Raw genomic sequence first — 144179 nt, 5'->3', positions numbered from 1 at the left:
CGTTTTGATCGTTCCCTGGAAGACCAGTAGTAGTTACCGATGCACACCTGGAGGCATTCTGTAATCTGTGGACTATCAGAGTGTTGATGAAACACAGAAATTGCATCGGGATTCAATACAATAGTCACCATGTGCACCTTCCTCCATGGGAGTAATGTCTCAAACAGTCTACGCTTTGATCGTTCCCTGGAACACCAGTAGTAGTTTCCGATGCACATCTGGAGGCATTCTGCAATCTGTAGAGTATCAGAGTGTTGATGAAACACAGAAATTGCATCGGGATTGAATACAACAGTCACCATCCGCAATTTCCTCCATGGGAGTAACGTCTGAAACAGTCGACGCTTTGATCGTTCCCAGGAAGACCAGTAGTAGTTTCCGATGCACATCTGGAGGCATTCTGTAATCTGTGGAATTTCAAAGTGTTGATGAAACACAGATATTGCATCGGGAGTGAATACAACTGTCACAATCCGTAATTTCCTCAATGGGAGTATTGTCTGGTACAGTCTACGCTTTGATCGTTCCCAGGAAGACCAGTAGTAGTTTCCGATGCACATCTGGAGACAATCTGTATTCTGTGGACTATCAGAGTGTTGATGAAACACAGAAATTGCATCGGGATTGAATACAACAGTCACCATCCGCAATTTCCTGCATGGGAGTAACGACTGATACAGTCTAAGCTTTGATCGCTCCCAGGAAGACCACTAGTAGTTTCCGATGCACATCTGGTGGCATACTGTAGTCTGTGGACTATCAGATTGTTGATGAAACACAGAACTGGCATCGGGTTTGAATACAACAGACACGATGCGCACTTTCCTCCATGGGAGTAATGACTCAAACAGTCTACGCTTTGATCGTTCCCTGGATGACCAGTAGTAGTTTCCGATGCACATCTGCAGGCATTCTGTAATCTGTGCACTAACAGAGTGTTGATGAAACACGGAAATTGCACTGGGATTGAATACAACAGTCACCATCCGCATTTTCCACCATGGGAGTACTGCCTCAAACAGTCTACGCTTTCATCGTTCCCTGGAAGACCAGTAGTAGTTTCCGATGCACATCTGAAGGCATTCTGTAATCTGTTGACCTTCAAAGTGTTGATGAAACACAGAAATTGCATCGGGATTGAATACAACAGTCACCATGCGCATTTTGCTCCACGGGAGTAATGTCCCAAACAGTCTACGCTTTGATCGTTCCCTGGAAGACCAGTAGTAGTTTCCGATGCACATCTAGTGGTATTCTGTAATCTGTGGACTATCAGAGTGTTGATGAAACACAGAAATTGCATCGGGATTGAATACAACAGTCACCATGCGCACTTCCCTCCATGGGAGTAATGTCTCAAACAGTCTACGCTTTGATCGTTCCCTGGAACACCAGTGGTAGTTTCCGATGCACATCTGGAGGCATTCTGTAATCTGTGGACTAACAGAGTGTTGATGAAACACAGAAATTGCACTGGGATTGAATACAACAGTCACCATCCACACTTTCCACCACGGGAGTAATGCCTCAAACAGTCTACGCTTTGATCGTTCCCTGGAAGACCAGTAGTAGTTTCCGATGCACATCTAGTGGTATTCTGTAATCTGTGGACTATAAGAGTGTTGATGAAACACAGAAATTGCATCGGGATTGAATACAACAGTCACCATGCGCACTTCCCTCCATGGGAGTAATGTCTCAAACAGTCTACGCTTTGATCGTTCCCTGGATGACCAGTAGTAGTTTCCGATGCACATCTGCAGGCATTCTGTAATCTGTGGACTAACAGAGTGTTGATGAAACCCAGAAGTTGCACTGGGATTGAATACAACAGTCACCATCCGCATTTTCCACCACAGGAGTAATGCCTCAAACAGTCTACGCTTTGATCGTTCCCTGGAAGACCAGTAGTAGTTTCCGAAGCACATCTGGAGGCATTCTGTAATCTGTTGACCTTCAAAGTGCTGATGAAACACAGAAATTAGTTCGGGATTGAATACAACAGTCAGCATGCACACTTTCCTCCACGGAAGTAATGTCTCAAACAGTCTACGCTTTGGTCGTTCCCTGGAAGACCAGTAGTTGTTTCCGATGCACATCTGGTGGCATTCTGTAATATGCGGACTATCAGAGTGTTGATGAAACACAGAAATTGCATCGGGATGGAATACAACAGTCACCATGCGCACTTGGCTCCATTTGAGTACTGTCTCATACAGTTTACGCTTTAATCGTTCCCTGGAATACCAGTAGTAGTTTCCGATGCATATCTGGAGGCAATCTGTAATCTGTGGACTATCAGAGTGTTGATGAAACATAGAAATTGCATCGGGATTGAATACAACAGTCACCATGCCCACTTTCCTCCATGGGAATAATGTCTCAAACAGTCTGAGATTTGATCGTTCCCAGGAAGACCAGTAGTAGTTTTCGATGCACTTCTGGAGGCAATCTGTAATCTGTGGACTATCAGAGTGTTGATGAAACATAGAAATTGCATCGGGATTGAATACAACAGTCACCATGCACACTTTCCTCCAATCGAGTAATGTCTCATACAGTCTACGTTTTGATCGTTCCCTGGAAGACCAGTAGTAGTTTCCGATGCACATCTGGAGGCATTTTGCAATCTGTAGAGTATCAGAGTGTTGATGAAACACAGAAATTGCATCGGGATTGAATACAACAGTCACCATCCGCAATTTCCTCCATGGGAGTAACGTCTGAAACAGTCGACGCTTTGATCGTTCCCAGGAAGACCAGTAGTAGTTTCCGATGCACATCTGGAGGCATTCTGTAATCTGTGGAATTTCAAAGTGTTGATGAAACACAGATATTGCATCGGGAGTGAATACAACTGTCACAATCCGTAATTTCCTCAATGGGAGTATTGTCTGGTACAGTCTACGCTTTGATCGTTCCCAGGAAGACCAGTAGTAGTTTCCGATGCACATCTGGAGACAATCTGTATTCTGTGGACTATCAGAGTGTTGATGAAACACAGAAATTGCATCGGGATTGAATACAACAGTCACCATCCGCAATTTCCTCCATGGGAGTAACGACTGATACAGTCTAAGCTTTGATCGTTCCCAGGAAGACCACTAGTAGTTTCCGATGCACATCTGGTGGCATACTGTAATCTGTGGACTATCAGATTGTTGATGAAACACAGAACTGGCATCGGGTTTGAATACAACAGACACGATGCGCACTTTCCTCCATGGGAGTAATGACTCAAACAGTCTACGCTTTGATCGTTCCCTGGATGACCAGTAGTAGTTTCCGATGCACATCTGCAGGCATTCTGTAATCTGTGCACTAACACAGTGTTGATGAAACACGGAAATTGCACTGGGATTGAATACAACAGTCACCATCCGCATTTTCCACCATGGGAGTAATGCCTCAAACAGTCTACGCTTTCATCGTTCCCTGGAAGACCAGTAGTAGTTTCCGATGCACATCTGAAGGCATTCTGTAATCTGTTGACCTTCAAAGTGTTGATGAAACACAGAAATTGCATCGGGATTGAATACAACAGTCACCATGCGCATTTTGCTCCACGGGAGTAATGTCCCAAACAGTCTACGCTTTGATCGTTCCCTGGAAGACCAGTAGTAGTTTCCGATGCACATCTAGTGGTATTCTGTAATCTGTGGACTATCAGAGTGTTGATGAAACACAGAAATTGCATCGGGATTGAATACAACAGTCACCATGCGCACTTCCCTCCATGGGAGTAATGTCTCAAACAGTCTACGCTTTGATCGTTCCCTGGAAGACCAGTAGTAGTTTTCGATGCACATCTGGTATGATTCTGTAATCTGTGGACTATCAGAGTGTTGATGAAACACAGAAATTGCATCGGGATTGAATACAACAGTCACCATCCGCACTTTCCGCCATGGGAGTAATGTCAGAAGCAGTCCTCGCTTTAATCGTTATCTGGAATACCAGTAGTAGTTTCCGTTGCACATCTGGTGGCATTCTGTAACCTGTGAGCTATCAGAGTGTTGATGCAACACAGAAATTGCATCGGGATTGAATACAACAGTCACCATGCCCACTTTCCTCCATGGGAGTAATGTCTCAAACAGTCTACGCTTTTGATCGTTCCCTGGAAGACCAGTAGTAGTTTCTCATGCACATCTGGAAGCATTCTGTAATCTGTGGACTTTCAGAGTGTTGATGAAACACAGAAATTGCATCGGGATTGAATACAACAGTCACCATGCACACTTTCCTCCAAGGGAGTAATGTCTCTAACAGTCTACGCTTTGTTCGTTCCCCCGAAGGCCAGTAGTAGTTACCGATGCACATCTGGAGGCATTCTGTAATCTGTGGACTATCAGAGTGTTGATGAAACACAGAAATTGCATCGGGATTCAATACAATAGTCACCATGTGCACCTTCCTCCATGGGAGTAATGTCTCAATCAGTCTACGCTTTGATCGTTCCCTGAAACACCAGTGGTAGTTTCCGATGCACATCTGGAGGCATTCTGTAATCTGTGAACTATCAGAGTGTTGATGAAACTTAGAAATTGCATCGGGATTGAATACAACAGTCACCATCCGCACATTCCTTCATGGGAGTAATGTCTGAAACAGTCTACTCTTTGATTGTACCCTGGCAGACCAGTAGTAGTTTCCGATGCCCATCTGGAGGCATTCTGTAATCTGTGACCTTCAAAGTGTTGAAGAAACACAGAAATTGCATCGGGAGTGAATACAACAGTCACAAGCCGCACCTCCCTCCATGGGAGTAATGTCTGAAACAGTCTACGCTTTGATCGGTCCCAGGAAGACCAGTAGTAGTTTCCGATGCACATCTGGGGACAATCTGTAATCTGTGGACTATCAGAGTGTTGATGAATCACAGAAATTGCATCGGGATTGAATACAACAGTCACTATCCACACTTTCCTCCATGGGAGTGACGTCTTAACCAGTCTACCCTTTGATCGTTCCCTGGAAGACCAGTAGTAGTTTCCGATGTATATCTGGAGGCATTCTGTAATCTGTGGACCTTCAAAGTGTTGATAAAACACAGAAATTGCATCGGCATTCAATACAACAGTCACCATGCACACTTTCCTCCATGGGAATAATGTCTAATACAGTCTAAGCTTTGATCGTTCCCAGGAAGACCAGTAGTAGTTTCCGATGCACTTCTGGAGGCAATCAGTAATCTGTGGACTATCAGAGTGTTGATGAAACACAGAAATTGTATCGGCATTGAATACAACAGTCACCATGCACACTTTCCTCCAAGGGAGTAATGTCTCTAACAGTCTACGCTTTGATCGTTCCCTGGAAGACCAGTAGTTATTACCTATGCACATCTGGAGGCATTCTGTAATCTGTGGACTATCAGAGTGTTGATGAAACACAGAAATTGCATCGGGATTCAATACAATAGTCACCATGTGCACCTTCCTCCATGGGAGTAATGTCTAATTCAGTCTACGCTTTGATCGTTCCCTGGAACACCAGTAGTAGTTTCCGATGCATATCTGTAGGCATTCTGTAATCTGTGGACTATCGGAGTGTTGTTGAAACACTGAAATTGCATCGGGATTGAATACAACAGTCACAATGTGCACTTTCCTCCATGGGAGTAATGTCTCAAACAATCTACGCGTTTGATCGTTCCCTGGAAGACCAGTAGTAGTTTCCGATGCACAACTGGAGGCATTCTGTAATCTGTGGACTATCAGAGTGTTGTTGAAACACTGAAATTGCATCGGGATTGAATACAATAGTCACCATGCGCACTTTCCTAAACGGGAGTAGTGTGTCAAACAGTCTACGCCTTGATCGTTCCCTGGAAGACCAGTAGTAGTTTCCGATTCACATCTGGAGGCATTCTGTAATCTGTGGACTATCAGAGTGTTGATGAAACACAGAAATTGCATCGGGATTGAATACTACAGGCACCATGCGTACATTTCTCCATGGGAGTAAAGGCTCAAACTGTCATCGCTAAGATCGTTCCCTGTTACACCAGTAGTAGTTTCCGATGCACATCTGGAGGCATTCTGCAATCTGTGGACTATCAGAGTGTTGATGAAACACAGAAATTACATCGGGATTGAATACAACAGTCACCATGCGCACTTTCCTCCAAGGGAGTAATGTCTCTAACAGTCTACGCTTTGTTCGTTCCTCCGAAGGCCAGTAGCAGTTACCGATGCACATCTGGAGGCATTCTGTAATCTGTGGACTATCAGAGTGTTGATGAAAAACAGAAATTGCATCGGGATTCAATACAATAGTTACCATGTGTACCTTCCTCCATGGAAGTAATGTCTCAAACAGTCTACGCTTTGATCGTTCCCTGGAACACCAGTGGTAGTTTCCGATGCACATCTGGAGGCATTCTGTAATCTGTGAACTATCAGAGTGTTGATGAAACACTAAAATTGCATCGGGATTGAATACAACAGTCACCATGCGCACTTTCCTCCATGGGAGTAATGTCTCAAACAGTCTACGCTTTTGATCGTTCCCTGGAATACCAGTAGTAGTTTCCGATGCACAACTGGAAGCATTCTGTAATATGTGGACTATCAGAGTGTTGATGAAACACAGAAATTACATCAGGATTGAATACTACAGTCACCATGACCATTTTCCTACATGGGAGTAATGTCTCAAACAGTCTACGCTTTGATCGTTCTCTGGAAGACCAGTAGTAGTTTCCGATGCACATCTTGAGGTATTCTGTAATCTGAGGTCTATCCGGGTGTTGATAAAAGACAGAAATTGCACCGGGATTGAATACAACAGGCACCAAGCGTACATTTCTCCATGGGAGTAATGTCTCAAACTGTCATCGCTCTGATCGTTCCCTGAAGACCATTAGTAGTTTCCGATGCACATGTGGAGGCATTCAGTAATCTGGGGACTATCAGAGTGTTGTTGAAACACAGAAATTGCATCAGGATTGAATACAACAGTAACCATGCGCACTTTCCTCCATGGGAGTTATATCTCAGTCTACGCTTTGATCGTTCCCTGGAACACCAATAGTAGTTTCCAATGAACATCTTGAGGAATTCTGTAATCTGTGGACCTTCAAAGTGTTGATGAAACACAGAAATTACCACGGGATTGAATACAACAGTCACCATGCGCACTTTCCTTAATGGGAGTAATTTCTCAAACAGTCTACGCTTTGATCGTTCCCTGGAAGAACAGTAGTAGTTTCCGATGCACATCTCTAGGCCTTCTGTAAGCTGTGGACTATCAGAGTGTTGATGAAACACAAAAAATTGCTTCGGGATTGAATACAACAGTCACCATCAGCACATTCCTCCATTGGAGTAACGTCTGAAACAGTCTGCCCTTTGATCGTTCCCTGGAAGACCAGTAGTAGTTTCCGATGCACATCTGGAGGCATTCTGTAACCTGTGGACTATCAGAGAGTTGATGAACACAGAAATTGCATCGGGATTGAATACAACAGTCACCATGCGCACTTCCCTCCATGGGAGTAATGTCTCAAACAGTCTACGCTTTGATCGTTCCCTGGAAAACCAGTAGTAGTTTCCGATGCACATCTTTAGGTACTCTGTAATCTGTGGTCTATCCGTGTGTTGATAAAAGACAGAAATTGCATCGGGATTGAATACAACAGGAGCCATGCGTACATTTCTTTATGGGAGTAATGTCTCAAACTGTCATCGCTAAGATCGTTCCCTGTTAGACCAGTAGTAGTTTCCGATGCACATCTGGAGGCATTCTGTAATCTGTGGACTATCAGAGTGTTGATGAAACACAGATTTTACATCGGGATTGAATACAACAGTCACCATGACCACTTTGCCCTATGGGAGTAATGTCTCAAACAGTCTACGCTTTGATCGTTCCCTGGAGTCCAGTAGTAGTTTCCGATGCACATCTGGAGGTATTCTGTAATCTGTGGTCTATCCGGGTGTTGATAAGAGACAGAAATTGCATCGGGATTCAATACAACAGGCACCATGCGTACATTTCTCCATGTTAGTAATGTCTCAAACTGTCATCGACTTGATCGTTCCCTGAAGACCAGTAGTAGTTTCCGATGCACATCTCGAAGCATTCTGCAATCTGTGGACTATCAGAGAGTTGAAGAACATAGAAATTGCATCGTGATTGAATACAACAGTCACCATGCGCACTCTCCTCCATGGGAGTAATGTCTCAAACAGTCTACGCTTTGATCGTTCCGTGGAAGACCAGTTGTACTTTCCGATGCACATCTGGAGGTATTCTGTAATCTGTGGTCTATCCGGTTGTTGACAAAAGACAGAAATTGCATCGGGATTGAATACAACAGTCATCATGCGCACATTCCTCCATGGGAGTCATGTCTCAAACAATCTAATCTCTGATCGTTCCCTGGATGACCAGTAGTACTTACGATTCACATCTGGAGGCATTCTGTAATCTGTGGTTCTTCAAAGTATTGATGAAACACAGAAACTGCATCGGGATTGAATACAACAATCACCATGGCCACTTTCCTCCATGGGAGTAATGTCTCTAACAGTCTACGCTTTGATCGTTCCCTGGAAGACCAGTAGTAGTTTCCGATGCACATCTGGAGGTATTCTGTAATCTGTGGTCTATCCGGGTGTTGATAAGAGACAGAAATTGCATCGGGATTGAATAGAACAGGCACCATGCGTACATTTCTCCATGTTAGTAATTTCTCAAACTGTCATCGCCTTGATCGTTCCCTGAAGACCAGTAGTAGTTTCCGATGCACATCTGGAGGCATTCTGCAATCTGTGGACTATCAGAGAGTTGATGAACATAGAAATTGCATCGGAATTGAATACAACATGCGCCATGCGTACATTTCTCCATGTTAGTAATGTCTCAAACTGTCATCGCCTTGATAGTTCCCTGAAGACCAGTAGTAGTTTCCGATGCACATCTGGAGGTATTCTGTAATCTGTGGTCTATCCTTTTGTTGATAAAAGACAGAAAATGCATCGGGATTGAATACAACAGTCACCATGCGCACTTTCCTCCATGGGAGTAATGTCTCAAACAGTCTAATCTCTGATCGTTCCCTGGAAGACCAGTAGCAGTTTCGATTCACATTTGGAGGCATTCTGTAATCTGTGGTTCTTCAATGTATTGATGAAACACATAATCTGCATCGGGATTGAATACAACAATCACCATGGGCACTTTCCTCCATGGGAGTAATGTCTCTCAACAGTCTACTCTTTTATCGTTCCCTGGAAGACCAGTAGTAGTTTCTGATGCACATCTGGAGGCATTCTGTAATCTGTGGAATATCAGAGTGTTGTTGAAACACAGAACTTGCATCAGGATTGAATACAACAGTAACCATGCACACTTCCCTAAATGGGAGTTGTATCTCAGTCTACGCAATGATCGTTCGCTGGAATACCAATAGTAGATTCCAGTGAACATCTTGAGGCATTCTGTAATCTGTGGACCTTCAAAGTGTTGATGAAACACAGAAATTGCATCGGGAGTGAATACAACTGTCACAATCCGCACTTTCCTCAATGGGAGTAATGTCTGGTACAGTCTGCGCTTTGATCGTACCCAGGAAGACCAGTAGTAGTTTCCGATGCACATCTGGAGACAATCTGTATTCTGTGGACTATCAGAGTGTTGGTGAAACACAGAAATTGCATCGGGATTGAATACAACAGTCACCATCCGCAATTTCCTCCAAGGGAGTAACGTCTGAAACAGTCTACGCTTTGATCGTTCCCTGGAAGACCAGTAGTAGTTTCCTATGCACATCTAGTGGCATTCTGTATTCTGTGGACTGTCAGAGTATTCATGAAACACAGAAATTGCATCGGGATTGAATACAACAGGCACCATGCTCACTTTCCTCCACAGGATTAATGTCTCAAACAGTCTACGCTTTGATCGTTCCCTGGAAGACCAGTAGTAGTTTCCGATGCACATCTGGTGGCATTCTGTTACCTGTGGACTATCAGAGTGTTGATGAAACACAGAAATTGCATCGGAATTGAATACAACAGTCACCATCCACACTTTCCGCCATGGGAGTAATGTCTGAAACAGTCCTTGCTTTAATCGTTTCCTGGAAGACCAGTAGTAGTTTCCGATGCACATCTGGTGGCATTCTGTAATCTGTGGTCTATCAGAGTTTTGATGAAATACAGAAATTGCATCGGGATTGAGTACAACAGTCACCATGCGCACTTTCCTCCAAGGGAGTAATGTCTCAAACAGTTTACGCTTTGATGGTTCCCTGGAAGACCAGTAGTAGTTTCCGATGCACATTTGGTTTCATTCTGTAATATGTGGACTGTCAGAGTGTTGATGAAACACAGAAATTGCATCGGGATTGAATACAATAGTCACCATGCGCACTTTCCTAAACGGTAGTAGTGTGTCAAACAGTCTACGCTTTGATCATTCCCTGGAAGACCAGTAGTAGTTTCCGATGCACATCTGGTATGATTCTGTAATCTGCGCACTATCAGAGTGTTGATGAAACACAAAAATTGCATCGGGATTGAATACAACAGTCATCATCCGCAATTTCCGCCATGGGAGTAATGTCTGAAACAGTCCTCGCTTTAATCGTTCCCTGGAAGACCAGTAGTAGTTTCCGATGCACATCTGGTGGCATTCTGTAACCTGTGAGCTATCAGAGTGTTGATGAAACACAGATATTGCATCGGGATTGAATACAACAGTCACCATGCGCACTTTCCTCCACGGGAGTAATGTCTCAAACAGTATACGCTTTGATCGGTCCCTGGAAGACCAGTAGTAGTTTCCGATGCACATCTGGTTTCATTCTGTAATATGTGGACTGTCAGAGTGTTAATGAAACACAGAAATTGCATCGGGATTGAATACAATAGTCACCATGCGCACTTTCCTAAACGGTAGTAGTGTGTCAAACAGTCTACGTTTTGATCATTCCCTGGAAGACCAGTAGTAGTTCCCGATGTACATCTGGTGGGATTCTGTAATCTGTGGACTATCAGATTGTTGATGAAACACAGAAATTGCATCGGGATTGAATACAACAGTCACCATCCGCACTTTCCTCCATGGGAGGAATGTCTCAAACGGTCTACGCGTTGATCGGTCCCAGGAAGACCAGTAGTAGTTTTCGATGCACATCTGGAGGTATTCGGTAATCTGTGGTCTATCCGGGCGTTGATAAAAGACAGAAATTGCATCGGGATTGAATACAACAGGCACCATGCGTACATTCCTCCATGGGAGTAATGTCTCAAACTGTCATCGCTGTGATCGTTCCCTGGAAGACCAGTAGTAGTTTCCGATGCACATATGGTGGCATTCTGTAATCTGTGGACTATCAAGTGTTGATGAAACACAGAAATTGCATCGGGATTGAATACAACAGTAACAATCCGCACTTTTCTCCATGGGAATAATGTCTAAAACAGTCTACGCTTTGATCGTTCCCTGGAAGACCAGTAGTAGTTTCCGATGCACATCTGGAGACAATCTGTATTCTGTGGACTATCAGAGTGTTGATGAAACTCAGAAATTGCATCGGGATTGAATACAACAGTCACCATCCGCAATTTCATCCATGGAGTAACGTCTGAATCAGTCTACGCTTTGATCCTTCCCAGGAAGACCAGTAGTAGTTTCCGATGCACATCTGGTGGCATTCTGTAACCTGTGGGCTATCAGATTGTTGATGAAGCACAGAAATGGCATCGGGTTTGAATACAACAGACACGATGCGCACTTTCCTCCATGGGAGTAATGTCTCAAACAGTCTACGATTTGATCGTTCCCTGGAAGACCAGTAGTAGTTTCCGATGCACATCTTAGGGCATTCTGTTATCTGGGGACTATCAGAGTGTTGATGAAACACAGAAATTGCATCATGATTGAATACAACAGTCACCATCCACACTTCCCGCCATGGGAGTAATATCTGAAACAGTCCTCGCTTTAATCGTTTCCTGGAAGACCAGTAGTAGTTTCCGATGCACATCTGGTGGCATTCTGTAGTCTGTGGGCTATCAGAGTGTTGATGAACCACAGAAATTGCGTCGGGATTGAATACAACAGTTACCATGCGCACTTTCCTCCAAGGGGGTAATGTCTCAAACAGTTTACGCTTTGATCGTTCCCTGGAAGACCAGTGGTAGTTTCCGATGCACATCTGGAGGCATTCTGTAATCTGTGGACCATCAGAGTGTTGTTGAAACACAGAAATTGCATCGGGATTCAATACAACAGTCACCATGTGCCCCTTCCTCCATGGGAGTAATGTCTCAAACAGTCTACGCTTTGATAGTTCACTGGAAGACCAGTAGTAGTTTCCGATGCACATCCGGTGGCATTCTGTAATCTGTGGACTATCAGAATGTTGTTGAAACACTGAAATTGCATCGGGATTGAATACAACAGTCACCATGCGCACTTTCCTACATAGTAGTAATGTGTCAAACAGTCTACGCTTTGATCGTTCCTGGAAGACCAGTAGTAGTTTCCGATGCACATCTGGAGGTATTCGGTAATCTGTGGTCTATCCGGGTGTTGATAAAAGACAGAAATTGCATCGGGATTGAATACAACAGGCACCATGCGTACATTTCTCCATGGGAGAAATGTCACAAACTGTCATCGCTTTGATCGTTCCTTGGAAGAGCAGTAGTAGTTTCCGATGCACATATGGTGGCATTCTGTAATCTGTGGACTATCAAGTGTTGATGAAACACAGAAATTGCATCGAGATTGAATACAACAGTCACCATCCACACTTTCCGCCATGGGAGTAATGTCTGAAACAGTCCTCGCTTTAATCGTTTCAAGGAAGACCAGTAGTAGTTTCCGACGCACATCTGGTGGCATTCTGTAATCTGTGGGCTATCAGAGTGTTGATGAAACATAGAAATTGCATCGGGATTGAATACAACAGTCACCATGCGCACTTTCCTCCAAGGGAGTAATGTCTCAAACAGTCTACGCTTTGATCGTTCCCTGGAAGACCAGTAGTAGTTTCCGATGCACATCTGGTGGCATTCTGTATTCTGTGGACTATCAGAGTGTTGATGAAACACAGAAATTGCATCGGGATTGAATACAACAGTCACCATCCGCAATTTCCGCCATGGGAGTAATGTCTGAAACAGTCCTCGCTTTAATCGTTCCCTGGAAGACCAGTAGTTGTTTCCGATGCACATCTGGTGGCATTCTGTAACCCGTGAGCTATCAGAGTGTTGATGAAACACAGAAATTACATCGGGATTGAATACAACTGTCACCATGCGCACTTTCCTCCACGGGAGTAATGTCTCAAATACTCTACGCTTTGATCGTTCCCTGGAAGACCAGTAGTAGTTCCCCATGTACATCTGGTGGCATTCTGTATTCTGTGGACTATCAGAGTGTTGATGAAACATAGAAATTGCATCGGGATTGAATACAACTTTCACCATGCGCGCTTTAGTACATGGGAGTAATGGCTCGATTAGTCTATGCTTCGATCGTTCCCAGGAAGACCAGTAGTAGTTTCCGATGCATATCTGGAGAAAATCTGTAATCTGTGGACTATCACAGTGTTGATGAAACACAGAAATTGCATTGGGATTGAATACAACAGTCACCATCCGCACTTTCCAAAACGGGAGTAATGTCTCAAAAAGTCAACGCTTTGATCGTTCTGTGGAAGACGAGTAGTAGTTTCCGATGCACATCTGGAGCCATTCTGTAATCTGCTGACCTTCAAAGTGTTGATGAAATACAGAAATTGCTTCGGGATTGAATACAACAGTCACCATCCACACTTTCCTCCACGGGAGTAATGTCTCAAACGGTCTACGATTTGAACGTTCCCTGAAGACCAGTAGTAGTTTCCGATGCACATCTGGTGGCATTCTGTATTCTGTGGACTATCAGAGTGTTGATGAAACACAGAAATTGCATCGGGATTGAATACAACAGACACCATGCTCACTTTCTTCCACAGGATTAATGTCTCAAACAGTCTACGCTTTGATCGTTCCCTGGAAGACCAGTAGTAGATTCAGATGCACATCTGGTGGCATTCTGATATCTGTGGACTATCAGAGTGTTGATGAAACACAGAAATTGCATCGGGATTGAATACAACAGTCACCATCCACACTTTCCGCCATGGGAGTAATGTCTGAAACAGTCCTCGCTTTAATCGTTTCCTGGAAGACCAGTAGTAGTTTCCGACGCACATCTGGTGGCATTCTGTAATCTGTGGGCTATCAGAGTGTTGATGAAACATAGAAATTGCATCGGGATTGAATACAACAGTCACCATGCGCACTTTCCTCCAAGGGAGTAATGTCTCAAACAGTTTACGCTTTGATCGTTCCCTGGGAGACCAGTAGTAGTTTCCGATGCACATCTGGTTTCATTCTGTAATATGTGGTCTGTCAGAGTGTTGATGAAACACAGAAATTGCATCGGGATTGAATACAACAGTAACAATCCGCACTTTTCTCCATGGGAATAATGTCTAAAACAGTCTACGCTTTGATCGTTCCCTGGAAGACCAGTAGTAGTTTCCGATGCACATCTGGAGACAATCTGTATTCTGTGGACTATCAGAGTGTTGATGAAACTCAGAAATTGCATCGGGATTGAATACAACAGTCACCATCCGCAATTTCATCCATGGAGTAACGTCTGAATCAGTCTACGCTTTGATCCTTCCCAGGAAGACCAGTAGTAGTTTCCGATGCACATCTGGTGGCATTCTGTAACCTGTGGGCTATCAGATTGTTGATGAAGCACAGAAATGGCATCGGGTTTGAATACAACAGACACGATGCGCACTTTCCTCCATGGGAGTAATGTCTCAAACAGTCTACGATTTGATCGTTCCCTGGAAGACCAGTAGTAGTTTCCGATGCACATCTTAGGGCATTCTGTTATCTGGGGACTATCAGAGTGTTGATGAAACACAGAAATTGCATCATGATTGAATACAACAGTCACCATCCACACTTCCCGCCATGGGAGTAATATCTGAAACAGTCCTCGCTTTAATCGTTTCCTGGAAGACCAGTAGTAGTTTCCGATGCACATCTGGTGGCATTCTGTTGTCCGTGGGCTATCAGAGTGTGATGAACCACAGAAATTGCGTCGGGATTGAATACAACAGTTACCATGCGCACTTTCCTCCAAGGGGGTAATGTCTCAAACAGTTTACGCTTTGATCGTTCCCTGGAAGACCAGTAGTAGTTTCCGATGCACATCTGGAGGCATTCTGTAATCTGTGGACCATCAGAGTGTTGTTGAAACACAGAAATTGCATCGGGATTCAATACAACAGTCACCATGTGCCCCTTCCTCCATGGGAGTAATGTCTCAAACAGTCTACGCTTTGATAGTTCACTGGAAGACCAGTAGTAGTTTCCGATGCACATCCGGTGGCATTCTGTAATCTGTGGACTATCAGAATGTTGTTGAAACACTGAAATTGCATCGGGATTGAATACAACAGTCACCATGCGCACTTTCCTACATAGTAGTAATGTGTCAAACAGTCTACGCTTTGATCGTTCCTGGAAGACCAGTAGTAGTTTCCGATGCACATCTGGAGGTATTCGGTAATCTGTGGTCTATCCGGGTGTTGATAAAAGACAGAAATTGCATCGGGATTGAATACAACAGGCACCATGCGTACATTTCTCCATGGGAGAAATGTCACAAACTGTCATCGCTTTGATCGTTCCTTGGAAGAGCAGTAGTAGTTTCCGATGCACATATGGTGGCATTCTGTAATCTGTGGACTATCAAGTGTTGATGAAACACAGAAATTGCATCGAGATTGAATACAACAGTCACCATCCACACTTTCCGCCATGGGAGTAATGTCTGAAACAGTCCTCGCTTTAATCGTTTCAAGGAAGACCAGTAGTAGTTTCCGACGCACATCTGGTGGCATTCTGTAATCTGTGGGCTATCAGAGTGTTGATGAAACATAGAAATTGCATCGGGATTGAATACAACAGTCACCATGCGCACTTTCCTCCAAGGGAGTAATGTCTCAAACAGTCTACGCTTTGATCGTTCCCTGGAAGACCAGTAGTAGTTTCCGATGCACATCTGGTGGCATTCTGTATTCTGTGGACTATCAGAGTGTTGATGAAACACAGAAATTGCATCGGGATTGAATACAACAGTCACCATCCGCAATTTCCGCCATGGGAGTAATGTCTGAAACAGTCCTCGCTTTAATCGTTCCCTGGAAGACCAGTAGTTGTTTCCGATGCACATCTGGTGGCATTCTGTAACCCGTGAGCTATCAGAGTGTTGATGAAACACAGAAATTACATCGGGATTGAATACAACTGTCACCATGCGCACTTTCCTCCACGGGAGTAATGTCTCAAATACTCTACGCTTTGATCGTTCCCTGGAAGACCAGTAGTAGTTCCCCATGTACATCTGGTGGCATTCTGTATTCTGTGGACTATCAGAGTGTTGATGAAACATAGAAATTGCATCGGGATTGAATACAACTTTCACCATGCGCGCTTTAGTACATGGGAGTAATGGCTCGATTAGTCTATGCTTCGATCGTTCCCAGGAAGACCAGTAGTAGTTTCCGATGCATATCTGGAGAAAATCTGTAATCTGTGGACTATCACAGTGTTGATGAAACACAGAAATTGCATTGGGATTGAATACAACAGTCACCATCCGCACTTTCCAAAACGGGAGTAATGTCTCAAAAAGTCAACGCTTTGATCGTTCTGTGGAAGACGAGTAGTAGTTTCCGATGCACATCTGGAGCCATTCTGTAATCTGCTGACCTTCAAAGTGTTGATGAAATACAGAAATTGCTTCGGGATTGAATACAACAGTCACCATCCACACTTTCCTCCACGGGAGTAATGTCTCAAACGGTCTACGATTTGAACGTTCCCTGGAAGACCAGTAGTAGTTTCCGATGCACATCTGGTGGCATTCTGTATTCTGTGGACTATCAGAGTGTTGATGAAACACAGAAATTGCATCGGGATTGAATACAACAGACACCATGCTCACTTTCTTCCACAGGATTAATGTCTCAAACAGTCTACGTATTGATCGTTCCCTGGAAGACCAGTAGTAGATTCCGATGCACATCTGGTGGCATTCTGATATCTGTGGACTATCAGAGTGTTGATGAAACACAGAAATTGCATCGGGATTGAATACAACAGTCACCATCCACACTCTCCGCCATGGGAGTAATGTCTGAAACAGTCCTCGCTTTAATCGTTTCCTGGAAGACCAGTAGTAGTTTCCGACGCACATCTGGTGGCATTCTGTAATCTGTGGGCTATCAGAGTGTTGATGAAACATAGAAATTGCATCGGGATTGAATACAACAGTCACCATGCGCACTTTCCTCCAAGGGAGTAATGTCTCAAACAGTTTACGCTTTGATCGTTCCCTGGGAGACCAGTAGTAGTTTCCGATGCACATCTGGTTTCATTCTGTAATATGTGGTCTGTCAGAGTGTTGATGAAACACAGAAATTGCAATGGGATTGAATACAATAGTCACCATCCGCACATTCCTCCATGGTAGTAACGTCTGAAACAGTCTACCCTTTGATCGTTCCCTGGAAGACCAGTAGTAGTTTCCGATGAACATCTGGAGGCATTCTGTAATCTGTGGACCTTCAAAGTGTTGATGAAACACAGAAATTGCATCGGGGTTGAATACAACGTTCACCATGCACACTTTCCTCCATGGGAATAATGTCTCAAACAGTCTAAGCTTTGATCGTTCCCAGGAAGACCAGTAGTAGTTTTCGATGCACTTCTGGAGGCAATCTGTTATCTGTGGACTATCAGAGTGTTGATGAAACACAGAAATTGCATCGGGATTGAATACAACAGTCACCATGCACACTTTCCTCCATGGGAGTAATGTGTCTAACAGTCTACGATTTGATCGTTCCCTTTAAAGCCAGTAGTAGTTTCCGATGCACATCTGGAGGCATTCTGTAATCTGTGGACCATCAGAGTGTTGATGAAACACAGAAATTGCATCGGGATTCAATACAACAGTCACCATGTGCACCTTCCTCCATGGGAGTAATGTCTCAAACAGTCTACGCTTTGATAGTTCACTGGAAGACCAGTAGTAGTTTCCGATGCACATCCGGTGGCATTCTGTAATCTGTGGACTATCAGAATGTTGTTGAAACACTGAAATTGCATCGGGATTGAATACAACAGTCACCATGCGCACTTTTCTCCATGGGAGTAATGTCTCAAACAGTCTACATTTTGATCGTCCCCTGGAAGACCAGTAGTAGTTTCCGATGCACATCTGGAGGCATTCTGTAATCTGTGGACTATGAGAGTGTTATTGAAACACAGAAATTGCATCGGGATTGAATACAACAGTCACCATGCGCACTTTCCTACATAGTAGTAATGTCTCAAACAGTCTACGCTTTGATCGTTCCCTGGAAGACCAGTAGTAGTTTCCGATGCACATCTGGAGGTATTCGGTAATCTGTGGTCTATCCGGGTGTTGATAAAAGACAGAAATTGCATCGGGATTGAATACAACAGGCACCATGCGTACATTTCTCCATGGGAGAAATGTCTCAAACTGTCATCGCTTTGATCGTTCCCTGAAAGACCAGTAGTAGTTTCTGATGCACATATGGTGGCATTCTGTAATCTGTGGACTATCAAGTGTTGATGAAACACAGAAATTGCATCGAGATTGAATACAACAGTCACAATCCGCACTTTTCTCCATGGGCATAATGTCTAAAACAGTCTACGCTTTGATCGTTCCCTTGAAGACCAGTAGTAGTTTCCGATGCACATCTGGTGGCATTCTGTATTCTGTGGACTATCAGAGTGTTGATGAAACACAGAAATTGCATCGGGATTGAATACAACAGTCACCATGCGCACTCTCCTCCACGGGAGTAATGTCTCAAACAGTTTACGCTTTGATCGTTCCCTGGAAGACCAGTAGTAGTTTCCGATGCACATCTGGTGGCATTCTGTAATCTGTGGACTATCAGAGTGTTGATGAAACACAGAAATTGCATCGGGATTGAATACAACAGTCACCATCCACACTTTCCTCCACGGGAGTAATGTCTCAAACGGTCTACGATTTGATCGTTCCCTGAAGACCAGTAGTAGTTTCCGATGCACATCTGGTGGCATTCTGTATTCTGTGGACTATCAGAGTGTTGATGAAACACAGAAATTGCATCGGGATTGAATACAACAGACACCATGCTCACTTTCTTCCACAGGATTAATGTCTCAAACAGTCTATGTATTGATCGTTCCCTGGAAGACCAGTAGTAGATTCCGATGCACATCTGGTGGCATTCTGATATCTGTGGACTATCAGAGTGTTGATGAAACACAGAAATTGCATCGGGATTGAATACAACAGTCACCATCCACACTTTCCGCCATGGGAGTAATGTCTGAAACAGTCCTCGCTTTAATCGTTTCCTGGAAGACCAGTAGTAGTTTCCGACGCACATCTGGTGGCATTCTGTAATCTGTGGGCTATCAGAGTGTTGATGAAACATAGAAATTGCATCGGGATTGAATACAACAGTCACCATGCGCACTTTCCTCCAAGGGAGTAATGTCTCAAACAGTTTACGCTTTAATCGTTCCCTGGGAGACCAGTAGTAGTTTCCGATGCACATCTGGTTTCATTCTGTAATATGTGGTCTGTCAGAGTGTTGATGAAACACAGAAATTGCATCGGGATTGAATACAATAGTCACCATCCGCACATTCCTCCATGGTAGTAACGTCTGAAACAGTCTACCCTTTGATCGTTCCCTGGAAGACCAGTAGTAGTTTCCGATGAACATCTGGAGGCATTCTGTAATCTGTGGACCTTCAAAGTGTTGATGAAACACAGAAATTGCATCGGGATTGAATACAACGTTCACCATGCACACTTTCCTCCATGGGAATAATGTCTCAAACAGTCTAAGCTTTGATCGTTCCCAGGAAGACCAGTAGTAGTTTTCGATGCACTTCTGGAGGCAATCTGTTATCTGTGGACTATCAGAGTGTTGATGAAACACAGAAATTGCATCGGGATTGAATACAACAGTCACCATGCACACTTTCCTCCATGGGAGTAATGTGTCTAACAGTCTACGATTTGATCGTTCCCTTTAAAGCCAGTAGTAGTTTCCGATGCACATCTGGAGGCATTCTGTAATCTGTGGACCATCAGAGTGTTGATGAAACACAGAAATTGCATCGGTATTCAATTCAACAGTCACCATGTGCACCTTCCTCCATGGGAGTAATGTCTCAAACAGTCTACGCTTTGATAGTTCACTGGAAGACCAGTAGTAGTTTCCGATGCACATCCGGTGGCATTCTGTAATCTGTGGACTATCAGAATGTTGTTGAAACACTGAAATTGCATCGGGATTGAATACAACAGTCACCATGCGCACTTTTCTCCATGGGAGTAATGTCTCAAACAGTCTACATTTTGATCGTCCCCTGGAAGACCAGTAGTAGTTTCCGATGCACATCTGGAGGCATTCTGTAATCTGTGGACTATGAGAGTGTTATTGAAACACAGAAATTGCATCGGGATTGAATACAACAGTCACCATGCGCACTTTCCTACATAGTACTAATGTCTCAAACAGTCTACGCTTTGATCGTTCCCTGGAAGACCAGTAGTAGTTTCCGATGCACATCTGGAGGTATTCGGTAATCTGTGGTCTATCCGGGTGTTGATAAAAGACAGAAATTGCATCGGGATTGAATACAACAGGCACCATGCGTACATTTCTCCATGGGAGAAATGTCTCAAACTGTCATCGCTTTGATCGTTCCCTGAAAGACCAGTAGTAGTTTCTGATGCACATATGGTGGCATTCTGTAATCTGTGGACTATCAAGTGTTGATGAAACACAGAAATTGCATCGAGATTGAATACAACAGTCACAATCCGCACTTTTCTCCATGGGCATAATGTCTAAAACAGTCTACGCTTTGATCGTTCCCTGGAAGACCAGTAGTAGTTTCCGATGCACATCTGGTGGCATTCTGTATTCTGTGGACTATCAGAGTGTTGATGAAACACAGAAATTGCATCGGGATTGAATACAACAGACACCATGCTCACTTTCTTCCACAGGATTAATGTCTCAAACAGTCTATGTATTGATCGTTCCCTGGAAGACCAGTAGTAGATTCCGATGCACATCTGGTGGCATTCTGATATCTGTGGACTATCAGAGTGTTGATGAAACACAGAAATTGCATCGGGATTGAATACAACAGTCACCATCCACACTTTCCGCCATGGGAGTAATGTCTGAAACAGTCCTCGCTTTAATCGTTTCCTGGAAGACCAGTAGTAGTTTCCGACGCACATCTGGTGGCATTCTGTAATCTGTGGGCTATCAGAGTGTTGATGAAACATAGAAATTGCATCGGGATTGAATACAACAGTCACCATGCGCACTTTCCTCCAAGGGAGTAATGTCTCAAACAGTTTACGCTTTAATCGTTCCCTGGGAGACCAGTAGTAGTTTCCGATGCACATCTGGTTTCATTCTGTAATATGTGGTCTGTCAGAGTGTTGATGAAACACAGAAATTGCATCGGGATTGAATACAATAGTCACCATCCGCACATTCCTCCATGGTAGTAACGTCTGAAACAGTCTACCCTTTGATCGTTCCCTGGAAGACCAGTAGTAGTTTCCGATGAACATCTGGAGGCATTCTGTAATCTGTGGACCTTCAAAGTGTTGATGAAACACAGAAATTGCATCGGGATTGAATACAACGTTCACCATGCACACTTTCCTCCATGGGAATAATGTCTCAAACAGTCTAAGCTTTGATCGTTCCCAGGAAGACCAGTAGTAGTTTTCGATGCACTTCTGGAGGCAATCTGTTATCTGTGGACTATCAGAGTGTTGATGAAACACAGAAATTGCATCGGGATTGAATACAACAGTCACCATGCACACTTTCCTCCATGGGAGTAATGTGTCTAACAGTCTACGATTTGATCGTTCCCTTTAAAGCCAGTAGTAGTTTCCGATGCACATCTGGAGGCATTCTGTAATCTGTGGACCATCAGAGTGTTGATGAAACACAGAAATTGCATCGGTATTCAATTCAACAGTCACCATGTGCACCTTCCTCCATGGGAGTAATGTCTCAAACAGTCTACGCTTTGATAGTTCACTGGAAGACCAGTAGTAGTTTCCGATGCACATCCGGTGGCATTCTGTAATCTGTGGACTATCAGAATGTTGTTGAAACACTGAAATTGCATCGGGATTGAATACAACAGTCACCATGCGCACTTTTCTCCATGGGAGTAATGTCTCAAACAGTCTACATTTTGATCGTCCCCTGGAAGACCAGTAGTAGTTTCCGATGCACATCTGGAGGCATTCTGTAATCTGTGGACTATGAGAGTGTTATTGAAACACAGAAATTGCATCGGGATTGAATACAACAGTCACCATGCGCACTTTCCTACATAGTACTAATGTCTCAAACAGTCTACGCTTTGATCGTTCCCTGGAAGACCAGTAGTAGTTTCCGATGCACATCTGGAGGTATTCGGTAATCTGTGGTCTATCCGGGTGTTGATAAAAGACAGAAATTGCATCGGGATTGAATACAACAGGCACCATGCGTACATTTCTCCATGGGAGAAATGTCTCAAACTGTCATCGCTTTGATCGTTCCCTGAAAGACCAGTAGTAGTTTCTGATGCACATATGGTGGCATTCTGTAATCTGTGGACTATCAAGTGTTGATGAAACACAGAAATTGCATCGAGATTGAATACAACAGTCACAATCCGCACTTTTCTCCATGGGCATAATGTCTAAAACAGTCTACGCTTTGATCGTTCCCTGGAAGACCAGTAGTAGTTTCCGATGCACATATGGGGGCATTCTGTATTCTGTGGACTATCAGAGTGTTCATGAAACACAGAAATTGCATCGGGATTGAATACAACATTCACCATGCGCTCTTTGCTCCACAGGAGTAATGTCTCATAGAGTCTACGCTTTGATCATTCCCTGGAAGACCAGTAGTATTTTCCGATGCACATCTGGTATGATTCTGTAATCTGCGGACGATCAGAGTGTTGATGAAACACAGAAATTACATCGGGATTGAATACAACTGTCACCATGCGCACTTTCCTCCACGGGAGTAATGTCTCAAATACTCTACGCTTTGATCGTTCCCTGGAAGTCCAGTAGTAGTTCCCGATGTACATCTGGTGGCATTCTGTAATCTGTGGACTATCAGAGTGATGATAAAACACAGAAATTGCATCGAGATTGAATAAAACAGTCACCATCCGCACATTCCTCCATGGGAGTAAAGTCTCAAGCAGTCTACACTTTGATCGCTCACTGGAAGACAAGTAGTAGTTTTCGATGCACATCTGGAGGCATTCTGTAATCTGTGGACCTTCAAAGTGTTGATGAAACACAGAAATTGCATCGGGTTTGATTACAACAGTCACCATGCGCACTTTCCTCCATTTGAGTAATGTCTCATACAGTCTACGCTCTAATCCTTCCCAGGAACACCAGTAGTAGTTTCCGATGCACATCTGGAGGCAATCTGTAAATTGTGGACTATCAGAGTGTTGATGAAACATAGAAATTGCATCGGGATTGAATACAACAGTCACCATGCGCGCTTTAGTACATGGGAGTAATGTATCGAACAGTCTATGCTTCGATCGTTCCCAGGAAGACCAGTAGTAGTTTCCGATGCATATCTGGAGGCAATCTGTAATCTGTGGACTATCACAGTGTTGATGAAACACAGAAATTGCATTGGGATTGAATACAACAGTCACCATCCGCACTTTCCACCACGGGAGTAATGTCTCAAAAAGTCAACGCTTTGATCGTTCTGTGGAAGACCAGTAGTAGTTTCCGATGCACATCTGGAGGCATTCTGTAATCTGTTGACCTTCAAAGTGTTGATGAAATACAGAAATTGCTTCGGGATTGAATACAACAGTCACCATGCACACTTTCCACCACGGGAGTAATGTCTCAAACGGTCTACGATTTGATCGTTCCCTGGAAGACCAGTAGTAGTTTCCGATGCACATCTGGTGGCATTCCGTATTCTGTGGACTATCAGAGTGTTGATGAAACACAGAAATTGCATCGGGATTGAATACAACAGACACCATGCTCACTTTCCTCCACAGGATTAATGTCTCAAACAGTCTACGCTTTGATCGTTCCCTGGAAGACCAGTAGTAGTTTCCGATGCACATCTGGTGGCATTCTGATATCTGTGGACTATCAGAGTGTTGATGAAACACAGATATTTCATCGGGATTCAATACAACAGTCACCATGCACACTTTCCTCCATAGGAATAATGTTTCAAACAGTCTAAGTTTTGATCGTTCCCTGGAAGACCAGTAGTAGTTTCCGATGCACTTCTGGAGGCAATCTGTAATCTGTGGACCTTCAAAGTGTTGATGAAACACAGAAATTGCCTCGGGATTGAATACAACAGTCACCATGCGCACTTTCCTCCATGGAAATAATGTCTCAAACAGTCTGGAAGAAAAGTAGTAGTTTCCGATGCACATCTGGAGGCATTCTGTAAGCTGTGGACTATCAGAGTGTTGATGAAACACAGAAATTCCATCTGGATTGAATACAACAGTCACCATCCGCACATTCCTCCATGGGAGTAACGTCTGAAACAGTCTACACTTTGATCGTTCCCTGGAAGACCAGTAGTAGTTTCCGATATTCATCTGGAGGAATTCTGTAATCTGTGGACCCTCAAAGTGTTGATCAAACACAGAAATTGCATCGGGATTGAATACAACAGTCACCATGCACACTTTCCTCCATGTGAATAATGTCTCTAACAGTCTGAGATTTGATCGTTCCCAGGAAGACCAGTAGTTGTTTTCGATGCAATTCTGGAGGCAATCTGTTATCTGTGGACTATCAGAGTGTTAATGAAACACAGAAATTGCATCGAGGTTGAATACAACATTCACCATGCACACTTTCCTCCATGGGAGTAACGTCTCTACCAGTCTACGCTTTGATCGTTCCCTGGAAGACCAGTAGTAGTTTCCGATGCACATCTGGAGGCATTCTGTAAACTGTGGACTATCAGAGTGTTGATGAAACACAGAAATTGCATAGGGATTCAATACAACAGACACCATGTGTGCCTTCCTCCATGGGAGTACTGTCTCAAACAGTCTACGCTTTGATCGTTCGCTGGAAGACCAGCAGTAGTTTCCAATGCACATCTTTAGGCATTCTGTTATCTGTGGACTATCTGAATGTTGTTGAAAAACTGAAATTGCATCGGGATTGAATACAACAGTCACCATGCGCACTTACCTCCATGGGAGTAATGTCTCAAACAGTCTACGCTTTGATCGTTCCCTGGAAGACCAGTAGTAGTTTCCGATGCACATCAGGAGGCATTCTGTAATCTGTGGACCTTCAAAGTGTTGACGAAACACAGAAATTGCATCGGGAGTGAGTACAACTGTCACAATCCGCACTTTCCTCATTGGAAGTAATGTCTGGTACAGTCTACGCTTTGATCGTACCCAAGAATACCAGTAGTAGTTTCCGATGCACATCTGGAGACAATCTGTATTCAGTGGACTATCAGAGTGTTGATGAAACACAGAAATTGCATCGGGATTGAATACAACAGTCACCATCCGCAATTTCCTCCATGGGAGTAACGTCTGAAACACTCTACGCTTTGATCGTTATCTGGAAGACCAGTAGTAGTTTCCGATGCACATCTGGTGGCATTCTGTATTCTGTGGACTATCAGAGTGTTGATGAAACACAGAAATTGCATCGGTATTGAATACAACAGGCACCATGCTCACTTTCCTCCACAGGATTAATGTCTCAAACAGTCTACGCTTTGATCGTTCCCTGGAAGACCAGTAGTAGTTTCCGATGCACATCTGGTGGCATTCTGTTATCTGTGGACTATCTGAGTGTTGATGAAACACAGAAATTGCATCGGGATTGAATACAACAGTCACCATCCACACTTTCCGCCATGGGAGTAATGTCTGAAACAGTCCTCGCTTTAATCGTTTCCTGGAAGACCAGTAGTAGTTTCCGATGCACATCTGGTGGCATTCTGTAATCTGTGGACTGTCAGAGTGTTGATGAAACACAGAAATTGCATCGGGATTGAAAACAGTCACCATCCGCACTTTCCTCCATGGGAGGAATGTCTCAAACGGTCTACGCGTTGATCGGTCCCAGGAAGACCAGTAGTACATACCGATGCACATCTGGAGACAATCTGTAATCTGTGGACTATCTGAGTGTTGATGAAACACAGAAATTGCATCGGGATTGAATACAACAATTACCATGGTCACTTTCGTCAATGTGAGTAATGTCTCAAACAGTCTACTCTTTTATCGATCCCTGGAAGACCTGTAGTAGTTTCCGATGCACATCTGGAGGCATTCTGTAATCTGTGGACTATCAGAGTGTTGTTGAAACACAGAAATTGCATCAGGATTGAATACAACAGTCAACATCCGCACATTCCTCCATGGGAGTAACGTCTGAAACAGTCTACCCTTTGATCGTTCCCTGGAAGACCAGTAGTAGTTACTGATGCTCATCTGGAGGCATTCTGTAATCTGTGGACCCTCAAAGTGTTGACGAAACACAGAAATTGCATCGGGAGTGAGTACAACTGTCACAATCCGCACTTTCCTCATTGGAAGTAATGTCTGGTACAGTCTACGCTTTGATCGTACCCAAGAATACCAGTAGTAGTTTCCGATGCACATCTGGAGACAATCTGTATTCAGTGGACTATCAGAGTGTTTATGAAACACAGAAATTGCATCGGGATTGAATACAACAGTCACCATCCGCAATTTCCTCCATGGGAGTAACGTCTGAAACACTCTACGCTTTGATCGTTATCTGGAAGACCAGTAGTAGTTTCCGATGCACATCTGGTGGCATTCTGTATTCTGTGGACTATCAGAGTGTTGATGAAACACAGAAATTGCATCGGTATTGAATACAACAGGCACCATGCTCACTTTCCTCCACAGGATTAATGTCTCAAACAGTCTACGCTTTGATCGTTCCCTGGAAGACCAGTAGTAGTTTTCGAAACACTTATGGAGGCAATCTGTTATCTGTTTACTATCAGAGTGTTGATGAAACACAGAAATTGCATCGAGGTTGAATACAACAGTCACCATGCACACTCTCCTCCATGGGAGTAATGTCTCTAACAGTCTACGCTTTGATCGTTCCCTGGAAGACCAGTAGTAGTTTCCGATGCACATCTGGAGGCATTCTGTAATCTGTGGACTATCAGAGTGTTGATGAAACACAGAAATTGCATAGGGATTCAATACAACAGTCACCATGTGCGCCTTCCTCCATGGGAGTAATGTCTCAAACAGTCTACGCTTTGATCGTTCGCTGGAAGACCAGCAGTAGTTTCCAATGTACATCTTTAGGCATTCTGTTAACTGTGGTCTATCAGAATGTTGTTGAAACACAGATATTTCATCGGGATTGAATACAACAGCCACCATGCGCACTTTCCTCCATTGGAGTAATGTCTCAAACAGTCTACGTTTTGATCGTTCCCTGGAAGACCAGTAGTAGTTTCGATTCACATCTGGAGGCATTCTGTAATCTGTGGTTCTTCAAAGTGTTGATGAAACACAGAAATTGCATCGGGATTTAATACAATAGTCACCATGGGCACTTTCCTCCATGGGAGTAATGTCTCAAACAGTCTACACTTTTATCGTTCCCTGGAAGACCAGTAGTAGTTTCCATTGCACATCTGGTGGCATTCTGTAATCTGTGGACTATCAGAGAGTTGATGAAACACAGAAATTGCATCGGGATTAAATACAACAGTCACAATCCGCACTTTTCTCCATGGGAATAATGTCTAAAACAGTCTACGCTTTGATCGTTCCCTGGAAGACCAGTAGTAGTTTCCGATGCACATCTGGAGGCATTCTGTAATCTGTGGACCTTCAAAGTGTTGATGAAACACAGAAATTGCATCGGGAGTGAATACAACTGTCACAATCCGCACTTTCCTCAATGGGAGTAATGTCTGGTACAGTCTACGCTTTGATCGTACCCAAGAAGACCAGTAGTAGTTTCCGATGCACATCTGGAGACAATCTGTATTCTGTGGACTATCAGAGTGTTGATGAAACACAGAAATTGCATCGGGATTGAATACAACAGTCACCATCCGCACTTTCCTCCATGGGAGGAGTGTCTCAAACGCTCTACGCGTTGATCGGTCCCAGGAAGACCAGTAGTACATTCCGATGCACATCTGGAGACAATCTGTAATCTGTGGACTATCAGAGTATTGATGAAACACAGAAATTGCATCGGGATTAAATACAACAGTCACAATCCGCACTTTTCTCCATGGGAATAATGTCTAAAACAGCCTACGCTTTGATCGTTCCCTGGAAGACCAGTAGTAGTTTCCGATGCACATCTGGAGGCATTCCGTAATCTGTGGACCTTCAAAGTGTTGATGAAACACAGAAATTGCATCGGGAGTGAATACAACTGTCACAATCCGCACTTTCCTCAATTGGAGTAATGTCTGGTACAGTCTACGCTTTGATCGTACCCAAGAAGACCAGTAGTAGTTTCCGATGCACATCTGGAGACAATCTGTATTCTGTGGACTATCAGAGTGTTGATGAAACACAGAAATTGCATCGGGATTGAATACAACAGTCACCATCCGCACTTTCCTCCATGGGAGGAGTGTCTCAAACGCTCTACGCGTTGATCGGTCCCAGGAAGACCAGTAGTACATTCCGATGCACATCTGGAGACAATCTGTAATCTGTGGACTATCAGAGTATTGATGAAACACAGAAATTGCATCGGGATTAAATACAACAGTCACAATCCGCACTTTTCTCCATGGGAATAATGTCTAAAACAGTCTACGCTTTGATCGTTCCCTGGAAGACCAGTAGTAGTTTCCGATGCACATCTGGAGGCATTCCGTAATCTGTGGACCTTCAAAGTGTTGATGAAACACAGAAATTGCATCGGGAGTGAATACAACTGTCACAATCCGCACTTTCCTCAATTGGAGTAATGTCTGGTACAGTCTACGCTTTGATCGTACCCAAGAAGACCAGTAGTAGTTTCCGATGCACATCTGGAGACAATCTGTATTCTGTGGACTATCAGAGTGTTGATGAAACACAGAAATTGCATCGGGATTGAATACAACAGTCACCATCCGCAATTTCCTCCATGGGAGTTACGTCTGAAACAGTCTACGCTTTGATCGTTCCATGGAAGACCAGTAGTAGTTTCCGATCCACATCTGGAGACAATCTGTATTCTGTGGACAATCAGAGTGTTGATGAAACACAGAAATTGCATCGGGATTGAATACAACAGTCACCATCAGCAATTTCCTCTATGGGAGTAACGTCTGAACAGTCTACGCTTTGATCGTTCCCTGCATGACCAGTAGTAGTTTCCGATGCACATCTGGAGGCATTCTGTAATCTGTGGATCATCAGAGTGTTGTTGAAACACAGAAATTGCATCTGGATTGAATACAACAGTCACCATGCGCACTTTCCTACATGGGAGTAATGTCTCAAACAGTCTATGCTTTGACCGTTCATAGGAAGACCAGTAGTAGTTTCCGATGCATATCTGGAGGAAATCTGTAATCTGTGGACTATCAGAGTGTTGATGAAACACAGAAATTTCATTGGGATTGAATACAACAGTCACCATCCGCAGTTTCCACCACGGGAGTAATGTCTCAAACAGTCTACGCTTTGATCGTTCCCTGGAAGACCAGTAATAGTTTCCGATGCACATCTGGAGGCATTCTGTAATCTGTTGACCTTCAAAGTGTTGATGAAACGCAGAAATTGCATAGGGATTGAATACAACAGTCACCATGCGCACTTTCCTCAACGTGAGTAATGTCTCAAACAGTCTACGCTTTGATCGTTCCCTGGAAGACCAGTAGTAGTTTCCGATGCACATCTGGTGGCATTCTATAATCTTTGGACTATCAGAGTGTTGATGAAACATAGAAATTGCATCGGGATTGAATACAACAGTCACCATGCGCACTTTTCTCAACGGGAGTAATGTCTCAAACAGTCTACGCTTTGATCGTTCCCTAGAAGACCAGTAGTAGTTTCCGATGCACATCTGGTGGCATTCTGCATTCTGTGGACTATCAGAGTGTTGATGAAACACAGAAATTACATCGGGATTGAATACAATAGGCACCATGCGCAATTTCCTCCACAGGAGTAATGTCTCAAAGAGTCTACGCTTTGATCGTTCCCTGGAAGACCAGTAGTAGTTTCCGATCCACATCTGGTGGCATTCTGTAATATGTGGACTATCAGAGAGTTGATTAAACACAGAAATTGCATCGGGATTGAATACAACAGTCACCACGCTCACTTCCCTCCATGGGAGTAATGTCTCAAACAGTCACGCTTTGATCGTTCCCTGGAAGACCAGTAGTAGTTTCCGATGCACATCTGGTAAGATTCTGTAATCTGCGGAATATCAGAGTGTTAATGAAACACAGAAATTGCATCGGGATTGAATACAACAGTCACCATCCGCAATTTCCGCCATGGGAGTAATGTCTAAAACAATTAATATAGTAATGAGCTTTATTTCAAAAGAATTAGAAATAAAATCATAATAATAAATATAATTTCAACCACCAAAATTTAACATTCATGCAATAGAAATTAAAATAACAACATCACCAATACGATTAGAAAGTGCAGTTAATATACCAGCACTATAAGATTTTACATTTTGATAATAAATAACTAAACAATAAGAAACTAAACCTAAACCATCTCAACCTAATAAGATTCTAATTAAATTAGGACTAATAATTAAAGGGGATATTTGAGGGATTTGGATATAATTTCCCCATCAGAAGTAGTCGTTAATTTACTATTATTTGGTTTAAGAGACCATTACTTACTTTCAGTCATCTGATGAATTTCAAGGTGTACTAATTTTTTTTAGTTACTTTAGATTGACACTCTAATGTTATTTATTTTAACTAACTCCTTAAATTATCTTAGATAATCACTTAATAAATAAATTTACTGAAGTTCTTTCAATTACAATTGGTATAAATCTGTGGTTTGCTCCACAGATTTCTGAGCATTGTCCAAAGAATAATCCAGGTCGATTTATTGTGAATGTTCCTTGATTTAACCGACCTGGCGTTGCATCAATTTTAACCCCTAATGCAGGAACTGCTCATGAGTGTAGAACATCTGATACTCTTGTTAATACTCGTACTTCTGTATTTATTGGTAGGATTGTTCGGTTATCTACATCTAGTAGTCGGAATCCATCATTTTCTAGGTCTTGTTCTGGTGTTATATAAGTGTCAAATTCTACGTCTATGAAGTCTGAATATTCATATCTTCAATATCATTGTCGTCCAATGGTTTTAATTGTAATTATTGCATCTACTGAATCATCAAGTAAATATAATAGTCGTAATGATGGAAGGGCAATAAAAATTAATGTAATTGCTGGTAAAGCTGTTCAGATTGTTTCAATTAAATGTCCATGAAGTATATTACGGTTAGTATAGGCAATAAATAATATATAACTTAGGGCATAACCTACAATTACTGTAATTAATAATAATACGACCATAGTATGATCATGAAAGAATGATAATTGCTCCATTAATGGTGAAGCTCCATCTTGAAGAGATAAATTTGATCATGTTGCCATTAATAAATATTTTCTAATAAAAGGTCAAACCTTTATTTGTAGAGCTTAAATCTACTGCACTAATCTGCCATATTAGGATCTAGAGATTAATGGTAATTCTGAGTAACTATGTTCTGCAGGAGGGTTATTTTGTAGTCATTCTGTTGATCTTCTTATGTTAGCTCTAAATATAGTTGCTCGGTTTGTAATCATTCTTTCTCATATAATTACAATGAATATAATGATTCCTACAATAGAAATTGTAGACCCAATTCTTGATACTACGTTTCATGATGTATATGCGTCTGGGTAGTCAGAGTATCGTCGAGGTATTCCTGCTAATCCTAGGAAGTGTTGAGGAAAGAATGTTAAATTTACTCCAATGAATATAATTGTAAATTGGATTTTTAGTCATGTATTATTTATAGTTAATCCTGTAAATAGTGGATATCATTGAATGACACCTCCTATAATTGCAAATACTGCTCCTATAGATAATACATAATGAAAGTGGGCTACTACATAATATGTATCATGTAATACAATATCAAGTGATGAATTTGCTAATACTAATCCTGTTAATCCACCAATTGTAAATAGGAAAATAAATCCTAGAGCTCATATTAATGGTGGATTGAACTTGAATTTAGTTCCATATAATGTAGCTAATCATCTAAATACCTTAATTCCTGTAGGTACAGCAATAATTATTGTAGCTGATGTAAAATATGCTCGTGTGTCAACATCCATTCCTACTGTAAATATATGATGTGCTCATACAATAAATCCTATTAGTCCAATTGATAGTATAGCATAAATTATACCTAATGTTCCAAATGATTCAATTTTTCCTCTTTCTTGACATACAATATGTGAAATAATTCCGAACCCCGGTAGAATTAAAATATAAACTTCTGGGTGTCCAAAGAATCAAAATAGATGTTGATATAGAATTGGGTCACCCCCTCCTGCAGGGTCAAAGAATGATGTATTTAAATTTCGATCTGTTAATAATATAGTAATAGCTCCTGCTAAAACTGGAAGTGAAAGAAGGAGAAGTAATGCTGTAATAGCTACAGATCATACAAATAAAGGTGTTTGATCTAAAGTTATACTTTCTGATCGTATATTAATTGCTGTTGTAATGAAATTCACTGCACCAAGAATAGATGATACACCTGCTAAGTGCAGTGAAAAAATAGCTAGATCTACAGATGCACCCCCGTGTGCAATAGCTCCTGCTAGAGGAGGGTAAACTGTTCATCCTGTACCAGCACCATTATCTACTATAGAAGATGTAAGAAGAAGGGTTAGTGAAGGTGGTAGTAATCAAAAACTTATATTATTTATTCGTGGAAATGCTATATCTGGTGCACCAATTATTAGTGGAACAAGTCAATTACCAAATCCACCAATTATAATAGGTATTACTATAAAGAAAATTATTACGAATGCGTGAGCTGTAATAATAACATTATAAATCTGGTCATCCCCAATTAGAGATCCGGGTTGGCCAAGTTCAGCACGAATAAGTATTCTTATTGATGTTCCTACTATTCCTGCTCATGCTCCAAATATGAAGTATAAAGTACCAATGTCCTTATGGTTTGTTGAGAATAATCATTTTTGCGGTAAGATGGCTGAATTTTAGGTGGTAGACTGTATATCTACTTATGAGATGTTTTCTCTCTTATCATATTTAGGTCTTATATTCAATTATGATTCTAGACTGCAATTCTAGAGGTGTAAAATTTTACTAAGGCCTAAAAGATTATTCTTTTAATTATAACTTTGAAGGTTATTAGTTTGATTAACTTAAGTCCTTAGTATAATGAAATTAAGGTTGATGTTGAAATCAATCCTATTGTTGAAATTATTACTGTTATAGGAAGAATGATTCTTGATTTTTGGGACTTTATCTTTATAGATCACGAATTTTCTGTGTATGATATAATTAGAGCTGAGAATCTAATATGTATATAGTAGTAGAGTGTAATTGTAGTTAATACAACTATAATAGTTATAATAGTTGTTATATTGTTTTCTATTAATGATTGTATTACAATTCATTTTGGTAAGAATCCAAGGAATGGTGGTAGTCCACCTAAAGATAATAAAGATAAGAATATTATGAATTTAATTTCGGTTTTTATATTTCTGGCTGAATAAATTTGATTTATGAAAAATAAATTTATTTGCTTAAATAATAAAACTATAATTAACCTTAATAGTGAGTAAATAATGAAGTATAGTTCTCAGATGTTTTCTCTGACTGTTAATGATCTAATTATTCAACCTAGATGTCTGATTGATGAATATGCTAAAAGTTGTCGTAAGGATGTTTGATTTAAACCTCCTATTGCCCCAATAATAATTCTTAAGATAATAATTGTTCAAATAAAAGTTCTTAATTGAATACAATAAGATAAGACCATTATTGGGGCGATTTTTTGTCATGTTATTAATGTTAAACAATTATTTCATCTTGATGCTCCTATAACTTCTGGAAATCAGAAATGGAAAGGTGCAGCTCCAATCTTTAATAATAGTCTAGATCTAATTATTATTGATGGGATAAATTCTGTTTCCCATCCCATGGAATATTTTATTTGAATCAGCAAAATTGAAAATAATAATATTGTCGATGCTATTGCTTGGACAATAAAATATTTAATTGATGATTCATTTATTATTATATTTTTATTTCTTGTTAGGAGCGGAATAAATGAAAGTAAGTTGATCTCAAGTCCTATTCAAACCCCAAATCAGGAATTTGATGAAATGGACAGGATCGTTCCTATCATTAATGTTGATAGGAAGAGAAGTTTTGTAGAGTTGTTGGTCATTAAAAAGGAGAGGATTGATACCTCTATAAATGGGGTATGAACCCATTAGCTTGTTTAGCTTACCTTTTTACATTAAGGTGTATGATGCACGTTAGTTTTTGATACTAAAGGAGGTAGTTTAATTCTATCTTATGTAATTTTAATGAAGGTAATTTTATTTACTTTATTTACCCTATCAAGGTAACCCTTTAATCAGGCACTTCATTTATTTAATATATAAATCGAAAGTTTTTTTTTTGAAATTCTTTTATGTATTATTTTGTTTAATTAGGATTAATTTATCCTGCTCATTTTATTTTTTTATATATATATATATAATAAATAATTTATATTAATATATTACATTTAATTGAAATTAAAGTATTATAAGTTCATCTTACCATAATCAATTGATTATTTTAATGCAATTATTTACCTAGGATTATAGCTACTTATGTTTTTAGCTTAAAATAGGTTATTATAATATAATATATATAATAATATGTAATTTAATATTTAATATTATTATAATTGGATATAATAAATAAAATTATTAATTTAAATATAAAATATTATAATTAATATAAATAATTATATTAATTATAATAATATAATTATGTAAATTATCTATAATTAGATTATTTAACTAATATATATGAAAGTTAACTTAATATAAAAAAAGAATTCATATTAATAACATATTATATTAAATTACATAATTGTATAAAATATATTTATTATATTATTTAATCTTTCTTTATTTATTAGTGAAAAGAAAGATTAAATAAGAAGGAATATAATACATTTATTGCTATACATGTTCCATATTATTCTTTAATTATATATAATAGAGAAGTTGTTGTGGTCATACATAGGGGCGTTTCTTTTTTTTTGTTAATGTTTGTGGTTTTTTTCTTTTTTTTTCTTTAAATATTTGAATCTTTTATTTTTTCCTGAATTAATAGATTTAAAATTTTCTTATTTTTTATTTTTAAAAGTTTTATTCTTGCTTGTTTATTCACTTTTTCTTTGTATTATATGTAAGTTTTGTTAGACTAAATGTTCTTTTTGCAGTAATTTGATTTAATTATCAAGTGATTTTGGATTTAGCAATTGATTTAGTATCGGCATAATTCGTGCCAGCAGCCGCGGTTATACGATTGATACAAGTGAATATTATTGGTTAAAACAGTTGTTTATATTATTAGGGTTGAAATATAAATTTGTAAGGTGAAATGTTAAAATTTATTTGTGGCCCTTTTTATGAATCTGTGAAATTTAAATAATAAACTAGGATTAGATACCCTATTATTTTAAATGTTAATTATATTTACCAGGGTACTATTAGTTAAGGTCTTTAAACCCAAAGAATTTGGCGGTATCTCATTCCATTCAGAGGAACCTACCCCATGATTGATAATACACGATTTACTCTACTTAATTTATTTGTTTGTATATCTCCGTTATCAGAGAATCTTTTTAGAGTTATAATTCTCAAGATTTATAATTATAAAATATTTCAGGTCAAGGTGCAGCTTATAGTTAAGAGGAGGTGGGTTACAATAGATTTTTGTTTATAACGGATTTGATAGTGAAATACTGTTAATGAAGGTGGATTTGATAGTAATTTAATTTATTTAATTTAACTGATATTGGCTCTGAGATGTGTACACATCGCCCGTCGCTCTCATTATTGATTATTCTATTTTATTTTAAAGTAGCTTCAATTTAGATGAGATAAGTCGTAACATAGTAGATGTACTGGAAAGTGTATCTAGGAAGAGTTTCAAGATATAACTTATTAGTAAAGTGTTTCATTTACACTGAAAATTTTTCTGTGCAAATCAGGATATCTTGATTATTTATTTTATTATATTTATTTTTTGTTTATTTAATTATTTAATATAAATAATTTTATTGTATTTTTGTCTTAGTATATTTTATAGAATTGATTTTTTAAATTATAGTTTATTGGTAATGTAAGTGTTTTATGAAATATTATTTTACATTTTTTAAGTAGATTTTATTTATTGTACCTTTTGTATCAGGGTTTATCAAAATTTTAGTATTTATTTTACTTGTATCGATTTGGGTTGATTTATAAATAATTTATAGTTAATGTATCATAATTATTATTACATTATTTATAGAAATGAGATGTTAATCGTTTCCCAAGATATCTAGTTTCTTAAGAAAAAATTTAATTTTTTAAAGTTATTTGTTTTTATTTAATTTTTTAAGTAAAAATATTAACTTATTTATTCTTTAAGGGATAAGCTTTGAAGTTAATAACCTATAATTTATTTTATAGAAATATAATAGTAAGCTTTAAACCAGCTATCTTTAAGATTACGTTTTAGTTCATTATTTTTTATTTTGATTTTATAAATATTTTAGGTTTTTTATTAAGATTATTAATTTAATTTTAAAATTTTTGTAATAATGATAGAATTAGTATATTTATTAGTATGAAATTTTTACCTTGTGAACTTATTATAAGGAACTAGGCAAAATTGATTTCCGCCTGTTTATCAAAAACATGTCCTCTTGTTTATATTTTGAGGTCTGGCCTGCTCACTGAGCGTATTTTTAAAGAGCCGCGGTATTTTGACTGTGCAAAGGTAGCATAATCATTAGTCTCTTAATTAGTGGCTGGAATGAATGGCTTGATGAGAAATCAACTGTCTCTTAATAAATTTTTGAATTTAACTTTTGAGTCAAAAGGCTTAAATTCTTCTTTAGGACGAGAAGACCCTATAGAGCTTGACATTTTACTTTTATATAGTTTTTTGTTTGTCTTTCTATATTTAATGATGATGTTTCGTTGGGGTGACATGAAGAATAGATAAACTCTTCATTATTATATCATTTATTTATGTTTGTTATTTTGATCCATAATTTATGATCATAAGATTAAGTTACCTTAGGGATAACAGCGTAATTGTTTTTGAGAGCTCATATCGACAAAGCAGATTGCGACCTCGATGTTGGATTAAGAAAAATTTTGGGTGCAGGAGCCCAATGATTAGGTCTGTTCGACCTTTAAATTCTTACATGATCTGAGTTCAGACCGGCGTGAGCCAGGTCGGTTTCTATCCTAAGATTGTTAATCCATATTAGTACGAAAGGACCATATGGTTAAAATATTTTTTGTTATATTGATTAATATTAATTTATTTACTATTTTGACAGATTAATGTGTTGAATTTAGAATTCATTTATGTAGATTTTTTCTACAAATAGTATTGATACTTTATGATTTATTTATATTTATTTTGAATTTTCTTTTATTGGTTATTTGTGTTTTAATTAGTGTTGCCTTTTTAACTTTATTAGAGCGTAAGGTTTTAGGTTATATTCAGATTCGAAAGGGTCCAAATAAGGTAGGTTTTGTTGGAATTCCTCAGCCATTTAGAGATGCTATTAAGTTAATTTGTAAGGAGCAGCCAATTCCTATTATATCTAATTACCTACTTTATTATTTTTCCCCTGTTTTTAATTTAATGATTTCTTTAGCCGTTTGAGTAATTTTTCCTTATTTAACTTATATGTGTTCTTTTTCTTATGGATTTTTATTTTTTTTATGTTGTACTAGATTAGGTGTTTATACTGTTATAATTGCTGGTTGATCTTCTAATTCAAATTATTCATTATTAGGTTCTCTTCGTTCTGTTGCTCAAACAATTTCTTATGAAGTTAGTTTAGCTTTAATTTTATTGTCTTTCATTATTTTAATTGGTAGTTTTAATATGTTTGATTTTATAAACTATCAGCTTTATTGTTGATTTATTATTATTTCTTTTCCTTTAGCTTTAGCTTGTTTTGCTTCTTGCTTAGCTGAAACTAATCGTACTCCTTTTGATTTTGCTGAAGGGGAATCTGAGTTAGTTTCAGGATTTAATATTGAGTATGGTGCGGGTGGTTTTACTTTAATTTTTTTAGCTGAATATACTAGAATTGGCTTCATAAGAATGTTATTGGCTTTAATTTTTTTGGGCGGTGATTTTTTTCTTTTATATTTTTTATTAAGCTTGCTATTATATCTTTTGGTTTTATTTGGGTTCGTGGAACATTACCACGGTTCCGTTATGATAAATTAATGTACTTAGCTTGAAAAAGTTTTTTACCTTTATCTTTGAATTTTTTTATTTTCTTTGTTGGTTTAAAGATTTTATTTATCTCATTTGTTTAGTGAAATTTTTTGAGAAAAGTTAATAGAAGAGTTAAACTTCTAATTTTATGTTTTCAAAACATATGCTTTTCCTAAGCTAATTAACTTTATTCCTTAATTAATTTATCTCATGCGTTTGCGACATGGACATTAATTAAGAAATATGTGAAGTAAATAATTGTTAAGATTTGACCTGTTATAATATAAGGTTCTTCAACAGGTCGTTTACCAATTCACGTTAGTAAGCATACAACTACTATAATTCAAAATAAAATTTGATTAATAGGGTAAAATTGAATGCCTCGGAATGGTGTTTTATTATAAAATGGTAAAATTATTAAGATTCTAATTGATAAAAATAATGCAATAACACCTCCTAACTTATTAGGGATAGATCGTAGAATTGCATATGCAAATAGGAAATATCATTCTGGTTGAATGTGAACTGGTGTTACTAATGGGTTGGCAGGTACAAAGTTATCTGGATCTCCTAATAGGTAAGGATTAATTAAACATAGTATAATTAATAATGATGTTATTATTACAAATGTAATAGAATCCTTAAAGGTAAAGTATGGATGGAATGGAATTTTTTCAATATCTCCATTTAGTCCAAGAGGATTATTAGATCCTGTTTGGTGAAGAAAAAATAAATGAATTGCTGCTATAGCAGCAATAATAAATGGTAATACAAAATGGAATGTGAAGAATCGATTTAATGTTGCATTATCAACAGCGAATCCTCCTCATACTCATTGGACTAAATCTGTTCCTAAGTATGGGATTGCTGATAATAAATTAGTAATTACTGTTGCACCTCAAAAAGATATTTGGCCTCAGGGTAAGACATATCCTATAAATGCAGTTGCTATAACTAAAAATAAAATCACTGTACCAATTATTCAGGTATGTATATATATATAAGATCCATAGTAAATTCCCCGTCCTACATGTAAGTAAATACAAATAAAAAATATAGATGCTCCATTTGCGTGTAAGGTTCGGATAATTCAACCATTATTTACGTCTCGGCAGATGTGTACTACACTACTGAATGCTATTTCAATATTTGATGTATAATGTATAGCTAAAAATAGTCCAGTTACGATTTGAATTACCAAACATAACCCTAATAGGGATCCAAAATTTCATCAAAATGAAATATTTGTTGGGGCATGTAAGTCAATTAAAGAGTTATTAATAATTTTAATTAAAGGATGTCTTAATCGTAAGGGTTTATTCATTAGTAATTATCTTATTTTACGAATAGGTCCCTGATTAATATTGGTGATTTTAACAACTGCTAGTAGTGCTAAAAATAAATAAATTATTATTATTATTGTAATAATGAATGTTGGTCTATTATATAATTTTTCTAAAGATATTGTTATTTCTCGATAATTGATTGAATTATCAATATTTATAGTTTCGGTGTTTTTGAAAAAGTCTATAAATATAGATATATCTAGAATAATTAATATTAATATGATAAATACTCACATTATTAATGTAATAATTATAGTGATTGATTTAGGCTGAAATATTTCGTTTGATGCAATTCTTGTAATGTAAATAAATAATACTAGTATACCACAAAGAAATGTTAAAAATAAAATATATGATAATCAATATCTTTCTATTATTGTTCCTGTTATTAATCCAACTAGGAAGGTTTGAAGGATAATAAAAAGCATTATTGATATTGGGTGTCTTAATTTAATAAAATTAATATTTATTACATTTGATAATGATATAATTATTATTTTGATCATTTCAGGGGTTAGTTTATTTAAAATACCGGTTTTGGGGACCGATGATGGAAGCTTTTCCACCTCTGAAGTTTTAAAAGTGGGGGCTGGACTTATTTCCGGTTTACAAGACCTTGCGTTTTTTTTAAACTATTAAAACTAATGTTTATATTCTCTATTTTTACTTCTTTATTGATTTATTTTGCTGGTGTTTATGTTTTTTCTTCTAAACGTAAACATTTATTAATGGTTCTTTTGAGATTAGAATATATTGTTCTTTCTTTATTTATGTTAGTTATTGTTTTTCTTATTGAGTTTGATTATGATTATTTTTTTCCTGTTATTTTTTTAGTTTTTTCTGTTTGTGAGGGTGCTTTAGGTCTTTCTATTTTAGTTTCAATAATTCGTTCTCATGGTAATGATTTTTTTAATTCTTTTGGTTTATCTTTATGTTAAAGTATTTATTTATAACTATTTTTTTGATCCCTCTTTGTTTATTAAATAATTGTTGATGGTTGGTTCATTCTTTAATGTTTCTGTCGGGTTTTGTTTTTATAATTTGTGTTTATTCATATGCTGATTTGAATATAATTAGATATTATTTTGGTATTGATTATTTTTCTTTTAGTTTAATTTTACTTAGTTTTTGGATTTGTTCTTTAATAATCACTGCTAGAGGTTCAGTTTATTTAAGTTCATATCATTCTAATTTTTTTGTTTTTATGGTTTTGATTTTAATAATTATGCTTTTTTGTTCATTTGCTAGATTAAGTCTTCTTTCTTTTTATATTTTTTTTGAGGCTAGATTAGTTCCTACTTTACTTTTAATTTTGGGTTGGGGTTATCAACCTGAGCGTTTGCAGGCTGGTGTTTATTTAATTTTTTATACTTTGGTTGCTAGATTACCTTAATTATTAGTTTTATTTAAGGTTTATGATTTTTCTAATACTTTATATTTTCCTTTATTGGTTGATTTTGGTTCTTATTATTTTATGTTTTATGTATTTATAATTTTGGCTTTTTCAGTAAAGATACCTATGTTTTTGGTTCATTTATGACTTCCTAAGGCTCATGTAGAGGCCCCTATTTCAGGTAGAATAATTCTTGCTGGTGTTTTATTAAAGATAGGTGGTTATGGTATTTTTCGTGTTATAAAGGTTATTTCTTATTTGGGTTTAAAGTTTAGTTATTTTTGATTGTCTTTAGGTTTATCTGGGGGTGTTATTGTAAGATTTATTTGTTTTCGTCAGGTTGATTTAAAGTCTTTAATTGCATATTCTTCTGTTGCTCATATAAGAATGGTTATTGGTGGATTGATGACTATGAATTGATGAGGTTGTGTAGGTTCTCTTTCTCTAATGGTTGGTCATGGTTTATGTTCTTCTGGTTTATTTTGTTTATCTAATATTATTTATGAACGTTTAGGTAGACGAAGATTATTAATTAACAAGGGTATAATTAATTTGATGCCAAGAATGGCTTTATGATGATTTCTTTTAAGATCATCAAATATGGCTGCTCCTCCTTCTTTAAATTTGGTAGGTGAAATTAGATTATTAAATAGAATTATATCTTGATCTTCTTTTAGATTCTTTGCTTTGATTTTTTTATCTTTTTTTAGAGCTGTTTATACTTTGTATATATATTCTTATTCTCAGCATGGGAATTATTATTCTGGTGTTTATACTTGTTCTCTTGGTTATTTTCGTGAATATCATCTTTTACTTTTACATTGATTGCCTTTAAATATTCTCTGTTTAAAGGGTGAATATTTCTTTGTTTAGTTTGCTTAAGTATTTTAATTAAAAATATTGTTTTGTGGAATCAATGATATGAAGTTTTTCATCTTAGGCCGTGAATTTATTTTCTATTTGTTCTTTGAGTTTTTTTTCTTTGTTTATTTCGAGAACTATAATTTTTATTTTAGGTATTTATTATTTAATAATTGATTATAGAGTTTTTGTTGAGTGAGAGCTTTTCAATTTAAATGGTTCTATAGTTGTTATAACTTTAATTTTGGATTGAATATCTCTTATTTTTATATCTTTTGTTATATATATTTCTTCTTTGGTTATTTATTATAGAGAGGATTATATATCTGGTGAAAAGAATATAAATCGTTTTATTATTATTGTTTTAATATTTATTCTTTCTATAGGTTTTTTAATTATTAGTCCTATTTTAATTAGAATTTTATTAGGTTGAGATGGTTTAGGTTTAGTTTCTTATTGTTTAGTTATTTATTATCAAAATGTAAAATCTTATAGTGCTGGTATATTAACTGCACTTTCTAATCGTATTGGTGATGTTGCTATTTTAATTTCTATTGCATGAATGTTAAATTTTGGTGGTTGAAATTATATTTATTATTATGATTATATTTCTAATTCTTTTGAAATAAAGCTCATTACTATATTAATTGTTTTAGCAGCTATAACTAAGAGAGCTCAGATTCCTTTCTCTTCATGACTTCCTGCTGCTATAGCAGCTCCTACTCCTGTTTCTGCTTTAGTTCATTCTTCTACTCTTGTTACTGCTGGTGTTTATTTATTAATTCGTTTTAGACCAATATTGGATACTTATAATTGTGGTTGATTTTTACTTTTAATTGGTTGTATAACTATATTTATGGCTGGATTGGGCGCTAATTTTGAGTTTGATTTAAAGAAGATTATTGCTCTTTCTACTTTAAGACAACTTGGTTTAATAATAAGAATTTTGGCTATAGGTTATCCAAAGCTTGCATTTTTTCATTTATTGGCTCATGCTTTATTTAAGGCATTATTATTTATATGTGCAGGTTCAATAATTCATAATTTGAAGGATTCTCAGGATATTCGTTTTATAGGATCAATTGTTAATTTCATACCTTTAACTTCAGTTTGTTTTAATGTTTCTAGTTTATCTTTGTGTGGAATACCTTTTTTAGCGGGATTTTATTCAAAGGATTTAATTCTTGAGATGGTTTGTTTAAGATGAATTAATTGTTTAATTTTTTCTTTTTTTTTTCTACTGGTTTAACTGCTTCTTATTCTTTTCGTTTGTTTTATTATTCAATATCTGGTGATAATAATTTTTATTCTAGATTTTCTTTTGATGATAAGGGTTATTATATTTCATTTGGAATAATTGGTCTATTGTTTGTTGCTGTTTTTGGTGGTAGTCTTTTATCTTGATTAATTTTTCCTATTCCTCATGTGATTGCTTTACCTTATTATTTAAAGTTTTTAACTATTACAGTTGTTATTTTAGGTGCTTATTTAGGTTATCTTATTTCTAATTTTGATTTTTCTCATAATTTATTTTCTTTAAGTATACTTTCTTTTGTTAGATTTGCTGGTTCTATATGATTTATACCTTTTCTTTCAACTAAGTTTATTAGATATATTCCTTTAAAAATAGGTTATTATTCATCTAAGTCATTTGATTATGGTTGAGGTGAATTACTTGGTGGTCAAGGTTTATATAGATTATTTATTTATTTAATTGGTTATATTCAAGGTTGATATGATTCTAATTTCAAGATTTATCTTTTAACTTTTATTTTTTGTATATTTATTTTGGTAATATTGTTTTTCGTTTACTTAAATAGCTTATAATTAGAGCGTGACACTGAAGATGTTAAGGAAGTATTTTTACTTTTAAGTATTTATAAATATAGATATATTATTTTTACAGTGAAAATGTAATGTTTTATTTAAACTATATAAATTTTAGAAATGTTAACGGAGTTTAACCGCTAATATAAAAAGTTAGCAGCTTTCATATTGGCTTTACATTTCCTTAATTGGAACTATTATAGTTCAATTATATTATTAACAGTAATACGCCTCTTTTTGGCTTCAATTAATAAGAATAAGGGTAGTACATACCAATCTTCCAGGTCGAAACTGACTGCAATATTTCGCTTCTTATTCTATTTAAGGTTGATTGATAATATCAATACTCCAGAATGATATCAATACTTTTTGAATGCAACCCAAATGTTATATTTAACTACAACCCTTTATTCTGCTCATTGTAATGCTCCTTGGTTTCATTCATGGTATAGTCCTCCTAATAGAACTAGAATAAAAAATATTGTTGATACTGTTCAGATTATAATGTCTGAAGTTTTAAAAATAATTACAATTGGTAGAATTAGTGCAATTTCTACATCAAAAATTAAAAAGATTACTGCGATTAGGAAGAATCGTATTGAGAATGATATTCGTGCTGATCTTTTTGGATCAAACCCACATTCAAATGGTGATCTTTTTTCTCGATCATTAATTAATTTTTTTGATAGTGTTGTTGCCAGGATTATAACAATTATTGGAATAATAAATCTAATGAAAACTCTTGTTGATAGAATTAGAATTGTTTTTCTTGATTTATATCAAGCTTTCTGATTGGAAGTCAAATGTACTATTTATACTAGAAAAACAATTATCTACCTCATCAATAAATAGAGATATATAAGAATAATCATACTACGTCTACGAAGTGTCAGTATCATGCTGCTGCTTCAAATCCAAAGTGATGTCTTGGTGAAAATTGATTTATTGAGTGTCGAAGTAGACATGTTGATAAAAAGATTGTTCCAATAATTACGTGTAAACCATGGAATCCTGTTGCAACAAAGAATGTTGATCCATAAACTGCATCTGCAATGGTAAAAGGTGCTTCTCAATATTCATATGCTTGAAGTATTGTAAAGTATAGTCCTAATAACACTGTGAAGAATAATCCTTGTAGTGCTTGAGTATGATTAGATTCCATTAAACTATGATGTGCTCATGTTACTGTTACTCCTGATGCTAAAAGAATAGCTGTATTAAGTAATGGAATTTGTATAGGGTTAAAGGGTTGAATTCCTATTGGAGGTCATAGTATTCCTAGTTCAATTGTTGGTGCTAATCTTCTTCTAAAGAATGCTCAAAAAAAAAGAAACGAAAAATAATACCTCTGATGCAATAAATAAAATTATTCCTCATCGTAATCCAATTGATACAAATCCTGTATGTAATCCTTGATATGTTCCTTCTCGTACTACATCTCGTCATCATTGAATTATAGTTAGTAGGGTAATTCCAAATCCAATTATGAATAAGTTAATATTAAATAGGTGGAATCATTTTGCTAGTCCTGATACTAGGACTATTGCTCCAATTGCTCCTGTTAATGGTCAAGGTCTATAGTCTACTAAGTGGAATGGGTGGTTTGAGTGAGTTGTTAACATAGGTTTAATATACTTCTCTAGAAAATAGAGTTCTTAGAATTGAGAAAACATAGGCTTGAATTATTGCTACTGCTGATTCTAGAATTAATAGAAGTATTTGTCCAATAATTAGTAATGAGATTAAGTTTATTGCTATAGATGGTCCTGTGTTTCCTAATAAGGTTAATAATAAGTGTCCTGCAATTATATTTGCTGCCAACCGTACTGCTAATGTACCTGGTCGAATAACATTACTAATTGTTTCAATTAGTACTATAAATGATATAAATGCAGGCGGTGTACCTTGTGGTACAAGGTGTGTAAATATATGATTAGTATGGTTAATTCATCCAAATAATATAAATCTTAGCCATATAGGTAGGGCAATTGCAAATGTTAATGCTAAATGTCTTGTTCTAGTAAAAATATAAGGGAATAATCCTATAAAATTGTTAAATAATATTATAATAAAAATTGAGATGAAAATGAATGTTGTTCCATTAAATGATTTTGGTCCAAGAAGTGTTTTAAATTCATTATGTAAGGTTAAATTTAGTTTATTTCAGATAATGTTAATTCGTGATGGTGTAAGTCAAAATAGTGATGGGATTAATAATAGTCCTAGAAATGTTCTAGTTCAATTTAATGATAAATTAAAGATGTTAGTTGATGGGTCAAATGTTGAGAATAGATTTGTTATCATTTTCAATTTAAGTTTTTTATTTCAATTGTTCCTTTTTCTGCTCTTTTAATAAGGTTAGGTTTAAATGAGAAGAAGTTTATTTGATTAAACAAGATTAATGTAGCTGAAAATATAATGAATAGTGAGAATCATATAAGAGGGGATATTTGAGGGATTTGGATATAATTTCCCCATCAGAAGTAGTCGTTAATTTACTATTATTTGGTTTAAGAGACCATTACTTACTTTCAGTCATCTGATGAATTTCAAGGTGTACTAATTTTTTTTAGTTACTTTAGATTGACACTCTAATGTTATTTATTTTAACTAACTCCTTAAATTATCTTAGATAATCACTTAATAAATAAATTTACTGAAGTTCTTTCAATTACAATTGGTATAAATCTGTGGTTTGCTCCACAGATTTCTGAGCATTGTCCAAAGAATAATCCAGGTCGATTTATTGTGAATGTTCCTTGATTTAACCGACCTGGCGTTGCATCAATTTTAACCCCTAATGCAGGAACTGCTCATGAGTGTAGAACATCTGATGCTCTTGTTAATACTCGTACTTCTGTATTTATTGGTAGGATTGTTCGGTTATCTACATCTAGTAGTCGGAATCCATCATTTTCTAGGTCTTGTTCTGGTGTTATATAAGTGTCAAATTCTACGTCTATGAAGTCTGAATATTCATATCTTCAATATCATTGTCGTCCAATGGTTTTAATTGTAATTATTGCATCTACTGAATCATCAAGTAAATATAATAGTCGTATTGATGGAAGGGCAATAAAAATTAATGTAATTGCTGGTAAAGCTGTTCAGATTGTTTCAATTAAATGTCCATGAAGTATATTACGGTTAGTATAGGCAATAAATAATATATAACTTAGGGCATAACCTACAATTACTGTAATTAATAATAATACGACCATAGTATGATCATGAAAGAATGATAATTGCTCCATTAATGGTGAAGCTCCATCTTGAAGAGATAAATTTGATCATGTTGCCATTAATAAATATATTCTAATAAAAGGTCAAACCTTTATTTGTAGAGCTTAAATCTACTGCACTAATCTGCCATATTAGAATCTAGAGACTAATGGTAATTCTGAGTAACTATGTTCTGCAGGAGGGTTATTTTGTAGTCATTCTGTTGATCTTCTTATGTTAGCTCTAAATATAGTTGCTCGGTTTGTAATCATTCTTTCTCATATAATTACAATCAATATAATGATTCCTACAATAGAAATTGTAGACCCAATTCTTGATACTACGTTTCATGATGTATATGCGTCTGGGTAGTCAGAGTATCGTCGAGGTATTCCTGCTAATCCTAGGAAGTGTTGAGGAAAGAATGTTAAATTTACTCCAATGAATATAATTGTAAATTGGATTTTTAATCATGTATTATTTATAGTTAATCCTGTAAATAGTGGATATCATTGAATGACACCTCCTATAATTGCAAATACTGCTCCTATAGATAATACATAATGAAAGTGGGCTACTACATAATATGTATCAAGTAATACAATATCAAGTGATGAATTTGCTAATACTAATCCTGTTAATCCACCAATTGTAAATAGGAAAATAAATCCTAGAGCTCATAATAATGGTGGATTGAACTTGAATTTAGTTCCATATAATGTAGCTAATCATCTAAATACCTTAATTCCTGTAGGTACAGCAATAATTATTGTTGCTGATGTAAAATATGCTCGTGTGTCAACATCCATTCCTACTGTAAATATATGATGTGCTCATACAATAAATCCTATTAGTCCAATTGATAGTATAGCATAAATTATACCTAATGTTCCAAATGATTCAATTTTTCCTCTTTCTTGACATACAATATGTGAAATAATTCCGAACCCCGGTAGAATTAAAATATAAACTTCTGGGTGTCCAAAGAATCAAAATAGATGTTGATATAGAATTGGGTCACCCCCTCCTGCAGGGTCAAAGAATGATGTATTTAAATTTCGATCTGTTAATAATATAGTAATAGCTCCTGCTAAAACTGGAAGTGAAAGAAGGAGAAGTAATGCTGTAATAGCTACAGATCATACAAATAAAGGTGTTTGATCTAAAGTTATACTTTCTGATCGTATATTAATTGCTGTTGTAATGAAATTCACTGCACCAAGAATAGATGATACACCTGCTAAGTGCAGTGAAAAAATAGCTAGATCTACAGATGCACCCCCGTGTGCAATAGCTCCTGCTAGAGGAGGGTAAACTGTTCATCCTGTACCAGCACCATTATCTACTATAGAAGATGTAAGAAGAAGGGTTAGTGAAGGTGGTAGTAATCAAAAACTTATATTATTTATTCGTGGAAATGCTATATCTGGTGCACCAATTATTAGTGGAACAAGTCAATTACCAAATCCACCAATTATAATAGGTATTACTATAAAGAAAATTATTACGAATGCGTGAGCTGTAATAATAACATTATAAATCTGGTCATCCCCAATTAGAGATCCGGGTTGGCCAAGTTCAGCACGAATAAGTATTCTTATTGATGTTCCTACTCTTCCTGCTCATGCTCCAAGTATGAAGTATAAAGTACCAATGTCCTTATGGTTTGTTGAGAATAATCATTTTTGCGGTAAGATGGCTGAATTTTAGGTGGTAGACTGTAAATCTACTTATGAGATGTTTTCTCTCTTATCATATTTAGGTCTTATATTCAATTATGATTCTAGACTGCAATTCTAGAGGTGTAAAATTTTACTAAGGCCTAAAAGATTATTCTTTTAATTATAACTTTGAAGGTTATTAGTTTGATTAACTTAAGTCCTTAGTATAATGAAATTAAGGTTGATGTTGAAATCAATCCTATTGTTGAAATTATTACTGTTATAGGAAGAATGATTCTTGATTTTTGGGACTTTATCTTTATAGATCACGAATTTTCTGTGTATGATATAATTAGAGCTGAGAATCTAATACGTATATAGTAGTAGAGTGTAATTGTAGTTAATACAACTATAATAGTTATAATAGTTGTTATATTGTTTTCTATTAATGATTGTATTACAATTCATTTTGGTAAGAATCCAAGGAATGGTGGTAGTCCACCTAAAGATAATAAAGATAAGAATATTATGAATTTAATTTCGGTTTTTATATTTCTGGCTGAATAAATTTGGTTTATGAAAAATAAATTTATTTGCTTAAATAATAAAACTATAATTAATCTTAATAGTGAGTAAATAATGAAGTATAGTTCTCAGATGTTTTCTCTGACTGTTAATGATCTAATTATTCAACCTAGATGTCTGATTGATGAATATGCTAAAAGTTGTCGTAAGGATGTTTGATTTAAACCTCCTATTGCCCCAATAATAATTCTTAAGATAATAATTGTTCAAATAAAAGTTCTTAATTGAATACAATAAGATAAGACCATTATTGGGGCGATTTTTTGTCATGTTATTAATGTTAAACAATTATTTCATCTTGATGCTCCTATAACTTCTGGAAATCAGAAATGGAAAGGTGCAGCTCCAATCTTTAATAATAGTCTAGATCTAATTATTATTGATGGGATAAATTGTGTTTCCCATCCCATGGGATATTTTATTTGAATCAGCAAAATTGAAAATAATAATATTGTCGATGCTATTGCTTGGACAATAAAATATTTAATTGATGATTCATTTATTATTATATTTTTATTTCTTGTTAGGAGCGGAATAAATGAAAGTAAGTTGATCTCAAGTCCTATTCAAACCCCAAATCAGGAATTTGATGAAATGGACAGGATCGTTCCTATCATTAATGTTGATAGGAAGAGAAGTTTTGTAGAGTTGTTGGTCATTAAAAAGGAGAGGATTGATACCTCTATAAATGGGGTATGAACCCATTAGCTTGTTTAGCTTACCTTTTTACATTAAGGTGTATGATGCACGTTAGTTTTTGATACTAAAGGAGGTAGTTTAATTCTATCTTATGTAATTTTAATGAAGGTAATTTTATTTACTTTATTTACCCTATCAAGGTAACCCTTTAATCAGGCACTTCATTTATTTAATATATAAATCGAAAGTTTTTTTTTGAAATTCTTTTATGTATTATTTTGTTTAATTAGGATTAATTTATCCTGCTCATTTTATTTTTTTATATATATATATATATAATAAATAATTTATATTAATATATTACATTTAATTGAAATTAAAGTATTATAAGTTCATCTTACCATTATCAATTGATTATTTTAATGCAATTATTTACCTAGGATTATAGCTACTTATGTTTTTAGCTTAAAATAGGTTATTATAATATAATATATATAATAATATGTAATTTAAAATTTAATATTATTATAATTGGATATAATAAATAAAATTATTAATTTAAATATAAAATATTATAATTCATATAAATAATTATATTAATTATAATAATATAATTATGTAAATTATCTATAATTAGATTATTTAACTAATATATATGAAAGTTAACTTAATATAAAAAAAGAATCATATTAATAACATATTATATTAAATTACATAATTGTATAAAATATATTTATTATATTATTTAATCTTTTTTTTTTGAAATATTTGTTATGGCAGGTAAGTCAATTAAAGAGTTATTACTTATTTTAATTAAAGGATGTCTTAATCGTAAGGGTTTATTCATTAGTAATTATCTTATTTTACGAATAGTTCCCTGATTAATATTGGTGATTTTAACAACTGCTAGTAGTGCTAAAAATAAATAAATTATTATTATTATTGTAATAATGAATGTTGGTCTAATATATAATTTTTCTAAAGATATTGTTATTTCTTGATAATTGATTGAATTATCAATATTTATAGTTTCGGTGTTTTTGAAAAAGTCTATAAATATAGATATATCTAGAATAATTAATATTAATATGATAAATACTCACATTATTAATGTAATAATTATAGTGATTGATTTAGGCTGAAATATTTCGTTTGATGCAATTCTTGTAATGTAAATAAATAATACTAGTATACCACCAAGAAATGTTAAAAATAAAATATATGATAATCAATATCTTTCTATTATTGTTCCTGTTATTAATCCAACTAGGAAGGTTTGAAGGATAATAAAAAGCATTATTGATATTGGGTGTCTTAATTTAATAAAATTAATATTTATTACATTTGATAATGATATAATTATTATTTTGATCATTTCAGGGGTTAGTTTATTTAAAATACCAGGTTTTGGGGACCGATGATGGAAGCTTTTCCACCTCTGAAGTTTTAAAAGTGGGGGCTGGACTTATTTCCGGTTTACAAGACCGGCGTTTTTTTTAAACTATTAAAACTAATGTTTATATTCTCTATTTTTACTTCTTTATTGATTTATTTTGCTGGTGTTTATGTTTTTTCTTCTAAACGTAAACATTTATTAATGGTTCTTTTGAGATTAGAATATATTGTTCTTTCTTTATTTATGTTAGTTATTGTTTTTCTTATTGAGTTTGATTATGATTATTTTTTTCCTGTTATTTTTTTAGTTTTTTCTGTTTGTGAGGGTGCTTTAGGTCTTTCTATTTTAGTTTCAATAATTCGTTCTCATGGTAATGATTTTTTTAATTCTTTTGGTTTATCTTTATGTTAAAGTATTTATTTATAACTATTTTTTTGATCCCTCTTTGTTTATTAAATAATTGTTGATGGTTGGTTCATTCTTTAATGTTTCTGTCGGGTTTTGTTTTTATAATTTGTGTTTATTCATATGCTGATTTGAATATAATTAGATATTATTTTGGTATTGATTATTTTTCTTTTAGTTTAATTTTACTTAGTTTTTGGATTTGTTCTTTAATAATCACTGCTAGAGGTTCAGTTTATTTAAGTTCATATCATTCAAATTTTTTTGTTTTTATGGTTTTGATTTTAATAATTATGCTTTATTGTTCATTTGCTAGATTAAGTCTTCTTTCTTTTTATATTTTTTTTGAGGCTAGATTAGTTCCTACTTTACTTTTAATTTTGGGTTGGGGTTATCAACCTGAGCGTTTGCAGGCTGGTGTTTATTTAATTTTTTATACTTTGGTTGCTAGATTACCTTTATTATTAGTTTTATTTAAGGTTTATGATTTTTCTAATACTTTATATTTTCCTTTATTGGTTGATTTTGGTTCTTATTATTTTATGTTTTATGTATTTATAATTTTGGCTTTTTTAGTTAAGATACCTATGTTTATTTATGACTTCCTAAGGCTCATGTAGAGGCCCCTATTTCAGGTAGAATAATTCTTGCTGGTGTTTTATTAAAGTTAGGTGGTTATGGTATTTTTCGTGTTATAAAGGTTATTTCTTATTTGGGTTTAAAGTTTAATTATTTTTGATTGTCTTTAGGTTTATCTGGGGGTGTTATTGTAAGATTTATTTGTTTTCGTCAGGTTGATTTGAAGTATTTAATTGCATATTCTTCTGTTGCTCATATAAGAATGGTTATTGGTGGATTGATGACTATGAATTGATGAGGTTGTGTAGGTTCTCTTTCTCTAATGGTTGGTCATGGTTTATGTTCTTCTGTTTTATTTTGTTTATCTAATATTATTTATGAACGTTTAGGTAGACGAAGATTATTAATTAACAAGGGTATAATTAATTTGATGCCAAGAATGGCTTTATGATGATTTCTTTTAAGATCATCAAATAAGGCTGCTCCTCCTTCTTTAAATTTGGTAGGTGAAATTAGATTATTAAATAGAATTATATCTTGATCTTCTTTTAGATTCTTTGCTTTGATTTTTTTATCTTTTTTTAGAGCTGTTTATACTTTGTATATATATTCTTATTCTCAGCATGGGAATTATTATTCTGGTGTTTATACTTGTTCTCTTGGTTATTTTCGTGAATATCATCTTTTACTTTTACGTTGATTGCCTTTAAATATTCTCTGTTTAAAGGGTGAATATTTCTTTGTTTAGTTTGCTTAAGTATTTTAATTAAAAATATTGTTTTGTGGAATCAATGATATGAAGTTTTTCATCTTAGGCCGTGAATTTATTTTCTATTTGTTCTTTGAGTTTTTTTTCTTTGTTTATTTCGAGAACTATAATTTTTATTTTAGGTATTTATTATTTAATAATTGATTATAGAGTTTTTGTTGAGTGAGAGCTTTTCAATTTAAATGGTTCTATAGTTGTTATAACTTTAATTTTGGATTGAATATCTCTTATTTTTATATCTTTTGTTATATATATTTCTTCTTTGGTTATTTATTATAGAGAGGATTATATATCTGGTGAAAAGAATATAAATCGTTTTATTATTATTGTTTTAATATTTATTCTTTCTATAGGTTTTTTAATTATTAGTCCTAATTTAATTAGAATTTTATTAGGTTGAGATGGTTTAGGTTTAGTTTCTTATTGTTTAGTTATTTATTATCAAAATGTAAAATCTTATAGTGCTGGTATATTAACTGCACTTTCTAATCGTATTGGTGATGTTGCTATTTTAATTTCTATTGCATGAATGTTAAATTTTGGTGGTTGAAATTATATTTATTATTATGATTTTATTTCTAATTCTTTTGAAATAAAGCTCATTACTATATTAATTGTTTTAGCAGCTATAACTAAGAGAGCTCAGATTCCTTTCTCTTCATGACTTCCTGCTGCTATAGCAGCTCCTACTCCTGTTTCTGCTTTAGTTCATTCTTCTACTCTTGTTACTGCTGGTGTTTATTTATTAATTCGTTTTAGACCAATATTGGATACTTATAATTGTGGTTGATTTTTACTTTTAATTGGTTGTATAACTATATTTATGGCTGGATTGGGCGCTAATTTTGAGTTTGATTTAAAGAAGATTATTGCTCTTTCTACTTTAAGACAACTTGGTTTAATAATAAGAATTTTGGCTATAGGTTATCCAAAGCTTGCATTTTTTCATTTATTGGCTCATGCTTTATTTAAGGCATTATTATTTATATGTGCAGGTTCAATAATTCATAATTTGAAGGATTCTCAGGATATTCGTTTTATAGGATCAATTGTTAATTTCATACCTTTAACTTCAGTTTGTTTTAATGTTTCTAGTTTATCTTTGTGTGGAATACCTTTTTTAGCGGGATTTTATTCAAAGGATTTAATTCTTGAGATGGTTTGTTTAAGATGAATTAATTGTTTAATTTTTTTCTTTATTTTTTTCTACTGGTTTAACTGCTTCTTATTCTTTTCGTTTGTTTTATTATTCAATATCTGGTGATAATAATTTTTATTCTAGATTTTCTTTTGATGATAAGGGTTATTATATTTCATTTGGAATAATTGGTCTATTGTTTGTTGCTGTTTTTGGTGGTAGTCTTTTATCTTGATTAATTTTTCCTATTCCTCATGTGATTGCTTTACCTTATTATTTAAAGTTTTTAACTATTACAGTTGTTATTTTAGGTACTTATTTAGGTTATCTTATTTCTAATTTTGATTTTTCTCATAATTTATTTTCTTTAAGTATACTTTCTTTTGTTAGATTTGCTGGTTCTATATGATTTATACCTTTTCTTTCAACTAAGTTTATTAGATATATTCCTTTAAAAATAGGTTATTATTCATCTAAGTCATTTGATTATGGTTGAGGTGAATTACTTGGTGGTCAAGGTTTATATAGATTATTTATTTATTTAATTGGTTATATTCAAGGTTGATATGATTCTAATTTCAAGATTTATCTTTTAACTTTTATTTTTTGAATATTTATTTTGGTAATATTGTTTTTCGTTTACTTAAATAGCTTATAATTAGAGCGTGACACTGAAGATGTTAAGGAAGTATTTTTACTTTTAAGTATTTATAAATATAGATATATTATTTTTACAGTGAAAATGTAATGTTTTATTTAAACTATATAAATTTTAGAAATGTTAACGGAGTTTAACCGCTAATATAAAAAGTTAGCAGCTTTCATATTGGCTTTACATTTCCTTAATTGGAACTATTATAGTTCAATTATATTATTAACAGTAATACGCCTCTTTTTGGCTTCAATTAATAAGAATAAGGGTAGTACATACCAATCTTCCAGGTCGAAACTGACTGCAATATTTCGCTTCTTATTCTATTTAAGGTTGATTGATAATATCAATACTCCAGAATGATATCAATACTTTTTGAATGCAACCCAAATGTTATATTTAACTACAACCCTTTATTCTGCTCATTGTAATGCTCCTTGGTTTCATTCATGGTATAGTCCTCCTAATAGAACTAGAATAAAAAATATTGTTGATACTGTTCAGATTATAATGTCTGAAGTTTTAAAAATAATTACAATTGGTAGAATTAGTGCAATTTCTACATCAAAAATTAAAAAGATTACTGCAATTAGGAAGAATCGTATTGAGAATGGTATTCGTGCTGATCATTTTGGATCAAACCCACATTCAAATGGTGATCTTTTTTCTCGATCATTAATTAAATTTTTTGATAGTGTTGTTGCCAGGATTATAACAATTATTGGAATAATAAATCTAATGAAAACTCTTGTTGATAGAATTAGAATTGTTTTTCTTGATTTATATCAAGCTTTCTGATTGGAAGTCAAATGTACTATTTATACTAGAGAAACAATTATCTACCTCATCAATAAATAGAGATATATAAGAATAATCATACTACGTCTACGAAGTGTCAGTATCATGCTGCTGCTTCAAATCCAAAGTGATGTCTTGGTGAAAATTGATTTATTGAGTGTCGAAGTAGACATGTTGATAAAAAGATTGTTCCAATAATTACGTGTAAACCATGGAATCCTGTTGCAACAAAGAATGTTGATCCATAAACTGCATCTGCAATGGTAAAAGGTGCTTCTCAATATTCATATGCTTGAAGTATTGTAAAGTATAGTCCTAATAACACTGTGAAGAATAATCCTTGTAGTGCTTGAGTATGATTAGATTCCATTAAACTATGATGTGCTCATGTTACTGTTACTCCTGATGCTAAAAGAATAGCTGTATTAAGTAATGGAATTTGTATAGGGTTAAAGGGTTGAATTCCTATTGGAGGTCATAGTATTCCTAGTTCAATTGTTGGTGCTAATCTTCTTCTAAAGAATGCTCAAAAAAAAGAAACGAAAAATAATACCTCTGATGCAATAAATAAAATTATTCCTCATCGTAATCCAATTGATACAAATCCAGTATGTAATCCTTGATATGTTCCTTCTCGTACTACATCTCGTCATCATTGAATTATAGTTAGTAGGGTAATTCCAAATCCAATTATGAATAAGTTAATATTAAATAGGTGGAATCATTTTGCTAGTCCTGATACTAGGACTATTGCTCCAATTGCTCCTGTTAATGGTCAAGGTCTATAGTCTACTAAGTGGAATGGGTGGTTTGAGTGAGTTGTTAACATAGGTTTAATATACTTCTCTAGAAAATAGAGTTCTTAGAATTGAGAAAACATAGGCTTGAATTATTGCTACTGCTGATTCTAGAATTAATAGAAGTATTTGTCCAATAATTAGTAATGAGATTAAGTTTATTGCTATAGATGGTCCTGTGTTTCCTAATAAGGTTAATAATAAGTGTCCTGCAAATATATTTGCTGCCAACCGTACTGCTAATGTACCTGGTCGAATAACATTACTAATTCTTTCAATTTGTACTATAAATGATATTAATGCAGGCGGTGTACCTTGTGGTACAAGGTGTGTAAATATATGATTAGTATGGTTAATTCATCCAAATAATATAAATCTTAGCCATATAGGTAGGGCAATTGCAAATGTTAATGCTAAATGTCTTGTTCTAGTAAAAATATAAGGGAATAATCCTATGAAATTGTTAAATAATATTATAATAAAAATTGACATGAAAATGAATGTTGTTCCATTAAATGATTTTGGTCCAAGAAGTGTTTTAAATTCATTATGTAAGGTTAAATTTAGTTTATTTCAGATAATGTTAAATTATGATGGTGTAAGTCAAAATAGTGAGGGGATTAATAATAGTCCTAGAAATGTTCTAGTTCAATTTAATGATAAATTAAAGATGTTAGTTGATGGGTCAAATGTTGAGAATAGATTTGTTATCATTTTCAATTTAAGTTTTTTATTTCAATTGTTCCTTTTTCTGCTCTTTTAATAAGGTTAGGTTTAAATGAGAAGAAGTTTATTTGATTAAACAAGATTAATGTAGCTGAAAATATAATGAATAGTGAGAATCATATAAGAGGGGATATTTGAGGGATTTGGATATAATTTCCCCATCAGAAGTAGTCGTTAATTTACTATTATTTGGTTTAAGAGACCATTACTTACTTTCAGTCATCTGATGAATTTCAAGGTGTACTAATTTTTTTAGTTACTTTAGATTGACACTCTAATGTTATTTATTTTAACTAACTCCTTAAATTATCTTAGATAATCACTTAATAAATAAATTTACTGAAGTTCTTTCAATTACAATTGGTATAAATCTGTGGTTTGCTCCACAGATTTCTGAGCATTGTCCAAAGAATAATCCAGGTCGATTTATTGTGAATGTTCCTTGATTTAACCGACCTGGCGTTGCATCAATTTTAACCCCTAATGCAGGAACTGCTCATGAGTGTAGAACATCTGATGCTCTTGTTAATACTCGTACTTCTGTATTTATTGGTAGGATTGTTCGGTTATCTACATCTAGTAGTCGGAATCCATCATTTTCTAGGTCTTGTTCTGGTGTTATATAAGTGTCAAATTCTACATCTATGAAGTCTGAATACTCATATCTTCAATATCATTGTCGTCCAATGGTTTTAATTGTAATTATTGCATCTACTGAATCATCAAGTAAATATAATAGTCGTAATGATGGAAGGGCAATAAAAATTAATGTAATTGCTGGTAAAGCTGTTCAGATTGTTTCAATTAAATGTCCATGAAGTATATTACGGTTAGTATAGGCAATAAATAATATATAACTTAGGGCATAACCTACAATTACTGTAATTAATAATAATACGACCATAGTATGATCATGAAAGAATGATAATTGCTCCATTAATGGTGAAGCTCCATCTTGAAGAGATAAATTTGATCATGTTGCCATTAATAAATATATTCTAATAAAAGGTCAAACCTTTATTTGTAGAGCTTAAATCTACTGCACTAATCTGCCATATTAGAATCTAGAGATTAATGGTAATTCTGAGTAACTATGTTCTGCAGGAGGGTTATTTTGTAGTCATTCTGTTGATCTTCTTATGTTAGCTCTAAATATAATTGCTCGGTTTGTAATCATTCTTTCTCATATAATTACAATGAATATAATGATTCCTACAATAGAAATTGTAGACCCAATTCTTGATACTACGTTTCATGATGTATATGCGTCTGGGTAGTCAGAGTATCGTCGAGGTATTCCTGCTAATCCTAGGAAGTGTTGAGGAAAGAATGTTAAATTTACTCCAATGAATATAATTGTAAATTGGATTTTTAATCATGTATTATTTATAGTTAATCCTGTAAATAGTGGATATCATTGAATGACACCTCCTATAATTGCAAATACTGCTCCTATAGATAATACATAATGAAAGTGGGCTACTACATAATATGTATCATGTAATACAATATCAAGTGATGAATTTGCTAATACTAATCCTGTTAATCCACCAATTGTAAATAGGAAAATAAATCCTAGAGCTCATAATAATGGTGGATTGAACTTGAATTTAGTTCCATATAATGTAGCTAATCATCTAAATACCTTAATTCCTGTAGGTACAGCAATAATTATTGTTGCTGATGTAAAATATGCTCGTGTGTCAACATCCATTCCTACTGTAAATATATGATGTGCTCATACAATAAATCCTATTAGTCCAATTGATAGTATAGCATAAATTATACCTAATGTTCCAAATGATTCAATTTTTCCTCTTTCTTGACATACAATATGTGAAATAATTCCGAACCCCGGTAGAATTAAAATATAAACTTCTGGGTGTCCAAAGAATCAAAATAGATGTTGATATAGAATTGGGTCACCCCCTCCTGCAGGGTCAAAGAATGATGTATTTAAATTTCGATCTGTTAATAATATAGTAATAGCTCCTGCTAAAACTGGAAGTGAAAGAAGGAGAAGTAATGCTGTAATAGCTACAGATCATACAAATAAAGGTGTTTGATCTAAAGTTATACTTTCTGATCGTATATTAATTGCTGTTGTAATGAAATTCACTGCACCAAGAATAGATGATACACCTGCTAAGTGCAGTGAAAAAATAGCTAGATCTACAGATGCACCCCCGTGTGCAATAGCTCCTGCTAGAGGAGGGTAAACTGTTCATCCTGTACCAGCACCATTATCTACTATAGAAGATGTAAGAAGAAGGGTTAGTGAAGGTGGTAGTAATCAAAAACTTATATTATTTATTCGTGGAAATGCTATATCTGGTGCACCAATTATTAGTGGAACAAGTCAATTACCAAATCCACCAATTATAATAGGTATTACTATAAAGAAAATTATTACGAATGCGTGAGCTGTAATAATAACATTATAAATCTGGTCATCCCCAATTAGAGATCCGGGTTGGCCAAGTTCAGCACGAATAAGTATTCTTATTGATGTTCCTACTATTCCTGCTCATGCTCCAAATATGAAGTATAAAGTACCAATGTCCTTATGGTTTGTTGAGAATAATCATTTTTGCGGTAAGATGGCTGAATTTTAGGTGGTAGACTGTATATCTACTTATGAGATGTTTTCTCTCTTATCATATTTAGGTCTTATATTCAATTATGATTCTAGACTGCAATTCTAGAGGTGTAAAATTTTACTAAGGCCTAAAAGATTATTCTTTTAATTATAACTTTGAAGGTTATTAGTTTGATTAACTTAAGTCCTTAGTATAATGAAATTAAGGTTGATGTTGAAATCAATCCTATTGTTGAAATTATTACTGTTATAGGAAGAATGATTCTTGATTTTTGGGACTTTATCTTTATAGATCACGAATTTTCTGTGTATGATATAATTAGAGCTGAGAATCTAATATGTATATAGTAGTAGAGTGTAATTGTAGTTAATACAACTATAATAGTTATAATAGTTGTTATATTGTTTTCTATTAATGATTGTATTACAATTCATTTTGGTAAGAATCCAAGGAATGGTGGTAGTCCACCTAAAGATAATAAAGATAAGAATATTATGAATTTAATTTCGGTTTTTATATTTCTGGCTGAATAAATTTGGTTTATGAAAAATAAATTTATTTGCTTAAATAATAAAACTATAATTAATCTTAATAGTGAGTAAATAATGAAGTATAGTTCTCAGATGTTTTCTCTGACTGTTAATGATCTAATTATTCAACCTAGATGTCTGATTGATGAATATGCTAAAAGTTGTCGTAAGGATGTTTGATTTAAACCTCCTATTGCCCCAATAATAATTCTTAAGATAATAATTGTTCAAATAAAAGTTCTTAATTGAATACAATAAGATAAGACCATTATTGGGGCGATTTTTTGTCATGTTATTAATGTTAAACAATTATTTCATCTTGATGCTCCTATAACTTCTGGAAATCAGAAATGGAAAGGTGCAGCTCCAATCTTTAATAATAGTCTAGATCTAATTATTATTGATGGGATAAATTCTGTTTCCCATCCCATGGGATATTTTATTTGAATCAGCAAAATTGAAAATAATAATATTGTCGATGCTATTGCTTGGACAATAAAATATTTAATTGATGATTCATTTATTATTATATTTTTATTTCTTGTTAGGAGCGGAATAAATGAAAGTAAGTTGATCTCAAGTCCTATTCAAACCCCAAATCAGGAATTTGATGAAATGGACAGGATCGTTCCTATCATTAATGTTGATAGGAAGAGAAGTTTTGTAGAGTTGTTGGTCATTTAAAAGGAGAGGATTGATACCTCTATAAATGGGGTATGAACCCATTAGCTTGTTTAGCTTACCTTTTTACATTAAGGTGTATGATGCACGTTAGTTTTTGATACTAAAGGAGGTAGTTTAATTCATTCTTATGTAATTTTAATGAAGGTAATTTTATTTACTTTATTTACCCTATCAAGGTAACCCTTTAATCAGGCACTTCATTTATTTAATATATAAATCGAAAGTTTTTTTTTTGAAATTCTTTAATGTATTATTTTGTTTCATTAGGATTAATTTATCCAGCTCATTTTATTTTTATATATATATATATATAATAAATAATTTATATTAATATATTACATTTAATTGAAATTAAAGTATTATAAGTTCATCTTACCATTATCAATTGATTATTTTAATGCAATTATTTACCTAGGATTATAGCTACTTATGTTTTTAGCTTAAAATAGGTTATTATAATATAATATATATAATAATATGTAATTTAATATTTAATATTATTATAATTGGATATAATAAATAAAATTAATAATTTAAATATAAAATATTATAATTAATATAAATAATTATATTAATTATAATAATATAATTATGTAAATTATCTATAATTAGATTATTTAACTAATATATATGAAAGTTAACTTAATATAAAAAAAGAATTCATATTAATAACATATTATATTAAATTACATAATTGTATAAAATATATTTATTATATTATTTAATCTTTCTTTATTTATTAGTGAAAAGAAAGATTAAATAAGAAAGAATATAATACATTTATTGCTATACATGTTCCATATTAATCTTTAATTATATATAATAGAGAAGTTGTTGTGGTCATACATAGGGGCGTTTCTTTTTTTTTGTTAATGTTTGTGGTTTTTTTCTTTTTTTTCTTTAAATATTTGAATTTTTTATTTTTTCCTGAATTAATAGATTTAAAATTTTCTTATTTTTTATTTTTAAAAGTTTTATTCTTGCTTGTTTATTCACTTTTTCTTTGTATTATATGTAGGTTTTGTTAGACTTAATGTTCTTTTTGCAGTAATTTGATTTAATTATCAAGTGATTTTGGATTTAGCAATTGATTTAGTATCGGCATATTCGTGCCAGCAGCCGCGGTTATACGATTGATACAAGTGAATATTATTGGTTAAAACAGTTGTTTATATTATTAGGGTTAAATATAAATTTGTAAGGTGAAATGTTAAAATTTATTTGTGGCCCTTTTTATGAATCTGTGAAATTTAAATAATAAACTAGGATTAGATACCCTATTATTTTAAATGTTAATTATATTTACCAGGGTACTATTAGTTAAGGTCTTTAAACCCAAAGAATTTGGCGGTATCTCATTCCATTCAGAGGAACCTACCCCATGATTGATAATACACGATTTACTCTACTTAATTTATTTGTTTGTATATCTCCGTTATCAGAGAATCTTTTTAGAGTTATAATTCCCAAGATTTATAATTATAAAATATTTCAGGTCAAGGTGCAGCTTATAGTTAAGAGGAGGTGGGTTACAATAGATTTTTGTTTATAACGGATTTGATAGTGAAATACTGTTAATGAAGGTGGATTTGATAGTAATTTAATTTATGTAATTTAACTGATATTGGCTCTGAGATGTGTACACATCGCCCGTCGCTCTCATTATTGATTATTCTATTTTATTTTAAAGTAGCTTCAATTTAGATGAGATAAGTCGTAACATAGTAGATGTACTGGAAAGTGTATCTAGGAAGAGTTTCAAGATATAACTTATTAGTAAAGTGTTTCATTTACACTGAAAATTTTTCTGTGCAAATCAGGATATCTTGATTATTTATTTTATTATATTTATTTTTTGTTTATTTAATTATTTAATATAAATAATTTTATTGTATTTTTGTCTTAGTATATTTTATAGAATTGATTTTTTAAATTATAGTTTATTGGTAATGTAAGTGTTTTATGAAATATTATTTTACATTTTTTTAAGTAGATTTTATTTATTGTACCTTTTGTATCAGGGTTTATCAAAATTTTAGTATTTATTTTACTTGTCTCGATTTGGGTTGATTTATAAATAATTTATAGTTAATGTATCATAATTATTATTAAATTATTTATAGAAATGAGATGTTAATCGTTTCCCAAGATATCTAGTTTCTTAAGAAAAAATTTAATTTTTTAAAGTTATTTGTTTTTATTTAATTTTTTAAGTAAAAATATTAACTTATTTATTCTTTAAGGGATAAGCTTTGAAGTTAATAACCTATAATTTATTTTATAGAAATATAATAGTAAGCTTTAAACCAGCTATCTTTAAGATTACGTTTTAGTTCATTATTTTTTATTTTGATTTTATAAATATTTTAGGTTTTTTATTAAGATTATTAATTTAATTTTAAAATTTTTGTAATAATGATAGAATTAGTATATTTATTTGTATGAAATTTTTACCTTGTGAACTTATTATAAGGAACTAGGCAAAATTGATTTCCGCCTGTTTATCAAAAACATGTCCTCTTGTTTATATTTTGAGGTCTGGCCTGCTCACTGAGCGTATTTTTAAAGAGCCGCGGTATTTTGACCGTGCAAAGGTAGCATAATCATTAGTCTCTTAATTAGTGGCTGGAATGAATGGCTTGACGAGAAATCAACTGTCTCATAATAAATTTTTGAATTTAACTTTTGAGTCAAAAGGCTTAAATTCTTCTTTAGGACGAGAAGACCCTATAGAGCTTGACATTTTACTTTTATATAGTTTTTTGTTTGTCTTTCTATATTTAATGATGATGTTTTGTTGGGGTGACATGAAGAATAGATAAACTCTTCATTATTATATCATTTATTTATGTTTGTTATTTTGATCCATAATTTATGATCATAAGATTAAGTTACCTTAGGGATAACAGGGTAATTGTTTTTGAGAGCTCATATCGACAAAGCAGATTGCGACCTCGATGTTGGATTAAGAAAAATTTTGGGTGCAGGAGCCCAATGATTAGGTCTGTTCGCCCTTTAAATTCTTACATGATCTGAGTTCAGACCGGCGTGAGCCAGGTCGGTTTCTATCCTAAGATTGTTAATCCATATTAGTAAAAAAGGACCATATGGTTAAAATATTTTTTGTTATATTGATTAATATTAATTTATTTACTATTTTGACAGATTAATGTGTTGAATTTAGAATTCATTTATGTAGATTTTTTCTACAAATAGTATTGATACTTTATGATTTATTTATATTTATTTTGAATTTTCTTTTATTGGTTATTTGTGTTTTAATTAGTGTTGCCTTTTTAACTTTATTAGAGCGTAAGGTTTTAGGTTATATTCAGATTCGAAAGGGTCCAAATAAGGTAGGTTTTGTTGGAATTCCTCAGCCATTTAGAGATGCTATTAAGTTAATTTGTAAGGAGCAGCCAATTCCTATTATATCTAATTACCTACTTTATTATTTTCCCCTGTTTTTAATTTAATGATTTCTTTAGCCATTTGAGTAATTTTTCCTTATTTAACTTATATGTGTTCTTTTTCTTATGGATTTTTATTTTTTTTATGTTGTACTAGATTAGGTGTTTATACTGTTATAATTGCTGGTTGATCTTCTAATTCAAATTATTCATTATTAGGTTCTCTTCGTTCTGTTGCTCAAACAATTTCTTATGAAGTTAGTTTAGCTTTAATTTTATTGTCTTTCATTATTTTAATTGGTAGTTTTAATATGTTTGATTTTATAAACTATCAGCTTTATTGTTGATTTATTATTATTTCTTTTCCTTTAGCTTTAGCTTGTTTTGCTTCTTGCTTAGCTGAAACTAATCGTACTCCTTTTGATTTTGCTGAAGGGGAATCTGAGTTAGTTTCAGGATTTAATATTGAGTATGGTGTGGGTGGTTTTACTTTAATTTTTTTAGCTGAATATACTAGAATTGTCTTCATAAGAATGTTATTGGCTTTAATTTTTTTGGGCTGTGATTTTTATTCTTTAATATTTTTTATTAAGCTTGCTATTATATCTTTTGGTTTTATTTGGGTTTGTGGAACATTACCATGGTTCCGTTATGATAAATTAATGTACTTAGCTTGAAAAAGTTTATTACCTTTATCTTTGAATTTTTTTATTTTCTTTGTTGGTTTAAAGATTTTATTTATCTCATTTGTTTAGTGAAATTTTTTGAGAAAAGTTAATAGAAGAGTTAAACTTCTAATTTTATGTTTTCAAAACATATGCTTTTCCTAAGCTAATTAACTTTATTCCTTAATTAATTTATCTCATGCGTTTGCGACATGGACATTAATTAAGAAATATGTGAAGTAAATAATTGTTAAGATTTGACCTGTTATAATATAAGGTTCTTCAACAGGTCGTTTACCAATTCACGTTAGTAAGCATACAACAACTACTATAATTCAGAATAAAATTTGATTAATAGGGTAAAATTGAATGCCTTGGAATGGTGTTTTATTATAAAATGGTAAAATTATTAAGATTCTAATTGATAAAAATAATGCAATAACACCTCCTAACTTATTAGGGATAGATCGTAGAATTGCATATGCAAATAGGAAATATCATTCTGGTTGAATGTGAACTGGTGTTACTAATGGGTTGGCAGGTACAAAGTTATCTGGATCTCCTAATAGGTAAGGATTAATTAAACATAGTATAATTAATAATGATGTTATTATTACAAATGTAATAGAATCCTTAAAGGTAAAGTATGGATGGAATGGAATTTTTTCAATATCTCCATTTAGTCCAAGAGGATTATTAGATCCTGTTTGGTGAAGAAAAAATAAATGAATTGCTGCTATAGCAGCAATAATAAATGGTAATACAAAATGGAATGTGAAGAATCGATTTAATGTTGCATTATCAACAGCGGATCCTCCTCATACTCATTGGACTAAATCTGTTCCTAAGTATGGGATTGCTGATAATAAATTAGTAATTACTGTTGTACCTCAAAAAGATATTTGGCCTCAGGGTAAGACATATCCTATAAATGCAGTTGCTATAACTAAAAATAAAATCACTGTACCAATTATTCAGGTATGTATATATATATATATAAGATCCATAGTAAATTCCCGGTCCTACATGTAAGTAAATACAAATAAAAAATATAGATGCTCCATTTGCGTGTAAGGTTCGGATAATTCAACCATTATTTACGTCTCGGCAGATGTGTACTACACTACTGAATGCTATTTCATTATTTGATGTATAATGTATAGCTAAAAATAGTCCAGTTACGATTTGAATTACCAAACATAACCCTAATAGGGATCCAAAATTTCATCAAAATGAAATATTTGTTGGGGCAGGTAAGTCAATTAAAGAGTTATTAATAATTTTAATTAAAGGATGTCTTAATCGTAAGGGTTTATTCATTAGTAATTATCTTATTTTACGAATAGGTCCCTGATTAATATTGGTGATTTTAACAACTGCTAGTAGTGCTAAAAATAAATAAATTATTATTATTATTGTAATAATGAATATTGGTCTATTATATAATATTTCTAAAGATATTGTTATATCTTGATAATTGATTGAATTATCAATATTTATAGTTTCGGTGTTTTTGAAAAAGTCTATAAATATAGATATATCTAGAATAATTAATATTAATATGATAAATACTCACATTATTAATGTAATAATTATAGTGATTGATTTAGGCTGAAATATTTCGTTTGATGCAATTCTTGTAATGTAAATAAATAATACTAGTATACCACCAAGAAATGTTAAAAATAAAATATATGATAATCAATATCTTTCTATTATTGTTCCTGTTATTAATCCAACTAGGAAGGTTTGAAGGATAATAAAAAGCATTATTGATATTGGGTGTCTTAATTTAATAAAATTAATATTTATTACATTTGATAATGATATAATTATTATTTTGATCATTTCAGGGGTTAGTTTATTTAAAATACCGGTTTTGGGGAGCTTTGGAAGCTTTTCCACCTCTGAAGTTTTAAAAGTGGGGGCTGGACTTATTTCCGGTTTACAAGACTGGCGTTTTTTTAAACTATTAAAACTAATGTTTATATTCTCTATTTTTACTTCTTTATTGATTTATTTTGCTGGTGTTTATGTTTTTTCTTCTAAACGTAAACATTTATTAATGGTTCTTTTGAGATTAGAATATATTGTTCTTTCTTTATTTATGTTAGTTATTGTTTTTCTTATTGAGTTTGATTATAATTATTTTTTTCCTGTTATTTTTTTAGTTTTTTCTGTTTGTGAGGGTGCTTTAGGTCTTTCTATTTTAGTTTCAATAATTCGTTCTCATGGTAATGATTTTTTTAATTCTTTTGGTTTATCTTTATGTTAAAGTATTTATTTATAACTATTTTTTTGATCCCTCTTTGTTTATTAAATAATTGTTGATGGTTGGTTCATTCTTTAATGTTTCTGTCGGGTTTTGTTTTTATAATTTGTGTTTATTCATATGCTGATTTGAATATAATTAGATATTATTTTGGTATTGATTATGTTTCTTTTAGTTTAATTTTACTTAGTTTTTGGATTTGTTCTTTAATAATCACTGCTAGAGGTTCAGTTTATTTAAGTTCTTATCATTCTAATTTTTTTGTTTTTATGGTTTTGATTTTAATAATTATGCTTTATTGATCATTTGCTAGATTAAGTCTTCTTTCTTTTTATATTTTTTTTTGAGGCTAGATTAGTTCCTACTTTACTTTTAATTTTGGGTTGAGGTTATCAACCTGAGCGTTTGCAGGCTGGTGTTTATTTAATTTTTTATACTTTGGTTGCTAGATTACCTTTATTATTAGTTTTATTTAAGGTTTATGATTTTTCTAATACTTTATATTTTCCTTTATTGGTTGATTTTGGTTCTTATTATTTTATGTTTTATGTATTTATAATTTTGGCTTTTTTAGTTAAGATACCTATGTTTTTGGTTCATTTATAACTTCCTAAGGCTCATGTAGAGGCCCCTATTTCAGGTAGAATAATTCTTGCTGGTGTTTTATTAAAGTTAGGTGGTTATGGTATTTTTCGTGTTATAAAGGTTATTTCTTATTTGGGTTTAAAGTTTAATTATTTTTGATTGTCTTTAGGTTTATCTGGGGGTGTTATTGTAAGATTTATTTGTTTTCGTCAGGTTGATTTAAAGTCTTTAATTGCATATTCTTCTGTTGCTCATATAAGAATGGTTATTGGTGGATTGATGACTATGAATTGATGAGGTTGTGTAGGTTCTCTTTCTGTAATGGTTGGTCATGGTTTATGTTCTTCTGGTTTATTTTGTTTATCTAATATTATTTATGAACGTTTAGGTAGACGAAGATTATTAATTAACAAGGGTATAATTAATTTGATGCCAAGAATGGCTTTATGATGATTTCTTTTAAGATCATCAAATATGGCTGCTCCTCCTTCTTTAAATTTGGTAGGTGAAATTAGATTATTAAATAGAATTATATCTTGATCTTCTTTTAGATTCTTACCAAAATGAATTGTAATACAATCATTAATAGAAAACAATATAACAACTATTATAACTATTATAGTTGTATTAACTACAATTACACTCTACTACTATATACGTATTAGATTCTCAGCTCTAATTATATCATACACAGAAAATTCGTGATCTATAAAGATAAAGTCCCAAAAATCAAGAATCATTCTTCCTATAACAGTAATAATTTCAACAATAGGATTGATTTCAACATCAACCTTAATTTCATTATACTAAGGACTTAAGTTAATCAAACTAATAACCTTCAAAGTTATAATTAAAAGAATAATCTTTTAGGCCTTAGTAAAATTTTACACCTCTAGAATTGCAGTCTAGAATCATAATTGAATATAAGACCTAAATATGATAAGAGAGAAAACATCTCATAAGTAGATTTACAGTCTACCACCTAAAATTCAGCCATCTTACCGCAAAAATGATTATTCTCAACAAACCATAAGGACATTGGTACTTTATACTTCATATTTGGAGCATGAGCAGGAATAGTAGGAACATCAATAAGAATACTTATTCGTGCTGAACTTGGCCAACCCGGATCTCTAATTGGGGATGACCAGATTTATAATGTTATTATTACAGCTCACGCATTCGTAATAATTTTCTTTATAGTAATACCTATTATAATTGGTGGATTTGGTAATTGACTTGTTCCACTAATAATTGGTGCACCAGATATAGCATTTCCACGAATAAATAATATAAGTTTTTGATTACTACCACCTTCACTAACCCTTCTTCTTACATCTTCTATAGTAGATAATGGTGCTGGTACAGGATGAACAGTTTACCCTCCTCTAGCAGGAGCTATTGCACACGGGGGTGCATCTGTAGATCTAGCTATTTTTTCACTGCACTTAGCAGGTGTATCATCTATTCTTGGTGCCGTGAATTTCATTACAACAGCAATTAATATACGATCAGAAAGTATAACTTTAGATCAAACACCTTTATTTGTATGATCTGTAGCTATTGCAGCATTACTTCTCCTTCTTTCACTTCCAGTTTTAGCAGGAGCTATTACTATATTATTAACAGATCGAAATTTAAATACATCATTCTTTGACCCTGCAGGAGGGGGTGACCCAATTCTATATCAACATCTATTTTGATTCTTTGGACACCCAGAAGTTTATATTTTAATTCTACCGGGGTTCGGAATTATTTCACATATTGTATGTCAAGAAAGAGGAAAAAATGAATCATTTGGAACATTAGGTATAATTTATGCTATACTATCAATTGGACTAATAGGATTTATTGTATGAGCACATCATATATTTACAGTAGGAATGGATGTTGACACACGAGCATATTTTACATCAGCAACAATAATTATTGCTGTACCTACAGGAATTAAGGTATTTAGATGATTAGCTACATTATATGGAACTAAATTCAAGTTCAATCCACCATTATTATGAGCTCTAGGATTTATTTTCCTATTTACAATTGGTGGATTAACAGGATTAGTATTAGCAAATTCATCACTTGATATTGTATTACATGATACATATTATGTAGTAGCCCACTTTCATTATGTATTATCTATAGGAGCAGTATTTGCAATTATAGGAGGTGTCATTCAATGATATCCACTATTTACAGGATTAACTATAAATAATACATGATTAAAAATCCAATTTACAATTATATTCATTGGAGTAAATTTAACATTCTTTCCTCAACACTTCCTAGGATTAGCAGGAATACCTCGACGATACTCTGACTACCCAGACGCATATACATCATGAAACGTAGTATCAAGAATTGGGTCTACAATTTCTATTGTAGGAATCATTATATTCATTGTAATTATATGAGAAAGAATGATTACAAACCGAGCAATTATATTTAGAGCTAACATAAGAAGATCAACAGAATGACTACAAAATAACCCTCCTGCAGAACATAGTTACTCAGAATTACCATTAATCTCTAGATTCTAATATGGCAGATTAGTGCAGTAGATTTAAGCTCTACAAATAAAGGTTTGACCTTTTATTAGAAAATATTTATTAATGGCAACATGATCAAATTTATCTCTTCAAGATGGAGCTTCACCATTAATGGAGCAATTATCATTCTTTCATGATCATACTATGGTCGTATTATTATTAATTACAGTAATTGTAGGTTATGCCCTAAGTTATATATTATTTATTGCCTATACTAACCGTAATATACTTCATGGACATTTAATTGAAACAATCTGAACAGCTTTACCAGCAATTACATTAATTTTTATTGCCCTTCCATCATTACGACTATTATATTTACTTGATGATTCAGTAGATGCAATAATTACAATTAAAACCATTGGACGACAATGATATTGAAGATATGAATATTCAGACTTCATAGACGTAGAATTTGACACTTATATAACACCAGAACAAGACCTAGAAAATGATGGATTCCGACTACTAGATGTAGATAACCGAACAATCCTACCAATAAATACAGAAGTACGAGTATTAACAAGAGCATCAGATGTTCTACACTCATGAGCAGTTCCTGCATTAGGGGTTAAAATTGATGCAACGCCAGGTCGGTTAAATCAAGGAACATTCACAATAAATCGACCTGGATTCTCACTATTCATTATATTTTCAGCTACATTAATCTTGTTTAATCAAATAAACTTCTTCTTATTTAAACCTAACCTTATTAAAAGAGCAGAAAAAGGAACAATTGAAATAAAAAACTTAAATTGAAAATGATAACAAATCTACTCTCAACATTTGACCCATCAACTAACATCTTTAATTTATCATTAAATTGAACTAGAACATTTCTAGGACTATTATTAATCCCATCACTATTTTGACTTACACCATCACGAATTAACATTATCTGAAATAAACTAAATTTAACCTTACATAATGAATTTAAAACACTTCTTGGACCAAAATCATTTAATGGAACCACATTCATTTTCATCTCAATTTTTATTATAATATTATTTAACAATTTCATAGGATTATTCCCTTATATTTTTACTACAACAAGACATTTAGCATTAACATTTGCAATTGCCCTACCTATATGGCTAAGATTTATATTATTTGGATGAATTAACCATACTAATCATATATTTACACACCTTGTACCACAAGGTACACCGCCTGCATTAATATCATTTATAGTACTAATTGAAAGAATTAGTAATGTTATTCGACCAGGTACATTAGCAGTACGGTTGGCAGCAAATATAATTGCAGGACACTTATTATTAACCTTATTAGGAAACACAGGACCATCTATAGCAATAAACTTAATCTCATTACTAATTATTGGACAAATACTTCTATTAATTCTAGAATCAGCAGCAGCAATAATTCAAGCCTATGTTTTCTCAATTCTAAGAACTCTATATTCTAGAGAAGTATATTAAACCTATGTTAACAACTCACTCAAACCACCCATTCCACTTAGTAGACTATAGACCTTGGCCATTAACAGGAGCAATTGGAGCAATAGTCCTAGTATCAGGACTAGCAAAATGATTCCACCTATTTAATATTAACTTATTCATAATTGGATTTGGAATTACCCTACTAACTATAATTCAATGATGACGAGATGTAGTACGAGAAGGAACATATCAAGGATTACATACAGGATTTGTATCAATTGGATTACGATGAGGAATAATTTTATTTATTGCATCAGAGGTATTATTTTTCGTTTCTTTTTTTTGAGCATTCTTTAGAAGAAGATTAGCACCAACAATTGAACTAGGAATACTATGACCCCCAATAGGAATTCAACCCTTTAACCCTATACAAATTCCATTACTTAATACAGCTATTCTTTTAGCATCAGGTGTAACAGTAACATGAGCACATCATAGTTTAATGGAATCTAATCATACTCAAGCACTACAAGGATTATTCTTCACAGTGTTATTAGGACTATACTTTACAATACTTCAAGCATATGAATATTGAGAAGCACCTTTTACCATTGCAGATGCAGTTTATGGATCAACATTCTTTGTTGCAACAGGATTCCATGGTTTACACGTAATTATTGGAACAATCTTTTTATCAACATGTCTACTTCGACACTCAATAAATCAATTTTCACCAAGACATCACTTTGGATTTGAAGCAGCAGCATGATACTGACACTTCGTAGACGTAGTATGATTATTCTTATATATCTCTATTTATTGATGAGGTAGATAATTGTTTTTCTAGTATAAATAGTACATTTGACTTCCAATCAGAAAGCTTGATATAAATCAAGAAAAACAATTCTAATTCTATCAACAAGAGTTTTCATTAGATTTATTATTCCAATAATTGTTATAATCCTGGCAACAACACTATCAAAAAAATTAATTAATGATCGAGGAAAAAGATCACCATTTGAATGTGGGTTTGATCCAAAAAGATCAGCACGAATACCATTCTCAATACGATTCTTCCTAATCGCAGTAATCTTTTTAATTTTTGATGTAGAAATTGCACTAATTCTACCAATTGTAATTATTTTTAAAACTTCAGACATTATAATCTGAACAGTATCAACAATATTTTTTATTCTAGTTCTATTAGGAGGACTATACCATGAATGAAACCAAGGAGCATTACAATGAGCAGAATAAAGGGTTGTAGTTAAATATAACATTTGGCTTGCATTCAAAAAGTATTGATATTATCAATCAACCTTAAATAGAATAAGAAGCGAAATATTGCAGTCAGTTTCGACCTGGAAGATTGGTATGTACTACCCTTATTCTTATTAATTGAAGCCAAAAAGAGGCGTATTACTGTTAATAATATAATTGAACTATAATAGTTCCAATTAGGGAAATGTAAAGCCCATATGAAAGCTGCTAACTTTTTATATTAGCGGTTAAACTCCGTTAACATTTCTAAAATTTATATAGTTTAAATAAAACATTACATTTTCACTGTAAAAATAATATATCTATATTTATAAATACTTAAAAGTAAAAATACTTCCTTAACATCTTCAGTGTCACGCTCTAATTATAAGCTATTTAAGTAAACGAAAAACAATATTACCAAAATAAATATTCAAAAAATAAAAGTTAAAAGATAAATATTGAAATTAGAATCATATCAACCTTGAATATAACCAATTAAATAAATAAATAATCTATATAAACCTTGACCACCAAGTAATTCACCTCAACCATAATCAAATGACTTAGATGAATAATAACCTATTTTTAAAGGAATATATCTAATAAACTTAGTTGAAAGAAAAGGTATAAATCATATAGAACCAGCAAATCTAACAAAAGAAAGTATACTTAAAGAAAATAAATTATGAGAAAAATCAAAATTAGAAATAAGATAACCTAAATAAGCACCTAAAATAACAACTGTAATAGTTAAAAACTTTAAATAATAAGGTAAAGCAATCACATGAGGAATAGGAAAAATTAATCAAGATAAAAGACTACCACCAAAAACAGCAACAAACAATGGACCAATTATTCCAAATGAAATATAATAACCCTTATCATCAACAGAAAATCTAGAATAAAAATTATTATCACCAGATATTGAATAATAAAACAAACGAAAAGAATAAGAAGCAGTTAAACCAGTAGAAAAAAAATAAAGAAAAAAAATTAAACAATTAATTCATCTTAAACAAACCATCTCAAGAATTAAATCCTTTGAATAAAATCCCACTAAAAAAGGTATTCCACACAAAGATAAACTAGAAACATTAAAACAAACTGAAGTTAAAGGTATGAAATTAACAATTGATCCTATAAAACGAATATCCTGAGAATCCTTCAAATTATGAATTATTGAACCTGCACATATAAATAATAATGCCTTAAATAAAGCATGAGCCAATAAATGAAAAAATGCAAGCTTTGGATAACCTATAGCCAAAATTCTTATTATTAAACCAAGTTGTCTTAAAGTAGAAAGAGCAATAATCTTCTTTAAATCAAACTCAAAATTAGCGCCCAATCCAGCCATAAATATAGTTATACAACCAATTAAAAGTAAAAATCAACCACAATTATAAGTATCCAATATTGGTCTAAAACGAATTAATAAATAAACACCAGCAGTAACAAGAGTAGAAGAATGAACTAAAGCAGAAACAGGAGTAGGAGCTGCTATAGCAGCAGGAAGTCATGAAGAGAAAGGAATCTGAGCTCTCTTAGTTATAGCTGCTAAAACAATTAATATAGTAATGAGCTTTATTTCAAAAGAATTAGAAATAAAATCATAATAATAAATATAATTTCAACCACCAAAATTTAACATTCATGCAATAGAAATTAAAATAGCAACATCACCAATACGATTAGAAAGTGCAGTTAATATACCAGCACTATAAGATTTTACATTTTGATAATAAATAACTAAACAATAAGAAACTAAACCTAAACCATCTCAACCTAATAAAATTCTAATTAAATTAGGACTAATAATTAAAAAACCTATAGAAAGAATAAATATTAAAACAATAATAATAAAACGATTTATATTCTTTTCACCAGATATATAATCCTCTCTATAATAAATAACCAAAGAAGAAATATATATAACAAAAGATATAAAAATAAGAGATATTCAATCCAAAATTAAAGTTATAACAACTATAGAACAATTTAAATTGAAAAGCTCTCACTCAACAAAAACTCTATAATCAATTATTAAATAATAAATACCTAAAATAAAAATTATAGTTCTCGAAATAAACAAAGAAAAAAAACTCAAAGAACAAATAGAAAATAAATTCACGGCCTAAGATGAAAAACTTCATATCATTGATTCCACAAAACAATATTTTTAATTAAAATACTTAAGCAAACTAAACAAAGAAATATTCACCCTTTAAACAGAGAATATTTAAAGGCAATCAATGTAAAAGTAAAAGATGATATTCACGAAAATAACCAAGAGAACAAGTATAAACACCAGAATAATAATTCCCATGCTGAGAATAAGAATATATATACAAAGTATAAACAGCTCTAAAAAAAGATAAAAAAATCAAAGCAAAGAATCTAAAAGAAGATCAAGATATAATTCTATTTAATAATCTAATTTCACCTACCAAATTTAAAGGAGGAGGAGCAGCCATATTTGATGATCTTAAAAGAAATCATCATAAAGCCATTCTTGGCATCAAATTAATTATACCCTTGTTAATTAATAATCTTCGTCTACCTAAACGTTCATAAATAATATTAGATAAACAAAATAAACCAGAAGAACATAAACCATGACCAACCATTAGAGAAAGAGAACCTACACAACCTCATCAATTCATAGTCATCAATCCACCAATAACCATTCTTATATGAGCAACAGAAGAATATGCAATTAAAGACTTTAAATCAACCTGACGAAAACAAATAAATCTTACAATAACACCCCCAGATAAACCTAAAGACAATCAAAAATAATTAAACTTTAAACCCAAATAAGAAATAACCTTTATAACACGAAAAATACCATAACCACCTAACTTTAATAAAACACCAGCAAGAATTATTCTACCTGAAATAGGGGCCTCTACATGAGCCTTAGGAAGTCATAAATGAACCAAAAACATAGGTATCTTAACTAAAAAAGCCAAAATTATAAATACATAAAACATAAAATAATAAGAACCAAAATCAACCAATAAAGGAAAATATAAAGTATTAGAAAAATCATAAACCTTAAATAAAACTAATAATAAAGGTAATCTAGCAACCAAAGTATAAAAAATTAAATAAACACCAGCCTGCAAACGCTCAGGTTGATAACCCCAACCCAAAATTAAAAGTAAAGTAGGAACTAATCTAGCCTCAAAAAAATTATAAAAAGAAAGAAGACTTAATCTAGCAAATGAACAATAAAGCATAATTATTAAAATCAAAACCATAAAAACAAAAAAATTAGAATGATATGAACTTAAATAAACTGAACCTCTAGCAGTGATTATTAAAGAACAAATCCAAAAACTAAGTAAAATTAAACTAAAAGAAAAATAATCAATACCAAAATAATATCTAATTATATTCAAATCAGCATATGAATAAACACAAATTATAAAAACAAAACCCGACAGAAACATTAAAGAATGAACCAACCATCAACAATTATTTAATAAACAAAGAGGGATCAAAAAAATAGTTATAAATAAATACTTTAACATAAAGATAAACCAAAAGAATTAAAAAAATCATTACCATGAGAACGAATTATTGAAACTAAAATAGAAAGACCTAAAGCACCCTCACAAACAGAAAAAACTAAAAAAATAACAGGAAAAAAATAATCATAATCAAACTCAATAAGAAAAACAATAACTAACATAAATAAAGAAAGAACAATATATTCTAATCTCAAAAGAACCATTAATAAATGTTTACATTTAGAAGAAAAAACATAAACACCAGCAAAATAAATCAATAAAGAAGTAAAAATAGAGAATTTAAACATTAGTTTTAATAGTTTAAAAAAAACGCCGGTCTTGCAAACCGGAAATAAGTCCAGCCCCCACTTTTAAAACTTCAGAGGTGGAAAAGCTTCCATCATCGGTCCCCAAAACCGGTATTTTAAATAAATCTCTAAATGGCTGAGGAATTCCAACAAAACCTACCTTACTTGGACCCTTTCAAATCAGAATATAACCTACAACCTTACGCTCTAATAAAGTTAAAAAGGCAACACTAATTAAAACACAAATAACCAATAAAAGAAAATTCAAAATAAATATAAATAAATCATAAAGTATCAATACTATTTGTAGAATAAATCTACATAAATGAATTCTAAATTCAACACATTAATCTGTCAAAATAGTAAATAAATTAATATTAATCAATATAACAAAAAATATTTTAACCATATGGTCCTTTCGTACTAATATGGATTAACAATCTTAGGATAGAAACCGACCTGGCTCACGCCGGTCTGAACTCAGATCATGTAAGAATTTAAAGGTCGAACAGACCTAATCATTGGGCTCCTGCACCCAAAATTTTTCTTAATCCAACATCGAGGTCGCAATCTGCTTTGTCGATATGAGCTCTCAAAAACAATTACGCTGTTATCCCTAAAGTAACTTAATCTTATGATCATAAATTATGGATCAAAATAACAAACATAAATAAATGATATAATAATGAAGAGTTTATCTATTCTTCATGTCACCCCAACAAAACATCATCATTAAATATAGAAACACAAACAAAAAACTATATAAAAGTAAAATGTCAAGCTCTATAGGGTCTTCTCGTCCTAAAGAGGAATTTAAGCCTTTTGACTCAAAAGTTAAATTCAAAAATTTATTAAGAGACAGTTGATTTCTCGTCAAGCCATTCATTCCAGCCACTAATTAAGAGACTAATGATTATGCTACCTTTGCACGGTCAAAATACCGCGGCTCTTTAAAAATACGCTCAGTGAGCAGGCCAGACCTCAAAATATAAACAAGAGGACATGTTTTTGATAAACAGGCGGAAATCAATTTTGCCTAGTTCCTTATAATAAGTTCACAAGGTAAAAATTTCATACAAATAAATATACTAATTCTATCATTATTACAAAAATTTTAAAATTAAATTAATAATCTTAATAAAAAACCTAAAATATTTATAAAATCAAAATAAAAAATAATGAACTAAAACGTAATCTTAAAGATAGCTGGTTTAAAGCTTACTATTATATTTCTATAAAATAAATTATAGGTTATTAACTTCAAAGCTTATCCCTTAAAGAATAAATAAGTTAATATTTTTACTTAAAAAATTAAATAGAAACAAATAACTTTAAAAAATTAAATTTTTTCTTAAGAAACTAGATATCTTGGGAAACGATTAACATCTCATTTCTATAAATAATTTAATAATAATTATGATACATTAACTATAAATTATTTATAAATCAACCCAAATCGAGACAAGTAAAATAAATACTAAAATTTTGATAAACCCTGATACAAAAGGTACAATAAATAAAATCTACTTAAAAAATTTAAAATAATATTTCGTAAAACACTTACATTACCAATAAACTATAATTTAAAAAATCAATTCTACAAAATATACTAAGACAAAAATACAATAAAATTATTTATATTAAATAATTAAATAAACAAAAAATAAATATAATAAAATAAATAATCAAGATATCCTGATTTGCACAGAAAAATTTTCAGTGTAAATGAAACACTTTACTAATAAGTTATATCTTGAAACTTTACCTAGATACACTTTCCAGTACATCTACTATGTTACGACTTATCTCATCTAAATTGAAGCTACTTTAAAATAAAATAGAATAATCAATAATGAGAGCGACGGGCGATGTGTACACATCTCAGAGCCAATATCAGTTAAATTAAATAAATTAAATTACTATCAAATCCACCTTCATTAACAGTATTTCACTATCAAATCCGTTATAAACAAAAATCTATTGTAACCCACCTCCTCTTAACTATAAGCTGCACCTTGACCTGAAATATTTTATAATTATAAATCTTGGGAATTATAACTCTAAAAAGATTCTCTGATAACGGAGATATACAAACAAATAAATTAAGTAGAGTAAATCGTGTATTATCAATCATGGGGTAGGTTCCTCTGAATGGAATGAGATACCGCCAAATTCTTTGGGTTTAAAGACCTTAACTAATAGTACCCTGGTAAATATAATTAACATTTAAAATAATAGGGTATCTAATCCTAGTTTATTATTTAAATTTCACAGATTCATAAAAAGGGCCACAAATAAATTTTAACATTTCACCTTACAAATTTATATTTCAACCTTAATAATATAAACAACTGTTTTAACCAATAATATTCACTTGTATCAATCGTATAACTGCGGCTGCTGGCACGAATTATGCCGATACTAAATCAATTGCTAAATCCAAAATCACTTGATAATTAAATCAAATTACTGCAAAAAGAACATTTAGTCTAACAAAACTTACATATAATACAAAGAAAAAGTGAATAAACAAGCAAGAATAAAACTTTTAAAAATAAAAAATAAGAAAATTTTAAATCTATTAATTCAGGAAAAAATAAAAGTCGTTTGAGTAATTTTTCCTTATTTAACTTATATGTGTTCTTTTTCTTATGGATTTTTATTTTTTTTATGTTGTACTAGATTAGGTGTTTATACTGTTATAATTGCTGGTTGATCTTCTAATTCAAATTATTCATTATTAGGTTCTCTTCGTTCTGTTGCTCAAACAATTTCTTATGAAGTTAGTTTAGCTTTAATTTTATTGTCTTTCATTATTTTAATTGGTAGTTTTAATATGTTTGATTTTATAAACTATCAGCTTTATTGTTGATTTATTATTATTTCTTTTCCTTTAGCTTTAGCTTGTTTTGCTTCTTGCTTAGCTGAAACTAATCGTACTCCTTTTGATTTTGCTGAAGGGGAATCTGAGTTAGTTTCAGGATTTAATATTGAGTATGGTGCGGGTGGTTTTACTTTAATTTTTTTAGCTGAATATACTAGAATTGTCTTCATAAGAATGTTATTGGCTTTAATTTTTTTGGGAGGTGATTTTTATTCTTTTATATTTTTTATTAAGCTTGCTATTATATCTTTTGGTTTTATTTGGGTTCGTGGAACATTACCACGGTTCCGTTATGATAAATTAATGTACTTAGCTTGAAAAAGTTTTTTACCTTTATCTTTGAATTTTTTTATTTTCTTTGTTGGTTTAAAGATTTTATTTATCTCATTTGTTTAGTGAAATTTTTTGAGAAAAGTTAATAGAAGAGTTAAACTTCTAATTTTATGTTTTCAAAACATATGCTTTTCCTAAGCTAATTAACTTTATTCCTTAATTAATTTATCTCATGCGTTTGCGACATGGACATTAATTAAGAAATATGTGAAGTAAATAATTGTTAAGATTTGACCTGTTATAATATAAGGTTCTTCAACAGGTCGTTTACCAATTCACGTTAGTAAGCATACAACTACTATAATTCAAAATAAAATTTGATTAATAGGGTAAAATTGAATGCCTCGGAATGGTGTTTTATTATAAAATGGTAAAATTATTAAGATTCTAATTGATAAAAATAATGCAATAACACCTCCTAACTTATTAGGGATAGATCGTAGAATTGCATATGCAAATAGGAAATATCATTCTGGTTGAATGTGAACTGGTGTTACTAATGGGTTGGCAGGTACAAAGTTATCTGGATCTCCTAATAGGTAAGGATTAATTAAACATAGTATAATTAATAATGATGTTATTATTACAAATGTAATAGAATCCTTAAAGGTAAAGTATGGATGGAATGGAATTTTTTCAATATCTCCATTTAGTCCAAGAGGATTATTAGATCCTGTTTGGTGAAGAAAAAATAAATGAATTGCTGCTATAGCAGCAATAATAAATGGTAATACAAAATGGAATGTGAAGAATCGATTTAATGTTGCATTATCAACAGCGAATCCTCCTCATACTCATTGGACTAAATCTGTTCCTAAGTATGGGATTGCTGATAATAAATTAGTAATTACTGTTGCACCTCAAAAAGATATTTGGCCTCAGGGTAAGACATATCCTATAAATGCAGTTGCTATAACTAAAAATAAAATCACTGTACCAATTATTCAGGTATGTATATATATATAAGATCCATAGTAAATTTCCCGTCCTACATGTAAGTAAATACAAATAAAAAATATAGATGCTCCATTTGCGTGTAAGGTTCGGATAATTCAACCATTATTTACGTCTCGGCAGATGTGTACTACACTACTGAATGCTATTTCAATATTTGATGTATAATGTATAGCTAAAAATAGTCCAGTTACGATTTGAATTACCAAACATAACCCTAATAGGGATCCAAAATTTCATCAAAATGAAATATTTGTTGGGGCATGTAAGTCAATTAAAGAGTTATTAATAATTTTAATTAAAGGATGTCTTAATCGTAAGGGTTTATTCATTAGTAATTATCTTATTTTACGAATAGGTCCCTGATTAATATTGGTGATTTTAACAACTGCTAGTAGTGCTAAAAATAAATAAATTATTATTATTATTGTAATAATGAATGTTGGTCTATTATATAATTTTTCTAAAGATATTGTTATTTCTCGATAATTGATTGAATTATCAATATTTATAGTTTCGGTGTTTTTGAAAAAGTCTATAAATATAGATATATCTAGAATAATTAATATTAATATGATAAATACTCACATTATTAATGTAATAATTATAGTGATTGATTTAGGCTGAAATATTTCGTTTGATGCAATTCTTGTAATGTAAATAAATAATACTAGTATACCACAAAGAAATGTTAAAAATAAAATATATGATAATCAATATCTTTCTATTATTGTTCCTGTTATTAATCCAACTAGGAAGGTTTGAAGGATAATAAAAAGCATTATTGATATTGGGTGTCTTAATTTAATAAAATTAATATTTATTACATTTGATAATGATATAATTATTATTTTGATCATTTCAGGGGTTAGTTTATTTAAAATACCGGTTTTGGGGACCGATGATGGAAGCTTTTCCACCTATGAAGTTTTAAAAGTGGGGGCTGGACTTATTTCCGGTTTACAAGACCGGCGTTTTTTTTAAACTATTAAAACTAATGTTTATATTCTCTATTTTTACTTCTTTATTGATTTATTTTGCTGGTGTTTATGTTTTTTTTTCTAAACGTAAACATTTATTAATGGTTCTTTTGAGATTAGAATATATTGTTCTTTCTTTATTTATGTTAGTTATTGTTTTTCTTATTGAGTTTGATTATGATTATTTTTTTCCTGTTATTTTTTTAGTTTTTTCTGTTTGTGAGGGTGCTTTAGGTCTTTCTATTTTAGTTTCAATAATTCGTTCTCATGGTAATGATTTTTTTAATTCTTTTGGTTTATCTTTATGTTAAAGTATTTATTTATAACTATTTTTTTGATCCCTCTTTGTTTATTAAATAATTGTTGATGGTTGGTTCATTCTTTAATGTTTCTGTCGGGTTTTGTTTTTATAATTTGTGTTTATTCATATGCTGATTTGAATATAATTAGATATTATTTTGGTATTGATTATTTTTCTTTTAGTTTAATTTTACTTAGTTTTTGGATTTGTTCTTTAATAATCACTGCTAGAGGTTCAGTTTATTTAAGTTCATATCATTCTAATTTTTTTGTTTTTATGGTTTTGATTTTAATAATTATGCTTTATTGTTCATTTGCTAGATTAAGTCTTCTTTCTTTTTATAATTTTTTTGAGGCTAGATTAGTTCCTACTTTACTTTTAATTTTGGGTTGGGGTTATCAACCTGAGCGTTTGCAGGCTGGTGTTTATTTAATTTTTTATACTTTGGTTGCTAGATTACCTTTATTATTAGTTTTATTTAAGGTTTATGATTTTTCTAATACTTTATATTTTCCTTTATTGGTTGATTTTGGTTCTTATTATTTTATGTTTTATGTATTTATAATTTTGGCTTTTTTAGTTAAGATACCTATGTTTTTGGTTCATTTATGACTTCCTAAGGCTCATGTAGAGGCCCCTATTTCAGGTAGAATAATTCTTGCTGGTGTTTTATTAAAGTTAGGTGGTTATGGTATTTTTCGTGTTATAAAGGTTATTTCTTATTTGGGTTTATTGTTTAATTATTTTTGATTGTCTTTAGGTTTATCTGGGGGTGTTATTGTAAGATTTATTTGTTTTCGTCAGGTTGATTTAAAGTCTTTAATTGCATATTCTTCTGTTGCTCATATAAGAATGGTTATTGGTGGATTGATGACTATGAATTGATGAGGTTGTGTAGGTTCTCTTTCTCTAATGGTTGGTCATGGTTTATGTTCTTCTGGTTTATTTTGTTTATCTAATATTATTTATGAACGTTTAGGTAGACGAAGATTATTAATTAACAAGGGTATAATTAATTTGATGCCAAGAATGGCTTTATGATGATTTCTTTTAAGATCATCAAATATGGCTGCTCCTCCTTCTTTAAATTTGGTAGGTGAAATTAGATTATTAAATAGAATTATATCTTGATCTTCTTTTAGATTCTTTGCTTTGATTTTTTTATCTTTTTTTAGAGCTGTTTATACTTTTTATATATATTCTTATTCTCAGCATGGGAATTATTATTCTGGTGTTTATACTTGTTCTCTTGGTTATTTTCGTGAATATCATCTTTTACTTTTACATTGATTGCCTTTAAATATTCTCTGTTTAAAGGGTGAATATTTCTTTGTTTAGTTTGCTTAAGTATTTTAATTAAAAATATTGTTTTGTGGAATCAATGATATGAAGTTTTTCATCTTAGGCCGTGAATTTATTTTCTATTTGTTCTTTGAGTTTTTTTTCTTTGTTTATTTCGAGAACTATAATTTTTATTTTAGGTATTTATTATTTAATAATTGATTATAGAGTTTTTGTTGAGTGAGAGCTTTTCAATTTAAATGGTTCTATAGTTGTTATAACTTTAATTTTGGATTGAATATCTCTTATTTTTATATCTTTTGTTATATATATTTCTTCTTTGGTTATTTATTATAAAGAGGATTATATATCTGGTGAAAAGAGTATAAATCGTTTTATTATTATTGTTTTAATATTTATTCTTTCTATAGGTTTTTTAATTATTAGTTCTAATTTAATTAGAATTTTATTAGGTTGAGATGGTTTAGGTTTAGTTTCTTATTGTTTAGTTATTTATTATCAAAATGTAAAATCTTATAGTGCTGGTATATTAACTGCACTTTCTAATCGTATTGGTGATGTTGCTATTTTAATTTCTATTGCATGAATGTTAAATTTTGGTGGTTGAAATTATATTTATTATTATGATTTTATTTCTAATTCTTTTGAAATAAAGCTCATTACTATATTAATTGTTTTAGCAGCTATAACTAAGAGAGCTCAGATTCCTTTCTCTTCATGACTTCCTGCTGCTATGGCAGCTCCTACTCCTGTTTCTGCTTTAGTTCATTCTTCTACTCTTGTTACTGCTGGTGTTTATTTATTAATTCGTGTTAGACCAATATTGGATACTTATAATTGTGGTTGATTTTTACGTTTAATTGGTTGTATAACTATATTTATGGCTGGATTGGGCGCTAATTTTGAGTTTGATTTAAAGAAGATTATTGCTCTTTCTACTTTAAGACAACTTGGTTTAATAATAAGAATTTTGGCTATAGGTTATCCAAAGCTTGCATTTTTTCATTTATTGGCTCATGCTTTATTTAAGGCATTATTATTTATATGTGCAGGTTCAATAATTCATAATTTGAAGGATTCTCAGGATATTCGTTTTATAGGATCAATTGTTAATTTCATACCTTTAACTTCAGTTTGTTTTAATGTTTCTACTTTATCTTTGTGTGGAATACCTTTTTTAGCGGGATTTTATTCAAAGGATTTAATTCTTGAGATGGTTTGTTTAAGATGAATTAATTGTTTAATTTTTTTTCTTTATTTTTTTTCTACTGGTTTAACTGCTTCTTATTCTTTTCGTTTGTTTTATTATTCAATATCTGGTGATAATAATTTTTATTCTAGATTTTCTTTTGATGATAAGGGTTATTATATTTCATTTGGAATAATTGGTCTATTGTTTGTTGCTGTTTTTGGTGGTAGTCTTTTATCTTGATTAATTTTTCCTATTCCTCATGTGATTGCTTTACCTTATTATTTAAAGTTTTTAACTATTACAGTTGTTATTTTAGGTGCTTATTTAGGTTATCTTATTTCTAATTTTGATTTTTCTCATAATTTATTTTCTTTAAGTATACTTTCTTTTGTTAGATTTGCTGGTTCTATATGATTTATACCTTTTCTTTCAACTAAGTTTATTAGATATATTCCTTTAAAAATAGGTTATTATTCATCTAAGTCATTTGATTATGGTTGAGGTGAATTACTTGGTGGTCAAGGTTTATATAGATTATTTATTTATTTAATTGGTTATATTCAAGGTTGATATGATTCTAATTTCAAGATTTATCTTTTAACTTTTATTTTTTGAATATTTATTTTGGTAATATTGTTTTTCGTTTACTTAAATAGCTTATAATTAGAGCGTGACACTGAAGATGTTAAGGAAGTATTTTTACTTTTAAGTATTTATAAATATAGATATATTATTTTTACAGTGAAAATGTAATGTTTTATTTAAACTATATAAATTTTAGAAATGTTAACGGAGTTTAACCGCTAATATAAAAAGTTAGCAGCTTTCATATTGGCTTTACATTTCCTTAATTGGAACTATTATAGTTCAATTATTTTATTAACAGTAATACGCCTCTTTTTGGCTTCAATTAATAAGAATAAGGGTAGTACATACCAATCTTCCAGGTCGAAACTGACTGCAATATTTCGCTTCTTATTCTATTTAAGGTTGATTGATAATATCAATACTTTTTGAATGCAACCCAAATGTTATATTTAACTACAACCCTTTATTCTGCTCATTGTAATGCTCCTTGGTTTCATTCATGGTATAGTCCTCCTAATAGAACTAGAATAAAAAATATTGTTGATACTGTTCAGATTATAATGTCTGAAGTTTTAAAAATAATTACAATTGGTAGAATTAGTGCAATTTCTACATCAAAAATTAAAAAGATTACTGCGATTAGGAAGAATCGTATTGAGAATGGTATTCGTGCTGATCTTTTTGGATCAAACCCACATTCAAATGGTGATCTTTTTTCTCGATCATTAATTAATTTTTTTGATAGTGTTGTTGCCAGGATTATAACAATTATTGGAATAATAAATCTAATGAAAACTCTTGTTGATAGAATTAGAATTGTTTTTCTTGATTTATATCAAGCTTTCTGATTGGAAGTCAAATGTAATATTTATACTAGAAAAACAATTATCTACCTCATCAATAAATAGAGATATATAAGAATAATCATACTACGTCTACGAAGTGTCAGTATCATGCTGCTGCTTCAAATCCAAAGTGATGTCTTGGTGAAAATTGATTTATTAAGTGTCGAAGTAGACATGTTGATAAAAAGATTGTTCCAATAATTACGTGTAAACCATGGAATCCTGTTGCAACAAAGAATGTTGATCCATAAACTGCATCTGCAATGGTAAAAGGTGCTTCTCAATATTCATATGCTTGAAGTATTGTAAAGTATAGTCCTAATAACACTGTGAAGAATAATCCTTGTAGTGCTTGAGTATGATTAGATTCCATTAAACTATGATGTGCTCATGTTACTGTTACTCCTGATGCTAAAAGAATAGCTGTATTAAGTAATAGAATTTGTATAGGGTTAAAGGGTTGAATTCCTATTGGAGGTCATAGTATTCCTAGTTCAATTGTTGGTGCTAATCTTCTTCTAAAGAATGCTCAAAAAAAAGAAACGAAAAATAATACCTCTGATGCAATAAATAAAATTATTCCTCATCGTAATCCAATTGATACAAATCCTGTATGTAATCCTTGATATGTTCCTTCTCGTACTACATCTCGTCATCATTGAATTATAGTTAGTAGGGTAATTCCAAATCCAATTATGAATAAGTTAATATTAAATAGGTGGAATCATTTTGCTAGTCCTGATACTAGGACTATTGCTCCAATTGCTCCTGTTAATGGTCAAGGTCTATAGTCTACTAAGTGGAATGGGTGGTTTGAGTGAGTTGTTAACATAGGTTTAATATACTTCTCTAGAATATAGAGTTCTTAGAATTGAGAAAACATAGGCTTCAATTATTGCTACTGCTGATTCTAGAATTAATAGAAGTATTTGTCCAATAATTAGTAATGAGATTAAGTTTATTGCTATAGATGGTCCTGTGTTTCCTAATAAGGTTAATAATAAGTGTCCTGCAATTATATTTGCTGCCAACCGTACTGCTAATGTACCTGGTCGAATAACATTACTAATTCTTTCAATTAGTACTATAAATGATATTAATGCAGGCGGTGTACCTTGTGGTACAAGGTGTGTAAATATATGATTAGTATGGTTAATTCATCCAAATAATATAAATCTTAGCCATATAGGTAGGGCAATTGCAAATGTTAATGCTAAATGTCTTGTTCTAGTAAAAATATAAGGGAATAATCCTATGAAATTGTTAAATAATATTATAATAAAAATTGAGATGAAAATTAATGTTGTTCCATTAAATGATTTTGGTCCAAGAAGTGTTTTAAATTCATTATGTAAGGTTAAATTTAGTTTATTTCAGATAATGTTAATTCGTGATGGTGTAAGTCAAAATAGTGATGGGATTAATAATAGTCCTAGAAATGTTCTAGTTCAATTTAATGATAAATTAAAGATGTTAGTTGATGGGTCAAATGTTGAGAATAGATTTGTTATCATTTTCAATTTAAGTTTTTTATTTCAATTGTTCCTTTTTCTGCTCTTTTAATAAGGTTAGGTTTAAATGAGAAGAAGTTTATTTGATTAAACAAGATTAATGTAGCTGAAAATATAATGAATAGTGAGAATCATATAAGAGGGGATATTTGAGGGATTTGGATATAATTTCCCCATCAGAAGTAGTCGTTAATTTACTATTATTTGGTTTAAGAGACCATTACTTACTTTCAGTCATCTGATGAATTTCAAGGTGTACTAATTTTTTTTAGTTACTTTAGATTGACACTCTAATGTTATTTATTTTAACTAACTCCTTAAATTATGTTAGATAATCACTTAATAAATAAATTTACTGAAGTTCTTTCAATTACAATTGGTATAAATCTGTGGTTTGCTCCACAGATTTCTGAGCATTGTCCAAAGAATAATCCAGGTCGATTTATTGTGAATGATCCTTGATTTAACCGACCTGGCGTTGCATCAATTTTAACCCCTAATGCAGGAACTGCTCATGAGTGTAGAACATCTGATGCTCTTGTTAATACTCGTACTTCTGTATTTATTGGTAGGATTGTTCGGTTATCTACATCTAGTAGTCGGAATCCATCATTTTCTAGGTCTTGTTCTGGTGTTATATAAGTGTCAAATTCTACGTCTATGAAGTCTGAATATTCATATCTTCAATATCATTGTCGTCCAATGGTTTTAATTGTAATTATTGCATCTACTGAATCATCAAGTAAATATAATAGTCGTAATGATGGAAGGGCAATAAAAATTAATGTAATTGCTGGTAAAGCTGTTCAGATTGTTTCAATTAAATGTCCATGAAGTATATTACGGTTAGTATAGGCAATAAATAATATACAACTTAGGGCATAACCTACAATTACTGTAATTAATAATAATACGACCATAGTATGATCATGAAAGAATGATAATTGCTCCATTAATGGTGAAGCTCCATCTTGAAGAGATAAATTTGATCATGATGCCATTAATAAATATTTTCTAATAAAAGGTCAAACCTTTATTTGTAGAGCTTAAATCTACTGCACTAATCTGCCATATTAGAATCTAGAGATTAATGGTAATTCTGAGTAACTATGTTCTGCAGGAGGGTTATTTTGTAGTCATTCTGTTGATCTTCTTATGTTAGCTCTAAATATAATTGCTCGGTTTGTAATCATTCTTTCTCATATAATTACAATGAATATAATGATTCCTACAATAGAAATTGTAGACCCAATTCTTGATACTACGTTTCATGATGTATATGCGTCTGGGTAGTCAGAGTATTGTCGAGGTATTCCTGCTAATCCTAGGAAGTGTTGAGGAAAGAATGTTAAATTTACTCCAATGAATATAATTGTAAATTGGATTTTTAATCATGTATTATTTATAGTTAATCCTGTAAATAGTGGATATCATTGAATGACACCTCCTATAATTGCAAATACTGCTCCTATAGATAATACATAATGAAAGTGGGCTACTACATAATATGTATCATGTAATACAATATCAAGTGATGAATTTGCTAATACTAATCCTGTTAATCCACCAATTGTAAATAGGAAAATAAATCCTAGAGCTCATAATAATGGTGGATTGAACTTGAATTTAGTTCCATATAATGTAGCTAATCATCTAAATACCTTAATTCCTGTAGGTACAGCAATAATTATTGTTGCTGATGTAAAATATGCTCGTGTGTCAACATCCATTCCTACTGTAAATATATGATGTGCTCATACAATAAATCCTATTAGTCCAATTGATAGAATAGCATAAATTATACCTAATGTTCCAAATGATTCAATTTTTCCTCTTTCTTGACATACAATATGTGAAATAATTCCGAACCCCGGTAGAATTAAAATATAAAATTCTGGGTGTCCAAAGAATCAAAATAGATGTTGATATAGAATTGGGTCACCCCCTCCTGCAGGGTCAAAGAATGATGTATTTAAATTTCGATCTGTTAATAATATAGTAATAGCTCCTGCTAAAACTGGAAGTGAAAGAAGGAGAAGTAATGCTGTAATAGCTACAGATCATACAAATAAAGGTGTTTGATCTAAAGTTATACTTTCTGATCGTATATTAATTGCTGTTGTAATGAAATTCACTGCACCAAGAATAGATGATACACCTGCTAAGTGCAGTGAAAAAATAGCTAGATCTACAGAAGCACCCCCGTGTGCAATAGCTCCTGCTAGAGGAGGGTAAACTGTTCATCCTGTACCAGCACCATTATCTACTATAGAAGATGTAAGAAGAAGGGTTAGTGAAGGTGGTAGTAATCAAAAACTTATATTATTTATTCGTGGAAATGCTATATCTGGTGCACCAATTATTAGTGGAACAAGTCAATTACCAAATCCACCAATTATAATAGGTATATAATAGGTATATAATTATAATTTGTATCAATTGGATTACGATTATTTATTAGTGAAAAGAAAGATTTAAATAAGAAAGAATATAATACAGTTGTTATTTTAGGTGCTTATTTAGGTTATCTTATTTCTAATTTTGATTTTTCTCATAATTTATTTTCTTTAAGTATACTTTCTTTTGTTAGATTTGCTGATTCTATATGATTTATACCTTTTCTTTCAACTAAGTTTATTAGATATATTCCTTTAAAAATAGGTTATTATTCATCTAAGTCATTTGATTATGGTTGAGGTGAATTACTTGGTGGTCAAGGTTTATATAGATTATTTATTTATTTAATTGGTTATATTCAAGGTTGATATGATTCTAATTTCAAGATTTATCTTTTAACTTTTATTTTTTGAATATTTATTTTGGTAATATTGTTTTTCGTTTACTTAAATAGCTTATAATTAGAGCGTGACACTGAAGATGTTAAGGAAGTATTTTTACTTTTAAGTATTTATAAATATAGATATATTATTTTTACAGTGAAAATGTAATGTTTTATTTAAACTATATAAATTTTAGAAATGTTAACGGAGTTTAACCGCTAATATAAAAAGTTAGCAGCTTTCATATTGGCTTTACATTTCCTTAATTGGAACTATTATAGTTCAATTATATTATTAACAGTAATACGCCTCTTTTTGGCTTCAATTAATAAGATTAAGGGTAGTACATACCAATCTTCCAGGTCGAAACTGACTGCAATATTTCGCTTCTTATTCTATTTAAGGTTGATTGATAATATCAATACTTTTTGAATGCAACCCAAATGTTATATTTAACTACAACCCTTTATTCTGCTCATTGTAATGCTCCTTGGTTTCATTCATGGTATAGTCCTCCTAATAGAACTAGAATAAAAAATATTGTTGATACTGTTCAGATTATAATGTCTGAAGTTTTAAAAATAATTACAATTGGTAGAATTAGTGCAATTTCTACATCAAAAATTAAAAAGATTACTGCGATTAGGAAGAATCGTATTGAGAATGGTATTCGTGCTGATCTTTTTGGATCAAACCCACATTCAAATGGTGATCTTTTTTCTCGATCATTAATTAATTTTTTTGATAGTGTTGTTGAAGGATTATAACAATTATTGGAATAATAAATCTAATGAAAACTCTTGTTGATACAATTAGAATTGTTTTTCTTGATTTATATCAAGCTTTCTGATTGGAAGTCAAATGTAATATTCATACTAGAAAAACAATTATCTACCTCATCAATAAATAGAGATATATAAGAATAATCATACTACGTCTACGAAGTGTCAGTATCATGCTGCTGCTTCAAATCCAAAGTGATGTCTTGGTGAAAATTGATTTATTAAGTGTCGAAGTAGACATGTTGATAAAAAGATTGTTCCAATAATTACGTGTAAACCATGGAATCCTGTTGCAACAAAGAATGTTGATCCATAAACTGCATCTGCAATGGTAAAAGGTGCTTCTCAATATTCATATGCTTGAAGTATTGTAAAGTATAGTCCTAATAACACTGTGAAGAATAATCCTTGTAGTGCTTGAGTATGATTAGATTCCATTAAACTATGATGTGCTCATGTTACTGTTACTCCTGATGCTAAAAGAATAGCTGTATTAAGTAATGGAATTTGTATAGGGTTAAAGGGTTGAATTCCTATTGGAGGTCATAGTATTCCTAGTTCAATTGTTGGTGCTAATCTTCTTCTAAAGAATGCTCAAAAAAAAGAAACGAAAAATAATACCTCTGATGCAATAAATAAAATTATTCCTCATCGTAATCCAATTGATACAAATCCTGTATGTAATCCTTGATATGTTCCTTCTCGTACTACATCTCGTCATCATTGAATTATAGTTAGTAGGGTAATTCCAAATCCAATTATGAATAAGTTAATATTAAATAGGTGGAATCATTTTGCTAGTCCTGATACTAGGACTATTGCTCCAATTGCTCCTGTTAATGGTCAAGGTCTATAGTCTACTAAGTGGAATGGGTGGTTTGAGTGAGTTGTTAACATAGGTTTAATATACTTCTCTAGAATATAGAGTTCTTAGAATTGAGAAAACATAGGCTTGAATTATTGCTACTGCTGATTCTAGAATTAATAGAAGTATTTGTCCAATAATTAGTAATGAGATTAAGTTTATTGCTATAGATGGTCCTGTGTTTCCTAATAAGGTTAATAATAAGTGTCCTGCAATTATATTTGCTGCCAACCGTACTGCTAATGTACCTGGTCGAATAACATTACTAATTGTTTCAATTAGTACTATAAATGATATTAATGCAGGCGGTGTACCTTGTGGTACAAGGTGTGTAAATATATGATTAGTATGGTTAATTCATCCAAATAATATAAATCTTAGCCATATAGGTAGGGCAATTGCAAATGTTAATGCTAAATGTCTTGTTCTAGTAAAAATATAAGGGAATAATCCTATGAAATTGTTAAATAATATTATAATAAAAATTGAGATGAAAATGAATGTTGTTCCATTAAATGATTTTGGTCCAAGAAGTGTTTTAAATTCATTATGTAAGGTTAAATTTAGTTTATTTCAGATAATGTTAATTCGTGATGGTGTAAGTCAAAATAGTGATGGGATTAATAATAGTCCTAGAAATGTTCTAGTTCAATTTAATGATAAATTAAAGATGTTAGTTGATGGGTCAAATGTTGAGAATAGATTTGTTATCATTTTCAATTTAAGTTTTTTATTTCAATTGTTCCTTTTTCTGCTCTTTTAATAAGGTTAGGTTTAAATGAGAAGAAGTTTATTTGATTAAACAAGATTAATGTAGCTGAAAATATAATGAATAGTGAGAATCATATAAGAGGGGATATTTGAGGGATTTGGATATAATTTCCCCATCAGAAGTAGTCGTTAATTTACTATTATTTGGTTTAAGAGACCATTACTTACTTTCAGTCATCTGATGAATTTCAAGGTGTACTAATTTTTTTTAGTTACTTTAGATTGACACTCTAATGTTATTTATTTTAACTAACTCCTTAAATTATCTTAGATAATCACTTAATAAATAAATTTACTGAAGTTCTTTCAATTACAATTGGTATAAATCTGTGGTTTGCTCCACAGATTTCTGAGCATTGTCCAAAGAATAATCCAGGTCGATTTATTGTGAATGTTCCTTGATTTAACCGACCTGGCGTTGCATCAATTTTAACCCCTAATGCAGGAACTGCTCATGAGTGTAGAACATCTGATGCTCTTGTTAATACTCGTACTTCTGTATTTATTGGTAGGATTGTTCGGTTATCTACATCTAGTAGTCGGAATCCATCATTTTCTAGGTCTTGTTCTGGTGTTATATAAGTGTCAAATTCTACGTCTATGAAGTCTGAATATTCATATCTTCAATATCATTGTCGTCCAATGGTTTTAATTGTAATTATTGCATCTACTGAATCATCAAGTAAATATAATAGTCGTAATGATGGAAGGGCAATAAAAATTAATGTAATTGCTGGTAAAGCTGTTCAGATTGTTTCAATTAAATGTCCATGAAGTATATTACGGTTAGTATAGGCAATAAATAATATACAACTTAGGGCATAACCTACAATTACTGTAATTAATAATAATACGACCATAGTATGATCATGAAAGAATGATAATTGCTCCATTAATGGTGAAGCTCCATCTTGAAGAGATAAATTTGATCATGATGCCATTAATAAATATTTTCTAATAAAAGGTCAAACCTTTATTTGTAGAGCTTAAATCTACTGCACTAATCTGCCATATTAGAATCTAGAGATTAATGGTAATTCTGAGTAACTATGTTCTGCAGGAGGGTTATTTTGTAGTCATTCTGTTGATCTTCTTATGTTAGCTCTAAATATAATTGCTCGGTTTGTAATCATTCTTTCTCATATAATTACAATGAATATAATGAATCCTACAATAGAAATTGTAGACCCAATTCTTGATACTACGTTTCATGATGTATATGCGTCTGGGTAGTCAGAGTATCGTCGAGGTATTCCTGCTAATCCTAGGAAGTGTTGAGGAAAGAATGTTAAATTTACTCCAATGAATATAATTGTAAATTGGATTTTTAATCATGTATTATTTATAGTTAATCCTGTAAATAGTGGATATCATTGAATGACACCTCCTATAATTGCAAATACTGCTCCTATAGATAATACATAATGAAAGTGGGCTACTACATAATATGTATCATGTAATACAATATCAAGTGATGAATTTGCTAATACTAATCCTGTTAATCCACCAATTGTAAATAGGAAAATAAATCCTAGAGCTCATAATAATGGTGGATTGAACTTGAATTTAGTTCCATATAATGTAGCTAATCATCTAAATACCTTAATTCCTGTAGGTACAGCAATAATTATTGTTGCTGATGTAAAATATGCTCGTGTGTCAACATCCATTCCTACTGTAAATATATGATGTGCTCATACAATAAATCCTATTAGTCCAATTGATAGTATAGCATAAATTATACCTAATGTTCCAAATGATTCAATTTTTCCTCTTTCTTGACATACAATATGTGAAATAATTCCGAACCCCGGTAGAATTAAAATATAAACTTCTGGGTGTCCAAAGAATCAAAATAGATGTTGATATAGAATTGGGTCACCCCCTCCTGCAGGGTCAAAGAATGATGTATTTAAATTTCGATCTGTTAATAATATAGTAATAGCTCCTGCTAAAACTGGAAGTGAAAGAAGGAGAAGTAATGCTGTAATAGCTACAGATCATACAAATAAAGGTGTTTGATCTAAAGTTATACTTTCTGATCGTATATTAATTGCTGTTGTAATGAAATTCACTGCACCAAGAATAGATGATACACCTGCTAAGTGCAGTGAAAAAATAGCTAGATCTACAGAAGCACCCCCGTGTGCAATAGCTCCTGCTAGAGGAGGGTAAACTGTTCATCCTGTACCAGCACCATTATCTACTATAGAAGATGTAAGAAGAAGGGTTAGTGAAGGTGGTAGTAATCAAAAACTTATATTATTTATTCGTGGAAATGCTATATCTGGTGCACCAATTATTAGTGGAACAAGTCAAGTACCAAATCCACCAATTATAATAGGTATATAATAGGTATATAATTATAATTTGTATCAATTGGATTACGATTATTTATTAGTGAAAAGAAAGATTAAATAAGAAAGAATATAATACATTTATTGCTATACATGTTCCATATTAATCTTTAATTATATATAATAGAGAAGTTGTTGTGGTCATACATAGGGGCGTTTCTTTTTTTTTTGTTAATGTTTGTGGTTTTTTTTCTTTTTTTTCTTTAAGTATTTGAATCTTTTATTTTTTACTGAATTAATAGATTTAAAATTTTCTTATTTTTTATTTTTAAAAGTTTTATTCTTGCTTGTTTATTCACTTTTTCTTTGTATTATATGTAGGTTTTGTTAGACTAAATGTTCTTTTTGCAGTAATTTGATTTAATTATCAAGTGATTTTGGATTTAGCAATTGATTTAGTATCGGCATAATTCGTGCCAGCAGCCGCGGTTATACGATTGATACAAGTGAATATTATTGGTTAAAACAGTTGTTTATATTATTAGGGTTGAAATATAAATTTGTAAGGTGAAATGTTAAAATTTATTTGTGGCCCTTTTTATGAATCTGTGAAATTTAAATAATAAACTAGGATTAGATACCCTATTATTTTAAATGTTAATTATATTTACCAGGGTACTATTAGTTAAGGTCTTTAAACCCAAAGAATTTGGCGGTATCTCATTCCATTCAGAGGAACCTACCCCATGATTGATAATACACGATTTACTCTACTTAATTTATTTGTTTGTATATCTCCGTTATCAGAGAATCTTTTTAGAGTTATAATTCTCAAGATTTATAATTATAAAATATTTCAGGTCAAGGTGCAGCTTATAGTTAAGAGGAGGTGGGTTACAATAGATTTTTGTTTATAACGGATTTGATAGTGAAATACTGTTAATGAAGGTGGATTTGATAGTAATTTAATTTATTTAATTTAACTGATATTGGCTCTGAGATGTGTACACATCGCCCGTCGCTCTCATTATTGATTATTCTATTTTATTTTAAAGTAGCTTCAATTTAGATGAGATAAGTCGTAACATAGTAGATGTACTGGAAAGTGTATCTAGGAAGAGTTTCAAGATATAACTTATTAGTAAAGTGTTTCATTTACACTGAAAATTTTTCTGTGCAAATCAGGATATCTTGATTATTTATTTTATTATATTTATTTTTTGTTTATTTAATTATTTAATATAAATAATTTTATTGTATTTTTGTCTTAGTATATTTTATAGAATTGATTTTTTAAATTATAGTTTATTGGTAATGTAAGTGTTTTATGAAATATTATTTTACATTTTTTTAAGTAGATTTTATTTATTGTACCTTTTGTATCAGGGTTTATCAAAATTTTAGTATTTATTTTACTTGTCTCGATTTGGGTTGATTTATAAATAATTTATAGTTAATGTATCATAATTATTATTAAATTATTTATAGAAATGAGATGTTAATCGTTTCCCAAGATATCTAGTTTCTTAAGAAAAAATTTAATTTTTTAAAGTTATTTGTTTTTATTTAATTTTTTAAGTAAAAATATTAACTTATTTATTCTTTAAGGGATAAGCTTTGAAGTTAATAACCTATAATTTATTTTATAAAAATATAATAGTAAGCTTTAAACCAGCTATCTTTAAGATTACGTTTTAGTTCATTATTTTTTATTTTGATTTTATAAATATTTTAGGTTTTTTATTAAGATTATTAATTTAATTTTAAAATTTTTGTAATAATGATAGAATTAGTATATTTATTTGTATGAAATTTTTACCTTGTGAACTTATTATAAGGAACTAGGCAAAATTGATTTCCGCCTGTTTATCAAAAACATGTCCTCTTGTTTATATTTTGTGGTCTGGCCTGCTCACTGAGCGTATTTTTAAAGAGCCGCGGTATTTTGACCGTGCAAAGGTAGCATAGTCATTAGTCTCTTAATTAGTGGCTGGAATGAATGGCTTGACGAGAAATCAACTGTCTCTTAATAAATTTTTGAATTTAACTTTTGAGTCAAAAGGCTTAAATTCTTCTTTAGGACGAGAAGACCCTATAGAGCTTGACATTTTACTTTTATATAGTTATTTGTTTGTCTTTCTATATTTAATGATGATGTTTTGTTGGGGTGACATGAAGAATAGATAAACTCTTCATTATTATATCATTTATTTATGTTTGTTATTTTGATCCATAATTTATGATCATAAGATTAAGTTACCTTAGGGATAACAGCGTAATTGTTTTTGAGAGCTCATATCGACAAAGCAGATTGCGACCTCGATGTTGGATTAAGAAAAATTTTGGGTGCAGGAGCCCAATGATTAGGTCTGTTCGACCTTTAAATTCTTACATGATCTGAGTTCAGACCGGCGTGAGCCAGGTCGGTTTCTATCCTAAGATTGTTAATCCATATTAGTACGAAAGGACCATATGGTTAAAATATTTTTTGTTATATTGATTAATATTAATTTATTTACTATTTTGACAGATTAATGTGTTGAATTTAGAATTCATTTATGTAGATTTTTTCTACAAATAGTATTGATACTTTATGATTTATTTATATTTATTTTGAATTTTCTTTTATTGGTTATTTGTGTTTTAATTAGTGTTGCCTTTTTAACTTTATTAGAGCGTAAGGTTTTAGGTTATATTCAGATTCGAAAGGGTCCAAATAAGGTAGGTTTTGTTGGAATTCCTCAGCCATTTAGAGATGCTATTAAGTTAATTTGTAAGGAGCAGCCAATTCCTATTATATCTAATTACCTACTTTATTATTTTTCCCCTGTTTTTAATTTAATGATTTCTTTAGCCGTTTGAGTAATTTTTCCTTATTTAACTTATATGTGTTCTTTTTCTTATGGATTTTTATTTTTTTTATGTTGTACTAGATTAGGTGTTTATACTGTTATAATTGCTGGTTGATCTTCTAATTCAAATTATTCATTATTAGGTTCTCTTCGTTCTGTTGCTCAAACAATTTCTTATGAAGTTAGTTTAGCTTTAATTTTATTGTCTTTAATTATTTTAATTGGTAGTTTTAATATGTTTGATTTTATAAACTATCAGCTTTATTGTTGATTTATTATTATTTCTTTTCCTTTAGCTTTAGCTTGTTTTGCTTCTTGCTTAGCTCAAACTAATCGTACTCCTTTTGATTTTGCTGAAGGGGAATCTGAGTTAGTTTCAGGATTTAATATTGAGTATGGTGCGGTTGGTTTTACTTTAATTTTTTTAGCTGAATATACTAGAATTGTCTTCATAAGAATGTTATTGGCTTTAATTTTTTTGGGCGGTGATTTTTATTCTTTTATATTTTTTATTAAGCTTGCTATTATATCTTTTGGTTTTATTTGGGATTGTGGAACATTACCATGGTTCCGTTATGATAAATTAATGTACTTAGCTTGAAAAAGTTTTTTACCTTTATCTTTGAATTTTTTTATTTTCTTTGTTGGTTTAAAGATTTTATTTATCTCATTTGTTTAGTGAAATTTTTTGAGAAAAGTTAATAGAAGAGTTAAACTTCTAATTTTATGTTTTCAAAACATATGCTTTTCCTAAGCTAATTAACTTTATTCCTTAATTAATTTATCTCATGCGTTTGCGACATGGACATTAATTAAGAAATATGTGAAGTAAATAATTGTTAAGATTTGACCTGTTATAATATAAGGTTCTTCAACAGGTCGTTTACCAATTCACGTTAGTAAGCATACAACAACTACTATAATTCAGAATAAAATTTGATTAATAGGGTAAAATTGAATGCCTCGGAATGGTGTTTTATTATAAAATGGTAAATTTATTAAGATTCTAATTGATAAAAATAATGCAATAACACCTCCTAACTTATTAGGGATAGATCGTAGAATTGCATATGCAAATAGGAGATATCATTCTGGTTGAATGTGAACTGGTGTTACTAATGGGTTGGCAGGTACAAAGTTATCTGGATCTCCTAATAGGTAAGGATTAATTAAACATAGTATAATTAATAATGATGTTATTATTACAAATGTAATAGAATCCTTAAAGCTAAAGTATGGATGGAATGGAATTTTTTCAATATCTCCATTTAGTCCAAGAGGATTATTAGATCCTGTTTGGTGAAGAAGAAATAAATGAATTGCTGCTATAGCAGCAATAATAAATGGTAATACAAAATGGAATGTGAAGAATCGATGTAATGTTGCATTATCAACAGCGAATCCTCCTCATACTCATTGGACTAAATCTGTTCCTATGTATGGGATTGCTGATAATAAATTAGTAATTACTGTTGCACCTCAAAAAGATATTTGGCCTCAGGGTAAGACATATCCTATAAATGCAGTTGCTATAACTAAAAATAAAATCACTGTACCAATTATTCACGTATGTATATATATATAAGATCCATAGTAAATTCCCCGTCCTACATGTAAGTAAATACAAATAAAAAATATAGATGCTCCATTTGCGTGTAAGGTTCGGATAATTCAACCATTATTTACGTCTCGGCAGATGTGTACTACACTACTGAATGCTATTTCAATATTTGATGTATAATGTATAGCTAAAAATAGTCCAGTTACGATTTGAATTACCAAACATAACCCTAATAGGGATCCAAAATTTCATCAAAATGAAATATTTGTTGGGGCAGGTAAGTCAATTAAAGAGTTATTAATAATTTTAATTAAAGGATGTCTTAATCGTAAGGGTTTATTCATTAGTAATTATCTTATTTTACGAATAGGTCCCTGATTAATATTGGTGATTTTAACAACTGCTAGTAGTGCTAAAAATAAATAAATTATTATTATTATTGTAATAATGAATGTTGATCTATTATATAATTATTCTAAAGATATTGTTATTTCTTGATAATTGATTGATTTATCAATATTTATAGTTTCGGTGTTTTTGAAAAAGTCTATAAATATAGATATATCTAGAATAATTAATATTAATATGATAAATACTCACATTATTAATGTAATAATTATAGTGATTGATTTAGGCTGAAATATTTCGTTTGATGCAATTCTTGTAATGTAAATAAATAATACTAGTATACCACCAAGAAATGTTAAAAATAAAATATATGATAATCAATATCTTTCTATTATTGTTCCTGTTATTAATCCAACTAGGAAGGTTTGAAGGATAATAAAAGGCATTATTGATATTGGATGTCTTAATTTAATAAAATTAATATTTATTACATTTGATAATGATATAATTATTATTTTGATCATTTCAGGGGTTAGTTTATTTAAAATACCGGTTTTGGGGACCGATGATGGAAGCTTTTCCACCTCTGAAGTTTTAAAAGTGGGGGCTGGACTTATTTCCGGTTTACAAGACCGGCGTTTTTTTTAAACTATTAAAACTAATGTTTATATTCTCTATTTTTACTTCTTTATTGATTTATTTTGCTGGTGTTTATGTTTTTTCTTCTAAACGTAAACATTTATTAATGGTTCTTTTGAGATTAGAATATATTGTTCTTTCTTTATTTATGTTAGTTATTGTTTTTCTTATTGAGTTTGATTATGATTATTTTTTTCCTGTTATTTTTTTAGTTTTTTCTGTTTGTGAGGGTGCTTTAGGTCTTTCTATTTTAGTTTCAATAATTCGTTCTCATGGTAATGATTTTTTTAATTCTTTTGGTTTATCTTTATGTTAAAGTATTTATTTATAACTATTTTTTTGATCCCTCTTTGTTTATTAAATAATTGTTGATGGTTGGTTCATTCTTTAATGTTTCTGTCGGGTTTTGTTTTTATAATTTGTGTTTATTCATATGCTGATTTGAATATAATTAGATATTATTTTGGTATTGATTATTTTTCTTTTAGTTTAATTTTACTTAGTTTTTGGATTTGTTCTTTAATAATCACTGCTAGAGGTTCAGTTTATTTAAGTTCATATCATTCTAATTTTTTTGTTTTTATGGTTTTGATTTTAATAATTATGCTTTATTGTTCATTTGCTAGATTAAGTCTTCTTTCTTTTTATATTTTTTTTGAGGCTAGATTAGTTCCTACTTTACTTTTAATTTTGGGTTGGGGTTATCAACCTGAGCGTTTGCAGGCTGGTGTTTATTTAATTTTTTATACTTTGGTTGCTAGATTACCTTTATTATTAGTTTTATTTAAGGTTTATGATTTTTCTAATACTTTATATTTTCCTTTATTGGTTGATTTTGGTTCTTATTATTTTATGTTTTATGTATTTATAATTTTGGCTTTTTTAGTTAAGATACCTATGTTTTGGTTCATTTATGACTTCCTAAGGCTCATGTAGAGGCCCCTATTTCAGGTAGAATAATTCTTGCTGGTGTTTTATTAAAGTTAGGTGGTTATGGTATTTTTCGTGTTATAAAGGTTTTTTTCTTATTTGGGTTTAAAGTTTAATTATTTTTGATTGTCTTTAGGTTTATCTGGGGGTGTTATTGTAAGATTTATTTGTTTTCGTCAGGTTGATTTAAAGTCTTTAATTGCATATTCTTCTGTTGCTCATATAAGAATGGTTATTGGTGGATTGATGACTATGAATTGATGGGGTTGTGTAGGTTCTCTTTCTCTAATGGTTGGTCATGGTTTATGTTCTTCTGGTTTATTTTGTTTATCTAATATTATTTATGAACGTTTAGGTAGACGAAGATTATTAATTAACAAGGGTATAATTAATTTGATGCCAAGAATGGCTTTATGATGATTTCTTTTAAGATCATCAAATATGGCTGCTCCTCCTTCTTTAAATTTGGTAGGTGAAATTAGATTATTAAATAGAATTATATCTTGATCTTCTTTTAGATTCTTTGCTTTGATTTTTTTAACTTTTTTTAGAGCTGTTTATACTTTGTATATATATTCTTATTCTCAGCATGGGAATTATTATTCTGGTGTTTATACTTGTTCTCTTGGTTATTTTCGTGAATATCATCTTTTACTTTTACATTGATTGCCTTTAAATATTCTCTGTTTAAAGGGTGAATATTTCTTTGTTTAGTTTGCTTAAGTATTTTAATTAAAAATATTGTTTTGTGGAATCAATGATATGAAGTTTTTCATCTTAGGCCGTGAATTTATTTTCTATTTGTTCTTTGAGTTTTTTTTCTTTGTTTATTTCGAGAACTATAATTTTTATTTTAGGTATTTATTATTTAATAATTGATTATAGAGTTTTTGTTGAGTGAGAGCTTTTCAATTTAAATGGTTCTATAGTTGTTATAACTTTAATTTTGGATTGAATATCTCTTATTTTTATATCTTTTGTTATATATATTTCTTCTTTGGTTATTTATTATAGAGAGGATTATATATCTGGTGAAAAGAATATAAATCGTTTTATTATTATTGTTTTAATATTTATTCTTTCTATAGGTTTTTTAATTATTAGTCCTAATTTAATTAGAATTTTATTAGGTTGAGATGGTTTAGGTTTAGTTTCTTATTGTTTAGTTATTTATTATCAAAATGTAAAATCTTATAGTGCTGGTATATTAACTGCACTTTCTGATCGTATTGGTGATGTTGCTATTTTAATTTCTATTGCATGAATGTTAAATTTTGGTGGTTGAAATTATATTTATTATTATGATTTTATTTCTAATTCTTTTGAAATAAAGCTCATTACTATATTAATTGTTTTAGCAGCTATAACTAAGAGAGCTCAGATTCCTTTCTCTTCATGACTTCCTGCTGCTATAGCAGCTCCTACTCCTGTTTCTGCTTTAGTTCATTCTTCTACTCTTGTTACTGCTGGTGTTTATTTATTAATTCGTTTTAGACCAATATTGGATACTTATAATTGTGGTTGATTTTTACTTTTAATTGGTTGTATAACCATATTTATGGCTGGATTGGGCGCTAATTTTGAGTTTGATTTAAAGAAGATTATTGCTCTTTCTACTTTAAGACAACTTGGTTTAATAATAAGAATTTTGGCTATAGGTTATCCAAAGCTTGCATTTTTTCATTTATTGGCTCATGCTTTATTTAAGGCATTATTATTTATATGTGCAGGTTCAATAATTCATAATTTGAAGGATTCTCAGGATATTCGTTTTATAGGATCAATTGTTAATTTCATACCTTTAACTTCAGTTTGTTTTAATGTTTCTAGTTTATCTTTGTGTGGAATACCTTTTTTAGCGGGATTTTATTCAAAGGATTTAATTCTTGAGATGGTTTGTTTAAGATGAATTAATTGTTTAATTTTTTTTCTTTATTTTTTTTCTACTGGTTTAACTGCTTCTTATTCTTTTCGTTTGTTTTATTATTCAATATCTGGTGATAATAATTTTTATTCTAGATTTTCTTTTGATGATAAGGGTTATTATATTTCATTTGGAATAATTGGTCTATTGTTTGTTGCTGTTTTTGGTGGTAGTCTTTTATCTTGATTAATTTTTCCTATTCCTCATGTGATTGCTTTACCTTATTATTTAAAGTTTTTAACTATTACAGTTGTTATTTTAGGTGCTTATTTAGGTTATCTTATTTCTAATTTTGATTTTTCTCATAATTTATTTTCTTTAAGTATACTTTCTTTTGTTAGATTTGCTGGTTCTATATGATTTATACCTTTTCTTTCAACTAAGTTTATTAGATATATTCCTTTAAAAATAGGTTATTATTCATCTAAGTCATTTGATTATGGTTGAGGTGAATTACTTGGTGGTCAAGGTTTATATAGATTATTTATTTATTTAATTGGTTATATTCAAGGTTGATATGATTCTAATTTCAAGATTTATCTTTTAACTTTTATTTTTTGAATATTTATTTTGGTAATATTGTTTTTCGTTTACTTAAATAGCTTATAATTAGAGCGTGACACTGAAGATGTTAAGGAAGTATTTTTACTTTTAAGTATTTATAAATATAGATATATTATTTTTACAGTGAAAATGTAATGTTTTATTTAAACTATATAAATTTTAGAAATGTTAACGGAGTTTAACCGCTAATATAAAAAGTTAGCAGCTTTCATATTGGCTTTACATTTCCTTAATTGGAACTATTATAGTTCAATTATATTATTAACAGTAATACGCCTCTTTTTGGCTTCAATTAATAAGAATAAGGGTAGTACATACCAATCTTCCAGGTCGAAACTGACTGCAATATTTCGCTTCTTATTCTATTTAAGGTTGATTGATAATATCAATACTTTTTGAATGCAACCCAAATGTTATATTTAACTACAACCCTTTATTCTGCTCATTGTAATGCTCCTTGGTTTCATTCATGGTATAGTCCTCCTAATAGAACTAGAATAAAAAATATTGTTGATACTGTTCAGATTATAATGTCTCAAGTTTTAAAAATAATTACAATTGGTAGAATTAGTGCAATTTCTACATCAAAAATTAAAAAGATTACTGCGATTAGGAAGAATCGTATTGAGAATGGTATTCGTGCTGATCTTTTTGGATCAAACCCACATTCAAATGGTGATCTTTTTTCTCGATCATTAATTAATTTTTTTGATAGTGTTGTTGCCAGGATTATAACAATTATTGGAATAATAAATCTAATGAAAACTCTTGTTGATAGAATTAGAATTGTTTTTCTTGATTTATATCAAGCTTTCTGATTGGAAGTCAAATGTACTATTTATACTAGAAAAACAATTATCTACCTCATCAATAAATAGAGATATATAAGAATAATCATACTACGTCTACGAAGTGTCAGTATCATGCTGCTGCTTCAAATCCAAAGTGATGTCTTGGTGAAAATTGATTTATTGAGTGTCGAAGTAGACATGTTGATAAAAAGATTGTTCCAATAATTACGTGTAAACCATGGAATCCTGTTGCAACAAAGAATGTTGATCCATAAACTGCATCTGCAATGGTAAAAGGTGCTTTTCAATATTCATATGCTTGAAGTATTGTAAAGTATAGTCCTAATAACACTGTGAAGAATAATCCTTGTAGTGCTTGAGTATGATTAGATTCCATTAAACTATGATGTGCTCATGTTACTGTTACTCCTGATGCTAAAAGAATAGCTGTATTAAGTAATGGAATTTGTATAGGGTTAAAGGGTTGAATTCCTATTGGAGGTCATAGTATTCCTAGTTCAATTGTTGGTGCTAATCTTCTTCTAAAGAATGCTCAAAAAAAGAAACGAAAAATAATACCTCTGATGCAATAAATAAAATTATTCCTCATCGTAATCCAATTGATACAAATCCTGTATGTAATCCTTGATATGTTCCTTCTCGTACTACATCTCGTCATCATTGAATTATAGTTAGTAGGGTAATTCCAAATCCAATTATGAATAAGTTAATATTAAATAGGTGGAATCATTTTGCTAGTCCTGATACTAGGACTATTGCTCCAATTGCTCCTGTTAATGGTCAAGGTCTACAGTCTACTAAGTGGAATGGGTGGTTTGAGTGAGTTGTTAACATAGGTTTAATATACTTCTCTAGAATATAGAGTTCTTAGAATTGAGAAAACATAGGCTTGAATTATTGCTACTGCTGATTCTAGAATTAATAGAAGTATTTGTCCAATAATTAGTAATGAGATTAAGTTTATTGCTATAGATGGTCCTGTGTTTCCTAATAAGGTTAATAATAAGTGTCCTGCAATTATATTTGCTGCCAACCGTACTGCTAATGTACCTGGTCGAATAACATTACTAATTGTTTCAATTAGTACTATAAATGATATTAATGCAGGCGGTGTACCTTGTGGTACAAGGTGTGTAAATATATGATTAGTATGGTTAATTCATCCAAATAATATAAATCTTAGCCATATAGGTAGGGCAATTGCAAATGTTAATGCTAAATGTCTTGTTCTAGTAAAAATATAAGGGAATAGTCCTATGAAATTGTTAAATAATATTATATTAAAAATTGAGATGAAAATGAATGTTGTTCCATTAAATGATTTTGGTCCAAGAAGTGTTTTAAATTCATTATGTAAGGTTAAATTTAGTTTATTTCAGATAATGTTAATTCGTGATGGTGTAAGTCAAAATAGTGATGGGATTAATAATAGTCCTAGAAATGTTCTAGTTCAATTTAATGATAAATTAAAGATGTTAGTTGATGGGTCAAATGTTGAGAATAGATTTGTTATCATTTTCAATTTAAGTTTTTTATTTCAATTGTTCCTATTTCTGCTCTTTTAATAAGGTTAGGTTTAAATGAGAAGAAGTTTATTTGATTAAACAAGATTAATGTAGCTGAAAATATAATGAATAGTGAGAATCATATAAGAGGGGATATTTGAGGGATTTGGATATAATTTCCCCATCAGAAGTAGTCGTTAATTTACTATTATTTGGTTTAAGAGACCATTACTTACTTTCAGTCATCTGATGAATTTCAAGGTGTACTAATTTTTTTTAGTTACTTTAGATTGACACTCTAATGTTATTTATTTTAACTAACTCCTTAAATTATCTTAGATAATCACTTAATAAATAAATTTACTGAAGTTCTTTCAATTACAATTGGTATAAATCTGTGGTTTGCTCCACAGATTTCTGAGCATTGTCCAAAGAATAATCCAGGTCGATTTATTGTGAATGTTCCTTGATTTAACCGACCTGGCGTTGCATCAATTTTAACCCCTAATGCAGGAACTGCTCATGAGTGTAGAACATCTGATGCTCTTGTTAATACTCGTACTTCTGTATTTATTGGTAGGATTGTTCGGTTATCTACATCTAGTAGTCGGAATCCATCATTTTCTAGGTCTTGTTCTGGTGTTATATAAGTGTCAAATTCTACGTCTATGAAGTCTGAATATTCATATCTTCAATATCATTGTCGTCCAATGGTTTTAATTGTAATTATTGCATCTACTGAATCATCAAGTAAATATAATAGTCGTAATGATGGAAGGGCAATAAAAATTAATGTAATTGCTGGTAAAGCTGTTCAGATTGTTTCAATTAAATGTCCATGAAGTATATTACGGTTAGTATAGGCAATAAATAATATATAACTTAGGGCATAACCTACAATTACTGTAATTAATAATAATACGACCATAGTATGATCATGAAAGAATGATAATTGCTCCATTAATGGTGAAGCTCCATCTTGAAGAGATAAATTTGATCATGTTGCCATTAATAAATATTTTCTAATAAAAGGTCAAACCTTTATTTGTAGAGCTTAAATCTACTGCACTAATCTGCCATATTAGAATCTAGAGATTAATGGTAATTCTGAGTAACTATGTTCTGCAGGAGGGTTATTTTGTAGTCATTCTGTTGATCTTCTTATGTTAGCTCTAAATATAATTGCTCGGTTTGTAATCATTCTTTCTCATATAATTACAATGAATATAATGATTCCTACAATAGAAATTGTAGACCCAATTCTTGATACTACGTTTCATGATGTATATGCGTCTGGGTAGTCAGAGTATCGTCGAGGTATTCCTGCTAATCCTAGGAAGTGTTGAGGAAAGAATGTTAAATTTACTCCAATGAATATAATTGTAAATTGGATTTTTAATCATGTATTATTTATAGTTAATCCTGTAAATAGTGGATATCATTGAATGACACCTCCTATAATTGCAAATACTGCTCCTATAGATAATACATAATGAAAGTGGGCTACTACATAATATGTATCATGTAATACAATATCAAGTGATGAATTTGCTAATACTAATCCTGTTAATCCACCAATTGTAAATAGGAAAATAAATCCTAGAGCTCATAATAATGGTGGATTGAACTTGAATTTAGTTCCATATAATGTAGCTAATCATCTAAATACCTTAATTCCTGTAGGTACAGCAATAATTATTGTTGCTGATGTAAAATATGCTCGTGTGTCAACATCCATTCCTACTGTAAATATATGATGTGCTCATACAATAAATCCTATTAGTCCAATTGATAGTATAGCATAAATTATACCTAATGTTCCAAATGATTCAATTTTTCCTCTTTCTTGACATACAATATGTGAAATAATTCCGAACCCCGGTAGAATTAAAATATAAACTTCTGGGTGTCCAAAGAATCAAAATAGATGTTGATATAGAATTGGGTCACCCCCTCCTGCAGGGTCAAAGAATGATGTATTTAAATTTCGATCTGTTAATAATATAGTAATAGCTCCTGCTAAAACTGGAAGTGAAAGAAGGAGAAGTAATGCTGTAATAGCTACAGATCATACAAATAAAGGTGTTTGATCTAAAGTTATACTTTCTGATCGTATATTAATTGCTGTTGTAATGAAATTCACTGCACCAAGAATAGATGATACACCTGCTAAGTGCAGTGAAAAAATAGCTAGATCTACAGATGCACCCCCGTGTGCAATAGCTCCTGCTAGAGGAGGGTAAACTGTTCATCCTGTACCAGCACCATTATCTACTATAGAAGATGTAAGAAGAAGGGTTAGTGAAGGTGGTAGTAATCAAAAACTTATATTATTTATTCGTGGAAATGCTATATCTGGTGCACCAATTATTAGTGGAACAAGTCAATTACCAAATCCACCAATTATAATAGGTATTACTATAAAGAAAATTATTACGAATGCGTGAGCTGTAATAATAACATTATAAATCTGGTCATCCCCAATTAGAGATCCGGGTTGGCCAAGGTCAGCACGAATAAGTATTCTTATTGATGTTCCTACTATTCCTGCTCATGCTCCAAATATGAAGTATAAAGTACCAATGTCCTTATGGTTTGTTGAGAATAATCATTTTTGCGGTAAGATGGCTGAATTTTAGGTGGTAGACTGTAAATCTACTTATGAGATGTTTTCTCAATTATAATTCTAGACTGCAATTCTAGAGGTGTAAAATTTTACTAAGGCCTAAAAGATTATTCTTTTAATTATAACTTTGAAGGTTATTAGTTTGATTAACTTAAGTCCTTAGTATAATGAAATTAAGGTTGATGTTGAAATCAATCCTATTGTTGAAATTATTACTGTTATAGGAAGAATGATTCTTGGTTTTTGGGACTTTATCTTTATAGATCACGATTCTGTGTATGATATAATTAGAGCTGAGAATCTAATACGTATATAGTAGTAGAGTGTAATTCTAGTTAATACAACTATAATAGTTATAATAGTTGTTATATTGTTTTCTATTAATGATTGTATTACAATTCATTTTGGTAAGATTCCAAGGAATGGTGGTAGTCCACCTAAAGATAATATAGATAAGAATATTATGAATTTAATTTCGGTTTTTATATTTCTGGCTGAATAAATTTGATTTATGAAAAATAAATTTATTTGCTTAAATAATAAAACTATAATTAATCTTAATAGTGAGTAAATAATGAAGTATAGTTCTCAGATGTTTTCTCTGACTGTTAATGATCTAATTATTCAACCTAGATGTCTGATTGATGAATATGCTAAAAGTTGTCGTAAGGATGTTTGATTTAAACCTCCTATTGCCCCAATAATAATTCTTAAGATAATAATTGTTCAAATAAAAGTTCTTAATTGAATACAATAAGATAAGACCATTATTGGGGCGATTTTTTGTCATGTTATTAATGTTAAACAATTATTTCATCTTGATGCTCCTATAACTTCTGGAAATCAGAAATGGAAAGGTGCAGCTCCAATCTTTAATAATAGTCTAGATCTAATTATTATTGATGGGATAAATTCTGTTTCCCATCCCATGGGATATTTTATTTGAATCAGCAAAATTGAAAATAATAATATTGTCGATGCTATTGCTTGGACAATAAAATATTTAATTGATGATTCATTTATTATTATATTTTTATTTCTTGTTAGGAGCGGAATAAACGAAAGTAAGTTGATCTCAAGTCCTATTCAAACCCCAAATCAGGAATTTGATGAAATGGACAGGATCGTTCCTATCATTAATGTTGATAGGAAGAGAAGTTTTGTAGAGTTGTTGGTCATTAAAAAGGAGAGGATTGATACCTCTATAAATGGGGTATGAACCCATTAGCTTGTTTAGCTTACCTTTTTACATTAAGGTGTATGATGCACGTTAGTTTTTGATACTAAAGGAGGTAGTTTAATTCTATCTTATGTAATTTTAATGAAGGTAATTTTATTTACTTTATTTACCCTATCAAGGTAACCCTTTAATCAGGCACTTCATTTATTTAATATATAAATCGAAAGTTTTTTTTTGAAATTCTTTTATGTATTATTTTGTTTAATTAGGATTAATTTATCCTGCTCATTTTATTTTTATATATATATATATATATATATATACATAATAAATAATTTATATTAATATATTACATTTACTTGAAATTAAAGTATTATAAGTTCATCTTACCATTATCAATTGATTATTTTAATGCAATTATTTACCTAGGATTATAGCTACTTATGTTTTTAGCTTAAAATAGGTTATTATAATATAATATATATAATAATATGTAATTTAATATTTAATATTATTATAATTGGATATAATAAATAAAATTATTAATTTAAATATAAAATATTATAATTAATATAAATAATTATATTAATTATAATAATATAATTATGTAAATTATCTATAATTAGATTATTTAACTAATATATATGAAAGTTAACTTAATATAAAAAAAAGAATTCATATTAATAACATATTATATTAAATTACATAATTGTATAAAATATATTTATTATATTATTTAATCTTTCTTTATTTATTAGTGAAAAGAAAGATTAAATAAGAAAGAATATAATACATTTATTGCTATACATGTTCCATATTAATCTTTAATTATATATAATAGAGAAGTTATTGTGGTCATACATAGGGGCGTTTCTTTTTTTTTGTTAATGTTTGTGGTTTTTTTCTTTTTTTTTCTTTAAATATTTGAATCTTTTATTTTTTCCTGAATTAATAGATTAAAAATTTTCTTATTTTTTATTTTTAAAAGTTTTATTCTTGCTTGTTTATTCACTTTTTCTTTGTATTATATGTAAGTTTTGTTAGACTAAATGTTCTTTTTGCAGTAATTTGATTTAATTATCAAGTGATTTTGGATTTAGCAATTGATTTAGTATCGGCATAATTCGTGCCAGCAGCCGCGGTTATACGATTGATACAAGTGAATATTATTGGTTAAAACAGTTGTTTATATTATTAGGGTTGAAATATAAATTTGTAAGGTGAAATGTTAAAATTTATTTGTGGCCCTTTTTATGAATCTGTGAAATTTAAATAATAAACTAGGATTAGATACCCTATTATTTTAAATGTTAATTATATTTACCAGGGTACTATTAGTTAAGGTCTTTAAACCCAAAGAATTTGGCGGTATCTCATTCCATTCAGAGGAACCTACCCCATGATTGATAATACACGATTTACTCTACTTAATTTATTTGTTTGTATATCTCCGTTATCAGAGAATCTTTTTAGAGTTATAATTCTCAAGATTTATAATTATAAAATATTTCAGGTCAAGGTGCAGCTTATAGTTAAGAGGAGGTGGGTTACAATAGATTTTTGATTATAACGGATTTGATAGTGAAATACTGTTAATGAAGGTGGATTTGATAGTAATTTAATTTATTTTATTTAACTGATATTGGCTCTGAGATGTGTACACATCGCCCGTCGCTCTCATTATTGATTATTCTATTTTATTTTAAAGTAGCTTCAATTTAGATGAGATAAGTCGTAACATAGTAGATGTACTGGAAAGTGTATCTAGGAAGAGTTTCAAGATATAACTTATTAGTAAAGTGTTTCATTTACACTGAAAATTTTTCTGTGCAAATCAGGATATCTTGATTATTTATTTTATTATATTTATTTTTTGTTTATTTAATTATTTAATATAAATAATTTTATTGTATTTTTGTCTTAGTATATTTTATAGAATTGATTTTTTAAATTATAGTTTATTGGTAATGTAAGTGTTTTATGAAATATTATTTTACATTTTTTTAAGTAGATTTTATTTATTGTACCTTTTGTATCAGGGTTTATCAAAATTTTAGTATTTATTTTACTTGTCTCGATTTGGGTTGATTTATAAATAATTTATAGTTAATGTATCATAATTATTATTAAATTATTTATAGAAATGAGATGTTAATCGTTTCCCAAGATATCTAGTTTCTTAAGAAAAAATTTAATTTTTTAAAGTTATTTGTTTTTATTTAATTTTTTAAGTAAAAATATTAACTTATTTATTCTTTAAGGGATAAGCTTTGAAGTTAATAACCTATAATTTATTTTATAGAAATATAATAGTAAGCTTTAAACCAGCTATCTTTAAGATTACGTTTTAGTTCATTATTTTTTATTTTGATTTTATAAATATTTTAGGTTTTTTATTAAGATTATTAATTTAATTTTAAAATTTTTGTAATAATGATAGAATTAGTATATTTATTTGTATGAAATTTTTACCTTGTGAACTTATTATAAGGAACTAGGCAAAATTGATTTCCGCCTGTTTATCAAAAACATGTCCTCTTGTTTATATTTTGAGGTCTGGCCTGCTCACTGAGCGTATTTTTAAAGAGCCGCGGTATTTTGACCGTGCAAAGGTAGCATAGTCATTAGTCTTTTAATTAGTGGCTGGAATGAATGGCTTGACGAGAAATCAACTGTCTCTTAATAAATTTTTGAATTTAACTTTTGAGTCAAAAGGCTTAAATTCTTCTTTAGGACGAGAAGACCCTATAGAGCTTGACATTTTACTTTTATATAGTTATTTGTTTGTCTTTCTATATTTAATGATGATGTTTTGTTGGGGTGACATGAAGAATAGATAAACTCTTCATTATTATATCATTTATTTATGTTTGTTATTTTGATCCATAATTTATGATCATAAGATTAAGTTACCTTAGGGATAACAGCGTAATTGTTTTTGAGAGCTCATATCGACAAAGCAGATTGCGACCTCGATGTTGGATTAAGAAAAATTTTGGGTGCAGGAGCCCAATGATTAGGTCTGTTCGACCTTTAAATTCTTACATGATCTGAGTTCAGACCGGCGTGAGCCAGGTCGGTTTCTATCCTAAGATTGTTAATCCATATTAGTACGAAAGGACCATATGGTTAAAATATTTTTTGTTATATTGATTAATATTAATTTATTTACTATTTTGACAGATTAATGTGTTGAATTTAGAATTCATTTATGTAGATTTTTTCTACAAATAGTATTGATACTTTATGATTTATTTATATTTATTTTGAATTTTCTTTTATTGGTTATTTGTGTTTTAATTAGTGTTGCCTTTTTAACTTTATTAGAGCGTAAGGTTTTAGGTTATATTCAGATTCGAAAGGGTCCAAATAAGGTAGGTTTTGTTGGAATTCCTCAGCCATTTAGAGATGCTATTAAGTTAATTTGTAAGGAGCAGCCAATTCCTATTATATCTAATTACCTACTTTATTATTTTTCCCCTGTTTTTAATTTAATGATTTCTTTAGCCGTTTGAGTAATTTTTCCTTATTTAACTTATATGTGTTCTTTTTCTTATGGATTTTTATTTTTTTTATGTTGTACTAGATTAGGTGTTTATACTGTTATAATTGCTGGTTGATCTTCTAATTCAAATTATTCATTATTAGGTTCTCTTCGTTCTGTTGCTCAAACAATTTCTTATGAAGTTAGTTTAGCTTTAATTTTATTGTCTTTAATTATTTTAATTGGTAGTTTTAATATGTTTGATTTTATAAACTATCAGCTTTATTGTTGATTTATTATTATTTCTTTTCCTTTAGCTTTAGCTTGTTTTACTTCTTGCTTAGCTCAAACTAATCGTACTCCTTTTGATTTTGCTGAAGGGGAATCTGAGTTAGTTTCAGGATTTAATATTGAGTATGGTGCGGTTGGTTTTACTTTAATTTTTTTAGCTGAATATACTAGAATTGTCTTCATAAGAATGTTATTGGCTTTAATTTTTTTGGGCGGTGATTTTTATTCTTTTATATTTTTTATTAAGCTTGCTATTATATCTTTTGGTTTTATTTGGGATTGTGGAACATTACCACGGTTCCGTTATGATAAATTAATGTACTTAGCTTGAAAAAGTTTTTTACCTTTATCTTTGAATTTTTTTATTTTCTTTGTTGGTTTAAAGATTTTATTTATCTCATTTGTTTAGTGAAATTTTTTGAGAAAAGTTAATAGAAGAGTTAAACTTCTAATTTTATGTTTTCAAAACATATGCTTTTCCTAAGCTAATTAACTTTATTCCTTAATTAATTTATCTCATGCGTTTGCGACATGGACATTAATTAAGAAATATGTGAAGTAAATAATTGTTAAGATTTGACCTGTTATAATATAAGGTTCTTCAACAGGTCGTTTACCAATTCACGTTAGTAAGCATACAACAACTACTATAATTCAGAATAAAATTTGATTAATAGGGTAAAATTGAATGCCTCGGAATGGTGTTTTATTATAAAATGGTAAAATTATTAAGATTCTAATTGATAAAAATAATGCAATAACACCTCCTAACTTATTAGGGATAGATCGTAGACTTGCATATGCAAATAGGAAATATCATTCTGGTTGAATGTGAACTGGTGTTACTAATGGGTTGGCAGGTACAAAGTTATCTGGATCTCCTAATAGGTAAGGATTAATTAAACATAGTATAATTAATAATGATGTTATTATTACAAATGTAATAGAATCCTTAAAGCTAAAGTATGGATGGAATGGAATTTTTTCAATATCTCCATTTAGTCCAAGAGGATTATTAGATCCTGTTTGGTGTAGAAGAAATAAATGAATTGCTGCTATAGCAGCAATAATAAATGGTAATACAAAATGGAATGTGAAGAATCGATGTAATGTTGCATTATCAACAGCGAATCCTCCTCATACTCATTGGACTAAATCTGTTCCTAAGTATGGGATTGCTGATAATAAATTAGTAATTACTGTTGCACCTCAAAAAGATATTTGGCCTCAGGGTAAGACATATCCTATAAATGCAGTTGCTATAACTAAAAATAAAATCACTGTACCAATTATTCAGGTATGTATATATATATATATAAGATCCATAGTAAATTCCCCGTCCTACATGTAAGTAAATACAAATAAAAAATATAGATGCTCCATTTGCGTGTAAGGTTCGGATAATTCAACCATTATTTACGTCTCGGCAGATGTGTACTACACTACTGAATGCTATTTCAATATTCGATGTATAATGTATAGCTAAAAATAGTCCAGTTACGATTTGAATTACCAAACATAACCCTAATAGGGATCCAAAATTTCATCAAAATGAAATATTTGTTGGGGCAGGTAAGTCAATTAAAGAGTTATTAATAATTTTAATTAAAGGATGTCTTAATCGTAAGGGTTTATTCATTAGTAATTATCTTATTTTACGAATAGGTCCCTGATTAATATTGGTGATTTTAACAACTGCTAGTAGTGCTAAAAATAAATAAATTATTATTATTATTGTAATAATGAATGTTGGTCTATTATATAATTTTTCTAAAGATATTGTTATTTCTTGATAATTGATTGAATTATCAATATTTATAGTTTCGGTGTTTTTGAAAAAGTCTATAAATATAGATATGTCTAGAATAATTAATATAAAATGATAAATACTCACATTAATAATGTAATAATTATAGTGATTGATTTAGGCTGAAATATTTCGTTTGATGCAATTCTTGTAATGTAAATAAATAATACTGGTATACCACCAAGAAATGTTAAAAATAAAATATATGATAATCAATATCTTTCTATTATTGTTCCTGTTATTAATCCAACTAGGAAGGTTTGAAGGATAATAAAAGGCATTATTGATATTGGATGTCTTAATTTAATAAAATTAATATTTATTACATTTGATAATGATATAATTATTATTTTGATCATTTCAGGGGTTAGTTTATTTAAAATACCGGTTTTGGGGACCGATGATGGAAGCTTTTCCACCTCTGAAGTTTTAAAAGTGGGGGCTGGACTTATTTCCGGTTTACAAGACCGGCGTTTTTTTTAAACTATTAAAACTAATGTTTATATTCTCTATTTTTACTTCTTTATTGATTTATTTTGCTGGTGTTTATGTTTTTTCTTCTAAACGTAAACATTTATTAATGGTTCTTTTGAGATTAGAATATATTGTTCTTTCTTTATTTATGTTAGTTATTGTTTTTCTTATTGAGTTTGATTATGATTATTTTTTTCCTGTTATTTTTTTAGTTTTTTCTGTTTGTGAGGGTGCTTTAGGTCTTTCTATTTTAGTTTCAATAATTCGTTCTCATGGTAATGATTTTTTTAATTCTTTTGGTTTATTCATATGCTGATTTGAATATAATTAGATATTATTTTGGTATTGATTATTTTTCTTTTAGTTTAATTTTACTTAGTTTTTGGATTTGTTCTTTAATAATCACTGCTAGAGGTTCAGTTTATTTAAGTTCATATCATTCTAATTTTTTTGTTTTTATGGTTTTGATTTTAATAATTATGCTTTATTGTTCATTTGCTAGATTAAGTCTTCTTTCTTTTTATATTTTTTTTTGAGGCTAGATTAGTTCCTACTTTACTTTTAATTTTGGGTTGGGGTTATCAACCTGAGCGTTTGCAGGCTGGTGTTTATTTAATTTTTTATACTTTGGTTGCTAGATTACCTTTATTATTAGTTTTATTTAAGGTTTATGATTTTTCTAATACTTTATATTTTCCTTTATTGGTTGATTTTGGTTCTTATTATTTTATGTTTTATGTATTTATAATTTTGGCTTTTTTAGTTAAGATACCTATGTTTTTGGTTCATTTATGACTTCCTAAGGCTCATGTAGAGGCCCCTATTTCAGGTAGAATAATTCTTGCTGGTGTTTTATTAAAGTTAGGTGGTTATGGTATTTTTCGTGTTATAAAGGTTATTTCTTATTTGGGTTTAAAGTTTAATTATTTTTGATTGTCTTTAGGTTTATCTGGGGGTGTTATTGTAAGATTTATTTGTTTTCGTCAGGTTGATTTAAAGTCTTTAATTGCAAATTCTTCTGTTGCTCATATAAGAATGGTTATTGGTGGATTGATGACTATGAATTGATGGGGTTGTGTAGGTTCTCTTTCTCTAATGGTTGGTCATGGTTTATGTTCTTCTGGTTTATTTTGTTTATCTAATATTATTTATGAACGTTTAGGTAGACGAAGATTATTAATTAACAAGGGTATAATTAATTTGATGCCAAGAATGGCTTTATGATGATTTCTTTTAAGATCATCAAATATGGCTGCTCCTCCTTCTTTAAATTTGGTAGGTGAAATTAGATTATTAAATAGAATGATATCTTGATCTTCTTTTAGATTCTTTGCTTTGATTTTTTTATCTTTTTTTAGAGCTGTTTATACTTTGTATATATATTCTTATTCTCAGCATGGGAATTATTATTCTGGTGTTTATACTTGTTCTCTTGGTTATTTTCGTGAATATCATCTTTTACTTTTACATTGATTGCCTTTAAATATTCTCTGTTTAAAGGGTGAATATTTCTTTGTTTAGTTTGCTTAAGTATTTTAATTTAAAATATTGTTTTGTGGAATCAATGATATGAAGTTTTTCATCTTAGGCCGTGAATTTATTTTCTATTTGTTCTTTGAGTTTTTTTTCTTTGTTTATTTCGAGAACTATAATTTTTATTTTAGGTATTTATTATTTAATAATTGATTATAGAGTTTTTGTTGAGTGAGAGCTTTTCAATTTAAATGGTTCTATAGTTGTTATAACTTTAATTTTGGATTGAATATCTCTTATTTTTATATCTTTTGTTATATATATTTCTTCTTTGGTTATTTATTATAGAGAGGATTATATATCTGGTGAAAAGAATATAAATCGTTTTATTATTATTGTTTTAATATTTATTCTTTCTATAGGTTTTTTAATTATTAGTCCTAATTTAATTAGAATTTTATTAGGTTGAGATGGTTTAGGTTTAGTTTCTTATTGTTTAGTTATTTATTATCAAAATGTAAAATCTTATAGTGCTGGTATATTAACTGCACTTTCTGATCGTATTGGTGATGTTGCTATTTTAATTTCTATTGCATGAATGTTAAATTTTGGTGGTTGAAATTATATTTATTATTATGATTTTATTTCTAATTCTTTTGAAATAAAGCTCATTACTATATTAATTGTTTTAGCAGCTATAACTAAGAGAGCTCAGATTCCTTTCTCTTCATGACTTCCTGCTGCTATAGCAGCTCCTACTCCTGTTTCTGCTTTAGTTCATTCTTCTACTCTTGTTACTGCTGGTGTTTATTTATTAATTCGTTTTAGACCAATATTGGATACTTATAATTGTGGTTGATTTTTACTTTTAATTGGTTGTATAACTATATTTATGGCTGGATTGGGCGCTAATTTTGAGTTTGATTTAAAGAAGATTATTGCTCTTTCTACTTTAAGACAACTTGGTTTAATAATATGAATTTTGGCTATAGGTTATCCAAAGCTTGCATTTTTTCATTTATTGGCTCATGCTTTATTTAAGGCATTATTATTTATATGTGCAGGTTCAATAATTCATAATTTGAAGGATTCTCAGGATATTCGTTTTATAGGATCAATTGTTAATTTCATACCTTTAACTTCAGTTTGTTTTAATGTTTCTAGTTTATCTTTGTGTGGAATACCTTTTTTAGCGGGATTTTATTCAAAGGATTTAATTCTTGAGATGGTTTGTTTAAGATGAATTAATTGTTTAATTTTTTTTCTTTATTTTTTTTCTACTGGTTTAACTGCTTCTTATTCTTTTCGTTTGTTTTATTATTCAATATCTGGTGATAATAATTTTTATTCTAGATTTTCTTTTGATGATAAGGGTTATTATATTTCATTTGGAATAATTGGTCTATTGTTTGTTGCTGTTTTTGGTGGTAGTCTTTTATCTTGATTAATTTTTCCTATTCCTCATGTGATTGCTTTACCTTATTATTTAAAGTTTTTAACTATTACAGTTGTTATTTTAGGTGCTTATTTAGGTTATCTTATTTCTAATTTTGATTTTTCTCATAATTTATTTTCTTTAAGTATACTTTCTTTTGTTAGATTTGCTGGTTCTATATGATTTATACCTTTTCTTTCAACTAAGTTTATTAGATATATTCCTTTAAAAATAGGTTATTATTCATCTAAGTCATTTGATTATGGTTGAGGTGAATTACTTGGTGGTCAAGGTTTATATAGATTATTTATTTATTTAATTGGTTATATTCAAGGTTGATATGATTCTAATTTCAAGATTTATCTTTTAACTTTTATTTTTTGAATATTTATTTTGGTAATATTGTTTTTCGTTTACTTAAATAGCTTATAATTAGAGCGTGACACTGAAGATGTTAAGGAAGTATTTTTACTTTTAAGTATTTATAAATATAGATATATTATTTTTACAGTGAAAATGTAATGTTTTATTTAAACTATATAAATTTTAGAAATGTTAACGGAGTTTAACCGCTAATATAAAAAGTTAGCAGCTTTCATATTGGCTTTACATTTCCTTAATTGGAACTATTATAGTTCAATTATATTATTAACAGTAATACGCCTCTTTTTGGCTTCAATTAATAAGAATAAGGGTAGTACATACCAATCTTCCAGGTCGAAACTGACTGCAATATTTCGCTTCTTATTCTATTTAAGGTTGATTGATAATATCAATACTTTTTGAATGCAACCCAAATGTTATATTTAACTACAACCCTTTATTCTGCTCATTGTAATGCTCCTTGGTTTCATTCATGGTATAGTCCTCCTAATAGAACTAGAATAAAAAATATTGTTGATACTGTTCAGATTATAATGTCTGAAGTTTTAAAAATAATTACAATTGGTAGAATTAGTGCAATTTCTACATCAAAAATTAAAAAGATTACTGCGATTAGGAAGAATCGTATTGAGAATGGTATTCGTGCTGATCTTTTTGGATCAAACCCACATTCAAATGGTGATCTTTTTTCTCGATCATTAATTAATTTTTTTGATAGTGTTGTTGCCAGGATTATAACAATTATTGGAATAATAAATCTAATGAAAACTCTTGTTGATACAATTAGAATTGTTTTTCTTGATTTATATCAAGCTTTCTGATTGGAAGTCAAATGTACTATTTATACTAGAAAAACAATTATCTACCTCATCAATAAATAGAGATATATAAGAATAATCATACTACGTCTACGAAGTGTCAGTATCATGCTGCTGCTTCAAATCCAAAGTGATGTCTTGGTGAAAATTGATTTATTGAGTGTCGAAGTAGACATGTTGATAAAAAGATTGTTCCAATAATTACGTGTAAACCATGGAATCCTGTTGCAACAAAGAATGTTGATCCATAAACTGCATCTGCAATGGTAAAAGGTGCTTTTCAATATTCATATGCTTGAAGTATTGTAAAGTATAGTCCTAATAACACTGTGAAGAATAATCCTTGTAGTGCTTGAGTATGATTAGATTCCATTAAACTATGATGTGCTCATGTTACTGTTACTCCTGATGCTAAAAGAATAGCTGTATTAAGTAATGGAATTTGTATAGGGTTAAAGGGTTGAATTCCTATTGGAGGTCATAGTATTCCTAGTTCAATTGTTGGTGCTAATCTTCTTCTAAAGAATGCTCAAAAAAAGAAACGAAAAATAATACCTCTGATGCAATAAATAAAATTATTCCTCATCGTAATCCAATTGATACAAATCCTGTATGTAATCCTTGATATGTTCCTTCTCGTACTACATCTCGTCATCATTGAATTATAGTTAGTAGGGTAATTCCAAATCCAATTATGAATAAGTTAATATTAAATAGGTGGAATCATTTTGCTAGTCCTGATACTAGGACTATTGCTCCAATTGCTCCTGTTAATGGTCAAGGTCTATAGTCTACTAAGTGGAATGGGTGGTTTGAGTGAGTTGTTAACATAGGTTTAATATACTTCTCTAGAATATAGAGTTCTTAGAATTGAGAAAACATAGGCTTGAATTATTGCTACTGCTGATTCTAGAATTAATAGAAGTATTTGTCCAATAATTAGTAATGAGATTAAGTTTATTGCTATAGATGGTCCTGTGTTTCCTAATAAGGTTAATAATAAGTGTCCTGCAATTATATTTGCTGCCAACCGTACTGCTAATGTACCTGGTCGAATAACATTACTAATTGTTTCAATTAGTACTATAAATGATATTAATGCAGGCGGTGTACCTTGTGGTACAAGGTGTGTAAATATATGATTAGTATGGTTAATTCATCCAAATAATATAAATCTTAGCCATATAGGTAGGGCAATTGCAAATGTTAATGCTAAATGTCTTGTTCTAGTAAAAATATAAGGGAATAGTCCTATGAAATTGTTAAATAATATTATAATAAAAATTGAGATGAAAATGAATGTTGTTCCATTAAATGATTTTGGTCCAAGAAGTGTTTTAAATTCATTATGTAAGGTTAAATTTAGTTTATTTCAGATAATGTTAATTCGTGATGGTGTAAGTCAAAATAGTGATGGGATTAATAATAGTCCTAGAAATGTTCTAGTTCAATTTAATGATAAATTAAAGATGTTAGTTGATGGGTCAAATGTTGAGAATAGATTTGTTATCATTTTCAATTTAAGTTTTTTATTTCAATTGTTCCTTTTTCTGCTCTTTTAATAAGGTTAGGTTTAAATGAGAAGAAGTTTATTTGATTAAACAAGATTAATGTAGCTGAAAATATAATGAATAGTGAGAATCATATAAGAGGGGATATTTGAGGGATTTGGATATAATTTCCCCATCAGAAGTAGTCGTTAATTTACTATTATTTGGTTTAAGAGACCATTACTTACTTTCAGTCATCTGATGAATTTCAAGGTGTACTAATTTTTTTTAGTTACTTTAGATTGACACTCTAATGTTATTTATTTTAACTAACTCCTTAAATTATCTTAGATAATCACTTAATAAATAAATTTACTGAAGTTCTTTCAATTACAATTGGTATAAATCTGTGGTTTGCTCCACAGATTTCTGAGCATTGTCCAAAGAATAATCCAGGTCGATTTATTGTGAATGTTCCTTGATTTAACCGACCTGGCGTTGCATCAATTTTAACCCCTAATGCAGGAACTGCTCATGAGTGTAGAACATCTGATGCTCTTGTTAATACTCGTACTTCTGTATTTATTGGTAGGATTGTTCGGTTATCTACATCTAGTAGTCGGAATCCATCATTTTCTAGGTCTTGTTCTGGTGTTATATAAGTGTCAAATTCTACGTCTATGAAGTCTGAATATTCATATCTTCAATATCATTGTCGTCCAATGGTTTTAATTGTAATTATTGCATCTACTGAATCATCAAGTAAATATAATAGTCGTAATGATGGAAGGGCAATAAAAATTAATGTAATTGCTGGTAAAGCTGTTCAGATTGTTTCAATTAAATGTCCATGAAGTATATTACGGTTAGTATAGGCAATAAATAATATATAACTTAGGGCATAACCTACAATTACTGTAATTAATAATAATACGACCATAGTATGATCATGAAAGAATGATAATTGCTCCATTAATGGTGAAGCTCCATCTTGAAGAGATAAATTTGATCATGTTGCCATTAATAAATATTTTCTAATAAAAGGTCAAACCTTTATTTGTAGAGCTTAAATCTACTGCACTAATCTGCCATATTAGAATCTAGAGATTAATGGTAATTCTGAGTAACTATGTTCTGCAGGAGGGTTATTTTGTAGTCATTCTGTTGATCTTCTTATGTTAGCTCTAAATATAATTGCTCGGTTTGTAATCATTCTTTCTCATATAATTACAATGAATATAATGATTCCTACAATAGAAATTGTAGACCCAATTCTTGATACTACGTTTCATGATGTATATGCGTCTGGGTAGTCAGAGTATCGTCGAGGTATTCCTGCTAATCCTAGGAAGTGTTGAGGAAAGAATGTTAAATTTACTCCAATGAATATAATTGTAAATTGGATTTTTAATCATGTATTATTTATAGTTAATCCTGTAAATAGTGGATATCATTGAATGACACCTCCTATAATTGCAAATACTGCTCCTATAGATAATACATAATGAAAGTGGGCTACTACATAATATGTATCATGTAATACAATATCAAGTGATGAATTTGCTAATACTAATCCTGTTAATCCACCAATTGTAAATAGGAAAATAAATCCTAGAGCTCATAATAATGGTGGATTGAACTTGAATTTAGTTCCATATAATGTAGCTAATCATCTAAATACCTTAATTCCTGTAGGTACAGCAATAATTATTGTTGCTGATGTAAAATATGCTCGTGTGTCAACATCCATTCCTACTGTAAATATATGATGTGCTCATACAATAAATCCTATTAGTCCAATTGATAGAATAGCATAAATTATACCTAATGTTCCAAATGATTCAATTTTTCCTCTTTCTTGACATACAATATGTGAAATAATTCCGAACCCCGGTAGAATTAAAATATAAACTTCTGGGTGTCCAAAGAATCAAAATAGATGTTGATATAAAATTGGGTCACCCCCTCCTGCAGGGTCAAAGAATGATGTATTTAAATTTCGATCTGTTAATAATATAGTAATAGCTCCTGCTAAAACTGGAAGTGAAAGAAGGAGAAGTAATGCTGTAATAGCTACAGATCATACAAATAAAGGTGTTTGATCTAAAGTTATACTTTCTGATCGTATATTAATTGCTGTTGTAATGAAATTCACTGCACCAAGAATAGATGATACACCTGCTAAGTGCAGTGAAAAAATAGCTAGATCTACAGATGCACCCCCGTGTGCAATAGCTCCTGCTAGAGGAGGGTAAACTGTTCATCCTGTACCAGCACCATTATCTACTATAGAAGATGTAAGAAGAAGGGTTAGTGAAGGTGGTAGTAATCAAAAACTTATATTATTTATTCGTGGAAATGCTATATCTGGTGCACCAATTATTAGTGGAACAAGTCAATTACCAAATCCACCAATTATAATAGGTATTACTATAAAGAAAATTATTACGAATGCGTGAGCTGTAATAATAACATTATAAATCTGGTCATCCCCAATTAGAGATCCGGGTTGGCCAAGTTCAGCACGAATAAGTATTCTTATTGATGTTCCTACTATTCCTGCTCATGCTCCAAATATGAAGTATAAAGTACCAATGTCCTTATGGTTTGTTGAGAATAATCATTTTTGCGGTAAGATGGCTGAATTTTAGGTGGTAGACTGTAAATCTACTTATGAGATGTTTTCTCAATTATGATTCTAGACTGCAATTCTAGAGGTGTAAAATTTTACTAAGGCCTAAAAGATTATTCTTTTAATTATAACTTTGAAGGTTATTAGTTTGATTAACTTAAGTCCTTAGTATAATGAAATTAAGGTTGATGTTGAAATCAATCCTATTGTTGAAATTATTACTGTTATAGGAAGAATGATTCTTGATTTTTGGGACTTTATCTTTATAGATCACGATTCTGTGTATGATATAATTAGAGCTGAGAATCTAATACGTATATAGTAGTAGAGTGTAATTGTAGTTAATACAACTATAATAGTTATAATAGTTGTTATATTGTTTTCTATTAATGATTGTATTACAATTCATTTTGGTAAGAATCCAAGGAATGGTGGTAGTCCACCTAAAGATAATAAAGATAAGAATATTATGAATTTAATTTCGGTTTTTATATTTCTGGCTGAATAAATTTGATTTATGAAAAATAGATTTATTTGCTTAAATAATAAAACTATAATTAATCTTAATAGTGAGTAAATAATGAAGTATAGTTCTCAGATGTTTTCTCTGACTGTTAATGATCTAATTATTCAACCTAGATGTCTGATTGATGAATATGCTAAAAGTTGTCGTAAGGATGTTTGATTTAAACCTCCTATTGCCCCAATAATAATTCTTAAGATAATAATTGTTCAAATAAAAGTTCTTAATTGAATACAATAAGATAAGACCATTATTGGGGCGATTTTTTGTCATGTTATTAATGTTAAACAATTATTTCATCTTGATGCTCCTATAACTTCTGGAAATCAGAAATGGAAAGGTGCAGCTCCAATCTTTAATAATAGTCTAGATCTAATTATTATTGATGGGATAAATTCTGTTTCCCATCCCATGGGATATTTTATTTGAATCAGCAAAATTGAAAATAATAATATTGTCGATGCTATTGCTTGGACAATAAAATATTTAATTGATGATTCATTTATTATTATATTTTTATTTCTTGTTAGGAGCGGAATAAATGAAAGTAAGTTGATCTCAAGTCCTATTCAAACCCCAAATCAGGAATTTGATGAAATGGACAGGATCGTTCCTATCATTAATGTTGATAGGAAGAGAAGTTTTGTAGAGTTGTTGGTCATTAAAAAGGAGAGGATTGATACCTCTATAAATGGGGTATGAACCCATTAGCTTGTTTAGCTTACCTTTTTACATTAAGGTGTATGATGCACGTTAGTTTTTGATACTAAAGGAGGTAGTTTAATTCTATCTTATGTAATTTTAATGAAGGTAATTTTATTTACTTTATTTACCCTATCAAGGTAACCCTTTAATCAGGCACTTCATTTATTTAATATATAAATCGAAAGTTTTTTTTTGAAATTCTTTTATGTATTATTTTGTTTAATTAGGATTAATTTATCCTGCTCATTTTATTTATATATATATATATATATATATATATATATATATATATATATATATATATATATATATATATATATATATATATATATATATATATATATAATAAATAATTTATATTAATATATTACATTTAATTGAAATTAAAGTATTATAAGTTCATCTTACCATTATCAATTGATTATTTTAATGCAATTATTTACCTAGGATTATAGCTACTTATGTTTTTAGCTTAAAATAGGTTATTATAATATAATATATATAATAATATGTAATTTAACATTTAATATTATTATAATTGGATATAATAAATAAAATTATTAATTTAAATATAAAATATTATAATTAATATAAATAATTATATTAATTATAATAATATAATTATGTAAATTATCTATAATTAGATTATTTAACTAATATATATGAAAGTTAACTTAATATAAAAAAAAAGAATTCATATTAATAACATATTATATTAAATTACATAATTGTATAAAATATATTTATTATATTATTTAATCTTTCTTTATTTATTAGTGAAAAGAAAGATTATATAAGAAAGAATATAATACATTTATTGCTATACATGTTCCATATTAATCTTTAATTATATATAATAGAGAAGTTATTGTGGTCATACATAGGGGCGTTTCTTTTTTTTTGTTAATGTTTGTGGTTTTTTTCTTTTTTTTTCTTTAAATATTTGAATCTTTTATTTTTTCCTGAATTAATAGATTTAAAATTTTCTTATTTTTTATTTTTAAAAGTTTTATTCTTGCTTGTTTATTCACTTTTTCTTTGTATTATATGTAAGTTTTGTTAGACTAAATGTTCTTTTTGCAGTAATTTGATTTAATTATCAAGTGATCTTGGATTTAGCAATTGATTTAGTATCGGCATAATTCGTGCCAGCAGCCGCGGTTATACGATTGATACAAGTGAATATTATTGGTTAAAACAGTTGTTTATATTATTAGGGTTGAAATATAAATTTGTAAGGTGAAATGTTAAAATTTATTTGTGGCCCTTTTTATGAATCTGTGAAATTTAAATAATAAACTAGGATTAGATACCCTATTATTTTAAATGTTAATTATATTTACCAGGGTACTATTAGTTAAGGTCTTTAAACCCAAGGAATTTGGCGGTATCTCATTCCATTCAGAGGAACCTACCCCATGATTGATAATACACGATTTACTCTACTTAATTTATTTGTTTATATATCTCCGTTATCAGAGAATCTTTTTAGAGTTATAATTCTCAAGATTTATAATTATAAAATATTTCAGGTCAAGGTGCAGCTTATAGTTAAGAGGAGGTGGGTTACAATAGATTTTTGTTTATAACGGATTTGATAGTGAAATACTGTTAATGAAGGTGGATTTGATAGTAATTTAATTTATTTAATTTAACTGATATTGGCTCTGAGATGTGTACACATCGCCCGTCGCTCTCATTATTGATTATTCTATTTTATTTTAAAGTAGCTTCAATTTAGATGAGATAAGTCGTAACATAGTAGATGTACTGGAAAGTGTATCTAGGAAGAGTTTCAAGATATAACTTATTAGTAAAGTGTTTCATTTACACTGAAAATTTTTCTGTGCAAATCAGGATATCTTGATTATTTATTTTATTATATTTATTTTTTGTTTATTTAATTATTTAATATAAATAATTTTATTGTATTTTTGTCTTAGTATATTTTATAGAATTGATTTTTTAAATTATAGTTTATTGGTAATGTAAGTGTTTTATGAAATATTATTTTAAATTTTTCTAAGTAGATTTTATTTATTGTACCTTTTGTATCAGGGTTTATCAAAATTTTAGTATTTATTTTACTTGTCTCGATTTGGGTTGATTTATAAATAATTTATAGTTAATGTATCATAATTATTATTAAATTATTTATAGAAATGAGATGTTAATCGTTTCCCAAGATATCTAGTTTCTTAAGAAAAAATTTAATTTTTTAAAGTTATTTGTTTTTATTTAATTTTTTAAGTAAAAATATTAACTTATTTATTCTTTAAGGGATAAGCTTTGAAGTTAATAACCTATAATTTATTTTATAGAAATATAATAGTAAGCTTTAAACCAGCTATCTTTAAGATTACGTTTTAGTTCATTATTTTTTATTTTGATTTTATAAATATTTTAGGTTTTTTATTAAGATTATTAATTTAATTTTAAAATTTTTGTAATAATGATAGAATTAGTATATTTATTTGTATGAAATTTTTACCTTGTGAACTTATTATAAGGAACTAGGCAAAATTGATTTCCACCTGTTTATCAAAAACATGTCCTCTTGTTTATATTTTGAGGTCTGGCCTGCTCACTGAGCGTATTTTTAAAGAGCCGCGGTATTTTGACCGTGCAAAGGTAGCATAATCATTAGTCTCTTAATTAGTGGCTGGAATGAATGGCTTGACGAGAAATCAACTGTCTCTTAATAAATTTTTGAATTTAACTTTTGAGTCAAAAGGCTTAAATTCTTCTTTAGGACGAGAAGACCCTATAGAGCTTGACATTTTACTTTTATATAGTTTTTTGTTTGTCTTTCTATATTTAATGATGATGTTTTGTTGGGGTGACATGAAGAATAGATAAACTCTTCATTATTATATCATTTATTTATGTTTGTTATTTTGATCCATAATTTATGATCATAAGATTAAGTTACCTTAGGGATAACAGCGTAATTGTTTTTGAGAGCTCATGTCGACAAAGCAGATTGCGACCTCGATGTTGGATTAAGAAAAATTTTGGGTGCAGGAGCCCAATGATTAGGTCTGTTCGACCTTTAAATTCTTACATGATCTGAGTTCAGATCTGAGTTTCAGGATTTAATATTGAGTATGGTGCGGGTGGTTTTACTTTAATTTTTTTAGCTGAATATACTAGAATTGTCTTCATAAGAATGTTATTGGCTTTAATTTTTTTGGGCGGTGATTTTTATTCTTTTATATTTTTTATTAAGCTTGCTATTATATCTTTTGGTTTTATTTGGGTTCGTGGAACATTACCACGGTTCCGTTATGATAAATTAATGTACTTAGCATGAAAAAGTTTTTTACCTTTATCTTTGAATTTTTTTATTTTCTTTGTTGGTTTAAAGATTTTATTTATCTCATTTGTTTAGTGAAATTTTTTGAGAAAAGTTAATAGAAGAGTTAAACTTCTAATTTTATGTTTTCAAAACATATGCTTTTCCTAAGCTAATTAACTTTATTCCTTAATTAATTTATCTCATGCGTTTGCGACATGGACACTAATTAAGAAATATTTGGCCTCAGGGTAAGACATATCCTATAAATGCAGTTGCTATAACTAAAAATAAAATCACTGTACCAATTATTCAGGTATGTATATATATATATATAAGATCCATAGTAAATTCCCCATCCTACATGTAAGTAAATACAAATAAAAAATATAGATGCTCCATTTGCGTGTAAGGTTCGGATAATTCAACCATTATTTACGTCTCGGCAGATGTGTACTACACTACTGAATGCTATTTCAATATTTGATGTATAATGTATAGCTAAAAATAGTCCAGTTACGATTTGAATTACCAAACATAACCCTAATAGGGATCCAAAATTTCATCAAAATGAAATATTTGTTGGGGCAGGTAAGTCAATTAAAGAGTTATTAATAATTTTAATTAAAGGATGTCTTAATCGTAAGGGTTTATTCATTAGTAATTATCTTATTTTACGAATAGGTCCCTGATTAATATTGGTGATTTTAACAACTGCTAGTAGTGCTAAAAATAAATAAATTATTATTATTATTGTAATAATGAATGTTGGTCTATTATATAATTTTTCTAAAGATATTGTTATTTCTTGATAATTGATTGAATTATCAATATTTATAGTTTCGGTGTTTTTGAAAAAGTCTATATAGATATATCTAGAATAATTAATATTAATATGATAAATACTCACATTATTAATGTAATAATTATAGTGATTGATTTAGGCTGAAATATTTCGTTTGATGCAATTCTTGTAATGTAAATAAATAATACTAGTATACCACCAAGAAATGTTAAAAATAAAATATATGATAATCAATATCTTTCTATTATTGTTCCTGTTATTAATCCAACTTGGAAGGTTTGAAGGATAATAAAAAGCATTATTGATATTGGGTGTCTTAATTTAATAAAATTAATATTTATTACATTTGATAATGATATAATTATTATTTTGATCATTTCAGGGGTTAGTTTATTTAAAATACCGGTTTTGGGGACCGATGATGGAAGCTTTTCCACCTCTGAAGTTTTAAAAGTGGGGGCTGGACTTATTTCCGGTTTACAAGACCGGCGTTTTTTTTAAACTATTAAAACTAATGTTTATATTCTCTATTTTTACTTCTTTATTGATTTATTTTGCTGGTGTTTATGTTTTTTCTTCTAAACGTAAACATTTATTAATGGTTCTTTTGAGATTAGAATATATTGTTCTTTCTTTATTTATGTTAGTTATTGTTTTTCTTATTGAGTTTGATTATGATTATTTTTCCTGTTATTTTTTTAGTTTTTTCTGTTTGTGAGGGTGCTTTAGGTCTTTCTATTTTAGTTTCTATAATTCGTTCTCATGGTAATGATTTTTTTAATTCTTTTGGTTTATCTTTATGTTAAAGTATTTATTTATAACTATTTTTTTGATCCCTCTTTGTTTATTAAATAATTGTTGATGGTTGGTTCATTCTTTAATGTTTCTGTCGGGTTTTGTTTTTATAATTTGTGTTTATTCATATGCTGATTTGAATATAATTAGATATTATTTTGGTATTGATTATTTTTCTTTTAGTTTAATTTTACTTAGTTTTTGGATTTGTTCTTTAATAATCACTGCTAGAGGTTCAGTTTATTTAAGTTCATATCATTCTAATTTTTTTGTTTTTATGGTTTTGATTTTAATAATTATGCTTTATTGTTCATTTGCTAGATTAAGTCTTCTTTCTTTTTATATTTTTTTTGAGGCTAGATTAGTTCCTACTTTACTTTTAATTTTGGGTTGGGGTTATCAACCTGAGCGTTTGCAGGCTGGTGTTTATTTAATTTTTTATACTTTGGTTGCTAGATTACCTTTATTATTAGTTTTATTTAAGGTTTATGATTTTTCTAATACTTTATATTTTCCTTTATTGGTTGATTTTGGTTCTTATTATTTTATGTTTTATGTATTTATAATTTTGGCTTTTTTAGTTAAGATACCTATGTTTTTGGTTCATTTATGACTTCCTAAGGCTCATGTAGAGGCCCCTATTTCAGGTAGAATAATTCTTGCTGGTGTTTTATTAAAGTTAGGTGGTTATGGTATTTTTCGTGTTATAAAGGTTATTTCTTATTTGGGTTTAAAGTTTAATTATTTTTGATTTTCTTTAGGTTTATCTGGGGGTGTTATTGTAAGATTTATTTGTTTTCGTCAGGTTGATTTAAAGTCTTTAATTGCATATTTTTCTGTTGCTCATATAAGAATGGTTATTGGTGGATTGATGACTATGAATTGATGAGGTTGTGTAGGTTCTCTTTCTCTAATGGTTGGTCATGGTTTATGTTCTTCTGGTTTATTTTGTTTATCTAATATTATTTATGAACGTTTAGGTAGACGAAGATTATTAATTAACAAGGGTATAATTAATTTGATGCCAAGAATGGCTTTATGATGATTTCTTTTAAGATCATCAAATATGGCTGCTCCTCCTTCTTTAAATTTGGTAGGTGAAATTAGATTATTAAATAGAATTATATCCTGATCTTCTTTTAGATTCTTTCCTTTGATTTTTTTATCTTTTTTTAGAGCTGTTTATACTTTGTATATATATTCTTATTCTCAGCATGGGAATTATTATTCTGGTGTTTATACTTGTTCTCTTGGTTATTTTCGTGAATATCATCTTTTACTTTTACATTGATTGCCTTTAAATATTCTCTGTTTAAAGGGTGAATATTTCTTTGTTTAGTTTGCTTAAGTATTTTAATTAAAAATATTGTTTTGTGGAATCAATGATATGAAGTTTTTTATCTTAGGCCGTGAATTTATTTTCTATTTGTTCTTTGAGTTTTTTTTCTTTGTTTATTTCGAGAACTATAATTTTTATTTTAGGTATTTATTATTTAATAATTGATTATAGAGTTTTTGTTGAGTGAGAGCTTTTCAATTTAAATGGTTCTATAGTTGTTATAACTTTAATTTTGGATTGAATATCTCTTATTTTTATATCTTTTGTTATATATATTTCTTCTTTGGTTATTTATTATAGAGAGGATTATATATCTGGTGAAAAGAATATAAATCGTTTTATTATTATTGTTTTAATATTTATTCTTTCTATTTGTTTTTTAATTATTAGTCCTAATTTAATTAGAATTTTATTAGGTTGAGGTGGTTTAGGTTTAGTTTCTTATTGTTTAGTTATTTATTATCAAAATGTAAAATCTTATAGTGCTGGTATATTAACTGCACTTTCTAATCGTATTGGTGATGTTGCTATTTTAATTTCTATTGCATGAATGTTAAATTTTGGTGGTTGAAATTATATTTATTATTATGATTTTATTTCTAATTCTTTTGAAATAAAGCTCATTACTATATTAATTGTTTTAGCAGCTATAACTAAGACAGCTCAGATTCCTTTCTCTTCATGACTTCCTGCTGCTATAGCAGCTCCTACTCCTGTTTCTGCTTTAGTTCATTCTTCTACTCTTGTTACTGCTGGTGTTTATTTATTACTTCGTTTTAGACCAATATTGGATACTTATAATTGTGGTTGATTTTTACTTTTAATTGGTTGTATAACTATATTTATGGCTGGATTGGGCGCTAATTTTGAGTTTGATTTAAAGAAGATTATTGCTCTTTCTACTTTAAGACAACTTGGTTTAATAATAAGAATTTTGGCTATAGGTTATCCAAAGCTTGCATTTTTTCATTTATTGGCTCATGCTTTATTTAAGGCATTATTATTTATTTGTGCAGGTTCAATAATTCATATTTTGAAGGATTCTCAGGATATTCGTTTTATAGGATCAATTGTTAATTTCATACCTTTAACTTCTGTTTGTTTTAATGTTTCTAGTTTATCTTTGTGTGGAATACCTTTTTTAGCGGGATTTTATTCAAAGGATTTAATTCTTGAGATGGTTTGTTTAAGATGAATTAATTGTTTAATTTTTTTCTTTATTTTTTTTCTACTGGTTTAACTGCTTCTTATTCTTTTCGTTTGTTTTATTATTCAATATCTGGTGATAATAATTTTTATTCTAGATTTTCTTTTGATGATAAGGGTTATTATATTTCATTTGGAATAATTGGTCTATTGTTTGTTGCTGTTTTTGGTGGTAGTCTTTTATCTTGATTAATTTTTCCTATTCCTCATGTGATTGCTTTACCTTATTATTTAAAGTTTTTAACTATTACAGTTGTTATTTTAGGTGCTTATTTAGGTTATCTTATTTCTAATTTTGATTTTTCTCATAATTTATTTTCTTTAAGTATACTTTCTTTTGTTAGATTTGCTGGTTCTATATGATTTATACCTTTTCTTTCAACTAAGTTTATTAGATATATTCCTTTAAAAATAGGTTATTATTCATCTAAGTCATTTGATTATGGTTGAGGTGAATTACTTGGTGGTCAAGGTTTATATAGATTATTTATTTATTTAATTGGTTATATTCAAGGTTGATATGATTCTAATTTCAAGATTTATCTTTTAACTTTTATTTTTTGAATATTTATTTTGGTAATATTGTTTTTCGTTTACTTAAATAGCTTATAATTAGAGCGTGACACTGAAGATGTTAAGGAAGTATTTTTACTTTTAAGTATTTATAAATATAGATATATTATTTTTACAGTGAAAATGTAATGTTTTATTTAAACTATATAAATTTTAGAAATGTTAACGGAGTTTAACCGCTAATATAAAAAGTTAGCAGCTTTCATATTGGCTTTACATTTCCTTAATTGGAACTATTATAGTTCAATAATATTATTAACAGTAATACGCCTCTTTTTGGCTTCAATTAATAAGAATAAGGGTAGTACATACCAATCTTCCAGGTCGAAACTGACTGCAATATTTCGCTTCTTATTCTATTTAAGGTTGATTGATAATATCAATACTTTTTGAATGCAACCCAAATGTTATATTTAACTACAACCCTTTATTCTGCTCATTGTAATGCTCCTTGGTTTCATTCATGGTATAGTCCTCCTAATAGAACTAGAATAAAAAATATTGTTGATACTGTTCAGATTATAATGTCTCAAGTTTTAAAAATAATTACAATTGGTAGAATTAGTGCAATTTCTACATCAAAAATTAAAAAGATTACTGCGATTAGGAAGAATCGTATTGAGAATGGTATTCGTGCTGATCTTTTTGGATCAAACCCACATTCAAATGGTGATCTTTTTTCTCGATCATTAATTAATTTTTTTGATAGTGTTGTTGCCAGGATTATAACAATTATTGGAATAATAAATCTAATGAAAACTCTTGTTGATAGAATTAGAATTGTTTTTCTTGATTTATATCAAGCTTTCTGATTGGAAGTCAAATGTACTATTTATACTAGAAAAACAATTATCTACCTCATCAATAAATAGAGATATATAAGAATAATCATACTACGTCTACGAAGTGTCAGTATCATGCTGCTGCTTCAAATCCAAAGTGATGTCTTGGTGAAAATTGATTTATTGAGTGTCGAAGTAGACATGTTGATAAAAAGATTGTTCCAATAATTACGTGTAAACCATGGAATCCTGTTGCAACAAAGAATGTTGATCCATAAACTGGATCTGCAATGGTAAAAGGTGCTTTTCAATATTCATATGCTTGAAGTATTGTAAAGTATAGTCCTAATAACACTGTGAAGAATAATCCTTGTAGTGCTTGAGTATGATTAGATTCCATTAAACTATGATGTGCTCATGTTACTGTTACTCCTGATGCTAAAAGAATAGCTGTATTAAGTAATGGAATTTGTATAGGGTTAAAGGGTTGAATTCCTATTGGAGGTCATAGTATTCCTAGTTCAATTGTTGGTGCTAATCTTCTTCTAAAGAATGCTCAAAAAAAAGAAACGAAAAATAATACCTCTGATGCAATAAATAAAATTATTCCTCATCGTAATCCAATTGATACAAATCCTGTATGTAATCCTTGATATGTTCCTTCTTGTAATACATCTCGTCATCATTGAATTATAGTTAGTAGGGTAATTCCAAATCCAATTATGAATAAGTTAATATTAAATAGGTGGAATCATTTTGCTAGTCCTGATACTAGGACTATTGCTCCAATTGCTCCTGTTAATGGTCAAGGTCTATAGTCTACTAAGTGGAATGGGTGGTTTGAGTGAGTTGTTAACATAGGTTTAATATACTTCTCTAGAATATAGAGTTCTTAGAATTGAGAAAACATAGGCTTGAATTATTGCTACTGCTGATTCTAGAATTAATAGAAGTATTTGTCCAATAATTAGTAATGGGATTAAGTTTATTGCTATAGATGGTCCTGTGTTTCCTAATAAGGTTAATAATAAGTGTCCTGCAATTATATTTGCTGCCAACTGTACTGCTAATGTACCTGGTCGAATAACATTACTAATTGTTTCAATTAGTACTATAAATGATATTAATGCAGGCGGTGTACCTTGTGGTACAAGGTGTGTAAATATATGATTAGTATGGTTAATTCATCCAAATAATATAAATCTTAGCCATATAGGTAGGGCAATTGCAAATGTTAATGCTAAATGTCTTGTTCTAGTAAAAATATAAGGGAATAATCCTATGAAATTGTTAAATAATATTATAATAAAAATCGAGATGAAAATTAATGTTGTTCCATTAAATGATTTTGGTCCAAGAAGTGTTTTAAATTCATTATGTAAGGTTAAATTTAGTTTATTTCAGATAATGTTAATTCGTGATGGTGTAAGTCAAAATAGTGATGGGATTAATAATAGTCCTAGAAATGTTCTAGTTCAATTTAATGATAAATTAAAGATGTTAGTTGATGGGTCAAATGTTGAGAATAGATTTGTTATCATTTTCAATTTAAGTTTTTTATTTCAATTGTTCCTTTTTCTGCTCTTTTAATAAGGTTAGGTTTAAATGAGAAGAAGTTTATTTGATTAAACAAGATTAATGTAGCTGAAAATATAATGAATAGTGAGAATCATATAAGAGGGGATATTTGAGGGATTTGGATATAATTTCCCCATCAGAAGTAGTCGTTAATTTACTATTATTTGGTTTAAGAGACCATTACTTACTTTAAGTCATCTGATGAATTTCAAGGTGTACTAATTTTTTTTAGTTACTTTAGATTGACACTCTAATGTTATTTATTTTAACTAACTCCTTAAATTATCTTAGATAATCACTTAATAAATAAATTTACTGAAGTTCTTTCAATTACAATTGGTATAAATCTGTGGTTTGCTCCACAGATTTCTGAGCATTGTCCAAAGAATAATCCAGGTCGATTTATTGTGAATGTTCCTTGATTTAACCGACCTGGCGTTGCATCAATTTTAACCCCTAATGCAGGAACTGCTCATGAGTGTAGAACATCTGATGCTCTAGTTAATACTCGTACTTCTGTATTTATTGGTAGGATTGTTCGGTTATCTACATCTAGTAGTCGGAATCCATCATTTTCTAGGTCTTGTTCTGGTGTTATATAAGTGTCAAATTCTACGTCTATGAAGTCTGAATATTCATATCTTCAATATCATTGTCGTCCAATGGTTTTAATTGTAATTATTGCATCTACTGAATCATCAAGTAAATATAATAGTCGTAATGATGGAAGGGCAATAAAAATTAATGTAATTGCTGGTAAAGCTGTTCAGATTGTTTCAATTAAATGTCCATGAAGTATATTACGGTTAGTATAGGCAATAAATAATATATAACTTAGGGCATAACCTACAATTACTGTAATTAATAATAATACGACCATAGTATGATCATGAAAGAATGATAATTGCTCCATTAATGGTGAAGCTCCATCTTGAAGAGATAAATTTGATCATGTTGCCATTAATAAATATTTTCTAATAAAAGGTCAAACCTTTATTTGTAGAGCTTAAATCTACTGCACTAATCTGCCATATTAGAATCTAGAGATTAATGGTAATTCTGAGTAACTATGTTCTGCAGGAGGGTTATTTTGTAGTCATTCTGTTGATCTTCTTATGTTAGCTCTAAATATAATTGCTCGGTTTGTAATCATTCTTTCTCATATAATTACAATGAATATAATGATTCCTACAATAGAAATTGTAGACCCAATTCTTGATACTACGTTTCATGATGTATATGCGTCTGGGTAGTCAGAGTATCGTCGAGGTATTCCTGCTAATCCTAGGAAGTGTTGAGGAAAGAATGTTAAATTTACTCCAATGAATATAATTGTAAATTGGATTTTTAATCATGTATTATTTATAGTTAATCCTGTAAATAGTGGATATCATTGAATGACACCTCCTATAATTGCAAATACTGCTCCTATAGATAATACATAATGAAAGTGGGCTACTACATAATATGTATCATGTAATACAATATCAAGTGATGAATTTGCTAATACTAATCCTGTTAATCCACCAATTGTAAATAGGAAAATAAATCCTAGAGCTCATAATAATGGTGGATTGAACTTGAATTTAGTTCCATATAATGTAGCTAATCATCTAAATACCTTAATTCCTGTAGGTACAGCAATAATTATTGTTGCTGATGTAAAATATGCTCGTGTGTCAACATCCATTCCTACTGTAAATATATGATGTGCTCATACAATAAATCCTATTAGTCCAATTGATAGTATAGCATAAATTATACCTAATGTTCCAAATGATTCAATTTTTCCTCTTTCTTGACATACAATATGTGAAATAATTCCGAACCCCGGTAGAATTAAAATATAAACTTCTGGGTGTCCAAAGAATCAAAATAGATGTTGATATAGAATTGGGTCACCCCCTCCTGCAGGGTCAAAGAATGATGTATTTAAATTTCGATCTGTTAATAATATAGTAATAGCTCCTGCTAAAACTGGAAGTGAAAGAAGGAGAAGTAATGCTGTAATAGCTACAGATCATACAAATAAAGGTGTTTGATCTAAAGTTATACTTTCTGATCGTATATTAATTGCTGTTGTAATGAAATTCACTGCACCAAGAATAGATGATACACCTGCTAAGTGCAGTGAAAAAATAGCTAGAACTACAGATGCACCCCCGTGTGCAATAGCTCCTGCTAGAGGAGGGTAAACTGTTCATCCTGTACCAGCACCATTATCTACTATAGAAGATGTAAGAAGAAGGGTTAGTGAAGGTGGTAGTAATCAAAAACTTATATTATTTATTCGTGGAAATGCTATATCTGGTGCACCAATTATTAGTGGAACAAGTCAATTACCAAATCCACCAATTATAATAGGTATTACTATAAAGAAAATTATTACAAATGCGTGAGCTGTAATAATAACATTATAAATCTGGTCATCCCCAATTAGAGATCCGGGTTGGCCAAGTTCAGCACGAATAAGTATTCTTATTGATGTTCCTACTATTCCTGCTCATGCTCCAAATATGAAGTATAAAGTACCAATGTCCTTATGGTTTGTTGAGAATAATCATTTTTGCGGTAAGATGGCTGAATATTAGGTGGTAGACTGTAAATCTACTTATGAGATGTTTTCTCTCTTATCATATTTAGGTCTTATATTCAATTATGATTCTAGACTGCAATTCTAGAGGTGTAAAATTTTACTAAGGCCTAAAAGATTATTCTTTTAATTATAACTTTGACGGTTATTAGTTTGATTAACTTAAGTCCTTAGTATAATGAAATTAAGGTTGATGTTGAAATCAATCCTATTGTTGAAATTATTACTGTTATAGGAAGAATGATTCTTGATTTTTGGGACTTTATCTTTATAGATCACGAATTTTCTGTGTATGATATAATTAGAGCTGAGAATCTAATACGTATATAGTAGTAGAGTGTAATTGTAGTTAATACAACTATAATAGTTATAATAGTTGTTATATTGTTTTCTATTAATGATTGTATTACAATTCATTTTGGTAAGAATCCAAGGAATGGTGGTAGTCCACCTAAAGATAATAAAGATAAGAATATTATGAATTTAATTTCGGTTTTTATATTTCTGGCTGAATAAATTTGATTTATGAAAAATAAATTTGTTTGCTTAAATAATAAAACTATAATTAATCTTAATAGTGAGTAAATAATGAAGTATAGTTCTCAGATGTTTTCTCTGACTGTTAATGATCTAATTATTCAACCTAGATGTCTGATTGATGAATATGCTAAAAGTTGTCGTAAGGATGTTTGATTTAAACCTCCTATTGCCCCAATAATAATTCTTAAGATAATAATTGTTCAAATAAAAGTTCTTAATTGAATACAATAAGATAAGACCATTATTGGGGCGATTTTTTGTCATGTTATTAATGTTAAACAATTATTTCATCTTGATGCTCCTATAACTTCTGGAAATCAGAAATGGAAAGGTGCAGCTCCAATCTTTAATAATAGTCTAGATCTAATTATTATTGATGGGATAAATTATGTTTCCCATCCCATGGGATATTTTATTTGAATCAGCAAAATTGAAAATAATAATATTGTCGATGCTATTGCTTGGACAATAAAATATTTAATTGATGATTCATTTATTATTACATTTTTATTTCTTGTTAGGAGCGGAATAAATGAAAGTAAGTTGATCTCAAGTCCTATACAAACCCCAAATCAGGAATTTGATGAAATGGACAGGATCGTTCCTATCATTAATGTTGATAGGAAGAGAAGTTTTGTAGAGTTGTTGGTCATTAAAAAGGAGAGGATTGATACCTCTATAAATGGGGTATGAACCCATTAGCTTGTTTAGCTTACCTTTTTACATTAAGGTGTATGATGCACGTTAGTTTTTGATACTAAAGGAGGTAGTTTAATTCTATCATATGTAATTTTAATGAAGGTAATTTTATTTACTTTATTTACCCAATCAAGGTAACCCTTTAATAAGGCACTTCATTTATTTAATATATAAATCGAAAGTTTTTTTTGAAATTCTTTTATGTATTATTTTGTTTAATTAGGATTAATTTATCCTGCTCATTTTATTTTTATATATATATATATATATATATATATATAATAAATAATTTATATTAATATATTACATTTAATTGAAATTAAAATATTATAAGTTCATCTTACCATTATCAATTGATTATTTTAATGCAATTATTTACCTAGGATTATAGCTACTTATGTTTTTAGCTTAAAATAGGTTATTATAATATAATATATATAATAATATGTATTTTAATATTTAATATTATTATAATTGGATATAATAAATAAAATTATTAATTTAAATATAAAATATTATAATTAATATAAATAATTATATTAATTATAATAATATAATTATGTAAATTATCTATAATTAGATTATTTAACTAATATATATGAAAGTTAACTTAATATAAAAAAAAAGAATTCATATTAATAACATATTATATTAAATTACATAATTGTATAAAATATATTTATTATATTATTTAATCTTTCTTTATTTATTAGTGAAAAGAAAGATTATATAAGAAAGAATATAATACATTTATTGCTATACATGTTCCATATTAATCTTTAATTATATATAATAGAGAAGTTATTGTGGTCATACATAGGGGCGTTTCTTTTTTTTTGTTAATGTTTGTGGTTTTTTTCTTTTTTTTTCTTTAAATATTTGAATCTTTTATTTTTTCCTGAATTAATAGATTTAAAATTTTCTTATTTTTTATTTTTAAAAGTTTTATTCTTGCTTGTTTATTCACTTTTTCTTTGTATTATATGTAAGTTTTGTTAGACTAAATGTTCTTTTTGCAGTAATTTGATTTAATTATCAAGTGATCTTGGATTTAGCAATTGATTTAGTATCGGCATAATTCGTGCCAGCAGCCGCGGTTATACGATTGATACAAGTGAATATTATTGGTTAAAACAGTTGTTTATATTATTAGGGTTGAAATATAAATTTGTAAGGTGAAATGTTAAAATTTATTTGTGGCCCTTTTTATGAATCTGTGAAATTTAAATAATAAACTAGGATTAGATACCCTATTATTTTAAATGTTAATTATATTTACCAGGGTACTATTAGTTAAGGTCTTTAAACCCAAGGAATTTGGCGGTATCTCATTCCATTCAGAGGAACCTACCCCATGATTGATAATACACGATTTACTCTACTTAATTTATTTGTTTATATATCTCCGTTATCAGAGAATCTTTTTAGAGTTATAATTCTCAAGATTGATAATTATAAAATATTTCAGGTCAAGGTGCAGCTTATAGTTAAGAGGAGGTGGGTTACAATAGATTTTTGTTTATAACGGATTTGATAGTGAAATACTGTTAATGAAGGTGGATTTGATAGTAATTTAATTTATTTAATTTAACTGATATTGGCTCTGAGATGTGTACACATCGCCCGTCGCTCTCATTATTGATTATTCTATTTTATTTTAAAGTAGCTTCAATTTAGATGAGATAAGTCGTAACATAGTAGATGTACTGGAAAGTGTATCTAGGAAGAGTTTCAAGATATAACTTATTAGTATAGTGTTTCATTTACACTGAAAATTTTTCTGTGCAAATCAGGATATCTTGATTATTTATTTTATTATATTTATTTTTTGTTTATTTAATTATTTAATATAAATAATTTTATTGTATTTTTGTCTTAGTATATTTTATAGAATTGATTTTTTAAATTATAGTTTATTGGTAATGTAAGTGTTTTATGAAATATTATTTTAAATTTTTTTAAGTAGATTTTATTTATTGTACCTTTTGTATCAGGGTTTATCAAAATTTTAGTATTTATTTTACTTGTCTCGATTTGGGTTGATTTATAAATAATTTATAGTTAATGTATCATAATTATTATTACATTATTTATAGAAATGAGATGTTAATCGTTTCCCAAGATATCTAGTTTCTTAAGAAAAAATTTAATTTTTTAAAGTTATTTGTTTTTATTTAATTTTTTAAGTAAAAATATTAACTTATTTATTCTTTAAGGGATAAGCTTTGAAGTTAATAACCTATAATTTATTTTATAGAAATATAATAGTAAGCTTTAAACCAGCTATCTTTAAGATTACGTTTTAGTTCATTATTTTTTATTTTGATTTTATAAATATTTTAGGTTTTTTATTAAGATTATTAATTTAATTTTAAAATATTTGTAATAATGATAGAATTAGTATATTTATTTGTATGAAATTTTTACCTTGTGAACTTATTATAAGGAACTAGGCAAAATTGATTTCCGCCTGTTTATCAAAAACATGTCCTCTTGTTTATATTTTGAGGTCTGGCCTGCTCACTGAGCGTATTTTTAAAGAGCCGCGGTATTTTGACCGTGCAAAGGTAGCATAATCATTAGTCTCTTAATTAGTGGCTGGAATGAATGGCTTGACGAGAAATCAACTGTCTCTTAATAAATTTTTGAATTTAACTTTTGAGTCAAAAGGCTTAAATTCTTCTTTAGGACGAGAAGACCCTATAGAGCTTGACATTTTACTTTTATATAGTTTTTTGTTTGTCTTTCTATATTTAATGATGATGTTTTGTTGGGGTGACATGAAGAATAGATAAACTCTTCATTATTATTTCATTTATTTATGTTTGTTATTTTGATCCATAATTTATGATCATAAGATTAAGTTACCTTAGGGATAACAGCGTAATTGTTTTTGAGAGCTCATATCGACAAAGCAGATTGCGACCTCGATGTTGGATTAAGAAAAATTTTGGGTGCAGGAGCCCAATGATTAGGTCAGTTCGACCTTTAAATTCTTACATGATCTGAGTTCAGATCTGAGTTTCAGGATTTAATATTGAGTATGGTGCGGGTGGTTTTACTTTAATTTTTTTAGCTGAATATACTAGAATTGTCTTCATAAGAATGTTATTGGCTTTAATTTTTTTGGGCGGTGATTTTTATTCTTTTATATTTTTTATTAAGCTTGCTATTATATCTTTTGGTTTTATTTGGGTTCGTGGAACATTACCACGGTTCCGTTATGATAAATTAATGTACTTAGCTTGAAAAAGTTTTTTACCTTTATCTTTGAATTTTTTTATTTTCTTTGTTGGTTTAAAGATTTTATTTATCTCATTTGTTTAGTGAAATTTTTTGAGAAAAGTTAATAGAAGAGTTAAACTTCTAATTTTATGTTTTCAAAACATATGCTTTTCCTAAGCTAATTAACTTTATTCCTTAATTAATTTATCTCATGCGTTTGCGACATGGACATTAATTAAGAAATATGTGAAGTAAATAATTGTTAAGATTTGACCTGTTATAATATAAGGTTCTTCAACAGGTCGTTTACCAATTCACGTTAGTAAGCATACAACAACTACTATAATTCAGAATAAAATTTGATTAATAGGGTAAAATTGAATGCCTCGGAATGGTGTTTTATTATAAAATGGTAAAATTATTAAGATTCTAATTGATAAAAATAATGCAATAACACCTCCTAACTTATTAGGGATAGATCGTAGAATTGCATATGCAAATAGGAAATATCATTCTGGTTGAATGTGAACTGGTGTTACTAATGGGTTGGCAGGTACAAAGTTATCTGGATCTCCTAATAGGTAAGGATTAATTA

At 30.5% G+C, this 144179-nt stretch overlaps 1 long non-coding RNA gene across 1 annotated transcript; it reads right to left on the bottom strand.

The window, feature by feature from the left end:
- Positions 1 to 56043: 56043 nt before the first annotated feature.
- LOC126336220 (uncharacterized) lies at positions 56044 to 136632 on the bottom strand. The gene is made up of 2 exons (XR_007564920.1): positions 136025 to 136632; positions 56044 to 57053 (listed from the first exon to the last, which is right to left on the bottom strand). It is a non-coding gene; the product is annotated as an uncharacterized LOC126336220 (long non-coding RNA).
- Between the last annotated feature and the right edge of the window lie 7547 nt (positions 136633 to 144179).

Source organism: Schistocerca gregaria, chromosome 2 (assembly GCF_023897955.1).
Source record: "Schistocerca gregaria isolate iqSchGreg1 chromosome 2, iqSchGreg1.2, whole genome shotgun sequence".
NCBI lineage: Eukaryota > Metazoa > Arthropoda > Insecta > Orthoptera > Acrididae > Schistocerca > Schistocerca gregaria.
This window is presented reverse-complemented; position numbering and strand designations above follow the sequence as displayed.